This window comes from Petaurus breviceps, unplaced genomic scaffold (assembly GCF_028583685.1).
Source record: "Petaurus breviceps papuanus isolate PSGF00001 unplaced genomic scaffold, PetGlider_PUasm1.0 227, whole genome shotgun sequence".
In the NCBI taxonomy this organism is placed as follows: Eukaryota; Metazoa; Chordata; class Mammalia; order Diprotodontia; family Petauridae; genus Petaurus; species Petaurus breviceps.
In genome coordinates, this window is record NW_027185896.1 from 11,031,934 (window position 1) to 11,176,112 (window position 144,179).

Consider the following 144,179-nt stretch of genomic DNA (forward strand, 5'->3'; position numbering starts at 1 on the left):
TGCATAGAATTGTGAGGTTTTTATGCCCTAGAACATGGTCAATTTTTGAGTATGTGCCATGAACCGCTGAGAAGAAAGTATATTCCTTTTTATATTTTTTATATTCCTTTTTATATTATTTATATTCCTTTTTATATTCAGTTTTATCCAGAGATCTACCATACCTATCCTCTCTAAAATCCTGTTCACCTCCTTAACTTCTTTCTTGTTTATTTTGAGGTTGGATTTATCAAGTTCAGAGAGGGGGAGATTAAGGTCTCCCATTAGTATAGTTTTGCTATCTATTTCTTCCTCTAATTCCTTTACCTTCTCCTTTAGGAATTTTGATGCTACACCACTTGGTGCATATATGTTAAGTAGTGATATTGCTTCATTCTTGATGGTGCCTTTTAACAGGATATAGTTTCCTTCCTTATCTCTTTTAATTAGGTCAATTTTTGCTTTTGCTTTATCTGAGATAAGGATTGATACCCCTGCTTTTTTTTACTTTAGCTGAGGCATGATATATTTTATTCCAACCTTTTACCTTTACCTTGTGTGTATATCCCTGTTTCAGATGTGTTTCTTGTAAACAGCATATTGTAGGATTATGATTTCTAATCCATTCTGCTATCTGTCTCCATTTTATGGGAGAGTTTATTCCATTCACATTTACAATTATGATTGTTATCTGTTTCTTTCCCCCCATCCTATTCCTGCCCCTGTTAATGTTCATATTTTCCCTCCCTTTTCCCTTCCCCCCTTAATAGTTTTCCTTTTGACCACCACCTCACTCAGTGTTCCCTTTTCAGCCCCCCTCCCTTTTCCTCCCCTTTCCCTTTACTACTTCCCTCCCTACAAACCACTCCCACCCCCCTTTCGTAACCTTTTCCCCTCCTACTGCCTGTAGGATATTGTTCTACTTAATGAAGTATGCTATTTCTTCTTCGCATCAAGAGTGACAGGAACAAATATCATGTGAAGCTCCTCTCCCTCCTCTCTTTCCCTCTAAAATGATACTTTTTGCATTTCTTCTTCATAGAGTCCTATGCTTAACTGGTTGTTATTCCCTCCTTGTACCAGAACCAATGAGAGAAAACCTCATATACTTCCCAACTCCCTCCCTTTTTTTCCTCTGCTATACAGTTTTTATGCCTCTATGAGTGGCATAATTTACCCTTTTCCACTTCAACCATTCCCTTTCTTCCATTGCAGTCCCTTTGTAGCCCTTAACAAGATTTTTAAAAAATCATCATTTTGTGTATTTTATAGTCATACCCTCTACTTGTCTATAACCAGTTTGCTCTTATCAAATAGCAGGGTGTGTGTGTGTTCTCCTTGTTTACCTTTCTAAGTCACTGTTGCATCTCGTAATTGGAGGTTGAATTTTCCATTGAGTTCTGGCTTTTTTATCAAGAAGGTCTGGAACTCTGTTATATCATTGAATGAACATCTCTTTGCCTGGAAGAATATGCTCAGTCTCGCTGGGTATGTGATCCTTGGTTGTAACCCGAGCTCTTTTGCCTTCCGGAAAATTGTATTCCACTGCCTCCGATCTTTCAGGGTAGAGGCTGCCAAATCCTGTGCAATCCTCACTGTGGACCCTCGATATTTGAATTGTTTCTTTCTGGCTACTTGAAGTATTTTCTCTTTTATCTGGTAGTTTTGGAGTTTGGCCACAACATTTCGAGGACTTTTCAGTTTGGGATCTCTTACAGCAGGTGTCCGGTGGATTCTCTCGATTTCTATTTTACCCTCAGATTCTAGTATCTCAGGGCAGTTTTCCTTAATGAGCTCTTGGAGTTGTCCAGGCTCATTTTTTCATCATAATTTTCTGGTAGGCCTATGATTCTCAGATTATCTCTCCTGGATTTGTTTTCCAGGTCAGTTATTTTTCCTTTGAGGTATTTTACCTCTTTTTCTAATTTTTCATTCTTGTTGTTTTGCTTGGCTAATTCTTGGTTCCTCATAGATTTATTTGTTTCCATTTGGTTAATTCTGGTTTTTAGCAAATTATTTTCCTTGGTTAATTTTTGAAGCTCCTTTTCCATATCATACACTTTTCTTTTTAGAGAGATGTTTTCCTCATTATAATGTTTTTCTAATTCTGCTATTTTTGTTTTGAGAGAATTATTCATTTTGTCTTCTATCTCTCTCATTTTGTTTTCAAAGTTCCTTTTGATCTCATCTAGGAGAGCCTTCTGTGCTTGGGACCCATTCCCTGTTGAATTTTCAACTGTGGGTGTGGAGTCCACATTGTCTCCCTCTGAGTTTGGTTCCTCCCTCTGAGGATAGTAGGACTCCAGAGTCTTTGTCTTTGTAGTCTTCTTTCTACCCATTTTGAGGCAGGGTCCTAACCATGCCCTTCCTGTAGGATCCCAAGCCTTCCTACTGTAGAGGATTTTGCCCTGGGGCAAGAGTTACTATGTTTTCAGGGTCAGGGGTGGGGTTTGGAGCAAGTGAGGTTCACTCTGTCATCCTAGTCTTTGGAGGTCTTCAAAGGCTGTAGAGACTCATTCAGAGTCATATCACTCTTCTCTTTCCATCCCCATCTCTGAGAATAAGCATCTGGCTTCATTACCTACTTCAGTTACTATTCTCCACTACAGAATAATTAGATTATTTCTCCCTGACCCCTGACACAAGTGCCAGAATCAGGAACCCCTCAGGCAGGGTAAAGGGGAGGAATCATGGGGTCTAGAGGTGGAAGAAAGCCTTTAAAGTTCATTTAGTTGAAACCTTTATTTACTGAGGAGGAAACTGAGCCCTGAAATAGAAAATGATGGAATAGGGAGATGCTTGTATCATGCAGGACATGGCAGAGCTGGTGTTCCTGGCCAGGCTTTCTGATTCCAAACTCTTTCCTCCATGGGACCTGCACCTGGAGCTTAGTCTCTCTTTTGTATGCCCAGGAATGTGTTTTGCAGGCTAGGGTATCATATTTCCAGGAATAAGTATGTAAGAGGGACAAAGGTTCTGCTGCCACTATTACTGATATGCAAACAGAGGCTAGCAGCTTTGGTCCCTCTTCCCATAGCAAGTTTTTTGATGCTTTTAAAAAATTTATACAAATTTAAATGAACTTGCACAACAGGGAGTTGATTATAGGTGAATAAGCATGACAGATTTCTGTTCGCTCATCCATGATGTGAGGCACATGGCCAAGGCAGTCTTATTTTAAGAGTACAATAACATTGGGTTTGACTTTAACAGAGCAATAAAACCTACCTGAGGTGGTCATGCCTAGAAGAGCCAGAGTAGTAGAGCGTTGGTGTAATGGACAGATAAATTGGAGGGGCAGGCAGGGAGAGTGTCCAGGAGAAGGCTCCTGCAATAATCCAGGTAAGAGGGGAGGAGGGCCTGAGTTGAGGTGGTGGCTGTGTGAGCAGAGAGAGAGGACAGATAGGAGAGATGTGGAAGTAAGAATTGAGGTGGCCATGTTAGGGAAGCCAACTGGAGGTGAGTGACAACACTGAAGGCGGAGTCTGGAGGCTAAGCTTCAGGAAGGGACAGGGGTAGAGGTGGCTCTTTAGCAAATGACAATATAGGAATCAAGGACCTACCCAGAGAGCTGTGCCATTCACACCTCCGGGCAGACCCTCCTTACCCTGCAATGTGAGTTTCCTCTGGGCAGGGATAAAGGGAGACTTTGTTCTTCTTCCTCACTAATGCATTAGTTGGTGAGAGATTGCTATTCATTTGTGAGAGGCAAAGAATGGTTTTACTTCATGGTTTTCCTTGTATTCGGACTTGTTTAAACTAAATACCATTCGATTTGTGTTCCTACCTGATCTGTGAAGCAGAGTCTGTACTGAAGGAGACTGAGTCAAATTATTTCCTCCACACTAAATCCAATGACATAGGGATTCCTGAGTTTAGTGGGAGACTGATTAAAAGGTAAATTTTTAAAGGGGGAGGAGGAGGAAGAGGATTTACCCAAAAAAGACCGAGCCCAGGAAAATCTGCAATCAGAAACTTCCACATTCAGCCTCTTCGAGACAGCTGCTCCTCAGAATCCAAACGCTCTCAATAAAATCAAACACCTGCTAAGTAGTTGCCACACCCATTAAGGAAAGCAGCCTAAAATAGAGCGGTCCTTCTCAGGCATTCCCATGGTCAATTCCTCTCCTAGATGATCAAAATAAGAAATCGTATTCTTTGTAGACACCTGTGTGCCCAGGCATGCCTCAGGGGGAGCCTTCCTGTCCCCACTTCACTCTCCCCTCAACAAAGCCTGAAATTCATCCCTTTGATGAGGGAATCTCTTCAACAAACTGTGAATCTGCCTTGTCCTCAGGACCTGATGTCCTTTCGACACCATATTATGATAAACTCTCTGCTGGTTCCCATACCTAAACTGGATCTTTGAGCTTGCCTTAAAAGGGAAAGGGTGTGTGTGTGGGGGGGTGCAGTTAAACACGAACTACAAATAACTGGAGGCTGGAGAAAGAGACAGAGATATACAGATGACACTGAAACAGAGAGAGAGATAGCAAAGAAAAAGGAAAAGCAACAACAGAGAGAGACTGGACAGAGAAGAGAGAATTGCATTCACATAGACATGTTCTCACTTCCTGGGGGAAAGCAATCTTGTGGCCCCTTTAGGGAACCATGGGCCTCAGGAAGCCTTGGGACGGGATCCAAGTGCTGATGCCTTCGGGAATCGCCGAGGCCAGGCCACGGGCCATTGGGAAGTTCTAGTGAGAAGTCCTCGAGCTTGATCTTGGTGCCTCCGGCTCTGGACCGTGAGCTGCATTTCTAAGGGACAGCGCGATCTACTCCCGAAGGCCGACGCTGCAGCGAGTGAGGGGAAAGCCGCTGCTGAGGCCGCAGCCCGCTCCGCGCCGGGGAGATCCGGGCGGCTCTTCCGTAGGCAGGGCCGGGCCTTGAATTATTGATGACCGCTTCTCAGCCGGCACTTGCAAGAATAACTGAAGCCCACTACGCAACTACTTTCATTTTGAAGCGTGTGGGAGAACATGACATTTCCCTTTTAATCCAAATATTTACCAAGGGGGAAAATTGTTTTTTGTTTAATAAACCCAGTTCACAATACACCCAAACGCGAGCAGAAAAGGAGCCCCTCTCCACAGAATTTAGAGCAGGAAGGGGAACTCAGAAGCGATTTAGTCTAAGCCCCTCATTGACAGACGAAGGCTCAAAGAGGGCAGGGGACTTGCCTGGGATTGTACAGGCAGTAGGGAGTAGAGCTGGAAAGAAAATTCGGATCCTCTGGACGCTACATCTAGTGTTCCTTCCACTGTCTCGAACAGGATCCTGGAAAGATGATTGCCCTAATCCAGCAAAGGAAATAATGAGCTGACTAAAAGCTATGACCCTGAAGGGAAAGAGTTTCTAACCAACTAACTTTTTATTTTATCTTTTTTTTTCGGGGGGGGGGGCGGGCATTGGAGTTAAGTGGCTTGCCCAGGGTCACACACCTACTAAGTGTCAGAGGTGACATTTGAACTCAGGTCCTCCAGACTCCATTGCTCTATGTACTTCGACACCTACTGCTCGACCAGCTATCTATCTATCCATCCATCCATCCATCCATCTACAAATGCAACTTGTGGGAGAGTGAGTGCACCTTCCTCTATGAGTTGCTACTTTCTAACTGGGTGATTTTGGACAAGTCACTTAAGCTTTCAGATAATCTTCTGGTTCTGAATTCCTTGTCTTGAGGTTATCAGTTTACTAAGCTTCAAACAAGATGCAAATCTCATCCCACTCCGGTTTCAAGGTAGCCCCTCTGCCCATGTGGGTAATATTAGCTCTGTACCTCCTAGCTGCCATCAAAGGAAATTATGGAAAATAAATGCAAAATGGATGGATGAAAGCACACCTACAACAGGGCTAGTGCAAGAAAAATACAAATTACTAGAAAGCATCGAGCATCTGTAAAAAGAAATCTATGCAAGGCTGATAATCTCAAATTGTGTGGGCAGAGGGGACAGCAACAGTGTCTAATTTCTGGGGGTGTGCCTGTGGACAACTTCCTCCTGCAGATAATTTCCTAGCCCAAACACATTTTTATCCGTGCCACTCAAAACCCTTCACAAGAACTGTACACTGAAAAAAAATCAGAACTCCGTTGTCTTATCTATTTCATAAACAATTAAGCAGTGCAAAGCCACCTGAAGATAACCTTCTTTTCATGTTTCTCTACATTTTCAGTTGCCCCATTGTTCTTTAGAGAAAATGCTACAATCAGTTCCTGAGAGTGAACCTTGTCACCTTTAGTGTAGAACAGCATCAGATCTTGCAGCATTACAAACAAAAAGGAAAAACATTGTGGTTGTCTTTCATTATTATCAGAAACAAACAGCATAATTTTAATTAACTCGGCATCATTAGGAGAGGCTTATCTCTCATTCCACCGGAAAAAAAAAATCCAAGCTCACTGAACACTAAATCTATCCTTGGGCTTCATTACAACAAAATGAAATATTCATGAAGGGCTGGATTATTGATGAAACAATGAGAGAGTAAGGTGTTCTCTTCTGGCATTTGAGAAGATGAATGTCATACAGTCTAATGGCTTTTTCTCAATAGGATCCCTTATTTTAAGCTAATCCAATCATTTCTTTATAATGCTGTCGGATTATTCCACTATGTCATTTCTTTGTTCAGAAATCTTCAGTGGCTCCCACTTGCCTATTAAATTCAGGCCCCTCTGATTGATATTCAAGGTCCTCCACAGTCTGACATTCTTCCTTTTCAGCCTTCTCCCATACTATTGTTCCCCAGCACATGCTCCTGTGCTGGACTTTTTTCTGCCCCTAAATATATTCCTGGTGTTCTCCCCCTTCTGTGCCTTGGCTCACACTGCTCTTAATGCCTGGAATAACTTGTCTTTCCCTCTGAATCTACTGCCTTCCTACCCATCCTTTAAACTTCAATTGAGATGTTAGCCCCTATCATGAAGGCAACTCTGACACCCACTGATCTTTTCCCTCTGACTTCCCTCAGGGCTCCTAATGCACTTATCTCAGGTAAGGATGGCCAGGATTTTCTTTTCCTTTGGATTTTCCTCTCTAGGATAGAGAAAAGCAGGATGAATGCCAGGGTGATTTGCCTAGGTCATTTAATATAAAAGCAGCTACGTGAAGTTCTCGTGTCACACTTTGAGGGGGGCATTTGAAAAAAGGGTCACTGTGCTTTACAGGAAAGACATCAGGGATACAGAAGAGGTTAGAAGCTGGGAGAGGAGCTCAGCTGGTGACAAGGGGCTAGGTTGGTCTATTTTTTCAACCTGAATGGGGAGCCCTACCCAGGCAAAACCAGATGACACACAAAGAAATATTCCAGAGACCTGCAGGAGAAGATGCCAGGGATGGCCCCTGAGCTGGGGATGAGCTGTTGTAACACTGGACTGAAGAGCTTTTGCCTGTCTTGCTGCTTAGAAGTGAGAAGATTTTCTTCCTTTTCCCAGGAGACTTTAAAAGTAAATTCCTGGAGAAGGCTTCCCTAAAAAGACATTTGGGTGCATCTGGGAAACACCAGGCATAGAATCCTGGGTGTGGGAAATTTTGGATTTCAGATATATTGGTAGTGCCACCCCACAGCTCAGAGTTTCAAAGCCAACATTGCTAAGTTTATTTTCATTATAGAACGGAGTTCAAGGAAATTTCATATGCTGCCCAGGAAGCATCCTCATTGCTCTGGACTTCTGATTCTGTACTCTATTTTAATTTTGCTTTACTAAAATATACTCACATCTACACAGAGCTAGGGATCCTTTAAAATCGTGCAAACACTCTCTGGGAAAAAGATTCAAATCTCCATGGGGTGGGGGCCAAGCCATGAGAGTTTTATTGGTTACTATGGTTATTTATATCCCTCAACAGAAACTCAGCTGAAGTAAAAAAAGGAAAGGCCAGGAACCATGGGATATAGGTAGGTTCCATCCAAGCACATGCAATGGCATGCCAGGCTTAGAGTTACTTGAATCAGTAGCCCAGGGCTTGGCGCACCATCAGACAGGCTATAGGTGTATATAATAACCTAAGTATTCCAGAAAAATGTAGAGCCAATGTAAAGCAAGAACTGGTGTGGGTGGGAAGCAGCCTCTTCCCCCTTTTACGAGTGTATCACATTTATCTGTATTGATTATCTTCTATTAGTCTGTGAGCCCAGGAAGAGCAGCGCTTGAGTCTTATCCAACCTTTCTATCTCCTACAGGACTTAGTACAGTGCACTATACACAGCAGGAGCTTCATAAATATCTCTTAAATGAATTTACAATGACTGGATTTAAAACTTTTCAAAAGGCTAATACCAGGCTGAGATAATAAAAGATTTCCAATAATATAAAGCCTCCAGCCCACAAGCCTCATGATATGAACTGAGACTAAGAGTCTCTGAGCAGCAATTCTCCCCCTGCTCCATGATTGCAGATTCATGAAGGGAAGAGGATGGAAACAAAGAGAAAAGGACAGGATGCATTTATGCCCAAAGCCTAGGAAACCAAGGTCCTGATCCCTTTCTGGGTCTTCCTCATAGGAGTCACAGGACCTACCTAGAGAAAACAATTGAAGTCCTTAATACTTAGAGTCCTACTGATCTTGTTCAGGCAAAACTAAGCAGACAATATTTCTGTTTCTCAAGGGGCAGGTTCATTGTTGTTTTCAATAAATACTATCTGGAAGGCAAACAGAACCATTGGTTAAGGGGGATGTCCTGGGAGACATAAGCCAGGAATAACCTCTCCCACAGCACAACAGGAAAACATTCATTTAAGTCTAAGAAAAATTTAAAGCTGTTTTTCTACATGACATAGTTTTCTAAACTGAATAACTGGTAGCTAATATTCAAAAAAGAAATATGGAAATGAAGAATAAATGTGGGAGTATTTTGATTCAAATTCATCTTGAGAAGTCTAAATAATAATAGAAAAGAGAATATAGGAGATCCAGAGAGAGATGCTCGAATTCTTTAAGTGAAATTTTAGGAAGGCAGCCGGGTTTAGCAGAATGAGCAATGGATTTGGACTCAGAACAACTGAATTCAAATCCCTGCTTAACTTTTTATTACCCAGATCATGGTGGATATTTAAGTTCTATGATTGTCAGTAAAAATGAGGGGGCTAGACTAGATGCTCTCCAAAGACCCTTCCAACTTCAAAATTCTGTGAAAATAAGGAAAGGAAAAAAGATTTAAAGTCAGAATTATGCAAGAAAGATCTAAAAAAATGAAGTCCAGTATAAATACAGTGAATTGTGTGATATAAACTGTAACACTACAGCATTTATGTAGAATAAGCCCATTTTTATATTTTTGTAAAAGGTTTTTAAAATCCATGCTTTAGATACAATTAATTTTGCCTTAGCTCTCAACAACATATAGCACATGTTTGGATGACAAAGCAAACTACTATGGCAACCTTAACTACTAATAGGAAGAAATAATGAAAAACTAGAAATGCAAGCTAAAACCTCAGAAATACTTAAGTCACATTTAAGGAAAACACTTGGAAATATCTGTAATTCCAAAGAACAAGTTATTTTTTGAGCTAAGGTCATATCATACTAACTAAACCCTCAATAACAAAACTGACATTCCTCCTGAAAACAATGATGTTTAAACCAAATCATCATCATCATAAAGAGGACAAAGGACATATCGGTCAAGTCATTCCAAAGCTTTAGTTAATGTTTTGTTTCTAAGGAAGTCTTAGCCATGTAAAAGCCACAAAGTTCTAGCCCAATTTTTTGGGTACCTAGCAGTTTAAGTGAGAATAAAGAGGCTGAGTTCTTTAGTTTTGGCTCCAAAGAGCATTTTACTTGGGCATGTGTATTCCAGAGTCTTCTTCTGACACCAGCACAAGGTGCAGAATAATACATTTCACCTTGCTCTCCCAGCTAGAAAAAGAGAGTGAATATTCACAGCCACCTCTGCAGGAATGGTTGGTAAGAAGAAGTGGTCACCAGGGCAGCTAGGTGGTGCAGTGAGTGGAGCACCAGCCCTGGAATCAGGAGGACCTGAGTTCAAATCCAGCCTCAGACACTTAACACAAAAACTAGCCCTGTGATCTTGGGCAAGTCACTTAACCCCAACTGCCCTCCCAAAAAAGCAAAAAAAAAAAAAAAAGAAGAAGAAGGAGTGGTCAAGAGCCCCAAAGAAGGGTTAGTCTCCATCATCCTCACTGCTGTCAAAAGCAATGGCATAAAATGTGCCTTCCTCTTCCATGGCATTAGGGCTGCCAGAGTTGTCAGAATTAAGATCACTGAACCACTTCATCTGCTTATCCCCCTCACTGCTGTTTGGAAAGGGAGAAGAGTAATCACAGAGGAAGAAGTGGTTTGCTACTTTGGGAGGGCTAGCTGCCCTTTCTGTCTTCTCTGCCCTTCCTCTTCCTTTCACTACAGGCTGTAGAGTTTTGTAGGGACGCAGCAGGGGCAAGGGTTGCCTGGGGTTCTCCACTTGATCCAGAAACACATCTTGTGGCCCAGAGGCTGCAGACTGGGGACCCCCTCCTCTTGAGCTGAAAGTAGAGGTGCTTCTTGAAAGGCCTGAACTCTTCCTTCTTATAAATGTGCCTCTGTGAGCTTTCCTGGGCTTTTTCCTCTTTGCTCTTTTTCTTATGTCTGTATTCTTGCCTTTCTGTTCAAGCACTTTATTCTGATCCTGTGTGTTACTACAGAGTAGATCTGCTGGCTGATACTCTTGCAGAATACACGTGGGCCTGGTCTTAGTGACCAAGTCCTTCATAGTCATTGATGAAAATTGAGATGTTTCTTGAACCATCAAGTCTCTTTTGCAGTGATCCCCAAAAACCTTGCCACTGGAGTCACAGTTCTCAGACAACCTCTTAGCAGGAGGCTGAAGCTCTAAATCAGTCTGTACAGCTTCATCCTTGACACTCCAGTTTCCCTTGTTGAGCCAAAATGTACCCACATTCTTACTATGTCTGTGAGTTTCCTCCTCAGCTTCTTGCTTCTGGGTACTATGTTTCTCACATTGGTATGATGACACCAGGGGATTCAGGTGAGGAAGGAGCATGATAGTTTCACCTGTATCTGGTGATTTTGAGATTGATTTCCCTTTCTTGATGAGACTGGAGGCCTGGAGCAGAGCTGGAAGGGTCTGAGAACCTCCATCATTCACATGGAAGGGTAACTGGGTTTCTGAACCAAGTGAATGCATTTCAGCTAAGATTTTGGGGAAGTCAAGCCGATCTAATTGGTCACACAGCCTCTGGTGCTGTCTGCTCTGTTCGGCTGCTAGGACTTCAAGTTGCTTCAGGCTGGATTTCATATCGAAAAATTCTGCCTCTCTCTAGGGAAAGGCAGTCAGAGGAAAATCATTAGACAATAAGCATCAAAAATATGTAACAGCCATGTAGACAAACAGGGAACAGCAAAAACAGGAGCATTCGACAGGAAAGAAAGCTCCAGATGCAAATATTTGATGTCTGTGACCTGGTATAAATAAATGCCTCACTCTAAAGAGATTGAGAGGGAAACAGACATTTCTTTGGGAAGGCAGTGCCCTGATGACGTTGTTATAATCTATCTCACTAATGAGCCAGCACTCCATCTGAGATGGGTCAGAGCCCAGAAGAGAGGATCCCTAGCCCTATCACAGTACAGGACACTTCCAGCAATGTTAGACTCAAACAAAGAAGTAAACGCTTGTGTTACAACAGTTCAAAGGGATCTGTCAGCTCATGAGCTCCTTGAGGGCAGGACCCACGTTCACCTTTGGCCATGGATCCAGTAGGCACTTTACCAAGATTTGGTTGGATCTGAGATCCCTACTTACAGTTTCAAGTTGCTTTTCCATCTCCAGGGCTCTCTGCTCCACTCTGCTTCTGTCTCGTATAGCATCTAACAGTAAGTCACATTGGGCTTGGGCACTCTCTTGAACTGAAAAAAGAATTTAATAAACACTACCCTTATCTTTCCTGGGGAGACTGAAGACACTTTGGCTCACAGTTCAACATGACTTGTACTTAAAACTTCCTAACAGGGTATCCTACTTTGACATAGCAACTAAAGCATAGGATTTAGAGTTAGAAAAACCTAAAAGAAAAATCCAGTCCAAGCCCCTCAGTTTATGAAGAAGAGAAAAAAATCCATAGAGGGAAGTGATTTGACCAAGGTCATTGAGTAGGATGTGACAACAGCAAGATTTGAACCCAGAACTTCCTACACACTGAATCCCCACACTTCTGTACTTCTGCTCACACTGTTCCATATGCCTAGAACATCTTTGCCCTCCTCATTTTTGCCAACTGAATTTCCACCTGTTCTTTATAGGCCAACTCACATGCCACCTTTTCTAGAAAGTCACTCCTGATCTATCATCACTAATAACTTCTCACATCAGACTACTCATACTATGCTGTAAGACTGTGTAGTAGAGCTATCAATGTTGGTGTCTCACTGCCCAAACTAGACTATTAACTCCACGAGGGCAAGCACCTTGTTTCCCATTTCCCCAGTGTCAGAGCACAGTGTTGTAAACATGGTGGGATTTTAACAAATATTTATTATCATTCTGATTTCAAGTCTGGAGCTTTTGATGGGCTCAAGAAATATGGCTTCTGTTAATTTCTGTGTGACCCTGGGCAAGTCACTTAACCTGAGTCACAATTTCCTTATCTGTAAAATAGAGTCCTTACTTCACAGGGTCATTGGGAAGATCAAATGAGATATTGCATGTAAAAAAGCATTTTGGAAAGCTCAAAGCAGTCTACCACTAGCAGTCATCAGCTACACCAGACTGCCTTCCAGGGAGGAGGCTTTTAGAACAAAGGAAGGGTCACTGCACATCTCCTGAGGGAGTCTCAGATTGCTGAAGTATGACTTTTCCTTTCTCCTCAGAGAGCTCATGTTCCTGAACACAGCAGAGAGAAGATCCCCTTGGGCCATATCACCAGCTCTGCCCTGGCACCCTCCCTCCTGATAGAGTGATGTGGCCCCTCCACCAAGCTTCTCTATGCACAGCCCCCTCTTTGTAGACCAGAAACCTTTGTCCTGATGGGCACTTGGAGATAAAGAGGTGAGGACAACAGCATGTATCCCCAAACACAGGACTAGAAGACTCTAGGCCATTTCACCTTGGCCCAGACACAAGCTATGATTTATTTATTTATCTGCTTCTGAAGCAAGAAAGGGATGGGAATCAATTCTCCTTCACTAAGTAGACCTGAGACATCCAGGGTAAGCTTTCACAGTAGAGGTCTCACCATCTACATTTACACATGACCTCACCTAGGCTTAACCTATTATATCTATCTGGGGTGAAGGAATAGGGCTCAGACTCCAGCTCCCACTTTACCTTTCTAGGAAGGTTTATAAAGCTGCTGAACACATATCTAAGAGTCACAGAATGTCAGAACTAGAAGCAATGTTAGATATCACTTTGTCCTATCCCCTCATTTTGTAAGTGGGGAATGTATATAATGTGAATGGGGAATGGTAGTGAAGCCCTTGATTACCCAGCTAAGTCATGGTAGAACCGAGTTTAGGCATAAAAAATATAAAACCTAAATATATAAAACTAAAGATGACAGCATGGAGTGGAGGGAAAAGCCCACTAGATTTGAAGTCAGAGAATCTAAGTGAGAATTGTAGTTCTGCTATTGATTCCCTGGGTGTCTCTTAATAAGCCACATCTCCCTCCCTGGGCCTCACGATCCTCATCTGTAAAATAAGGGGGTTGGACTGATGATTGCTAATACCCTTCCTGCTCTAAGCTCTACGATGCTAAATCCTAAATCCAATTCTTCTTTCTCTCATCCTACTCAAGGCTTTCTTTCAAAGTAGAAAAGGAAAAGTCAGCATAGAGTGAGAGTCTGCTTTAATCTTCCCTTCCCTCCCTCCTACCTCCCAGGGGAGAAATAGAACTGCTCGCTTGTGGCTCAGAGACTAATTGTGCAGGCTGATAATGGGCTGGGGTCACTGCTTTTAAAATGAGTTGCACAGCTGCCTCACTCAGATTAGCTTAAAAATTGGGTTAAACGCTAAACCTGCACAGAATCTCAAATGGTGCACCTGAACAGAGCATTGGAATGCTTAAAGCAAGGCCATCATTGGCTGAGTATCATTAAAGCCCATGGAGTTTGATTCAGTGACACTCAAGGTGTGTGGCAGCCACACATTCCAGCTGAGAACAGTCATCTAAACCCCCCATTCTAATACAAGGCCCTTTGTCTCCTCTCCTCTCATTGGAGCCGCAGGGAAGCTGTGAGCAGCCTAACCTGCAATTTACAATAAATGCTGGTTCTCCCACTATCTATGAGCTGCTACCAGGCAGCCTTGCTACCTCCCTTCCTTGCCCCTCCCAGCTGCCTCTACGTGCTGGGAATCACAGTCTCTAAGAGCTGGAAGAGATCTTAGACATCATTTCATTTAGCACAACCCTCTCATTTCACAGAGCAGCAAACTGAAGCCCAGGGAAGTCACTTCTTCAGGCCATAAAAGTGGAGGAAGCCAGCAAAGGAACTACGAGGCCTATGGGACAGGCACCAGTTATTCTCCTTCATATTTTATTTTCATTGATCCAAAGACTCACAGAATGTCGGAGCCAGAAGGGATCTTAGAGACTGGTTCTGTAAAGATTCAAGCAAAGACCACCTGACTGGGTCCTGGGCCGCCAAACACCAGCACCTTGGACACCAACCACAATGACCCCTCACAGTGGGGTTATTTTTCAGTATCATGGGTGGAAAAGTATTAAACTGGTCCCCCCTGAGGCTTATGGCTTGCAGATCCAGACTGCTAGTCATAGGATCAGAAAGGATTCTATATGATCCTAGATTGAGAACTAGAAGGGAATCTTTAAACATGTCTAGTCCAACCCCTTCATTGTACAGTGAAGAAAGGGAAGACCAGAGAGACTAAGTGATTTTTTGTTGTTCAGTTGTTTTCAGTCATATCTAATTCTTTGTGACCCCGTTTGGGGTTTTCTTGGCAGAGATACTAGAATCGTTTGCCATTTCCTTCTCCATTTCATTTTACAGATGAGGAAACTGAGGCAAACAGGGGTGAGTTGCTGGGAAGTGTCTGAGGTCATATTTGAACTCGGGTCTTCCTGACTCCAGGCTCCAGGCTCTATCCACTGTACCCCCAGCTGCGCCATGGCAGAGGTGAGATTTGGGCCTCTGTCCTCTGACACCAAATCTATTATTCAGGGCCTCTCTAAGTGGTTTGGAGTTGCCCTTCCTGTTGGGAGGAACAAATGAAACAATCTATGTAGTAAATGTTGCAAACCTGCACATATTAGCTATCACTATTGCATCTGCCTATTCTCTTGTCCCAATTGGGCTCAATTTTCCCACTTCCCAGGCCCTGGGGATCTACTGACTGCTTCATCCTCTGCCACAATCCAGTGATAAGACAGAGGAAGTGGAGCTGAAGGTGGGTTCAATCAGGCCCCTGGGTGCTTAATCTCAGGCATTTGCTGATGTCCTTCCTCCCTGATAGCTGAGAGAACAAACAGGTGCCTCTGCCTGTTACTCACAGGACCTTTGAGCATCAGGGATCCAACCAAAAGGCTCATCCTTTCCATGCTGTGATGAGCAAACCTTTGCCTCCTTCCCTCCTCACCCCTCTGTTTCAGGATACCCAGCTGCCTTAGTGAGGATCTGCGGCCCTTGCTGATGCCTCCTCACTCCCATCCATTTCAACCCTAGGGGGTTCCCAAGTGCCTCCCCTGCTCCCTGCTCCCTTTCAGCTTTGCCTTTGGAACTCCCATTTTTTTAAACAAATTTCTCTTGTCAGAACCAGGCTGTGCCCAGAAGACACAGCACCCTGGTTATAACCTTTACCTCCGTGATGCAGAACTCTGACATTCCTCTCCCTGATCACAGTCTACTTCCATCTCTCCCTCTTGCCTTGGTCTGAATTTCTGGGCCTTCCAGTGTTTAACCTCTCCCTGCTCTGGCCTTACCTTCCTTCCTGATCTTATCAACCCTAGGTTACCCTCCACTATCTGCACTGTCCACACCAACTTGTTTGCTGCTGAATGCTGATGGAGGAAGTTATACACTGGCACTTAATAAACTTAGTGATTAACTGATGCTTATTGGGTCTCTAACAAATGTGTGTTTTCCAATCTGCACTGGACCCTCGCTGCTGCTCGGCAATCCTTTTAGTCTTCTGATTGATTTGCTATTGCACTACCCCCTGGAATGGTTGCACACCTCTTTTCTTCCCAAGTTCCCCAAGTCAGCCTTCCTCCCCTTTCCAGTGGAGGACTTTGAGAAAACTGAAGCCACCCATAACCTAGTTCCTTTTCTTTCCTAGTCTACACTGCAAAAACATACTTGATCATTTCCCATTCTCTCCTTTGCTCAAGTCTCTGAGGGAGAGGTGGCCCCTCTCCTCATCAAGGCCTGCCCCTCTATTTGTGCCTGCAGTCTCCTATGGGAGCCCTCCCCTTCTCTCTTGAGCTCATTTTCCATCTCTCCTTATCTACTGGATCCTTTTCTGAAGCTACAAACATGTCCAAGTGCCTCCCAGCCTTTAAAAAATATCCTTCCCAGGAGCAGTTAGGTGTCTCAGTGAGTAAAGTGCTGGCCCCAGAGTCAGGAGGACCTGAGTTCGTTCCGGCCTCAGACACTTAACACCCACACAAAAACACTAGCCTCTTAACCTTGGGCAAGTTACTTAACCCCAACTGCCCTCCAGAAGGCAAAAAAAAAAAAATATATATATATATATATAAAATCCTTCCCTCAAGTGCTTATCCTATAGCTCTCCTTCCTTCCAAAGTCAAACCCATGGAAAGTACTATTTATGCTCCCCTCCTTCTGCCTTCACTTCTTTTCTTCTCCTGCACTTCTCCACCTCTTGTGGTCTGGCTTCCCACCCTACCACGTGGCTAAACTTGTGCTCTCTGCAGTTACCTATGGTGGCCTGTCTTCAGTGCTCCTCCTTCTGGAGTTCTCTGCAGCTTTCTGTACTGCTGCCTGCCTGCCCACCTATTCCCTTGGCTTCTGCACCACCACTCCTTCCTGGTTTTCTCCCTACCTGACCAAACATCCCTTCTTAGTATTTTTTTTTTTTTGCTTTTTGGAGGGCAATTAGGGTTAAGTGACTTGCCCAAGGTCACATGGCTAGTTTTTGTGTTAAGTGTCTGAGGCCGGATTTGAACTTAGGTCCTCCTGACTCCAGGGCTGGTGCTCTATTCACTGTGCCACCTAGCCACCCCCTCTTCTTAGTCTTTTTTGTTGGATAATCATCTATCTCTTGCCTCCTTGGAAAAAAATGTTCTCCAGCTGGGAAGCTAGATAGTAGAGTAGATCAGAACACTAGGTCTAGGGTCAGGAAGACCTAAATTCAAATCTATCCCCAGACACTTACTGGCTCTGTGATCCTTTGAGAGGCACATAACCTCTATCAGTCTCAGTTTCCTAAACTGTAAAATGGGGATAATAACAATGGCACCTACCTCTCAGTGTTGGTATCAGGATTAAATGAGACAATATTTGTAAAGTGCCTGGCACACAATGGATGCTTAATAGAGGCTTGTTTCCTTCCTTCTTCTTTCTTTGGGGGATCTGACCTGGGTCCTCTTCTCTATACTTGGTGATCTCATCCATTCTCATGGGCTCAAAGTATCATCTCTATGCAGGTAGCTCCTAAATCAACAATATCTATCCTAACTTCTCACTTGTATTCTACTCCGTCATTGCCAACCACTTGTTCTCTCTCCCTTCCTGGATGTTACATAGGCATCTTAAACTCAATATGTCCAAAATGGAACTGATTGGATTTCCCCATCCCTCACCAATCTTCTTTTTACAAAGGTCTGTAGCCTTGGAGTCATATTTGACTCTTTCCTCTCCCTCACCCCCTGAATTCAATCAGTCATCAAGTACTGTTAATTTTATCTCCACAACATCCCCTGTCTCCTTCCCTTTTTCTCTACTCAAAGAGTCACCACTCCAATTCAAGCCCTCATCACCTCTTGCCTAAATCACTCTAATAGCCTCCTAAATGGCCTCCTTGTTTCTAGTCTCTTGCCTCTCCAATATGCCCTCCACATAATGGCCAAAATGATTTTTCTTTTAAATGATTTTATTTAATTTTTTATTTTTTGCAGTGGGGAGGGCAGGGCAATTGGGGTTAGTGACTTGCCCAAGGTCACATGGCTAGTTTTGTGTTAAGTGTCTGAGGCCAGATTTGAACTCAGGTCTTCTTGACTCCAGTGCTCTATTCACTTCGCCACCTAGCCACCCCCAAAATGATTTTCTTAAGGCATAAGTCTGAACCTGTTGCTGCCCATTGCCAAGTAGATGAAATACAGTCTTGCTGTAGCCTACAACCATTCTGGAGAACAATTTGGAACTATGCCCAAAGGGCTCTAAAACTGTGATTCTCTAAACCTTTGATTCATCAATACCACTACTAGATCTTTATTCCAAAGAGATCATAAAGATGGGGAAAGTACATTATACTACAAAAAAAAATTATAGAAGCTCTTTCTGTGGTGGCAAAGAATTAGAAATTGAGGAACGGCTGAACAAGTTGTAGTATATGAATGTAATGGGATACTATTGTGCTATAAGAAATGACAAGCACACTGATTTCAGAAAAACCTGGAAAGACTTACACGAACTGATACAATGTGAAGTGAGCAGAATGAGGAGAACATTGTACATAGTAACAGCAACACTGTGAGATGATCAACTATGACAGACTTATTCAAGACAATTTCAAAGGACTCATGACAAAAAATGCTATCCATATCCAGAGAAAGAACTGATGGAGTCTAAATGCAGATCAAAGCATACTGTTTTTCACTTTATTTTTTACGGGTTTTTTTGGTCTATGTCTTCTTTTACAACATGACTAATATGGAAATGTATTTTGCATGATTGCACATGTATAACTTATATAAAATTGTACTGTCTCAGGGAAGGGTGAGGGAGAGAGAGAGAATTTGGAAATCAAAATTTTAAAAAATGAATTATAAAATAATCCTGGATACACTGCTGAAAGTTAAAGATAGAAACAAAAGTCTAATGTATAACAAAATCTTCATCACACCACTTACTGCAGTAGCAAAGAACTGGAAAGAATTAGCTCTCTATTCTTCAGGGAATGGTCAAAAATAACTATGGCATGTATGTGAAGATAATGGGATATTACTATGCATTATAAAATGATGAATATGAGGAATGAAGAGAAACATGAAAAGATTTGCATAGTCCATAAGCATTTATTAAGCACCTACTATGGACTAGGCACTGTGCTAAGAGCTTGGGATACAAAGAATGGCAAGAGATCCCTTCTCTTGAAGAGCTCACAGTATAACAGGAGAGACAACAGGCAAACAACTTGCACAAACAAGCTACATACAGGATAAATAGGAAGTAACCAACACAGAGAAAGCACTAGAATTAAGAGACACTGGGAGAGGCTTTCTGTATAAGGTAGAATTTTAGCTAGGACTTGGACTTGAAGCCACAGAAGCCAGGAGGCAGAAATAAGGAGGGAGAGTATTCAAAGCACGGGGGACAGACAGCTGATACCCAGAATCATCAGGAGATGGAGTATTTTCTTTGAGGAACAGCAAGGAAGCCAATGTTACCGGATCGTGGTTGGGGGGGGTGGGGCGGGCAGTGTATGGTGCAAGGAGTCTGGAAAGGTGGAAGGAATATGGTTGTGGGACACTAGCTTATGAAGGTCTTTGAATGCCAAACTGGATTATTTTATGTTAAGTAATGCAGAATAAAATAAGCAGAATCCCAAAATAATACACACAATAACTATACAATATAAATGAAAAAAATAACTAAAAGGAAGTTGAACTCTGAGTAACTGAAAAACCAATGAATGTTCCTGAAAACAGAAAATGAAATGGACCTCCCCCCTCAAAGCAAAGAGGCAAGAGACTAGCAGGCCAGAATATTGTATGTATGGTCAGATTGTACTCTATCAGATATTTTTTCTGAACTGTTTTTTTTTTTGAGGGGGGAGGGCAGAGCAATTGGGATTAAGTGACTTGCCCAAGGTCACATGGCTAGTAAGTGTTAAGTGTCTGAGGCCGGATTTGAACTCAGTTCCTCCTGACTTCCAGGGCCATTGCTCTATTCACTGCACCACCTAGCTGCCCCTAAACTTTTTTTTTTCACAAGGAAGTATTCGATTTTAAGGAACTATAATTGAAATAACTATGATGCAGAGACAAAAGACATGAATAAAACATATTTCTAAAATTAAAAATCGGGTTGAGGAGGGGGTTCTTCCCCTTTCAATGTTTATTCTTGAAGAGTTTAGCTTAAATTCCTTGGGCAATTTTCATTATAACATTGTTCCATTCTCACATCTTGCCTTGCCCTGCCTTGGTACATTAATTTTTTTCCTTTTAATTTGTATTGATATCATTTTTTTACATCCACTTCATTTCCAAAAACAAAGAATTTTTTAAAAGAGGATAATAAAACAACCCATCAACCAAGTCTGACACTTTATGAGGTGTTCCCTATCCACAGAAAATGAATTCTTATAACTCTTCTTTGGGGCCAAGCTTGGTCAATAAAATTTCATAGCATTCAGTCTTGATTTTTTTTATAGTTGTTCTTTTCATTTTCATCATTGTAGCCATTGTATACTGTTTTCCTGGTTATTTCATTTTGTATCAATTCATATGGTTTCCCATGCCTCTCTGTATTCTTCAGTCATTACAATCACATTAGTCAATGAGCCTTTGGGGTTTAGAGTCTGGTAATTTGTCTCAACTGTTTTCTTAAGAGCCACTGTTATAAGAAAGGAACAGGTTGGTTTGTGACCCGGGTCTCAGCTCTGCCTCAAAGTATACACCACGGCTACCCACCAGGGTTGCTCTGTTTCCTCTTGTCTCTGTCTTACCTCATCATAAAGCTTCTAGCATGGGTCAGCAATCTGTGCTTGATTCTTAGCACAGAGCATGGCACAAAGTAAGTGCTTAATAACTTCTTGTTCCCTTCCTTCCTTCATTCTTTCTTTCTTTAAAGAAATGGACCTGATGAGGGGTCAAGGGGTCAAGGATTTCAGGGAGTCCAGGAACGCCAATAACCAGAGTCCCTGGAAAGCAGTCTGGAATGAATTCACAGACTCAAGCATTCTCTAAGTCAAGGTGGCAAAGATTTATTGTTACGCTTTACAGTGGGCAAGAGTTATAAGGGAAACTGAAAACTTAGAGGGGCATAGTATGGTTTATATAGGATAACTATAGTGTAACCTATGCCAACTATGCTAAGTGAGTCAGGGTGGGATTGATGGGGTGCTTGGGATCTATGTTTGTAAACTCAATTTGTAATACCAATTTGTAACATCAGTAATGGTGGGGTGCTTGGGATCTATATTTGTAACATCAATTTGTAATACCACTTTGTAACATCAGTGTATAAAACCAGTTTGTAAAATCACCCCCCCCCCCAGCTTCTGAGCATTAACTCTGCCTAGCAACAACTTATGAATTGTTTATCTCAGCTTGGAACAGTAACAAGCTACACCTATCAATCCTTCACAAAAGTATCTACAAACATTCCAGCTTAGGCAACTATTATCTCCCCCTTGTATAGTGTCCTGCTGCCCCCATGAATCCTTCCATACCCTATCTCTAGGCTGACTCCTTGGCTACCTCCATGAATCTTTCAGGACCCTATCTCTGGGTTAACTCCTTAAGAGTCTTGGCTCCCAGACATCAATCCTGTCAAACATGACACTGATGGGTGGCAGACTGAGCACTTCTCAGTCAGCATTTGACTGCTCAATGACTTAGTGATATTTCAAGCCTAAAACCATACCTCCAGGTAGCCCTCCCTTGGGCTTCTCCCCAGTGAATCACAGGCAATAGCCTGCATAGTTACATTTAAAATGCATGTTCCTTTAAACACTGGCCCCACCTTAACTCCTCCCTAATCCCACTTTAATCACCTAGCTAGCATAACTGCCAGGGGTTCTATTATGGATTATCCTATAAAAAACCTTAATTCTACCCCTTTAAGTTTGAAGGTCCCCTAAAGGACTCTTGCCCACTGTACAGCCTAACAATAAACTTGCAGGTCCCCTAAGGACCCTTGCCTGCTGTAAAGCATACAATAAACTTTTACAACTCTGACTCCAAGTTGGCTTAGGTTGAATTCTTTCCAGACTGAATGGAAGGTTTTCTGGTCTTAAGATAAAGATCAGAGTTCCTGCAGAACCTATTGTGAGCCATCCCTCATCAGGATTAGGGAGGAGTTAATGAGTGGTCACTTCTTAAAGGCATATGCACTTTTAATATCTACTTTGCAGGTGTATTGCCCAGAATTCACTGGGAAATAGCCCAAGGGGGGGGGGCTGCATGGAGGTGTGGTTTTAGGCTTGAAATGTCACTGAGTCAGCTAGCAGTCAGGGCTGACCAAGCTGCCTCCCATAAATGTTATGTTTGACAAGATGGATGTTAGAAGTATACATTCCCAAGCTAACAAGGGATTCAGGATGTATATAATGGGCTAGGGAGTTACTTATAAATAATCTAGTGAAGAATTCATAGGTTCAGCTTGTTATTGTACCAAGGGGAGATAAACTTTTTTCTGAGGCTTTATCTTGAATGATTGCTGGGCATAGATAATGCTCTGAGGCTAGGGAGAAATGTGATTTTACAAACTGAGGTTCAAGCTCAGGCACCCAAGGACCCCATCAGACCTAGTCAAGGGGCTTACTGTTTTGGCCCCATAAGATAAAGCTGAAAGGGCTCTTCTTTGCCCCTTTGGGTATAAGCCCCCATTAAATAAACTACAGACAGCCCCTCCCCAAAACATCACTATGCCCTTCCATTTACATCTCACCTATTGGGAGACATAGAGGAGAAAGTGATGGGGGACGTGTACAAAGATCACCAGAATTAGAGGGCCTGAGCTCAAAGCCCATTTTTGATATTTACTACTTATGTAACTATAGGCAATTACCTAACCTTCCTGGACCTCAGGAGAGGAAAGATTACCTCTGAAGTCCCTTATCCTACTGACTTCACTTTGCTCTGTCATATATGTCTTCTCATTTTTTTCTGTATTCTTCATATTCGTTATTTCTAATGGTGTTATAATTCTCCACTATATTCATGAACCACAATTAGTTTGGCAGGCCTAGGGGTGGGGAACCTACAGCCTGGAGGCCACAGAAGAAATCCCCTTAAAAAAAGGATTTGTTCTGTAAAACATGGATTCAGTCACAGGGCTATACTTGAGGCCCTAGAGGGTCATATGTGGCCTTGAGGCCTCAGGTTCCCCACCCCTGTTAGCTATTTTTCAGCTGATGAAAATTTTTCTTTCTAGTCCTGTAGTCCTACAGAAAATTTGGCTATGAATATGATGGTGTATAAGGGACCTTTCTTTTTACCATTATCATCCTTAGGGAATAAGCTTAGTAGTAGGATCTCTAAGAGGTCAAAGGATATGAACATTTTAATAGCTTCTTAACATAATTCCAAACTGCTTTCCAGAATGGCTAGACCAATTCACAGCTTCCTAATCATTTTAACAATGCGCTTGTCTTTCTACAAACCCTCCAACGTTAATAATAATAATAATAGCTAACATTTACATAGCACTTGGAAAAGGAAATGACAAGCCCCTTCAGTACCTTTGCCAAGAAAATCCCAAATGGGAATGCAGAGAGTTGTACGTGACTGAACAACAAATATAGTACTTACTATGTGCCAGGTACTAAGCTAAGCAATTTACAATTATTACCTCATATGATTCTCAAAACAATCCTGGGAGATAGGTGCTATTTGTTATCCTCATTTTACAGATGAGGAAATTGAGGTAAATAAAAGTTATAATAGTAAATAGAAGACTTGCCTAGGATCACACAACTAGTATCTAAGCTGAATTTGAACTCAAGTCTTCCTGACTCGAAGCCCAATGTTCTGTACACTGCACAACCCATTTCCACTGTTTATTGTCTTTGCCAATTTTCTGGGTGTGAGGTAAAATCTCAGTTGTTTGGATTTGCATTTCTCTTATTATTGGTGATTTGGAGCAACCTTTCATATGGTTATATTTTAACAGTTTGCAATGCTTCTTTTGGGAACTGCCTCCTCATTTAGTCATTGGGAAAGCCTAGTCTTATATAGTGTTAATCTCCTATATATCTTAGATATAAGATCTTTTATCAGAGAAATTCAATGTTAAGGCTTTTCCCCAAATGAGTTTTCCTTTTTTATCCTAATTGTACTGATTTTGTTTTTACAAGTTTTTCAATGTTGTACAACTTAAATCTTTTTTTTTTAACAAATTGTTTGATTAATAACTCTCCTCCTAGCCACATACCTGATCTTATACTCTTCTAAATTTTTTTTATGACACAACCTTAAATATTCAGGTTATCAGGTCTATTTGGAGTTTATTGTGGACATCGATGCATTTCTACATCCCATCCCTCTAACCTGAAATGGCTCTCACCTCCAACCCCAAGGTGAACTCCTTCAAGGCCAAGCTCAGGTATCAGAATTTCCATAAAGCCTTCCTTGATCATTACTCCTTGAGTGAGCAATCAATCAATCATTCAGCAAGCATTTATTAAGTGCTTACTCATATCATCAGGTGATGTTCTAAGTCCTGGAGTACAAAGAAAAACTGAAGTCTCTTCTCTTGAGCAGTTTACTATTTATAGGGGGAAGAAGGAACGTATATAGTCTCTACAAGATAGAGGGCAGAGGGAAGGTAATTCTCAAGAGGAAGCTGCTAGCAGCTTTGAGTCCCTGAACTTAGAGGTCATGGCTTTAAGCTAATGTGAGACTAAAACACTAACCACAAAGGTGACTGCACTGATTCCTGGTACACTGAGTATAATGGAAAAATTTGTAGTACATACTGGGAGAAGCAGAAGCAAAGGGAAATTCAAAGAGGAAAGGAACACAGTTTTATGGATTCTTAGAGCTAGAAGGGTTCCTAGTCTTTGGCTGTTACTTATTTGCTTAAAAACCTTCACTAGCTCCCTACTGCTTAACAAGGAAGGTTCATGTTTCGGCTGGACATTCAGGAACTTCTACAGCTTGGAGCCATCTAACCCTTCTCTCTGTACCTGGACTCTGACCAACTGCCATCAATGGGCCATAAGCACGGGAGTACTGAGGGAGAGGGAGCACCTGCCAGACCACAGGTCCTGTGGTCAGCTTCAGGTAGTATTAGGGGAAACTACTCCTATAAAGCAGGGGTTGGCTAGTTATCCCTACCACAGCCTCCCACAAGGCAGAGGAGCCAACTGAGCTGAAGAAAGCATCAAGGAACCCTGAGAGAGAGGTAGGAGGTAGGGTGTGCCAGGCAAGTCAACCTTCCTCCAACACCCTGCCACCATCTCCCTTCAGACCCTAAGGCAGGCAGCCCAGGGCCCTCACCCTAAGGGCCTTGGGAACAACAAGGCCTCCAGCACAACTCTTCAGTCATCACCCAGGGAAATAATCAAACTGGATATGTAGCCTTGCCTAGCAGCTACTGTAAAAACAAGTACTGCTGTTACAGCTCCTGAACACCCAGGAAAAAAAAGGTCTTACCACCAAAATCTTCAGCACTGTCAAACAATTTGATATAAGAAACTGATGTGATTTTGCTAGCATAAGTGACAGTCAAGAAGAGGCATTACTATCTGCTTTTCCTCTGCACCCTGAGGACCTTGGGACCTTTCCATTTGTTGTGCAGCTGAAGTCTTCCATTTGGGATGGCTCCCCGTTAGAATATAAACTTCTTGAAGGTAGATACTGCCTTTTTTATTTGTATCCCCAGCCCTTAGCCCAGTGCCTTGCACACATAGTAAACTTAATAAATGCTCTTTAAAATTGATTTTCTTTCATTCATTCATCTCTTCCATTTCTTATTTATCCTGTAGGTTGACAAAAAAAATCTTCCTGAGGTTCAGTTTTGCCATATCATTACCCTGCTCAAATAAGTTTATTTGTTCCCTTTTGTATTTAAGACAAAATACAAATCTCTGACATTTAAGGCTCTCTCTACTTTCTGGCTCTATTTCCTTATTCCCTTTCACAAATGCTATATTTCAATTAAACTGGACCATTAAATATCCTCTGAAGTCAAAGCTCCATCTTCAGACTTTACATTTGTCCAAGCTGTTTCCTATGCCTATATGTACTCCCTCATTTATGCCCATCAGAATCTTTTTTCTTCTTCCAAGGCTCAGTTAAGGTGCTACCTCCTCCATGAAGCCAACATGGATTCCCCCAGTTGTTACTGCTCTCTTCCACTTCACGTTTTACTAGAATACTCTGTATGTTCTTTCCTTTGCCCCATTCACTCTCTTCCTTCAATCATATTCTTTTTTTTTTTTTTTAAGCAATTGGGGTTAAGTAACTTGCTCAAGGTTACATGGCCAGGTGTTTCTGGGTAGGTGCTAAGTGTCTGAGCCCAGGATTCCATCTCCAGGTCATCCCAACACTGGAGCTGGTACTCTTACTTGATGTGCTACCTGGCCACACCCCCTTCAATCATATTCTAACAAGCTTTTCTAACATATTCTACATACCGAATCCACCTAGTAGACCAACCCCATACTCCTTTAGGACAGGGGCTATTTTGTTTTTGTCATTATTTTTCCAGTGTCTAATCCAGATACCTAATAGATGTTTGTGAATTAAGTTAGTAGTTTAAGTTAATTATACAATATCACAACTGAAGTGGACCTTTCCTCCTCATTTTATAGATGAAGAAAATAAAGCTCTAAGAGGTCAAGTGATTTGCCCAAGGTCCCCCTGCCTGTCAGTGTCAGAGCCAGGACAAGAAATGGAATTCTGACTTCCAGTCCAGTGGTTTCTATAGCACCATAATGACTCTGCATATCATGAAGCATTGCCTCCATCATCTATTCGGGGAGGGGGTTTACTCTTGTGTAATCTGCTGATTCTCTGTATAGTGACAGCAATCCCAGGGCCACAGCCTCAGCCCTTCTGATGTGGTGGTAAATGAGCAAAAGCTGCATCAGTCTAGGATGGAGGCCAAGCACATGCACAGCCACTGAACAGAGGCCAGGAGCAGATGTGCTTCCTTCTGGCCTAGCAAAGAGCCTTGACTATATTTGGCCCTCAATATTTGTTAAATGAATCAATTAAGGAATGATAAATCAATCTGGAATTGTGAATCTCTGGTACAGAGGGTTACTTAAAAAAAAAATGAAAGTTTTTTTTCTCTTGCCTTCTTTCTCCTGGAAATATGCCAAAGACCTTGCCGGTTTAATTTTAACTGCCACATTCTAATAATTTAGTTCACTTTATTTCTTGCAATCTCAGCCAGGAAAAAACATTTAATGGTAAAACATTTCTCCCTCCCCACTAAAATCCTCCTTATTTTGTAATGGAGTTTACCCAGAATTCTCAAAGGCTATGCTAATGCAATCTAAATTCTGAAAGATCCTATGAAGATAGAAAGGCTGCAAGAAGAGGCCCCATGAACTTTCCATCTGTTTTCAGAGGACCAGCTTAGCTGCGGAGAAACTAAGTGCCAAAAGGTAGATCATCAGGAGATGAACATTATAGTCACAGCAACTCCCTTTGGCAGTCTAGTGATGCCAATGGGCCACTTCTCAGAACCATGTTTTTAAATGCATAGAATTAAAAAGGAAACTAATTATATTGAAATACAGTTATTATTATTTTTTTAAGTTCACAGACTCCAGGTTGAGAACCCCTGCTCTAATGCCTTCAGTGGCTGTAATATACATTGGCCTTTACATTCTCTGCATCACATGGCCCAATCCCTTCATTTTAATAGTTGAGGCCCAGATTAGTTAATTGGCTCTTCCTCGGCCATACAGACTTAAATCTAAATCCCCTGATTTCAAGTCCAGTACTCTAATATCCACCTAATAAAATCATGGGTTGTTGAAAAGAACATTTCGGGGCAGCCAGGTAGCACAGTGAGTAAGAGCACTGGCCCCAGAGTCAGGATGACCTGGGATCGAATCCGGGCTCAGATACTTAGCACCACACCCAGAAATAACTGTCCGTGTAACCTTGAGCAAGTTACTTAACCCCAATTGCTTTTTTAAAAAATTTAAAAAAGAAAAGAACATTTCTCTGAGCTTTGGTTTCCTTACCCATAAGATGGGGTTACCAATCCTTCACAGAATTTTTGTCAGGAAAGTACTTTACAAATGGTAAAAAGCTACAGAAAAAGAAGTTACTACAAGTCTAATCATTTGCCTGAATGGAAAAAGGACACAGAGGAACTTAAAAAAAATTAGCAAAAATAGAGTTCTTTGTGGGGAGTGGAAACATTCTCTCTACCACCTGGTGATAAATGGAATCTATGATGCATGGTTGTTTCTTTCCTTCTCTAAGAGGACCAAAATGACATTACTATTTGACTGTGGCTGATCAGACCAATAAGAGCTCAGAATGCTCTACCAAAGGTTGGGTACAGGATGATGGATACTCTCAAGATTAAGTACCATAAATACCTCAACCTGGTATAGGTCCTCCATAATTTGACTCTAACTTGTATTTCCAACCTTATTTCACACTATTTCCCTTCACACATGCTACCTTCTGGACAAATAGGATTGTACAATGGTCCCCAATCTCCTCCTGTCCCTTACCTTCTTCCACATATTCACGTAGACTGACATTTGGAAGGCTCTATCTGCCCATCTCCACCTGCAGAAATTCTACAGTTCCTTCAAGACCCAGCTCAATCACAACCTAATCTTATCTTAGAGCATTTTATCTGCATCTCTCCCTTGATCCAATATATTCTACTTTGTACTATAATTATCTGTACATACTGTGTCCCCACCCTACTCCAACAGCAGACTATGAGCTCCTTGAGGTCAAGAACTTCATCATTTTTCATCTCTGTAACCTCAGTGCCAAACGCAGAGAGCCCTTGAACCAAGCATTAAGAAATGAGATATATGTGAGACAATATTCCTTTGTCTCTTTTGACTATGAGGCTAAGAATGCTTAATAGTCTTTGCTTGAATCTGTCACCTAAGAGAACAAAGGGTTAAAAAACAAAAGGAGTTAGAGGGAATGAAAACTTTGGATATTACTATCCACAGCAGAAGTAGCTTGGTTCAAGGGACTCAGATGTTAACAGTTAAAATTTACTCTTCAATTTTACTTGAGTACATATGTTTGATATGCTAAATGAGAGAATCCTTGGGACTATAATAATAATAATAATAATAGCTATCATTTATATAGCATTTAAAGGTTTGCAATGTTCTATACATATATTATCCTATTTGATATTCTCTTTTTCCATTTGGCCAACTGTGTTTTGTACAGTGTTATTTTCTACAGCATTTTTTGTGCTTTTTTTTTTTACCAAGTTGCTGACTTTCTTTTCATAATTTTCTTGTATCACTCTCACTTCTTTTCCCAATTTTTCCTCTACCTCCCTTATTTGATTTTTAATATCCTTTTTGAGTTTTCCTAGGAATTATTGTTAGGTTTGTATCCAATTCACATTTTTCTTTGAGGCTTTGCTTCTAGCTGCTTTGACATATTGTCTTCTTTTGGGTTTGTGTCTTGGTCTTCCTTGTTACCATTATAAATTGTTATGGTCAGTTCTTTTTTTGCTGTTTGCTCATTTTTTCACCAGACTATTTCTTTTTTGGGGGGAGGGATATTTAACAAGTTTATTTCTCCTTGTCAAGGCCAGCCCTCAGGAAAATAATTAAGTCAGCAAGGTTTCATCTGCAGTGGCCCCCATATCTCTTTTCTGAATGATTTTTTTCTAGTCTAACTTGTTTTATATTTTTAATTAATCTTTTATGTTATTTATTTTTAGTTTTCAACATTCATTTCCACAAGATTTTGAGTTACAAATTTTCTCCCCATCTTTCCCCTACCCCCACTCCAAGATAGCAAGACTACTGAATACCCCTTTCCCCAATCTGCTCTCACTTATATCCTCCTATTTCCTCCCCCTTTCCCCCCTAAATTTCTAGTAGGGCAAGATGGATTTCTATACTCCAGGGCCTGTACATCTTATTTCCCAGTTGCATGTAAAAAACAATTTTTTAACATTTGTTTTTAAAACTTTGATTTCCAGATTCTTTCCCTTCTTCCCTCCTCACCCACCCCTACTGGGAAGACAAGCAATTCAATATAGGTTGTACATGTGTAGTTACGTAAAACATTTCCATAGTAGTTACATTATGAAAGACTAACTATATTTCTCTCCATCCTATCCCGCCCACCACTTATTCTATTTTCTACTTTGACCCTGTCCCTTTTCAAAAATGTTTGCTTCTAACTACTCTCTCCCCCAATCTGCCCTCCCTTCTATCTTATCCCTTTCCCCCCTACTTTCCTGTAAGGAAAGATACCCAATGGAGTTTCTATGTTATTCCCTCCTTAAGCCAAATTCAATGAGAATAAGATTATCCCATTCTCTTTCACCTTCCTGCTCTTCCCCTCCATTGTAACAGTTTTCTCTTGCCTCTTTTATGTGAGATAATTTACCCTACTCTATCTCTCCCTTTCTTCTTCTCCCATTATATTCTTCTCTCACCTCTTAATTTTATTTTAGGTATCATCCCTTCCTATTCAACTGATCCTGTGCCCTCTATGTATACATGTACACACATATACACACACTCACATATGTATTTATATACACATATAACCTCCTATACAAACATATATATTCCCTTCAACTATCCTCATACTGAGAAAAGTCTCATGAGTTACAATTATCATTTTTCCATGTAGGAATGTAAATAGTTCAACTTTAATAAGTTGCTCATGATTTCTTTTTCCTGTTTACCTTTTCATGCTTCTTTTTTTCCTTGTATTTGAAAATCAAATTTGCTGTTCAGCTCTGGTTTTTTCATACTTGAAAAATACTTGAAAATCCTTTATTTCATTGAATGACCATATTTTCCCCTGTAGCATTATATTCAGTTTTGTTGGGTAGGTGATTCTTGGTTTTAATCCTAGCTCCTTTGACCTCTGGAATATTATATTCCAAGCCCTTAGATCTCTCAGTGTAGAAGCTGCTAGATCCCTTGTTATCCTGAGTGTGTTTCCACAATACTCAAATTGTTTCTTCCTAACAGCTTGCAATATTTTACCCTTGACTTGGGAACTCTGGAATTTGGCTATAATATTACTAGGAGTTTTCCTTTTGGGATCTTTTTCAAGAGGTGATCAGTGGATTCTTTTGATTTCTCTTTTGCCCTTTGGTTCTAAAATATCAGGGCAATTTTCCTTGAGAATTTTTTGAAGGATGATTTCTAGATTCTTTTTTTGATCATGGCTTTCAGGTAGTGCAATAATTTTTAATTTGTTATCTTCTGGATCTATTTTCCAGGTCAGTGGTTTTTTTAAATGAGATATTTCACATTGCCTTATTTTTTCATTTGTTTGGATCCGTTTTATAGTATATTGATTTTTCATAAAGTCATTAGTTTCCATTTGCTCCAATCTAATTTTGAAGGAATTATTCTCTTCAATGAGTTTTTAAAATTCCTTTTCCATCTGGCATATTCAGCTTTTTAAGGCATTCTTCTCCTCTTTGGTTTTTTGGGCCTCTTTTGACATTTGAGTTAGTCTATTTTTTAAGGTGTTATTTTCTTCAGGTTTTTTTGGGTCTTCTTTAGCAGGCTGTTGACTCATTTTTCATGATTCAATTTATATTTTTCTTCGAAGCTTTTGATGCAGGAGTTTTGACTTTGATATCTTCTTCTGGTTCCATGTTTTGATCCTTTTTGTCCCCAAAAAAGGACTATGGTCTGATTCTGCATCCTCTGCTTGCTCATCTTGCCAGCCAATTACTTGACTTTTGGGCTTTTTGCTACAATAGAACTCTGCGGGGGGTAGAGCCAAGATGGCGGCATAGAAGCAGGAAAACTCCCTGTGCTCCCATCATAATAGCCATCTCAAATACCTATAAAAAATGACTTTAAATAAACCTTAGAGCTACAGAACCCACAAAATGACAGAGAGAAACTAACCTCCCGCTGAAGAAAGCCTGGCAGGCCAGCAGGAAGAGTCTATTGCAGAGTACTGGGAGCTGAGCCCAGCTCCACCTGAGCCCACAGTTTTAGCCTCAGGGTGGCCTGACCAGCCGCAGCTAGAGGGATGTCATCAGGAGAGTAGATCACCAGCAGCTGTGGCAGTTTCCATAATTATCAACCCATAGATGCCAAATACAAAGTGAGAGGTCAGAGTAGACTTTGGGAACAGGGAGTCCGGGAGTGCGGTCTGGCCTCTGCCCCTGCCAGAGGGAGAAGCGGCTGAGGAGCAGTGGCCACTGCCACAGGGCTGCTTCAGAGCTCCTGGCCTTCGGATTGTAGGGGGACCAAGCAACCATTCTCAGAGGTAATCTCTCTTGCTTTAACCTGCTTGGATCTGGATTGTTGTCTAGGGTCGAGGTCCTGGGATGCGTGACCAGTGAGCCAGAGAGTGTGTGGAGGCTTCAGAGAGGGCAGCCAACTAATAGGTCCAGCAGCTGAGAAAACCCCAGTGATTTGGGACAAAGCTTTCCTCTCTGGAAGCAGAATTCTACTGTGGCAAAAAACTCAAAAGTCAAGTAATTGAGTGGTAACATGAGCAAGCAAAGGAAGCAAAGCAAACACAGCAATCTGAATTTAGATTCCTATTTTGGGGACAAAAAGGATCAAAGCATGGAACAGGAGGAAGACAATGAAGTCAGAACTCCCATACCAAAAAATTTCCAAGGAAAAATATGAACTGGTTATAGGCCATAGAGGAGCTTAAGAAGGATTTTGAAAAACAAATAAGAGAAGTGGAGGAAAAATTGGGAAGAGAAATTAGAATGATGAAAGAAAACCACAAAAAGAGAGCCAACAACCTGACTGAAGAAAATAACACCTTAAAAAATAAACTAGCTCAAATGGCAAAAGAGGCTAAAAAAGTCAATGAGGAGAAGGATGCCTTAAAAAGATGAATTTGCCTGATGGAAAAAGAATCTCAAAAGCACAGCAGAACTCTATTTCCAGAGTGGAAAGAGCTGTGTCCCAATTGCTGGGGTTTTTGCAAATGTTGTCAGAGCTCTGTGGAGGGCGCCCTCTCTTCAGCCACCACAAGTTCTGGCACACTGGTGTTTCTCACCCCAGGTCTACTATCCAAGACTGAGACCCAGATCTAAGCAGGTCAAAGCAAGAGCAATTACCCTCTGAACGGTCACTTGGTCCCTCTATGATCTGTAGGCCAGGTGCTCTGGAGGCAGCCACATGACAGCAACTACAGCTGCTGCGCCTCCATCACCTCTTGCCCCAGGGGCAGGGGTTGGACTGTGCTTTTCCATCACCAGTTCCAACAGAGTTCCCTATTGACCTTTTACTTTCTCTTTGGAGTTTATGGGTTGAGAAGTCTGGAAACCACCACAGCTGCTGGTAATTCACTCTCCTAAAGTCTGCTCTGGCTGGTCTGTGCCACTGGGCCGCCCTGAGTCTGGTTGCAGGGGGTTCATTCAGGACTGTGATTGGCTGCCAGCTCAGTGAGACTGACCCTTTCTATTGTCCTGCCAGGCTGCCTTCAGCAGGAGATTTGTTTCTCTCTGTCACCTTATGGATTCTGTAGTTCTAAAATTTGTTTAGAGTCATATTTTACAGGTATTGGAGGTGGTTGGTGTGGGAGCTTAAGCAAGTTCCTGCTTTTACTCCACCATCTTGGCTCTGCCCTCCCCAGACTACTTCTTAACTTTTAATTTTATGTTAAAGTTGGCCTTTGCTCCTAGGGTAGAGTAGACCTTGTCCTAAGCTTCAGGTCTTTCTTGCTGCTGTTTGTAGAACTAGATCTGGGGATCTGTAGGTTTTTGGTGCTTCCAAGGTAGTATGATTTGAGGAGAGGTGTTCTCAGTGCTCATTTATTCTGCACTCTGGTCTTTACCCAGGAAGGGACATTGTCCCCTTTTAGCCACTAGCACTAGCATTTCTCCTGGCCCTGGGGCTATGACCAGGTTCTCAGCTCTCCTACAACTGCAATTGCTAGTGTACCCCTCTCTCCTGAAATTGAAACCAGGGTCCCTACTCTCCCATGAGTGACCACAAGCTCTCCTCTGCAACCTGGGCTCTTGCTCCCCCGTGGCTACTAGTATTAATGCTCCTTTTGTCTTGGGACTGTGACCTGGAACTGTTTATAGGCAATGCAAGAAGGTCTTGAACCCAGCTCCAGCAATGGGTCCCCTACAATCTCCTTCCAACTAGTTGTTAACCTTACCCCCCACCCCTACCATCCTGGCCTGAGAGCTCTTGAAGTTGTTGGTGGTACTGGTGCCAATGCTGTTGCCCCCAATGTGTGCCCAGAGTGATTCACCACCACTCTGGTGAGAGAGACCTTTCCTGCCACCCTTCTAAGTTATCTTGGGCTGGAAAATTGTTTCACTCAACCTTTTGGTTGAGTTTGGTCTGAGGGATTATTTTAGAGTGTTTTTTAGAGGGGAATTTTGGGAGAATTTGGCTGAGTGCTTCTCTACTCTACCATTTTGACTTTACCTCTCTCATTTGATATTCACAACAACTCTCTGAGGTAAGTGCTATTATCATCCTCATTTTGCAAATGAGGAAATTAAGGCTTGAGAAAAGTTATGTGATTTGCCCAAGTTCACACAGCTAAGTGAATATGTGTGGCAGAATTTGAACTTAGGTCTTCCTAATTCTAAGTACAGCTCTCTTACCCTCAATGTCACCTAAAAGAAGAAAGAAGACTGCAGGTCCAGGTAGGTAGGGCATAAACCAAGAGAATTACAAGTTACTTGACAAAATCATCCTGCACCCCTAGGCAAGAATGTAGAAAAAAGTAGTATACGGGAATAAACCTGGGAAGATATTGGGAGGGTATCTTCACATGCTCAGTTTGTAGTGAGATGGGAGCTCAAGGTTGAAATACCAGATATATTTATGCATTCTTAATGACTAAACTAGTATAGCTCCCACTTTAGGCACCATCTGGTCGTTAAACAGCACCTCCAGCAGGTGCTCCAAGCAGCACCTTTCCTTGTGTAGAAATACTTTTCACTGGAGACCCAAAATATCCCAGGGTGGTAGGGGGAAAGTGTTGCATTAAGATGCCTCTTGAGACTATGGGACAAACTTATAATTTTCAAGAATTTTTATCAACAGTTGACCAAATCTAGGACTACTGAGGGTCTCTAAATGAACAGAATCAATGTAAAAAGGTCTGGGGGTTTAAGAGAGAACACCTGATAAATATATGGAATAGGCTGAAAGGGAAAACTAGACTATATAAGCAAGTACCACTCCTATAAACATTCTGTACAATAGGATTTTTCATCCTTCACAGCTGGGCATGATCATGTGCTAAAGCCTGCTCCCCCTTTTAAAACATGTTTAAATTTTTCTTTTGCTTTTACATCACCTTCATTTCTGAATATATCCTTTCCTATTCAGTGAACCAGTTCTTATAGCAAAGAATAAAAAAGGAATAAGAAAATAGTTCAGCAAAATGAATCAACATATTAACTGTGTGTGATAATAGACGTAATATTCCACACTCATAGTCAATCACTTCTCCAAAGGAAGGAGGAGATATATTTTCTCAACTCTTCTCCAGGGAGAAGTTTAGACTCTCCTCACCATGCAACAAGCAAAGCAGCTAAACAATTCCTTGACTTGTCTTAATGATAACTTCATCCTTCAAGAAGGTAGGGAAAGCAATAAGGGAAAATTATATTTTGGATCTAATTTCCAACAAAAGGATGAGCTGGTTAAAGGGGTAGAAATTATGGGTACTCTAGTCTTATCCAAGGTCTCTCAGTCTCAAATTTCTCTCCCTCTAATACATAATCTACTTGCCTACCAAGGTGATTTTCCTAAAGTGTTGGGCAGACCATGTCACCCCCTGCTCAAATTACTCCAATGGCCCCCTATTACCTCCAGGATTAAATATACACTCTTCTGTTTGACACGTAAAGCTCTTCATAACCTAGCCCCTTCCTACCTTTCCAAGCTCCCACTGCGTCTACACTCTTCCACACATTCTATGATCCAGCAATGCCAGTCTTTCTGATGTTCCTGAAATACAACATGTTCTCTAGCTTTTGCACTAGTGGTTCCCCAAGGGCTATCGTGATCTATATCTTGCCACTGGACCCAGCTGGCTCTGGAGGAGAAAATGAGGCTGGTGACCTTGCATAGCCCTTCCCCACTTAAATCCAATTCACTTGCAAGTCATGGCATCATCTTCCTGATGTCATGGTCCTCCTCAAGAAGGAAGGACAAACAACAGTGGTTCCCCATGCATGGAAGACTGCCAATTAATCTTGGTCTTGTTGTTTCCCTAAAATCCTTCAACTTAGCTCAAATGTCACCTTTTGCACCCCACCTTTCTTGGCCCTTCCAATAGCTAATGCCTTCCTTCCTAGGTTTGCTCTCCATTTACTCTGTTGAGACATCTTGTATGTCCCTAGTTACTTACATGTCATCTCCATTAGAATGTCAGTTCTGCAAGGGCAGACTCTTTTTGCCTGTTTTTGGATCCCAGGACTTAGCACAGTGTCTGACACATAGTAAGCACTTAATGAATACTTGCTGACTGACTGAGTGCCCCAGGGAATTTCTGCTTGATTATGATATTTAGAATTTTTATCAACAACTTAGATAAGAATATACAGACAGCATGCTTATCCAATTTGCAGCTATCACAAAGTTGGAAGGAAAAGCTAATATATTGGGTGGCAGAGTCAGGATTTTTAAAGATTTTTACAGATTTAGATATTGTGCCAAATCAAATAAGAATAAATTTAATAAAGTCTTAAGTTTGGGTTTTAAAAAATCAATTGTACAAATACAACATGGGGAAGGCATGGCTAGACAGCAGTTTATATGAAAAAAAGATCTGGGGTTTTAAGTGAACTGAAAACTAAATGTAAGTCAAGTGTCAGCTGGCTGCCCAAATAGCTCAATTTGCGTACACTAAGAAAGGCATAGGACCATGCCATATAAATACTACATAAATGAACTAGAGATATTAGGCCAGGAGGAGAAAAGACTTTTGGAGTCACACAACTCTCTTAAAGTATTTGAAAGACTGTCCCATAAAAGAGGGACGAGACTTGGTCCTTCTTAGTCCCAGGAGGTAGACCTAAGTAAAAATGGCTAGAAATTACAGGGAAGAAAAATAAGGATTGATGTAAGGAAAAATAGGGTTGGAATAGGGTCCACAGCAGTGTGGTCCAATACTTTGGTCTTGCAAAAGAATTAGATATACTGTAGAAAGCTGACTTTATTATCACGAATACATAAAAAATCTACCCAGCATTCAGAAAAAAAATACATTTTCCCCTGTTCTAAGTACTAACCCTTAAACTCAGAAGGGATACTCATTATTTATATAGTTTCCAAGACATCTATGAAGATATTTGCAGTGTAGGATTTAATTATAAATTATAGGAGAGTACCTAAATAGAAATGTTTCTTAGCAACAATGGACACATAAAGTCCAATAAAATCACACCATAACAAAAGAGGGCAAAGCTTCCATTCTAGATTCAATATTCTAAATGAGTCATTTTGTGGCATGATTCCATTCCATCTTTGTTTCTTCAGATGATTTATGATGCTGGTAACATATCCTTTTTAGGCCCTTTCTACTTGGAAGATATTTATTAAAAACCATCAATTCCATTGTATCAATATTTTCTTGGACATGCTGAAATCCATTATTAGTATCTTAAGACTCTAATAAAAGTGAACTATACAGCCTACTCTTCTGGAATCCACTGACTACAGCAAAACCAATGTCCTTTTGGACCAAGTATCAATGACAAAGTTAGCTGGAGAAATGGAGAAATTACAGGTAATTTATACAGAGTCAGATGCTTCACTAGATCCAAGGATACCAATCTGTGGCCTTGAATCTACTTTTTTTTTTAATAGCCTTACTAGGAAAGTAGAAAGTGGAGGAAAAATGACAAAAGAGGATAGAGGGAACACTAATAATATTCAGAGAAAAAGAATTTTATACTTCTTCCTCACTGTGCCAATCCCATCTGCAGAAAACTCAGAGCAACTCCAAGCTACGAAAAGTGAGGCTCCACACTTCCCTGTCCTGCTTTTGATGAAGGCCCTCTTTTTCTTCAAGACCTAGCACAGGTCCTTCCTTCTGCATGAGGCTTTTTCCTGACTCACACTCATCCTCCAGGTAAAAGCGTCATTTTACTTCTCAGATTTCTTATAGCACTTTGACTAGACTTTTATTTAGATTCATGTTTTCTCCTCCTTTAGAATCAAGCTCCTCGAAGAGTTTTTTCTTTGCATCCCTAAGCTTAGCATAGTGCCTGCACACAAAGTAAACACTTAATAATTACTTGTTCATAGACTCTCTTTGCCCCATCTCACTCTTCTCTTGTTTCTGTGTAATCTACACCTTTGCTTTACCTTCTTATATATTTTAATTGTAATTATTTAATCTTTGGGCCCATAATGATGACTATGATTTCAAGAAATGGGAGACTGGTAGAACAATTTCTGATGAATCCCAATAGGCAGGAAGTTATATAACAGGAAAGCAGGAACAAGATGTAGATGCTGACGTATGGTACTGGCTGCTTCTCTTTCTCAAATGACTACAATATTGGTAAGTACAGTATGCTTAACTGATGCCATCCTAATGTGGAAGAGGCAGGAAACAAGCCTGCTTCCAGAAACACATGATGACATGTAATAGAAGCCCCCTCCTCCCTGATTTGGAGCATGTGTAGACACTTTGTAAATGTTCTTGTCTGCTAAACACATGATGAAGAAATGGATTGTTGATGAGCTGCAGAGTCTGATGCATTCAAGAGCTACCAACTGGTCATGGTGAGGCTGGTCCTTGTGCCTGCCTTGATGTTTTTGAATGAGGAGGCAAATACTAAACTGTAGGTAGGGATAAGTGGCCTGAGGCCTAAGAAGTAAAAGCACTGAGTTCTCAAACTGGTAGCTCTTGAGAATCTTCACAGTTCGTGAATAAGTTAGCAAGGAAGGTTTTCCCTTAATGATTGTCCCTCTGCTTTTCTCTATTATTAATTGTGAACCTGAGATGGAGACTAGGACACTCTCCAGATCTCTTAATCCTTCCTAAATCTTGTCAAAATGTATGGATCAGGAATTTCCTTAGCTATACCTGAAATACTGAAAGGATATCCTGGAGGAAATTTTGGTAAATTGTTGGTGGTGACAGGTAGATGGCTCCATGGAGGATCATGTAATCTCTTCCCTTCTATTTTTGCCAGGTTCAATGGGTAATTGTGCCCTATGAAGATGTAGGAGTGTGGGAGTGTAGTCACGGACTGAGAGGACAGATTCCAGGTGGAGTGGGGGCTCTAGAGTCAAAGTTTTCCAAATTTCTTATTTTTGAGCAATGTTCATATCAAATTACAAACCTTATAAATTATAAACCAGCATGAATTTAAACTGTCATTCAAAGCTGCATACCATGGTGGAGTGAGTGGGGTGTCAGGGAGCAGCCTGACTGCCCTCTGGTATCTGGTAGAGGTACTGGAGTATTTGCAAATGCTGGACCACCCAAGTACCTGAGAGGAAAAGGTCTCAAAGTGTCCCTGGCAGACAACTCAGGTATTGTATTCGAGTTAATACAACATCTGAATGCAATGAAGACAGCACATGGACTGATTTACTGTTGCCACTGCTAAGTGTCCCAGAAGTCATTCAGGGTAGCATCATGTTTGTGTTAATTGCCTTTTCTTGCCATTAGACTATATAAGCTCCTTAGAACTGGGCCTGTGTTATAACTGTTTATGTATTCCTAATGCTGAGCACAAAGCCCTGTATATGATTAACAAACCTTTGTTAAGTTAAATTGAAAGTAATCCAGGTACTTTAATAGTTACTAAGCAAAGTATTCCAGAGGAGCTCAGAAAATTCTGAGATAAAAATAGCTCTCACTTCTTTGGAAGGGTCACCCATGGAATGGGTGCTGAATAAGTCTAGTGCCAGCCAAGCCAGTTGAATTCTGCAAACAGCATGAGCAAAAACAAGTAAGAAAATAATTGAGATTCTTTCTCCAAGCTCAGGTAAGGCTTTCATTCAAGTTCTGATTACATTAAATATCTGACAATCTGACATCTAAAATCTATAGGCAATCAGCATAAATGTATTGAAGAATCATTTTTTTCTTTTTTTTAACTCAACAAACATTGAGTACCTAATATGTGCAAGTTATTTTTCAACAGACAAGTAATCAAAAATGTGCGTAATTTTCAAAAGAAGAAAAGCACAATATCACCAACCATTGAGTATTCTTTAAAACCACTAAAAAATAAGGGGCGGCTAGTTGGCGCAGTGAGTAAAGTACCACCCCAGAGTCAGGAGGACCCAAGTTCGGTTCTGGCCTCAGACACTTAACACCCACACAAAAAAACTAGCCATGTAACCTTGGGCAAGTTACTTAATCCCAATTGCCCTCCAAAAGGAAAAAAAAACACTAAAAACAGGAAAAACACAAACCAAAATTACTTTGAGAAATCAATTCAAATCCATCAAAATTGGGATGTAGAAAAATATGGGAAATTTTATTTTTAGAGGAGCTGCATAAAGGTTAAATCTCAAACAAACACATTCAATTCTGGTAAAGCCAAGAATTGTTCCAAACTTTCCAGAAAAGAATTTGGAATTATGTCAGATGAATTACTATGTTATGCATAACCTTTAACCTTAAGAGCCCACAACTGTGTTTCTATACCAAGGAGGTTAATAGTAGCAAAAAAATAAAAATAAAAAAAACCACATACCCCCCAAATTTATAGCAGCATTATTTTAAATAACAAAAACCTGGCAATAAAATATATTTCCAAATATTGGGAAATAGGTTCAAAAACTAGTATGAGTATAATGGAATATTGTTGTACAATTAGAAATAATATACAACATAACATGAAGAGCTTAGAGAAACATGGAAAGACATATATGATATGGTAATACAGAATGAAAAAATCAGAGTCAAAAGAATATCTATTCAATGTAAACAAAGACAACACTAAAAGGCAACAAAACTCAGGTCAAAGACAAATGACAATTTTAGTTCTAAATGATTAAAATGAAAGCACAGTCTTCCTTTCTGTTAACAATCCCTGACAGGACACCTGGGCCTAGTGAAAAGAGTGCTGGACAAGCTGGATTTCATTCCCAGTTTTATAAAGTCACTAAACTCTTGAGGCCTCAGTTTCCTAATCTTCTTGTTTGCTTCTCTGATTATTTTATATATATTTATTTCAAAGCATTTGGTCTAGATGACCTCTACTGTCTGCTTGAGCTATAAGTCTACGATCCCATAATCCTATGACATGCACTATCTGTCACAATCACTGTAAGTAGTTTTGCTTATTAACTCATTCAGGAGACATTTTTCCAGGAGGGAAGAGATCTTTGTTGGGTAATGTTGTGCTGTGTCAAAATAAAATGTGTCAATTAAATTTTTTTCACAAGTCACATTTTCTGATTTTGTAGGATCTACTTTTCTTTTATTTCCCCTAATCATGCTACTACTTGTTCAGTAGCGATAAGGATGGGACTAGTATTATTGTGGCTCAAGCTATTCTCTGACTAATCAATTCCATGGCACTGAGGAACAAAGCCGTCCCAGTGAAAGGACCGAAATGCTATTTACAGGGAAGTTGTTAAATCAAACTTCTTAGAGTGGGGAAAGAAAGATTTTACTATATGAGGGTTCCAGCTACAGAACAAAAAAGCCTAGCATTTCTAAAGAATATCTATCTCTATCCTCCCTTTGCCTGAATAATGAAGTCTGAAAACAGTCAGTGCAGCATGAATAGAGTTCAGAAAATATATAATTAGAGGTATTAGATTGTGTTTAGTCAATAGAGAACAGAGCAGAATTCTCTTTCTACTAATAACATGAGAGAGTTGAACTAGATGATTTCTAAGTTCCTTTTAGCTTTAAATTCTATGAATTTACTATATCTAACCACTAAGAAAGATGCCAATCAGGGATGTGTTAAATCTTTCATCTGTCATAGCATAGATTATTCCATACTCCTCTGCATAGCTACCAAATGATGACTGCTACTTCCCCATTTCACTTGCTTACATTCTTACTTCTACTTCCTTTACTACTTAAATGAGAACAATCTTCTGTGTAAGTTGAGACAATTTTATCCCAACCCTGACATTATCTAGTTATGTGACCATACGTAAACTTCTTCACTTCTCTCAATTCCCTAACTACTAGTGCCTTCCTCTCTGAGATTACCTTCCCCTTACTCTACTTGTATCTTGTATACATCTAGTTATTGACATGTTGTCTCCCTCATTAGAATGTGACCTCCTTGAAGGCAGGGATGCTCTTGCATTCTTCATATAAAGGGCAGGGTCCAGAATACAGTAAACTTGTTGATTCACTTAGGGGCACTCAGTTTCCCCACTACAAAATGAGGAAAATTGGGTCTTAGAGGGTCTCTAAGGTTCCATCCAATAAAAAGGAAATGTTATGATCTTTTTGCCTTTGCCTCCTCTCCATGTCTCTCCTACTTGAAATGGATGCCTGTTATACTTTTGTGTACAGGGAAGTAAAATAGATTTAAATTTGTTCCTTAGTTTCCATTTAGTCAATCATAATACCTTCCTGAATAAGTAGGTGTCCAAACAGATGTGCCAGTACATTATACTAGCATCAAGTTTTGAAGTCCACAGATGGTACAATACTACTCTGCAAACAGATGGGAATTTAGTTGTCAAACTGCACAAAAGCATGTTTTGTAATCCACAGGCAATCTATCACATTGTATTTGGATCATGTGAATTCAGTTTGCATTTTTTAAATTAAGCATATACATGAGTTATGTATACAAACACACACATGCATATAAATAAAACACAGATCACTTGTGCAAAGGGTCTTCTATTTGGCTGGCCAGTCATTTAAGAATAAACAGGGCTCACCTTAAATATGATTGTTTATGTCTTTCTCCTGTTAGAATTCTTTCCAATGGTCCAGGAACAATTTTTATATTTGGTGAGCAGAGGGGGACCAAGATGGTGGAGTCCAGGGAGCAACCCAGGTGAATTCTCCCAACATTCCCTTCCAAACAACTTTAAAGTAACTCCTCCAATCAAATTTTGGAGTGGCAGAACCAACAAAAGGCCAGGGTAAGACATTTTCCCAGCCTAAGACAACTTAGGAGGTTGGCAGAAGAGGTCTACTGAAGGAAAGCAGGAGATCTGATCACTGTTGCAAGGCCAAAAGGAACACTAGCACTTGTATCTACCATGACCAGGGGGCCTTCCTGGGCAAAAACCAGAATTCAGACCAGGAGAGTCATGAGCACACCTCTCTCCAGATCACACACCTTGGAAACACAGAACTTACAGACTTCTAGAACTATCTCTAAAAATAGCAGTGTAAAAAAGCTTAAAGCTTGGGACAGTACCCCCACCCTACCAGGTGAACAGAGTCCAACTTTAAATACAAAGTTCAAAGCCAAGAAATAGGCTGGAAAATTAGCAGGTAACAACAAAAAAAAAACTTGACCATAAAAAGCTACTAAGTTAGCTAGGAAGACCAAGACACAATCTCAGAAGACAACAATATGAAAAGTTATAACCAAAGACTCAAAGAAAAATGTTAGTTGTACCCAAGCCCAACAAGAATTCTTGGAAAAGCTAAAGAAAGAGATAAGAGTGGTAAAGGAAAAAAATGGGGAAAGAAATGAGAGTGATACAAGAAAATTATGAAAGGGGAATTAACAGGTTGGTAAAAGAATCACAAAAAATACAGAAGAAAATAACACTTAAAAAAAAAACAGAATTGGCAATGGTAAATGGTAATGGTAAAATGGTACCACCAAATGGTAATGGTAAAAGAGACACCAAAATTCACTAAAGAAAAGAAGTCCTTAAGAAGCAGAATTGGTCAAATGGAAAAAGAGGTACAAAAGTTCACTGAAGAAAATAATTTCTTAAAAATTAGAATTGAGCAAAAGGAAGCTAATAGCTCCAAGAGACATCAAGAATTAATACAACAAAATAAAAAAAATGAAAAAAATAGAAGATATGTGAAATATCTCACTGGAAAAAAAACTGAGCTGGAAACAAGGTCAAGAAGAGATAATTTAAGAATTATTAGACTACCTTGAAAGCCATGATCAGAAAAAAAAAGCCTAATGTTACATTAACAATAGCATTAGTGACTCCATTTTGCCTTTATCCATCATTTTGCTAAGTTTCAGCTGCTTGTAAATCAATTGATTTTGGAGAAGTCTCAAGATTACTCCCCCTCCCAAAAGTCATCTGACTTAAGGAATATCAGAAGACAATTCCTCTCCCTTTTACCTCATTATCTCCCAATCCTCTCCACCAAAAGGAAACCAAATGTCTCATTCCCTATATCCTGTTTTTCCTTTTTTTTTCACTTCCTCCAAATTCTACGTTAACTATGTAAAAACCAATGGTCAATGTCCTTGGCTACTGAGAGCCATGCTCCTGATTTGTTTCTGCAAACACATGTATAGCTAAATAAATCACTGTCTGAATGTAACTAACTACTTGGTCTTTATTCCACTATAACACTGAACATAATATTTCAAGAAATTATCAAGGAAAACTGCTTCAATATCTGAGATACAGAGTATAAAATAGAAATTGACAGACCCCTCCTGAAAGAGATCCCAAAATGAAAACTCCCTAGAATATTATAGCCAAATTTCAGAGCTCCCAGGTCAAGAAGAAAATATTGCAAGCAGTCAGAAAAAAACAACTCAAATATCACAGAGCCACAGTCAGGATCATATAAGATATAGCAGCTTCCATCTTAAAGAAGCAGAGGGCTTGGAATATGATGCTCTGGAAGGCAAAGGAGCTAGGATTACAACCAAGAATAATTTACCCAGCAAAAGTGAGTATAATCCTTCTGGGGGGAAAATTAATATTTAATGAAACAGAAGATTCTTAAACATTTTTGATGAAAAGACCAGAGCTGAATAGAAAATTTGACATTCAAACACAAGATTCTTGAAAAACATGAAAAGGTAAACATAAAAGAGTACCCATAGGAGAATCAATTAAAGTTAAACTGTTTACATTCCTACATGGAAAAATGATACATGTAACTACTAAGAACTTTATAATTATTAGGGCAGTTAGAAGGAATCTATCTAGACAGAAGGCACGAGTGTAACTCAAATATGTTGGGATTATCTCTGCCCCTCTCTTCCCATAAAAACAAAAGGATGAGAAAGAGGGATGCTCTGGGAGAAGGAAAAAGGGAGAGGGAGAATAGGGAAAGTTTTCTCATATAAAAGAAGCACACAAGGAAGAGTTTTTATAGTGGAGGAAGAAATGGTGGGGGGAGGGGAGGGCAGGCAATGCTTGAACCTTATTCTCCTTAGAATTGATTCAAAGAGGGAAGAATATACATATATATATATATATATATATATATATATATATATATATATATACATATATATACATACTCAGTTGGGTATAGAAATCTATCTTACCCAACAGGGAAATAAGAGGGAAAGGGGATAAGAGATATGGGGGGAGGAGAAATGATAAAAGTGAGGGTAGATTTAAGGGAGGCAGTGGTCAGGAGCAAAATAGACCTTTGAAGAGGGACAAGATAAAAGGAGAGAGAAAAGGATAAACAGAAGAAAATAGAATGGAGGGAAATATATAGTTAGTAATCATAACTGTGAATGTGAATGAAATGAGCTCATCCATAAAACAGAAGTAGCAGAATGGACTAGAAAACAGAATCCAATAATACATTGTTCATAAGAGATACACTTGAAATAGAAAGACATGCACACACACAGAGTTAAAATAAAGTGCTGAAGTAGAATCTATTATACTTCAGCTGAAGTAAAAAAGGCAGGGATGGCAATCACAATTTCAGACAAAGCAAAAGGAAAAACAGACCTAATTAAAAAAGATACTCAGGAAAGCTATATTTTGCTAAAAGGCACCATAGAAAATGAAGTAATATAAAAAATTTTCACAGCAAGTTTCTCTGGTAAAGGCCTCATTTCTTAAATATATACTGTTTACAGAACTAACTCAAATTTATAAAAATAAGAGTCATTCCCCAATTGATAAACAGTCAAATGATATAAACAGGCAATTTTTAGAAGAAGAAATCAAAACTATCTATAGCCATGTGAAAAAATGTTCTAAATCTCTTTTGATCAGAGAAATGCAAATTAAAACAACTCTAAGATATTACTTCACACCTATCAGAAATGATAAATATTGGAGGGGATGAAGGAAAATTATTGGTGGAATGGTGAACTAGTTCAACCATTCTAGAAAACAATTTAGAACTATGCCCAAAGGGATACAAAATTGTGCATACCTGTGACCCAGCAATACCACTACAAGGTCTGTACCCCCACAGAGATCAAAGAAAAAGGATAAAGATCTATATGTACAAAAAATATTTATAGCTCTTTTTGTGATAGCAAAGAATTGGAAATTGAAGGGATGCTCATCATGGGGAAAGGCTGAAGCAGTTGCAGCATATGATTGTGATGGACTACTTTTAAGCTATAAGAAACGACAAGGAAAGCAGTTTCAGAAAAAACATGGTTTAAGACCTATGAACTAAACCAGGAGGTCATTCTGCACAGTAACATAATGTTGTAATAATGATTATCTATGAAAGACTTGGCTTACTCCGATCAATAACAATGACCCAAGACAATTCAAGTCCTCATGATGAAAAAATGCTATCTCCAGAAAGAGAAGTGATAAATTCTGAGTTCAAATTGAACTATACTTTTCTTGCTTTTTTTTGCAATATGGCTAATATAGAAATGTGCTTTGCATGATTTTACATGTATAATAGATATCATTTTGCTATCAATGAGTGGGGAAGGAGTGAGGAGGGAAAGAATTTAGAACTCAAAATTTAAAAAGAATGTTTAAAATAAATGAGTAATAATTTTTTTTAAAGATTTTTAGAATTTGGTGAAGAAATACTAACAAATGGCCAGAGGGTATTTTGGTACTACTACATGCTATGCGAATGATGGGTAAAGCCTATGAAGATCACCACAGAATGACCTCACTGAAATCTAAAAGCAGTCATCTGAATCTTGCGCAACTTTATAGGCACCTTCTGAGTATGGTGTACCTAATGGCAACACTACCTAGTAATGCTGGAATTTAGGGATCCCTAGTGAGTCTCTGGCTCACTGCCACCACCCAGACAAGGAATCAAACACCTGTCTTTATGAAAAATGACACAGAGAGACAGCCATCCTGCTGTGACACATTGTTTAGAAAAAGCACCTTGCAAAGGATGAAGCAAACCCAAGTATTACCAGCACAGAAAGTTGGCCTTGTAAACTTGATGGAGTGCTTGGGTGCCTGTGCTTGAACCCCAGTTTGTAAAATCACATTTCTCCCTAGCGTCAAAACACTGTCTCAGGCAGTTTCTCTCTAGTTCAAGGGTAGCATGCCCTAACAAAATACTTATCTCTCCTCCTGATACAGTGGCCAGCTGCACTTACAGAATTTAGTAGTTTGACCCAACTGTGCACTGGCTGAAGCAGCTGTGTACTGGGTCATATCTATCACATATATCCTAGACTCAGTCATATATATATTCCCTAGCTCATTATATACATCCTGTATCCCTTGTTAGCTTGGAACATAAGTTTATTCCCAACATCTATCTTGTCTAACAAGACATTGATGGGAACTGCCTGAATTTTCCCAGTCAACCCTGACCACTAGCTGACTTAGTGATGTTTCAAGCGTAAAACCACACTTCCATACAGCCCCTCCTTGGGCTATTTCCTAATGAATTCTGGGCAATACGCCTATGCAATAGATATTAAAAGTGCATGTTCCTTTAAGAATTGACAACTCCTTAACTCCTCCCTAATCCCACCCTAACTCACCTAGTTAGCATAATTGGCACAGGTTTACTATACTTATCCTTTAAAATCTTAAATGTACCCTTCTAAGGTTGAAGGTTCCCTAAAAACTCTTGCCCACTGTAAAGTGCAACAATAAATCTTTACCACCTTGACTTAGAGAATGCTTGAGTCTGTGAATTCATCCCAGACTGCTTTCCAAGGACTCTGGTTATTGGGGTTCCTAAAACACCTACCCTCCCAAGTCAAACTGATAGCTATTTTCTGATTCCCTCTCTTTATATAAGTGTTAAGTGATTCTTAACTCAACAGATTTTGTCTAACTCCTCTAAAAAAAACAAAACTGCACATTCTATTGCTGCCCATATTCCTCAGTCCTGGCTGAGAAACAAAATATCCATGTTAAACTTACTGTCAATGCTCTCTGTTAGTAAATGAAAATGGAAGAGGCATTACTTACATGTCTTAGCAACTGCTTCCAGTGAATCCAAAATGGACTGATTTCTTGCACTGAGTTCTTCTTCCAACTTTTCCACAGATGTTTGCAACTAAGAAATCCAACAAAATCAAATTAGCTCACTCATCAAATGTTACTCTCATTATAAGTCTTGAACAAGGAAGAGTAACAAAAAAGAATAAAGACAAATATGGTAAAATCAGAAATCTCAATATTCAAAATATTCTCAACATTCTATTGCTTCTTTGAATATGAAGACACTTACCCTGTGCATGCTTTCTCTGACATAGGAAATGAAGCTGTTTAGAGCCTCACTAGAAAGGAAAAAGTAAATATGTAAATACATGTATGAGCTACTACAACAATCAGAAGTGGAAAGTTGTTGATGAACTATAAAGTGGATAGGAGAGACCTCATATAGCATTATAAAATCAATGACATGCTGGGAGCTCTTCAAAGACAGAGGTAGGAAAGCATTAATTCCCAAATCATAAGATTTGGCAGCTTGGACATTATTTGACTGCTTTCGAATTAAATAATCATAGGCTTTAGAGCTAGGTGGAATCTCAAAGGTCCAGTTGTCTAATACCCTCATCTTACAGGGGGAACTGAGGTCCGGAGAAGGGACTAGGACTTGTTTAAGGTGATACAGCTAGTAAGTAACAATCTTACTTAACCATTTAGAAAGGGCAAATCACTTTTTTCTCCATGAACATGCCGGGTCCATATTTTAGAACTGAACTGAAGCTCACCTTCCAAAGGATCATAAAAGGCTTCAAGCAATTCCTGAACTAAATTACTTTTTTGATACCAGTAAGAAAGACTAATTTGGAGGTGGCTAGATGAATACAGCACCAGCCCTGGAGTCAGGAGGACCTGAGTTCAAATCCGGCCTCAGACACTTAACACTTACCTTGGGCAAGTCATTTACCCCAATTGCCCTGTCTTTTCCCCTCCAAAAAGCCAAAAAAATAAAAGACTAATTTGTCCTTCACTAGGTCCATGATAGGTAAAGAAGGAAATTTTCTGTAAAGTTTTAAACCCATACATAAGTTGTTTATTTTGTTTTGTTTTGTTTTTAAAGCAATTGGGGTTAAGTAACTTGCTCAAGGTTACACGGCCAGGTATTTCTGGGTGGGTGCTAGGTGTTTGAGCCTGGATTCGATCCCCAGATCATCCCGACACTGGGGCTGGTGCTCTTACTTGATGTGCTACCTGGCCACCCCCATACATAAGTTTTTGACTTAGCATGACTTCTACACAAAAAAAGTACCAGGTACAACTTTGAAAAAATTTCTGATGAAAAAAGATATACCATCATTATTCTCTGTAAAATTCCTGAAGAAACACTATTATAGCAACATATTTTGTTATTCATTTGTTGTTTAGTCATGTTCAACTCTTTGTGACCCCATTTGGGTTTTTCTTGGCAGAATTACTTGAGTGGTTTGCCATTTCCTTCTCCAGCTCATTTTATAAGTAAGGAAACTGAAGCAAACAGGGCAAAGTGACTTGCCCAGGGTCACACAGCTAGTGTGTAAAGGAGGTCAAATTTGAATTTAGGAAGATGAGTCTTTCTGACTCCAGGCTGTAACTCCATTGTGCCACCTAGCTATCCCTATGGCAACATCAACAACTAATTGTTATTCCTGTTTTATTTAATTAAGTTACAAGGATTTTGTTTATCTTTATCTTTTTTTTTTAAACTGGAAAGTGTAGGAGTGAGAAAAAATTTTTTCAACTAAAATGAAATAAAATGAAAGATATTTTTTAAAAAGAAACAAATTTGTACTTATCTTGTTTGCTTATATGCATATGTCTTAGTGCTGGAAAGGACTTTAGAAATCTTTTGGTTTAACTCCTTTTACAAAGAGGGAAACTAAAGCCTATGTAGGTTAAGAATTGTCTATGGTCATGAAACAGTAAAGAGCTGGGATATGAACTTGGATCTTTTGATTCCAAAACCATTACTTTTTTTTTTACTACCCCACATTTTATTTTGCATTATATTTACTGATATGTGTTATATTCCTTACTAGATTATGAGACAGGATTGAGACTTAATCTCTATCTGTCCCCTGTCAGCACTTAAAAATTTTTGATGTAAAAAGATTCTACCGAACTATAAAAGGCTTGGGGGTGGGATAGGAAGAATTTCAAAACTAAGCATGTTTTCATATGGAGGAAATGATGAAATTACTTAAACATGATTAAAGAGGGGAAGAGAATGACTTTTGGAGAGTTCAATAACACTATATAACTATTATTGAAACGTATTCCCACTCCTCCCTCTGTGATCCAGCCAAACTGGTGTGAGAAATGCTAAATGTGGTTTCTACAAATTCTATAGGAACAATGGATGTTTCAAAGACAGATGTTACACAGGATGTGCAGGAATGTGGGAAGGAAGAGCAGAATGACCCTATCCAATTATATAGCTGGAAGAAATCTATAAGTTTCCTGTTGGAGGAGGCCCAGGCTTAACTGGCTCAAATTGGCCAGGATCAAGGGATGGTGTATGGGACAAGTAAAAATGCAGTTTCTGAGAGACTATCTGTAAAGTAAGTCCTTAGGCCTTAAGCCTAAGTTTCCATTTTTCTAGAAATTATGTGACTTTGAAACTTTAGAAATTTTTCTGTATAGTTGCTCAATTGTAGTTAGCCCTTCTCACCCAGCTTACCATAAAAGAGTTAAATTTCTATAGAACTGCAAGAATTGCTGAACAAGACTACTGATAAGAGGGAGACAGGCAGTAACCTTGGGAAGAAGCTCAGACTCTGGTTCTCAGACTAAAACTCATGGATAATATTAAAAATAATGAAGAATGGAAGTGATGGGGTGCTTGGGATCTATATTTGTAACATCAGTCTGTAAAACCAGTTTGTAAAATCATACCCCCCTCCCCTAGCTTCAGAGGATTAACTCTGCCCAGCAATAACTCATGAATTGTTTATCTCAGCTTGGAACAGTGACAAGCTACACCTGTGAATCTTTCACAAAAGTATCTATAAACATTGCAGCTTAGGCAACTATTATCTCCCCCTTGTATAGTGTCCTGCTACCCCCATGAATCCTTCCTACCCTATCTCTAAGTTGACTCCTTGGCTGCCTCCATGAATCCTTCAGGACCCTATCTCTGGGTTAACTCCTTGAGAGCCTTGGCTTCCAGACATCAATCCTGTCAAACATGACACTAATGGGTGGCATACTGGGCACTTCTCAGTCAGCCCTTGACTGCTGGTTGACTTAGTGACGTTTCAAGCCTAAAACTACACCTCCAGGTAGCCCCCGCCTTGGGCTTTTCCCCAGTGAATCATGGGAAATAGCCTTCAATTACATTAAAAATGCTTGTTCCTTTAAACACTGGCCCCACCTTAACTCCTCCCTAATCCCACCTTAATCACCTAGTTAGCATAATTGGTAGGGGTTCTACTATGGATTATCCTATAAAAAACCTTAATTCTACCCCTTTAAGGTTGATAACCTCCTAAAGGACTCTTGCCCACTGTACAGCCTAACAATAAACTTGCAGGTCCCCTAAGGACCCTTGCCTGCTGTAAAGCATACAATAAAATTTTACAACTCTGACTCCAAGTTGGCTTGGGCTGAATTCTTTCAAGACTGAATCGAAGGCTTTCTGGTCTTAGATAAGATCAGAGTTCCTGCTGAACCTATTGTGAGCCATCCCTCATCAGAAGGAGCGGGCAGCAGCAGGTGGATTTGACCAATCAAGAGACAGCCTCGGGACCCTAAAGTCCAGATAAGAATGTATCAAGGGTAGACTGAAAGGAGGGGTCCAGTATTCTGAGGTTGTAATACACTGACATAATGGGACCTACTATGTAACAAGATTTGAGCCTCATTAGTAATAATTCATAACCCTTGCTTATTTAACCCAGCTTTAGCTTCTGTACTGTGGCCTCCTCTCTCTCTGTGCTTTCCTGGAGACTGGACCACCCGCTTCTCCAAGATTCTAATAAAACTTTCTATCTTCACTTTGAGAGGTCTCCGGGTAGTCAATGAGTAGTGAATTTGGGTTAGGGTCTCCGTATCCCACACAATGGTCACCAACTTTTTATTAACATTCATGCTTAAAGAGCCTCATGAATATTGACTGACACACCCCACATAGAATTAGAGCCTCATTATCCAAACATACAACCCGTGTTAGCTCATGTTTGGGAGGAGGACAGATCAGAAAGATTGTAACCCAGAAGAGCTGCAAAACAATCCCAGTTCTGAAGGGAGGGAAGAGGCAGGACTAGGAGTATAAAAAGATTCATATTTTTCTAAATCTCTGTAGTTTTTTGAAGAGGCTACCCATTTATTCAGGAAGAATAAATGTTAAATAAAGGTAAAGAAAACCTTCCTAGCTTTCCAACAAGGATTGTTTGTTGCTAGACTAAGTATATTTCTCACACTGGCTTTTTCTATTCCTTAGATATGACATGCTTTCTCCCATCTCTGTGCCTAGCTGTGGTGGCCCACCTGCCTGGAATGCACTCCTTCCTTACTCCACCTCATAGAGAGGAAGGTTTTTATCAAAGTCTTATCTGTGGGCACTCTGCCCAAAGGAATACAGAGTTTGATGGCTGAAATCTCATGGGATATCTTGGGATTTACAGGCTAGATTTCTTTTTTTTCTTCTTCCCTACTTATTTATCCTATCATTTTTGAGAGGACAAAAAAACTGGGACAACTGACTCTTTTGTCCCATGTAGTCTCATTTAAGATTGCTTGAAATACTACATTGGAAGACCAGACTTCGATAAAGCCCATTGGGATTCAAATAGAGCTACTTGACCAGACTTTAAACCCAAATCACTGACTCTCACTGATTGGCCAACAATAGGTCCCACCCCAAGCTTCATTTGGCCATTGTTTTCATTTTGATGGCTCAAGGATAAGTGTAACTAGCAACTGTATCTACTTTGGCCAGAAACTCTGAGGGTCTTCCCCTCTCAGGCTGATATTTTTTTTATTAGGTATAAAAGGCCATTTTTTCTTATAAAAGGCCTTTCTTACCTAGCCTTAATCACTGAATGGATATTACCTCAGACCTGGGAAAGCTCTTAGCTTAAAAAGGCAAAGGTTTACTACTGCATCCAGGGCCATGCCCAGTTGTCTTGATCTACATTTTGCCACTGGACCAGAATGGCTGAGGAGAGTGAGGCTGGTGACTTTGCACAGCCCTTTCACTTAAATCCAATTCACTTGCAAGTCACTGCATGACCTTTTCTGGTATCACTAGTCCTCTTCAAGAATGAAGGACAATGAAGCTAGAGAGGATCTCCTTTTAAGATGCCACTCAAACATCATCTTTTGTATAAAGTCTTTCCTGATTCCCTCCTTCCAAACTACCTTATATTTAATGACTTTGTATATGTTTGTATTCATTTGAAGTCTATTCTGCATATGCTTAGACATATACTTGTCCCACCTACTAGAATTATAAACTCCATGTGAGTAGAGATTGTTTCATTCTCTGTACCTTGCATACAAATCATAGTGTCTAGCACATAAAAAGTTCTTAGATGTTTGTTGACCAATTAATTAAAGGTAAAACTGAATCACACACTTGTAAAAAAAAATACTAGATACGGACTGATTGTTTATTCTCAGAACATTACTCTAGATATTCTAGCATTGTCTCTAAAAATATTATCTGTATACCCATACCTAAAATGAAAAGAACAACAAATATAGGAAACATAAGGCACTTAATGAACTGGTTATACTCTCTTAGATGGTAAAGAACACCCAAATGCTTTCTACAATTGTTATAAACATGATTTGTATATTCCCTTAAGAATTCTCTTAAGAATATTCAAATCTACAAATTTGGAACTTAACCGTCAAAGTGTGAGTCACTGCAGAATATTAAAATAATAAAAGCTCACATTTATATAGGCTTTAAGCCCTTCCACATACAATCTCTCATCTGATTCTCACAACAACCTTAAAACATAGGTGCTGTTACAATCATTTTATGGATTAGAAAACTAAGGCAGGAAATGTTAAAGTCTTGGCTAGAGTCATGCTGATGAGGTATGGGCTCTTGGAGCCCCCTCTAGCTCTCCTTGAGTCCTTGAGGTACAGGCTCTGGGAACCTCCCTTGGACTCTTGATTAAATCATCCCATTTGATGAGGCATTTGCATGAGGCAATAAGCTTTACATTGTGGCTGAGTCCTAGACTCTTGTTACTAGACTTCCCACCCTCTGTTTCTAAATTTCCCACCTATCAAAATATTGATCTACCCTTGAACTGGCCTAGCCCATCATTGTCTGTAGTCTCCAGCTACTTCCCACTTTTAATCACTCATTGACCTCATTAACTCCTCCTGAAGACCCTAACCAAATTCCTCTCTAGACCACCCCTAGATTCTTCCCACAACTTTCTGTATATAAGACCCTATTTGGTCTTCATGTTTGTGAGAGCTCCATAGAATGCCACAGAATAGTGAGAATGTCATAGAATGACCTAGCACAGACTAACTCTGTGACTAATGCAAGCGAACTTTTAACAAATTTTACTTTGGCTGAAAAGACTCAGTCGAATTCATTCGGCAGGACCCAGAGTGTTTGTATCGGGTCTCGAGAGCAACCCTAACCGTCTTAGAGGGTACCCTCTACATTTTTATGGTTCCCTGACCAGGAAGCACTTCTCCAGCCAGGAGGTTTTGTTTTTGTTTTTTTGTTTTGTGGTGTGTGTGTATGGTTTTTTTTGGACCTGACCTCTCAGGTCCCATTAGGTCAGACAGCTAGGAGGCTGTTTTGTGCTCAGCCTGACCTTGGGTTCTTGGTCTTATTTGGTTATTTTGGAGAACATGGACATGTGCAGTTTCTGAAGATTGGAAGATAAGCACAGATGCCCCATCTGGAAGTCTAAGTCATATTCTTTCAATTCTCTCCTAGGGAACTGGGACAACTTCAAGTACTTTTTTGTGGTGTTTTTGTTTGTTTGTTTGTTTGTTTTTCGAGGCTTACTCTCAAACCTTTCTTTGTGGAGGAAGGGACTTCCAGGCCCTATACCTGTAGCTCCCAAAAGTTCACCTTTGGGTTGTCTTTTACAACACTGGAAAAAATTTAGTTTCTCTGGAGACCTTAGAAAGGAAAAGTTGGAGTTTTTTTTTTTTTGCAACACTGTTTGGCCTAGGTATAGCCTAAAAAACAATGAATTGTGGCCTGTTTTGGGGGACTTTCAAAGAGAATATTCTCTTGCAGTTAGAATCATACTGTCAGAGAAGGAAGATGGATAGATATTGCCTACTTAATGACTTTTGTTGAACTTTCTCAGAACAAGGTTCTCAGGAAAGACTGTAAGATGCTTGAAGCTAGAGCCCCTCCATAGAGGGGCAATGGGGACCAATTAAATGACCCCCTTCCTATGGCTTCAGCCCCAGCCCCTCCCCCTGAGCAACTCCTACTAAGGTCACTGAGGCAGCTCCCCCAGCCCCTTCTGCTGCACCTCAACCCTTTTCCCTGTTGGTTCCCCAACACCCCTCATTTCCTGTCTCCTACACTATCTATTATCTCCTATCCTGCATCTCCCAGCATGGCCTCTTCCCCTTCAGGGACCCCTGCTCAGGTCCCAGGCCCTGGTCAGGATGAAGTGACTCCCTCTGTGGCCCCTCCCCATGAGGCAACACCCACTCAGCCCTCAGGCCCTACCCCTGAGGCAGTCATAGAGGTATCTCCTCTTCTGACTGCTTCCACTCTTCAGGCGCTGGCTGACTTTCCCCTTTGCCAGCCGGATCCCCCAGTCTTGCAGTCTGATCCAGTTCATCCAGCACCCCCCAATCACTCTCTCATAGGAAGTGGGACTCCCAATCTCCCTTCCCAAGCCTCTGTCTCCATAGAACCTTCAGGACTTTTTCCCTTAAGGAAAGCAGCTCTCTCATCAGATGGGACAACTAGAGTGCATGTCCCATTCTCCATTTCGGATCTCAATCAAATTAAAGAAAAGGTGGGTAAATTCTCCAAAAATCCAACAAAGTTTACTGAAGGCTTTCAGGACTTATCCCTGCAATTTGAGCTTTCTTGGGGTGATTTGCATATCCTCTTCTCTACCTGTTGTTCCACTGAGGAGAAGAGGAGAATCTGGGAATAAGCCCCAAAATTTGGGGATTGTTTGGCTAGCAATGACCCCAGAAAATAGCCCCCAGGAACATCTACTGTTCCCACTAGTGACCCAGGATGGGACTATCATATATGGGAGGACAGAGAAAAGAGAGACCATATGGTACTGCACCTGTTAGAAGGCCTAAGAACTGCATTTCAAAAGCAAGTATATTATCAGAAAATCAGAGAAATTTCTCAGACAAATCAAGAAAACCCTGCCCTTTTCCTAGATAGACTTGTAGAAGCTATTAAAAAGTATACAAATTTAAATCCTCACTATAGAAGGGGTAGCAATCCTTAACATGTATTTTATTAGTCAGTCTGCCCCAGATATTAGGACGAAACTGCAGAAATTGGCATTGGGACACCAAATACTTCAGGCCCAATTACTGAAGACGGCCTTTGGAGTCTTTAACAACAGATACCTGGCTGCAACAGAGGAGAAAGAATGCAGGGAACAAACCAGAGACAGAGAACATGCTTGCTTCTTGGCTGCTGCCATGGCCAGGAAAAACCCTTCCAGGGGACCCCCTAGGAGGAAGCCCAATCACTTGGGCAGGGGGAAAACCTGCTTTCGATGCCACAAGGAGGGTCACTGGTCCAAGGAGGGCCCCTCCAGGTCACACCCCCCCCCCAGAGGGAGCCCCAGGAACCAACACCTCTAGAACTGGGCCCGTCTGACCTGGAGGAACATTGGAGGAAGGATGGTCACCAAGGTAAAAGTGGTAGAGCCACCTCCCAGTACCCTGTCCTCCAGTCTTCTCAAAACTCGGAATGATGGGGAAGACTGGAGCTTGGCAATGCTCCCACCTTCTCCATTTCCCTTACTGAACTCTGGGCAAGCATCGAGGTCAAAGGTAAAGTTACCCACTTTATTATGGCTAAGTTCTCTGTTCTAACCAATTGGTTCTACTCTCCCCTTGACCAGTCAGGTCAGGGGCATGGAAAGGAAAATTTAAGGGATGTCTCCAGACATACCCAGTCCTCTACCTACTTGAGGATCTGTTGTTTGAACACTCTTTCCTTATCCTCTCCTCTTATCCTTTCCCCTTGTTGGGAAGGGACATGATAGTGAAATTGGGGAGTCAATTTTCTCTATTTAAACCTCCCATCTCCCTTTGCCCTCTGTTCACCAGAAACCCCCATGTGCCCTCAGAAGTGTAGGAGACAGTTGAGCCAATTGTCTGGGATCAGGGAATTCCTGGGAGAGCTACTCATGCCACCCCAGTTACTGTTTGCCTCCAAGTTCCTAATGTGTTCCCCCATCACCATCCATATCCAATCAAGCCTGAGGCCTGGGAAGGACTACAACCATTAATTGAAAAATTCCTAAAAGATAAAATCCTTGTCCCTTGCCAATCTCCATGTAACACCCCGATTCTTCCTGTAAAAAAAGCCTAATGGAGAATACTGGATGGTTCAAGATCTCAGGGCTGTTAAAGCTGTCATCCCTATATAGTCCCCAACCCATATACAATACTTACTCAGATCCCTGGGGGCACCCAATGGTTTTCCACCCTAGACCTCAAAGATACCTTTTTCTGTATACCTTTGCACACAGACTCAAAATATATTTTTGCATTTGAATGGATACTTCCTGGGGAAACAAGTCCATGTCAGCTAACATGGACAGTCTTGCTCCAAGGGTTTCGGGATAGCCCACATTTATTTGGCCAAGCTTTGGGAAGGGATTTAAGGGATCTGAAACTAACTGATAGCAGCTTAATCCAGTATGTGAATGATATCCTTATTTGTAGCCCCATCCAGGAGGCCTCTTTGGCTGCTGCTGCAGAAACCCTTAATTTCTTGGGTAGTGGAGGATATAGAGTCTCTTTGGATAAAGTCCAGATAGCACGCCGCCAGTCTGGAAAGTATCTAGGCCATGAACTAACTCCTACCTCTCGCTCCTTAACCTCTGAGAAGAAAAGGACAATCTTGTCTATATCTATTCCAGCCACTAAAAAACAACTTTGAACTTTTCTAGGTATGGCTGGATTTTGTAGGCTCTGGATCCCAAATTTCGGCCTTATTGCTAAGTCATAAAGAGGCTTCCACTCAGGGCCCTGACTCACTCCCTCTAGAGTGGGGTCCTGATCAGACTAAAGCTTTTGAGACTCTGAAAGCTAAATTGACCACCACTCCAGCATTAGTCCTACCTAATCTAGGAAAACCTTTCACCCTGTATGTAGATGAAAGGAGGGGACAGGTTCTGGGAGTCCTAACACAGTCCTTAGGACCTGACCCCGGGCCAGTGGCCTATTTTTCAAAACAATTAGACTCTGACTGCAGGATGGCCTACATGCCTCAGGGCAATAGCTGCTACACCCATTCTAACTGAGGAAGCCTCTAAACTTACTTCGAAACTTTGGTCAGCCACTGGAAGTTCTAACTCCCCATTGAGTTCAGAGCATCCTGGAAGCAAAGGGCCACCAGTGGCTGGCTAGTTGCAGGCCCACCAAATATCAAGCCTTGCTCTTAGATACCCCTGACCTAACCCTTCAGGTATGCCAACACTTAACCCAGCAACCCTACTCCCAGACAGTGGCCACTCAGATTGTCCTGGTTCATGATTGTGAGGAGACCTTGGTCTGTGTTTATGCCAGTCAAGCTGATTTGAAAGATTCTCCTCTCCTGAACCCCGAAGCAGTGGTCAGTCTTTTCCAAACCATAGAGGCCAAACCCCTGCTCCCTGGGACCTCTGCCCAGAAGGCAGAATGATAGTACTCACCAGAGCCCCAGAGCTAGGGAAAAATAAACAAGTAAACATTTTCACTGACTCAAAATATGTTTTCCATGTTCTACATGCCCATGGAGAAATTTGGAAAGAAAGGGGGTATCTCACAGCAAAAAATTCCCCTATTAAACATGCACAGGAAATTTCACATTTCCTCCAACCTGTTCAAAAGCCCTCTCAGATAGCTGTTATCTTTTGCAAAGGTCACCAGAAAGGAGAAACTGATCAGGCTGTGGGAAATTGCCTGGAAGACTGCAACAAAGAATGATGACTGCCAGTTGACTATACTGGCCCCTCTACTCCCACAGCTCCCAGGTTCCTTCACACCTTCATACAGCCCTCGGGAACAGGCCCTTGCTAAGGAAAGGGGATACTCTATTTCCTCTGGGTGGTTTCAAACACCCTCAGGAAAACTTCTTATTCCAAAGGAAAGTCAGTGGAAGCTTCTTTTTTGGCTTATACCAGGCCACACACCTAGGAAAGAATGCCCTTCAGTCTCTGATAAAGCCCATTTTTACTGGCAGTAAGCTAGGAGAAACCATCAGACAAGTCTGTTGGGCCTGCCCAACCTGTGCTTAGGTGAATCCTGAAGGGGCAGTCAAACTTCCTCCCCTTTTAAAACCTGTTCAGAGGAGGGGTACCTACCCAGATGAAGACTGGCAGATAGATTTTACACATATAACCCCATGAAGGGGTTTCAAATTTCTTTTGGTTTCTGTTGACACCTTTACTAACTGGGTAGAAGCTTGCATTTGCAGAAATGAAAAGGCTCAGGAGGTATCAAAGTTCCTATTAAAGGAAATCATACCTCAGTTTTGGCTTGCCTGGCTCCTTACAGAGCAACAATGGCCAAGCTTTTATTTCACAGATAACCCAGGCAGTGGCAGCCACTTAAAATCAATCACCACCTCCACTCAGACTGGAATCCAAAATCCTCTGGTAAAGTAGAGAAAATGAACCATACCATTAAGTGGATATGCATAGAAACCCAAGAAGATTGGGCTAAGAATCTCTCCATTGGGCTGCTCAGAGTTTGAATCACACCTAGGGAAAATATCAAGCTCAGTCCCTTTGAACTCTATATATATAGGACTCAATTCATATATATATATATATTTGAACTCTATATATATGGGAGGCCCTTCCTAACTTCTGACATCGTGGTGGACCCAGAACAGCATTTAATTACCCAATTTGCAACTCATTTAGGAGCTCTCAGGAATGCTCTGACTGAATATGCCAATAAGTATCTCCCAAAACCTCTTGGCAATGAAAAGGAGTGTCCTGCTGTAGTACGACTTGGATATTGGATCTACTTAAAGTCATGGAAAACCCAAAAGGGAGAACAGTTAGATATCAAATGGAAGGGATCCTACCGAGTCATACTCACCACTCCAACGGCAGGCAGTAAAACTCAAGGTCTCCTCAGCTGGACTCATAATTCTAGGATTAAACCAGTACCACCTCTTGCTTCCCCCCAAGAGACTCCAGAATACACCTATGAGCCATTGGAGGACCTCAAGCTAATGTTTAGAAAGGCCCCAGCCCCCTCCAGCAAAAAGGATAAAAAGAGGTGAAATTATAACTGCCCTTTTCTTTTGGCCTTGACACAGTCGTCTTTAATTCCTACCAGGGAGATTGTCCTTTATCTATTTTTTGGGGGGTGCCTGTTTGGTTTTTGTTTGCCAGGTTTGTCACCTCCAGGATTCAAGCCATCAACCTCTGGATGACCACTCAAGCTATGCAAATCTCCGACTAGATCCAACTTCTCCAGCCCACTGGACCTGGCATTACCCACAGAGTCTGACCCCCTTGAACAGGACCAGAGAGGCAGGGACAGCTCTACGCTCCTTGCCAGCAGGAAGCACTTTCAGAAGCTGAGACCTCCGCCCCTTTACCCCAAAAGAATTTGGGTCCCATTTGTTTGAGGGAGAATGATGAGGTATGGGTTCTGGGAGCCCCCTCTAGCTCTCCTTGAGTCCTTGAAGTACAGGCTTTGGGAACCTCCCTTGGACTCTTGATTAAATCATCCCATTTGATGAGGCATTTGCATGAAGCAATAAGCCTTACATTGTGGCTGAGTCCTAGCCTCTGTTACTAGACTTCCCACCCTCTGTTACTAAACTTCCTACCTATCAAAATATCAATCTACCCTTGAACTGGCCTATCCCATCATTGTCTGTAGTCTCCAGCTACTTCCCACCCTTAATCACTCATTGACCTCATTAACTCCTCCTGAAGACCCTCCCCAAACTCCTCCTTTAGACCACTCCTAGATTCTTCCCACAACCTTCTACCCCATCAGGTCTTCATGTTTGTGAGAGCACCATAGAATGCCATAGAATAGTGAGAGCACCATAGAATTTTCTAGCAGACTTACTCTGTGTCTAATGCAAGCAAACTTTTAATAAATTTTACTTTTCTTTGGCTAAAAAGACTCGGATTTGAATTCATTCAGCAGGACCCAGCATGTTGGTATTTTGTGGTCTCCAGAGCAACCCTAACCCTCTTAGTGGGTAACCTCTTCAATGCAGCTAATAAGTGTCAAAGACAGAATCTGAGCATAGATTTACCTTGCTACATGTCCATACTCTATGCACTATACCATGCTGCTGTTCAAAAGGCACCCACAAAACACAGCAAAAACAGCAAAATCTGATAATTGTTTGTAATGGAGGTTAATCAGTGGAGTCTTTGGTCATTCCCTTTGATCAATCCCCTGATCTGCTTGATGAGATCACAATTCATTGACCTTAAGGTGATATTACAGGTTAGGAAGGTACAGGGTGAAGTAAATAGAATGTACAATGCTGTACTTGGAATCAAACTTCAAATACTAGCAATATGACCCTTGGCAAGTCACTAGACCCCCACCTATTTCAGTTTCCTTATCAGCAAAATGAAAACAATAATAGCTCCTATCTCCCAGAGTATTATAAAGATAGAATCCTGTAAACTAAAAGGAAACAAATTAATTTAAAAAATTAAAATATAAAGATAAAGTTAGATAATATTTGTAAAGAGTTTTACAATATTTAAAGCAATATATAAACACTAGCTTTTATCATTATAGGCATCTCCTATGGAGCTTGTCATGGGCCCTAGTATCTTTATGAGAGAACACAGGGAAGTTCTCTGAGTGGTCCCCAGTATCTGAATCTGTCTCCTGATGACTGACTGACTAAAGTCCAATAAGACAGACTTTTGTCTGAGGAACTACCTTCCCTTGGTTCTATAAGAGTGAGATGTAGAACAGCTTACCACTTGGGCCTTTTTTCTTTTTTCTCTCCTTTGGATTTCTGTAATGGAGTACAATAAAGGGAGGGGTGGGGATATCTCTCCTCTACCTCCAAACAGAAGCATCAATGGCAACTTACAGCAGAAACACATGGCATTGGGAGATATATGCTTATACCCAGATTTCCCAGTTCTGAATTCTTTCCTCTGGGGGCACAAATGACAGATTATCCATTCTGACAATGAATGTTTCCAGTTTATGAGTTACCTCATGAGTAACCCCGAGTTCCCTGAGAAGAATATTCTTACCACATGCTCTGAGGAAAAGAGGACCACCAACAGGAAGACCCTGGAGCTAAAGGAATAAAGTCATGTCATGAGGGGCCAGGAGATCTGGACCTTGCTGACCCTCCACGATGCTGCTGTGAGTAGCTTGCATGGTACAGATCCAGGGAAATGGGAAGGGTTTGTTCTGTACAAAGTGTCTTTACCATCTAAGGGAGTATATAATGAGCTCATTAAGTGCCTTATGTTTCCTATATTTGTTTGTACATACTTATGAGTCTTTTGTCTCTTATAAAGTTTCTGTGGTGGAAGAAATAAAGGCTGTCCCAGAACTTATTTTACATGCAGTACTCTTAATTCTTAACCTGACTTTGTGGTAGTTATTGGCCACAAATAAAGAAACCCATACACAGGTCATATTTAAGCTTTGTTTTAGAAATTTCTGCATAGTTTCATTTTAGAGTAAAGGCATGGTCAGAGAAAAACTGACTCCTCTGGGAGTCAACTATGCCAACTATGAGCCCAGAGGCCTTGTGTCCACTTGTGTCCACTTGTGACCACTGAGCCAGGTGTCATGTTTGAGAGTGGGGAGGGGGATATGTGTAAGATTAATTAGATTGATCAGAGGTTCCTTGATCAGCTCTCATTACACGTATATTCAGAATTCATTTTATACCTCCATACTAAAGAATAATTTACTTAGGAACATTATTTTTTCATTACTTTTAGAGAATTCCTATTCAAGTAGTGGTTAAACTAGGACCCTGAGATTCCAACTCTGAGATTCTATGATCTACCCATTGAAGAATTTTTTTTTTCTATTCAAAGAAAAAAAGCCTATCATTTTGTCTGCAAACTCACAGGCTGTCAGTATAATCTAACCTGCTCTATAAAAAAAGAGTAAATTAGGAAATTCTATATTTGAAAACAGTCATATTTTCTAAACAAGAATAAGAACTGACCTATATCACTATTGTAGAGAGTTGATAAAGGAAGCCTATTCAACTTGATAAGGTTAAAGGGACTCTATGTCCAAAAATTCTGAATTCTCCTGGAGTGATTACATTTCACATCATCTCGAAGAACCAGGCGCATCCCAAAAATGCAAATTTGGACTTTAGTTGCATCTCCCTATGTAATATATCAGCCTTATTCAAGTCCTAAGATAATTGATGACTCCCATGATGTTGTTTACAATAATGGTAACCCAGGTATTTGTTGACCTATTTACAAATCACTCAGGATAGGTGATTAAGTCTTAGGAGACAATATGATTGGTTTAGACCTTTGTGGGATTAGAACTCCTTTGTACTGCCTACAAAGGGAGCAGTCAGACCTACTAAAGACCATACAGTCAGTGCTCAGAGCACAGAGTAGCATCAGATGAGATCTGAAAGTAGAACTAAGTTCCTGGGTGTTAGGGAATGAAACCTGCCTATCCCTAGAATTCCCCAGGGGTCATCTCCCCACTTCCTTTCAGCACCAGAGATGGCAGCCATGGAAAGGCAGTGTCTGAGGCATGTTATAGCTGTATGTGCCTAATTGGTAGAAGAAGCCCCAAGGTAGTCGTAGAAAAGTCAAGTCTTTTGGATAACTGTCAAGAATCTGGGGGTTCAGGGATGGAGCCAAGATGTCAGAGTAACAGCAAGAAGTTCAGTTAAGCTTTCCAATGCAACTCCTCCGCAAGTATCTAGAAAATGCACCAGATGGAGTCCTAATCAGGAAATCAAAGAAAAAAAATCAACGTAAGTCATATTTCCAGCTCAGGTCAGCATAGGAAGATAAACAAAGCGGCCTGAGGACATCTGAGATGGGGCCTGGTTAGGGGCATGCAGCTGCAGAGGATTCTAGTGTGTAAGAGCTGAGAGAGAATGGAGGCTGGGCACCAGAGCATAAAATCCCAGGGTCGTACAGAAGGACCCTGACCTTGTGAAGGCTATGGGAACAGATGCCAACTAGCAGCTCTGCTGCTCACTACTCAGTTCTGGGTCATAGATCCAGGGATGACTGACAGGGGACCTGGGAGTGAGTGAGGAATGGTCACCAAGACTGAATCTCGTCTTTGTATGCTATTTTCCTGTGAAAACCAAGGCTTGTCATTGAATGCAACCCTAAAATTCACTGCAGTTAATTTCACCATAATCCTGAGCAATCCCTCACAGATAGAAATAATCTTTCTATGATCTAATCACTTATTCTTACCTGCTTAATGAGTCTGATCTGTTTTTCACAAAAGAATACCAACAGCTTCACCATCACCATTATCTAAATGTTCTGACTTCTTTGGAGAATCTTTGATTCTATGTTCCCTTACTGTGATTATCAATAAATACAAAATTGCAGGGTCGGCCAGGTAGCACAGAGAGTAAGAGCAATGGCTCCAGTGTTGGGATGATCTGGGGATCGAATCCGGACTCAGATACTTAGCACCCACCCAGAAACACCTGTCTGTGTAACCTTGAGCCAGTTACTTAACCCCCATTGCTTTAAAAAAAAAATACATAATTGCAAACTAAAATCTTCAGTGTGATCAAAGCTACTATAATGCTATTCTTTTTAAACTAAGCTAACATTTACCAGGAAGGACTGTGTTTGAACACTGGATTAAATCCTTCTCTAATGTCAAAGTTGCCATCTTTGTGCTCTCCTCTCCCCTTCAGTTTTTCATTTCTTTCTCATCACATTATAACTTGTCCTCATTGACAGAAAACAAAAAACTAAAAGCAAGAGCTTACATTGAAATGGAATTTATCATAACTATACCTTCCCACTCTTCCATTATGGAATTCAGTTTCTTATGCTTGAATGTTTCTAAATAAAGAGCCCTGGCTTTTTTCTTAACTTCTTTGAGATACTCTTAGAACAGAAAGCTCATAATTTGTTCTCTGTTTTCACTGAATGTTAAATGGCTCTGAAATTATATAAACTGTATTGAACAGATGACAGAAAATGCAGAGGAAATGCAGAGAGACAGTACCTAGAGAAAAGAAACTCATCAATCAGTAGCTTAAAAATATGTATTAATCAAGCATCAAAGGTCCTATAAATAGACAGTTTGTTCCTTTTATTTCTAAAAGAAAGACAGCTACAAATAGAAGGAAAAATAATCTTAATCTCTACAGAATCCCCTCAGAAATTCCATTTGTCCTTTTGAAAATGAAATATATACCTTGCAGCTATTCAAAATGAAACAAATGACAGCTACTAACTGTCATAGTAGTAATTAAGTCAAACAAGTCCTTCAACATAGTTCCTTGATAAGGAGGTACTATGCTTTAAAAAAAAAAAAAAGAATGTTAGATTATTTTCAGTCTTTTTGCAGTTGCAGGGGTACACACAAAACAGTGGCCATGGTGTTTTCAGCTTGTAGCTGAGAGGTTTCAGAGAGAAACTAAAGATTCATTCTGATGAGTGATTTGGCCTGGAGGAGAGGGAGAGAAAAGAATGACAATGCCATGAAATGCAAAACACAAACTAAACAGGAAAGAAGATGAGGGATCTGTAGGCAACTGAAGCCACCAAAAAGAGATGCACTAACCATCCATCAAGCTCAATCTGTGAGAAGATAGCTTGTCATGCACTGTCTGTGAGAATGATCTATACCAAATTCCATCTGAAAGGTAGTCAGTAGTTCCAGGAAAGATGCTGGTCTCAAATCTCAAAGGACTTAGCCTGACTCATCTCATGCAACAGTGCCCTTCTGAAGGTCAGGATTGTACAATGACTCTGAGGAAAAGCAGGCAGTCAAACACCATAATTTATAAGGCTGACCTCCCTGAGGAAGAACACACTGAGCATGAGAAAGCTCTAATTAAGCAATATTTGTGAGTGAGGGGAGATAATGTGATAGAATGAAAATCAATCAATCAGTATGAGTTTGTCCTGTATAAAGCTCTATGCCAAGAAATGGAGATACAAGGAGCTTCATTCTAGTCGGAGAACAACATGTACAGATATAGATACAACAAATCATAAAAATAACTAACATTTATGTAGCACCTCCTATGTGCTAAGCATGTTACAATTATAATCTTATTTGATCCTCACAACAACCCTGGGAGGAAAGTGCTACTATTACCCCCATTTTACAGATAAGGAAATGGAGGCAGAGGTTAAGTGACTTGCCCAGGGTCACAGAAAGTGTCTGAGACCACAGCACAACACAGATCTTCCCTGACTCCAAGCCCAGAGCTCCATACACTAAACCACCTACAAGATACATACAAAAGTAAACTTAGAAGGAAAAGCACTAGGAGGTAGGGAAACCAAGAAAGGGCTAAAGAATTTGGACTTTGACATGAGTTGTGAATGAAGCCAGAGATTCTAAATGTGGAAGTCAGGAAGGTTCAAATTCCAAGATGGAGGACAACCAGTGAAAAGACAGAGGCCAGAAATGGAAAGTTATGTGTGAGCTACAGCAATTAAGCCAGGATGGCCAGATTGTAGAGTAAGTGAAGAGAAGTAATGTGAGAGGAAACTAGAATGATATAAATAGGGCCAGGGTATGAAGAATTTTAAATACCAGAGGATTTTAAATTTGATCTTGGAGATAATAGGGAGCCATTTAAATGTACTGGGAGCTGAGGGGTTGACATGGTCAGATCTATTCTTTAGGAAGCTATATGAAAGATGGATTGGAGTGGAGAGAGATGAGACAGAAAGACTACTGAGGAAACTGTTGTAGTAGTCCAGGTTAGAAACAACTTGGGCCTAAACATGGGTGGTAGCCATGTAACTGGACAGAAAATGATGTATGCAAGAGATATTATAGAGAAGGATTTGGCAAGAGATTGTGTGTGTATGTGTATGTACTACATATTATACTATACATGATATATATTATACATGATACATATTATGTTATATATAAATATATATTATTTATACATAGTTTATATATCTATATATAGGTACATATATCTATATCTATAGACAGATAAATAGATATAGAATATGAGTGAGAAGGCAAGAATTACTCTGAGGTTATGGACCCGGATGACTGGAAGGATGGTGGTGCCCTCAATAGTAATTAGGTTTATCTGGAGTCAGAGAAATGGTTCATTTCTGGCTTTATTCCTTACCTGTGTGACTTCCAATAAGTCCTTTCTCTATTGGCCTCATTTTACTTTTATGTAAACTCAAGGGGTCAAGTTTGATCCTACAATCTTATGTGTTTAGGTGCCTACAGAAATTTATAAAGATACTCCTGACTTCTTTCCTGACCCACATGAAGAAAACAAAGATAACTAAGCAATTATGACTAACACTCAATAAGCAAGATTCACTATCACTATGTGAACTGAATTGTATAGGCTCATTGTCACAATGTCACTAGTGAATGAAAAAATAGAAAAAATATATGTCACTATCTCTTGTCAAGTGTGAGAATATGACTAGTATGTGGAACAGTTCAGCAGCTTAAGTAGCTTAGTGGAAAGTACACTAATAGGGAGAGGACTTCAGTTCAAATCCTAGTTTTGCTGCTTATGGTTTATATGACCAGGATAATTTAATTTATGCAGGCTTCAATTTCCTCATCTGTAAAATAAGAAAGTTGAATTAGATAATTTCAAAGGGCTCTTTTGAACTCTAGGGACTGTGACTTATGAGGTTAAGACTATATCTTAAAAGGCAAAAGGTTGAAAATTAGACTATTAGGAGCTGGCTGTCAGATACTGGGCAAATTACTTTCTGTGCTCTGGGCCTTTAGCTTCACTATCCATAAAGTGAAGGGTTCTATTAAGGGTTCTAATTTACCTCCTAAATTTAATCAAGAAGAAATAAAAGGATACAATGTCAACCACTTCACAAAGTATGTCAATGGACCTTTAGGCCTTTTTCACAAAATCCCCAATTTCTCATTGGGAAAATCAGCAATATATATATATTCTTGTGCTTTAATGAAACTATTCTGGAAATGCAACTCAAAACCTTTCATTTTGGATTTTTCCCTAAAATAGGTAGCCAACTGCATGTCATTTCTCATGGCAAAGAAAATGGGTGTATTTTTTAGAAGGTACACAAGCTATAGATTGCATCTACCATTCCTTTCATAAGAAGTCCTCTAGCATTCTTTTTCCGGAATGGGTAAAAATCTTCACAACCCATCCTAACCCCAAAGTTTTAAACCACAGCGCACATTTCACTAAACTAAATAGGACATGGAATAGGAAGACATATTCATTCCTTTGCCCACATGGGACAGATTTGAACTTAAAGCCCTTAATGTCAGTCATTTTCCTCTTCCATCCAAGGAAATGAATCGTCCTTCACTTACCTGTCTTTGGGAAGGTTTGCGTACCTGTCCTGTTTATCTTGTGCTCTCTTCTTATTCTCCTCAAACTGCTCCAAGACACCTTTTGATTTTCCAATAGGCAAATGAGGATGAAGTAAATTTCCATCTTTTGAATTTCCCCCAAACAGCTGGGGTTTTGCCTGATACTTTGTGAAAATACTCGGTTCACTCTGTTGAAAATAAAAAAGAAATTCTTATAGCTACTCAGATGCAAGGTACTTCTAATATTCCCTCCAGTTCTCTGCAAAGTAGGATGATTTCCACACATGACAAGATTCTAAATATGTAATTTTGTGACTTTAAGTATTTCACTTTAGTCTTAGGATAACAGATTCCCTCCCCCTCAAAAAAATAAGTGACATTGCCTATTGAAAAGAAAGCTCCTGGAGAAACAATCAATAATTCCATTAAAGAGAAAAGAATGAGAAAACATACCAAAATTTATGGGATGCAGCCAAAGCAGTACTTAGGGGAAAATTTATTTATCTAAATACTTACATCAATAAAATAGAGCAAGGGTAGATCAATGACTTAGGTATTCAACTAAAAAAACCTAGAAAAAGAACAAATTTAAAAATCCCCAATTGAGCATCAAATTGGAAATGCTGAAAATCAAAGGTGAGATTGATAAAACTGAAAGTAAGAAAACTGTTGAACTAATAATGAGATTATTTTATGAAAAAACCAACATGATAGATAAACCAATGGTTAATTTGATTAAAAAGAAGGCAGATGAAAATATACGATATCAAAATATCTAATACCAAATATATGGTATCAAAAATGAAAAGAGTGGGGGTAGTCAGGTGGCACAGTGAGTAAGAGCGCTGCCCGCAGCGTCAGGAGACCCAGGATCAGTTCCGGTCTCAGATACTTGGCACCCACACAAAAAATAACTGGCCGTGTAACCTTGAGCAAGTTACTTAACCCCAACTGCTTTAAAAAAAAAAATGAAAAGAGTGAATTCACCACCAATGAAAAGGTAATGGAAAGCAATAATCAGGAAATGTTTTGCCTAGTTATATGCCAAAAAAACCTACAGTTTGAGCAAAATTGATGAATATTTGTAAAACTATAAACTGCCCAGAATAACAGAAGAGGAAATAGAATACCTAAATAACACCATCTTAGAAAAAGAAATTGAACAAGCCACCAATGAATTCCCTAAGAAAAAGTCCCCAGGTCCGATGGGTTCACAAGTGAATTCTACCAAACATTTAAAGAATAATTCATTCCAATAGTATAGAAACTATTTAGAAAAATGTATCAAAAAGGAATTCTATCAAATTCCTTTTATGACACAAATACAGTTTTGATATCTAAACCAGAAAGAGCTAAAACAAAGAAAGAAAACTATAGAGCAATTTTCCTAATGGATACTGATGCAAAAATTTTAAATAAAAGACTACCAAGGAGATTAGACAAACATATTACAAAGATCATATACTATGAGCAGGTGGGGTTTATAGCAAGAATGCAGGTTGGTCCAATATTAAAAAAAAACCCAACTATAAGCATACTAGATCATATCAGTAACAAAACCAACAGAAATCATGATTATCCCAATAGATGCAGAAAAAGCTTTTGGGGGCAGCTAGGTGGCACAGTGAACAGAGTACCAGCCCTGGAGTAAGGAGGGCCTGAGTTCAAATCTGGCCTCAGACACTTAACATAAAACTAGCCGTGACCTTGGGCAAGTCATTTTACCCCAATTGCCCTGCCTTCCCCCCTCCAAAAAAAAAAAGAAAGAAAAAGCTTTTGACAAAATACAGCATCCATTTCTATTAAAAACAATAGAAAGCATAGGAATAAAAGGAGTTTTTCTTAAAATTATAAGTAATATCTATCTAAAACCATCAGTAAGCATTATCTGTAATGAGAATAAGCTAGAAGCCTCTCCAAAATATCAGGTATGAAGTAAGGATTCCCATTATCACCACTATCATTCAATATTGTATTAGAAATGTTAGCTATAGCTACAAGAGAAGAAAAGAAAATTGAAGGAATTAGATTAGGCAATAAAGAAACAAAACTATCCCTCTTTGCAGATGATATACTTAGAGAATCCTAGAAAATCAACTAAAAACTACTTGAAATAATTAACAACTTTAGCAAAGTAACAGGATACAAAATAAACTCATATAAATCATTAGTATTTCTATATACTTCAAAAAAATGCAGCATCAAGAGACAGAAAGAGAAATTCCATTTAAAATAACTGCAAACAACATAAAATACTTGGGAATCTACCTGCCAAGCCAAAACCAAGAACTAGATGAACATAATTACAAAATACATTTTATATAAATAAAGTCAGATCTAAACAATTAGAAAACTATTAATTGCTCATGGGTAGGCCAAGCCAATATAATAAAAATGATAATGCCACCTAAATTAATTTACTTATTCAGTGCTATACCCAAACTAAAATTTATTTTATGAACTAGAAAAAATAACAACAAAATTCATATGGAAGAACAAAAGATCAAGAATATCAAGGGAATTAATGGAAAAAAATGCAAAGGAAGGTAGCTTAGCAGTATCAGATCTCAAACTATATTATAATGCAGTAATCATCAAAACTATCTGGTACTGGCTAAGAAATAGAGTCATGGATCAGTGGAATAGATTAGATACACAAAACACAGTAGTAATTGTCATACTAACCTAGTATTTAATAAACCCAAAGAACCTAGCCTCTGGGATAAGAATTCACTATTTGACAAAAACTGCTGGTAAAACTGTAATACAATATGGCAGAAACTAGTTATAGACCAATATCTTACACAATATACCAAGATAAGATCAAAATAGGTACCTGATTTAGACATAAAGTGTGATACCATAAGCAAATTAGGAGAGCAAGGAATAGTTTAACTGTCAGATCTATGCAGAAGGGAAGAATTTATGACCAAACAAGAGACAAAGAGCATTACAAGATATAAAATAATAATTTTGACTATATTAAATTAAAAAGTTTTTATACAAACAAAATCAAAGCAACCAAGACCAGAAGGAGAGTTAGAAAGCTGGGAAATTATCTTTATAGGAAGTGTCTCTGATAAAGGCCTCATTTCTAAAGAGAACTGAGTCAAATTTATAAAAATACAAGCTGTTCCACAATTGGTCAAAGGATGTGAACAGGTCATTTTCAGATAAAGAAATCAAAGTATCTATAGTCATATGAAGAAATGTTCTAGGGGTGGCTGGTGGCACAGTGAATAGAGCACAGGACTTGGAATCAGGAAGACCTGAGTTCAAATCCAGCCTCAGACACTTAACGCTTACTAGTTGTGTGACCTTAGGCAAATCACTTAACCTCAATTGCCCTGCCTTCCCCCCTCCAAAAAAAAAAATGCTCTAAATCACTTTTGATTAGAGAAATGCAAATTAAAACAACTCTAAAGTACCACCTCACACATATTATATTGGCTAATGTTATAAAATAAGGAAAATGATAAATGTTGGAGAGGAAGGAAAGGATGTGGGAAAATTGGGAAACAAATGCACTGTTGGTAGAGTTTTCAACAGATGCAACCATTCTGGAGAGCAATTTGGAACTATGCCCATAGGGTTATAAACATGTGTACACCCTTTGATCCAGCAACACCACTACTTAGTCTGTATCCCAAAGAGATCATAAAAAAGAGAAAAGGATCTACATGCACAAAAATATTTATAGTGGTCCTTTGAGCAGTAGAAAAATATTGGAAATCGAGGGGATGCCCATCAATTAGGGACTGGCTGAGCAAACTGTGAAATATGAATGTAATGGAATAACTACTGTGCAGAAATGATGAGCAGGCAGATTTCAGAAAAACCTAGAAAGACTTGTATGAATTGATGCAAAGTGAAATGAGCAGAACCAGAAGCACACTGTACATAGCAATAGCAACGCTGCGTGATGATCAATTACGAATGACAGCTTTTCTCAACACAATGATCTAAGACAATTACAAAAGACTCATGGAAAATGCTGTCTACATCTAGATAAAGAATTAATGGAGGGCAGCTAGGTGGCACAGTGAATAGAGCACCAGCCCTGGAGTCAGGAGAACCTGAGTTCAAATCTGGCTTCAGACACTTAACACAAAAACTAGCTGTGTGCCCTTGGACAAGTCACTTAACCCCAACTGCCCTCCAAAAAGTAAATAAAAAATAAAATAAATAAAAAAAAATAAGAATTCGTGGACTCTGAATGCAGATTGAAGCATACAACTTTTTTTTCCCTTTTGGTCTGTTTCTTCTTACAACTGTGACTAGTATGAAAATATTTCTTACATGATTGAACATATATAACCCATATCAAATTGATTACCATTTTAGGAAGAGAGGAGAGGAGGAAGGGAAGAAGAAAAATTTGGAACTCAAAATCTTGAATGAATGCTAAAAATTGTCTAAATATAATTGGGGGAAAAATATTATTTTCAAAAAAGTACAAAACTATCCAAATAACAGATTCCCTGAAAATTAGAATGGCCCAGATAGAAATTAATAACTCCATGAAATAGCAAAAAATATTTTTAAACAAGTCAAAAGACTAAAAAAAAGAAGATATTTCATATAAAAAATAACTGACCTTGAAAACAGAGAGATTAAAAAAAAATGTAAGGGGCGGCCAGGTAGCACCTGGCGAGTAAGAGCACTGGCTCCAGTGTCGGATGACCTGGAGATCGAATCCCAGGCTCAGACACTTAGCACCCACCCAGAAATAACTGGCCGTGTAACCTTGAGCAAGTTACTTAACCCCAATTGCTTAGGGGCGGCCAGGTGGCTCAGCGAGTAAGAGCACCGGCTCCAGTGTCAGGATGACCTGGATCAAATCCGGTCTCAGGTACTCAGCACCACACCCAGAAATAACTGGCCGTGTAACCTTGAGCAAGTTACTTAACCCCGATTGCTTTTAAAAAAAAAAAAAAAGAATCCTTGTACTATATCAAAGCCATGACCAAAAGAAAGTCTGGAAACCATGTTTCAAACAATAATAATTAAAAACTTACCAGTCCTATTAGAATCAGAGGGCAAATGGAATATAGAAATAATCTACTAGTTACCTGGTGAAAGAAATCCCACAGTGAAACCTCCTAGTAACATCATAGCCAAAACCAAAGCCTCTAGGTAAAAACAAAACAACAACAACAAAAACACTCTGAGTTGCCAGAAAGATAGAATTCAAATACAGAGGAGTCACATCTAGATTTGGCAGCTGCCACCATAAAGTAGAAGTGAGCTTGGAATATGATATTCCAAAAAGCAAAAGATATAGGCTTATAACCAAAAAATAACTTACCCAATAAAACTGAATATGATACTACAGAGGAAAAATGGAACTTTAATGAAATGAAGGACTTCTAAGCATCCCTGATGAAATAACTAAAGCTAGGTAGAAATTGTAAGATGCAAATACAGGAATCAAGAAAATGTAAAAAGGTAAATATATTTGAGCAATTGGGGTAGAAGAAACACATTTTCTCCTTGGATCCCTAATGTAACTAGATGAAACAGAGGACCTCGAATGATTTTGTTGTTTTGATGATCTTAAAAAAAAAAAAAGAGGGAAAGAAAGGAAAACTTACTTCCTCACACAATCTAGGTATACAAGTAGAAGACTACACTAACAAAAGGAGCAGGCATCACTTGAATTCCACTTTAAGTGGATTCACTGGATAGAATGGAATGAATCAAAGGAGGGTAGAATATACCTAGAGATTTTGGTGTAGAAATATATTCAACTCACAGGAATAGGAGAGAACCAGAGAGAGGGAGGAGGGGAATAAGAGGGAGGGATTAGTCATAATCAAAACAAATTTCAACTGTGGATATTTGATTGTAAAGGGTGCTAAAAGGCAAGAAAGAAAGAATCTGTGATTATACATGGAAAGTAGACTGAATCAAGCATAGATTCTTAGTTCTTTGCACATTACTCACTACCCTCTTCTTTTTTATAAAGGAGAAGGTGGGAGAAAAGGGGACAAAGAAAAGTATAAAAGAAAAGGATGGAGAAAAATTACACAATTAACACTCAAAACTTAGAATGATTTAAAAGTTTTCGTATAAAACCAATAAAGTTAAATTAGAAGGGAAATAGTTTCCTGGGGAAAGTTTTTGCAGCAAGTATCTCTGATAAAAGTCTCATTTCTAATATATATAAGGAATAAATTCAAGTTTATAGGAATTGGAAGAATATAAATGGACAATTTTCAAAGGAAGACATCTAAGCCTTCAATAGTAATGTGAAAAAATGGTCCAAACACAAATAGAGAAATGAAAACTGAAGCAACTCTGAGGTTCCACTTCATTCCCATTGGACTGGCAAAGATGACAAGACAGGGAAATGATAAATATTGGAAGGGCTAAAGGAAAACAGGAAAATTAATGCACTGTTAGTGGAGCAATGAATTGTGAAAAGCCATTTGGAACTCTGGGACTATGAAATTAAAAGGCACTAATTTCAGAGGGCAAAATAGAGGTTGAAAGAATCCACCAATCACCTCCTGAAAAAGATCCCAAAAAGAAAACTCCTAGGAATATATTATAGCCAGGTTCCGGAATTCCCAGATTAAGGAGAGAATATTACAAGCAGAAGAAAGAATTTTGAAACAATTTGAATATTGTGGAAACACAATCAGGATAACCCAGGATCTGGCAGCTTCTACACTGAGGGATCGAAGGGCTTGGAATATGATATTCCGGAGGGCAAAGGAGCTGGGATTAAAACCAAGAGTCACCTACCCAGCAAGACTGAGTATCATGTTTCAGGGGAAAATATGGTCATTCAGTGGAATAGAGGACTTTCAAGCATTCTTGCTGAAAAAACCAGAGTTGAATAGAAAATTTGACATTCAGATACAAGAAGCAAGAGAAGCATGAGAAGGTAAACAGGGAAAAGAAATCATAAGGAACTTACCAAAGTTGAACTATTAACATTCCCACATGGAAAAACAATAATTGTAACTTATGAAACTTTTCTCAGTAGTTGAAGAGATGAGAAATATATATATATTTGTCTATATATGAGGGTATATGGGCATATGAATACATATGTGAATGTGTGTATATGTTTACAGGTATACATAGATAGAGAGCACAAGACCAATTTAACAGGAAGGGATGATACTTAAAAGGTGAAATTAAGAGGTGAGAGAGGAATATAATTAGAGGAAATGGGGAGAGACAGATTGGGGTAAACTATCTCATACAGAAGAGGCAAGGGAAAATGGTTACAATGGAGGGGAAGAATAGGAAGGCAAAAGGGAATGGGTCAACCTTATTCCCATTGAATCTGGCTTGAGGAGGGAGTGAAATACACACTAAAAAGGGTATCTCACCCTCCAGGAGAATAGGGGGGAAGGGGATGATGGAAGAGAAAGCAGGCTGGGGGGGAGGGAAGTTGGAAGCACCCACTTTTGAAAAGGGACGGGATCAAAGTAGAGAATAGAACAAGTGGGAAGTGGGATAGGAGGGAGGGAAATATAGTCAGTCTTTTACAATATATCTACTATGTTATTGTTTTGCATTAGCCACACATGTACAACCTATACTGAACTGCTTATCTTCCCAGTAAGGGTGGGTGACAAGGAAGGAAGGGAATGAACCTGGAAATGAAAGTTTTAAAATCAAATATTCAAATATATATGTATATGTTTATGTGTGTGTATATATATGTATGTGTATATACAATTATTAATACCATCTTACATGTAATTGAGAAATAAGATATACAAGCACTGAGGCATAGAGATCCACTGAAAAAGTCGAAAGGGGTATGGGAGAAAATATGGGAGAGAGCAGATTGGAGGAGGGGATATCCTGTGGGACTGCTATTTTGGGGCGGTGGGTAGGGGAAAAACAGGGAGAAAATTTGGCGGAAACGAATGATGTAAATCAGAAGTTAATAAAGCACTAAAAATTTTTTTTAAAAAAGGCAATAATTTGTGCATAATTTTTGACCCAGTGATACTATTATGTTATACCTCAAGAAATTAAAGAGGAAATGGATTCTTATATACAAAAATATTTATAGCAGCAAGCTCTTTTATACTGGCAAAGAAATGGAAACTAAGGAGGTGCCCATCAGTGGGGGAATGGCTTAACAAAACACAGTATATGAATATAATAGAATATTATTAGGCCATAAGAAAGAAGAAGACAGGGGGTGGCTAGGTAGCACAATGAATAGAGCACTGGCCCTGGACTTAGGAGGATCTGAGTTCAAATCTGACCTCAGACACTTAACACTTACTAGCCGTGTGACTTTGGGCAAGTCACATAACCTCAATTGCCCCTCCAAAAAGCAAAAAAAAAAAAGAAATAAGACTTATATGATCTAATGCAGAGGGAAGTACAATTATAAAGTACAAAAACAATGCAAAGGCAAACAACTTTGAAGCATCTTAATAAGAACTCTAATCAACACAGTGACCAACTATAATTCCAGAGAACCTATGATATAACATGCTGCACAACTCCTTACAAAGTGGTGATAAACAAGATGCAGAAAAAGACACATACCTTAGACATGATCAGTGTGTGAATTTATTTCAATTGATTTTACATATTTGTAACAGGGTTTTGTTTTTCTTCTTTTCTTCAAATGAAGGGGTTAGCTAGAGTAAGGGGAGTGTGTGTAGATTGAAGGAGCAGTAAAAGGAATAAAAAAGAAATGCTTGTTAACTGAAAAAAAGAAAAGTTGTTTGTTTTTTAATGAAATGAAGCTCTCTTTACCTAGAGAAGTTTCTAATGCAGTGCTAAGGGATGTAAAAATCTTTCAGATGAAATGGCTTAATGCCAACTGCATATATTTCAAGGAAATAACAGTAAATTCCTAAGTGTTAGGGAAGGTGGAAGTTTACATTTCGCAAATTAACTTAATTTTAGTTGCTGCTGCTCAGATGCAACTCAGTAATTGTGCTAAATAGGGCTCTGTCAAAAACATCTCAATGACATACATAGCTGACAAATTTGTTTTTCATAACCCAAACTCAAAGTCTAAACACAATGAGAAGTGCATTAACTTTTTCAGGTCATTGGGCCTCAATTTTAGCATTGAAATCCTAATAAATGATAACTCAAATTTCTATCAGGCTTTAAAGTTTACAAAGTACTTTCCTCAGAAAGTATTTTTCAGGAAATAGTAGAGCAAATAAACTGAACCCAGGTTTCCTGAAACCACATCCAGAGTTATTTCCATTGCATCATCATCATCTCTCTCTCTCTCTCTCTCTCTCTCTCTCTCTCTCTAATCAGAGCAAGAGTAAACACCAGGGGAGCAGGAAAAGAGACTAATTAACAATGATTAAAGATTAAAGAGATTTAGAAGCTATTCCTGGTATAGGTGCTGAGTCACATAACATAAATGGGCAAATCTCTGATTGTGCTATATCTTATTTATCTCCTTTGAACATTCACTATCTTTAAGTGAATCTTTTAGAAGGAGGCATTAACCAATTCTACAAATCACCTGGAGTTTCTTCAAAAAATGTGCTGTCAAAACGAAAAATGTATATTACAATGTAACCAAACACCTCACAATAAGCCTTTTCCCCTCTGCAAAATCTAATAAGCAAAATTACATTACTGGTCTCAGAAAAAAATGATACAACATTTGACTTTCCCCAAGAAAGGTTGAAGCCCAACCATACTTGGAACAATTCCATTATTAATATTAGTTAAGTAACCAAAACAACTGCAAAAACAAATTATTTTCCCATTATATCTAACTAAGCAAGTTACCCATCTATTATAAACTCTCTTCAAATATTATCCTTTGAAATGTCCACCTCCTAAGACATATTTAGACAGTTTTTTTAAACATCCTACTTTCCTTAAGAATGGTGAAAAGACTGCAAAGAAATTATGTAAATCACACTCACATCTTCAGAGTTCTGTTGTGAAGTTTTGGCATGTCTCAAGTGGGCATTGAAGTCCAAAGATGCTGAAAATGATTGTGAATTCTCCGGACAGAACTGGGACCCAAAGAGGAACTGGGAATCAGTGAGGCTGGAGTAATCATTAAGATTGTTATTCCAACTAGATGGTTTATTGGTCCTAGAATAATGTAAAAATAAAGAGTAATATGCTTCAAGTCAAGAGATATTTTGAGGCAAATAAATTCTAGAGTCATAGGATTTAGAGATTGTTGAATTCAGCTCTTTATTTTATGGACTAAAAAAATGATTTATAAAGTGATGACTCACCAGAGGTTATAGAATGAATGAATGAATGAATGAAAAAGTACTTATTAAGAACCTATTACATGTAAAACACTATGCTAAATGCTATAGCAATACAAACAGAAAAAAAAACAATCTGTTCTCAAGGAGCTCACATTCTATACAGGCTATGATAAGTCTATAGCTGAGTTCTTTCAGGCTCCAAATTCAATACTCTTGCCACACTATTATATCATCTTTCTAATTTGCAGACAACCATTTCAGTCTTTATTGTCACACTGCCTACCATCACCCTTAGAATGGTGCCACCAGCATTCTACTAGGTGTCAGTTAAGATTAAACTATCACCAATGTGACTACAATAAGCATTATTAAAGATCAAGAGAATTCCTGGTACTGTTGTAGAATAACTTTCTTGTATGCAGTGCCTACTAATGGGATAACTCTATAACATATGCTCTTAATCTTATAAAACATATAACAATTACAGAAAAATAAAAAGAATAAACAGAATAATAGTAATAATATGGGAATAGCTAAGGAAGTAAAATACTTAGATGCAGTAGGTGATTGAAACAAAAAATCATACCAATGATGATTAGTATCAGTAGTTATTAAATGTGATATACCAACTAATTTACCAGCAACTATGTGGATTTGTATTCGATGTTCATTGAGAGCTCTCTGATTTTTATCTAACAGTTGCCAAAGTTGTGTCCATTGGTTTAGGAGTTTCATCAAGGGATTTAAAGACAGAGAAGTTTGAGAGAGAGAGAGAGATTTGGGTACCCAAGAAACAATCACATCATCCACTGTGTCAGGGGAAAAGTAGAAATCATCTCCCTGCCACTGGAGAAACGAAACATTCTTCAAACATCCCGCATAGGGAGCAAGTAGGCCTACGGACATCAAATCACTCTGGTCATTAGACACTATACAAATGTACTGAACATCCACTTCATATAACATAGAAAAGTTAGCTACAGGATAGAGAGTTAAATCACATAGGTTAGAGGAGTGGGTTAACAAACAGGGCTCCATCTGTCTGGTAACTCTCCCACATATAGTTCCTTTATCAGCAACAATGCAATCATCTAGAGTGTGAGTTACATTAGTATTATCTATATAAGCTCCTAGTACATGTGGCAAAGCAAAGTAATCAAACAGAATAAAAGGTTTTACATGGAAATTATACATCACAGTCCAGGTTCGTATTCTGTAATGGGTCAATGTGCCAGTGCAAGCTGTATCTGTGCATACTGGGGTCTTTACTTCACGGGACATCCAATGGTCTTTAGGCAAATAATGGTTCAGTAAAGATATCCACATATCCCAGCCACTATTGACAAGAAATCTCTGAGCATTCTCCTTTTGTATTAACATATACATATTCTGTAATGAACATTTAGTCCAACTGTATAGGGTCGATACATTAGCATCAAACCGAATTATGTCACTGGCTGAAGTATTGAAAACATGAAAGAACTGTTTTTGGAATTCTAGGGTGTGTTGATGGGGCAGGATCGTCGTGGGCAACCATCGTGCATTAATAGTCAAGGCTTGAGAAACATCTTGGCCAGCACTGTGCAGTCTGTTGGCCAGAGTCTCAAGATCAATAGAGTTTACTACACCCAAACCAGTTCCGGCCCCACCAAGTAAGGTGTCATACCATGCCCTTTTTACTCTACTACATTCCTTCAAATCAGGAAAACTAACAGTATAATGAATTACATTCTTATGATAATTACTGGATACATTTTTACAGCTTTTGGGGATTCTAACAATAGAAGGTGGGTGTGGTAAAGGGGGTTTCTTTGGCAATAACAATAAATATTGTACCCATATGGTTCTATGAGTACTAGCAGTAAGTAGCATTGGTACAAAACAAGTATTGATGATGTTCAGTAACGTTCAATTCCAGGATTTTTGAGGAGTTATGTATATTACAAGTAGTACAATTTTCTTTCAATCGATCTTGGAGGGTCTGGAATCTTGACTCAGGGGTAGTGAAGCCTAAGGTAGTTATACAACAATTAACATTCACTAATGTACTCATAGTCAAGTTCAAAGGATAAATGCCTTTTAGTATCCCGAAGATGGGTGCAGGAGCCTTGTAAAAAGTGGCGTTATTCAGGGGCGGCCAGGTGGCTCAGCAAGTAAGAGCACCGGCTCCAGTGTCGGGATGACCTGGATCAAATCTGGGCTCGGATACTCAGCACCACACCCAGAAATAATAACTGGCCGTGTAACCTTGAGCAAGTTACTTAACCCCAATTGCTTTAAAAAAAAAAAAAAGTGGCGTTATTCACTGTCCAGTTAGCTATATTGCAATTCTCATTGGCCGGGCAAATGTAATCACCCTGTTGTCGCGCATCTGTTCTGTTCCTCCATCTCAAGCGAATGAGAGTCCCATTCGGCTGTATAGGAGACCCTGGAGTCCAAGCAGTTACATATAGGAAAGCTGTCCACAAGCCTGCGGTGCACTTTATTCACGAGAAAACATATGGGTTAATGGAACATGATGCCACTGATCACTACCAGAATAACATATTATAACTGTATTATCTTTTCCCTCAGATACAATCTCCATGGCCTTGGACAGCCCAGTCTTCGGTGACTTCACCCATACTTCAGATCCAACCACAATGTTGGAATGCTCAAATCCACCTGTTCCCCTGGTGGTTTTAGAAGGGGGGTGGTCTACTTGTTTCCACTGAACAATCATATGGGGTATGATTACCAGTTGGCAAATATTAGTGCCAGCATAAAAATATTGTTCTTTACCAAGATTTTGTAAGCAAACTTTGACTTTTCCCCTATAATCACTGTCCATAACTCCCCCAGCCACTACAATTTGTTTAACAGCCATGCTGGACCTTGTGAGTAATTGTCCACAAATCCAGTAGGAATTTCTACTGCTATTCCAGTTGGGTATATTCCTACTTTCCCAGGTAACAATTGTATGTCCACAATAGATTTCAAGTCATATCCTGCTGCTATGGGGGACCCGTGGAAAGGCTTCTTTCCTAGGGCTGAATCGAAGGGCCACCATTTGATAATTGCTTCTTGAGCTCGTAAAGCCCTTATCTGTAAATTGGGTGTCATCATTCTAGACAGGGGGGTCCCTCCCCCATTGGCTAAGGGTCAGTTGTTTAATTGTTGAAGGGCTTCAAACAAGTTTTCTTTCCATCTCTTTAAAGAGTTTTCTCCTAACTTAATCAGCTTTTCTTTAAGCAGGCCATTCATCTTTTCAAATAGGCCTGCGGCTTGGGGATAGTAAGGAATATGATATATCCATTCAATATTATGATATGCACAGTAAGCATCAATTTCTTTACCTTTAAAGTGGGAGCCATTATCACTTTGGATTTGCATAGGAGTCCCATAATACAATGATATTATATCAAGAGTTTTGCAAGTATTCTTCTGAGTAGCCCTCTTATAGGGGAAAACAATTAACACCCCAGAATAGGTGTCCATGCAAGTGCAGGCATATTGGCACCCCTGACTTATGGGTAAGGGGCCTATATAATCTATTTGCCATATTTGAGCCCGTAAAGAAAATTCCCTCAGCCAATTTCTCCTGTAATCGTACGAGGAATTGGTTTTTCCTTGTATAACTGGCATTGTATACATTTGTCTGTGATGTCTCTCAAAGTAGAAAGAGGAATATTCATTCCTCATGATAGTGCCCACCTGTAAGAGGCCTGCGGCCCCAAATGTCCTGCAGTTGCGTGGAGCCATTGGGCTATGGCGTGATATTCCTCCTCATCTTGTATCTTGTTACTGTCTATTTTAGTCAATCCATCCACATAGGTGTTATACTTACATTCCAGAGTTTCATTCTTCACATGAGCATCTATATGAAAAACTGAAACGTTAATATATGAATACCATTCCCACATTTCTTTCCACAACTCTTTTCCCCAGACTTCTTTTCCTCTTATCAGCCATTGTGTTTCCTTCCAAATAGGCGTCCATACTACTAACCAATTGGCCACAGCCCAGGAGTCAGTAAATATATGATATTAACACCCTTGTTCATGTTTCAATGCCTAACACACGGCCACAAGCTCTGCCCATCCAGTCGTTTCCAATACCATCTTGGTAAGGGGATTGTAAGATGCAGCTTTCCAGTATCTTTCTTGCCCCAAATACTTAGCTGAGCCATCGGTGAACCACACATGCTGTTTCTGATCAGGCGATAAGGATCCATATCCTTGATTCCAAATAACAGTTTCTTTTCTATTTTGGGAGGGGGAATCACTACCTCATTATTTGGTAATTCCATCACTGTTTCATGTAATGTGGAAACACCATACTTTCCAGATTTAGCTTTATTTTGAAGGTACCATTTCCATTTTATAATAGAGGCTTTTTGTGCATGCCCGATCTTATGGGAAGCAAGTGTGCCCATAATCCAACTCATAATGGGAATACCGGGCCATAATAGTACATCATGATGCAAAGTTAAATGCTCTATATCCACTAAGGCCCAGCATACTGCTAACAATTGTTGTTCAAAGGGGGTGTAATTTTTTCCTGCAGGGGGCAATCTCTTTGACCAAAATCCTAGAGGCACATTCTTCCCATTTAGCTTTTGCCAGAGACTCCAGTCTGCAGTCATTTTGCACAGTTACCTGCAATTCTGCTGGCCCATCCTGCATAGGTCAAAGATCTAATGCTAACTGTATAGCCAATTTTGCTTCATTGAATGTTTCTTGTTCCCTCTCCCCCATTCAAATTCATATTTCTTTCGAGTCACCTTGTATATGGCTGCAGGATTTGACCTAAATGAGGGATGTGATTTCTCCAGAATCCAAACAGCCCAATGAATTTCTGTGCTTCCTTCTTATTCCTAGGAGCAGTGAATTCCAATATTCTCTGATGGGCTTTTGGTAGGATTTCTCTATGACCCTCATTCCCAATAATGCCCAGAAATTTTACCGACTGTGCGGACCTTGTATTTTAACAGGGTTTATCTCCCATCCTTTATCCTTCATGTGGTCAATAAGCTTGGGGAGTATTTCTTCAATTTCTTCCTTGGTTGAAGCCTGTATCATTATATCATCAATGTAGTGAGTAATTTTTATACTTGGCCATTTCAGTTCATCCAAATGCATAGCTACTATCCTGTGGCACAAAGTGGGGCTGTATAAGTACCTCTGTGGAAGTCTGGTGAAAATATACTGTCTCCCTTGCCACGTGAAAGCAAACTGATCCCATTGAGAAGGATATACTGGGATGGTAAAAAAGGCGTTTGCAAGGTCTATAACTGCATACCATTTTCCGGGACATGTTTGTAGTGACTCAATCAATGTTATTGTATCAGGGACTGAAGCATATAAAGGAGGAGTAACCTTATTCAGTTGTTGGTAATCTACCCTCATTCTCCAACTACCGTCAGATTTTTTAACAGGCCAAATAGGATTATTCCATTGACTGGTAGTGGGCACTAACACTCCTGCCTCTACATAGTCCTTAATAGTCTGGGTTATTTCCTCTTGTCCTCCAGGTATACAATATTGTTTCATGGTTACCACCATACTAGGTTTGGGGATGATAACAGGGGGCATTTTAAATTTTCCTACTAAAATAGAAGCCACCTGGAGCTTTCTAACAACAAATTGGTATTGTTCTTCAGGTAATTTAATTGTCATTCCTCTCAATATATCTATTCCAATAATGTATTTGGGGATGGGAACTATCACTACAGAGTATTCCTTCCATGGAAACTGACCTATTTTCATTTCCAATTTAACTTGTACTGCTTTAACTTCAGCACCCCCTATTCCTGAAATGGTGATTGGAATTCTTTTTTTAAATTTAGATGGGTTCCCATAGATTTAAGTGGCCTCCACCCCTGTAGCGATCAAAGCATTGGCAATAGTGGAGGATCCATTTTTCCAAAATATAATGAGTTTTACATGAGGCCTATAATCTCTTCACATTAACCAAACCTCAGGGGCTTGGCCTTCTCCCTATTCTCCCTGCAAGTGCTTCAAGGAAGGGTAAATGGGAAGCAGGGGGAGAAGGGGGAGCACTGGGAACAACGCTCAGTTTGGCCTCCCTTGCTTCTCTCCCTAATCTTTCCCTGTACAGCCTACTCAGTTCAGATGTAGGAACTCCATCAATGTCCTCCCGCTTTATTCCAGCTTTCAGCAGGGCAGTAAACAAGTCTTTTCTAATCATTTTATTAGTTCTCTGGTAATTAACCCTGGTTCTCTCTCCTGGTTCCTTCGCACTAGGGGTCCCTAAACCAAACTCACCTAAATCTCCTAATTGTGATATTTTATCTATTATAGTCCCCAAAGATTCGCCTGTAGAGGCCACCAACAATGTTAGTATAATATGCTTATAAGCGGCAGGAGCGACTTTGACAAGTGATGCACGATGCAATGACAGTACTGGGGTCTCCACATCTCCCACCATTATAGCCGATTTCATCACCTCCTCCTTCAATCTTTGAATCCTATCCCTTAAAGAATACCAAGGTCAGGGGCGGCCAGGTAGCACAGCGAGTAAGAGCACCGGCCCCAGTGTCAGGATGACCTAGAGATCGAATCCCAGGCTCAGACACTTAGCACCCACCCAGAAACACCTGGCCGTGTAACCTTGAGCAAGTTACTTAACCCCAATTGCTTAGGGGTGGCCAGGTGGCTCAGCAAGTAAGAGCACTGGCTCCAGTGTCGGGATGACCTGGATCAAATCCGGGCTCAGATACTCAGCACCACACCCAGAAATAACTGGCCGTGTAACCTTGAGCAAGTTACTTAACCCCAATTGCTTTAAAAAAAAAAAAAAAGAATACCAAGGTCTATGAGAATTCGGCCACACAGAGGAGTCAGGGTACTGAGCCTTCAATCCTTTAGCCACTGTTTCCAGAAGGGAGGTGTTTGCAGGCCCTCCCTGCCCATCTGTAGCATGGGACCAGTCTCTGAAAGCTTGCTGCACAAAGGGGTTTGAGGTCAGACTCATAAACTTCATACAGTCCTTAGAGTCTAACCACACACCCCCAGCACCTCCATCATGGAGCCGTACTAGCCACCTAAGTGAAGGTTCTCCAGATGTTTGGGAGAAGAGAGCAAGCAAATCAGTGATCTCTTGTTGCGAAAAATCCTCAGTCACATTCTTGTTTCTTTGTCTCCCACGATCCCCTTCCTCTACTCTGCACCTTTGAATTGGCTGCACCTCTTCCCCTACATGAAGAACTTGATGTCCTCCCAGCCTCCTTCATGCTCCGACTCATCCCATATGTCTCCATCCCACTTATCAGGGTCCCTTCCACACTAGCAGAGGCAATTATAGCACGAACCTTTTTCTTATTCACCTTGATTCTTGTACTTACATTGTGCCACTCGGACTGCAGCTTTCTCAGCTACAGCCTGGTAATTCCTCACCTGGTCTCCCAAAATGAAATTCTGACACTGATACATAGACAATTACCCCTGTAATTCTGACAATTCCCTCTCCATTTGTACTTTTTCTTCTACTTTCTTATCCCTATCTCTACACACTGCCCTATATGCAGTCAATAAAGCCCATCCTCTCCTACATATCCCTGCTAATTCTTTCCCTTTTTCTATTGGTATGTTCTGCAAACATTCTGTTACCTGCGGGGGAGTTCCATGTCTCATATGGTTTCCCCAGTCTTGGCAGGGACCTGTCCCCTGAGCCCATACTTGGGCTAAGGAAGAATAGGGTAATTCTTCCCATCCTGGTATCAAAGAGGGTTTCATGCATTCAATGGTTTTCTTAAAAAATGGCATTTTGTGCAGCGAATCCTGTTCGTGACGCCAATTCTGTCCGATTAAGGATCAGTTTTGTCTGATTAAGGATCGGATTTGCTCCCACAAAATGACACGTATTCAACAAAACTAATGATTAAAAGGAGTTTATTATAGGAAAAAGAGTGGCAAAGAACATTTCTTACATACGCAACACAACAGTACTAATAAGCTTAGTAAGATTAAAAGTATCACTATAAGCATAGAAGAAAATGAAAGAGAAAACATCACCAATTTGGAAGAGCACCAACTCTTCACTTTTTTTCTGCTGCTGGGGAATCCTGGGTTTCAGCCTATGAGTCCCGAATAGGAAGGTCCCAGGCAGAGCACCCTCTCCATGGGTAAGATTCCGAATTGGGTTTTTCACTAACTAGCTTTTAAGGAGTTTAGACAAAGAAGGCTTTGTGCCAAGTGAGTTGGAAAAGAACCAATAAAGTCAGAAGAAAGAGACAAAGACTCAAGGTTTGCTGATCGGATATAGGACAAGCAGGGGGAGCGGGCCAAGTCAAGGATGTGAACATACTTGGTAAACATCCCAACATCTGCGGCCAAGATCTTTACTTACTAAATAAACTCTGGGTGGATAGCCAGTCCTCACAGAGTTCAAAGAGGTCCAGGAATGGCTAGTTCCTGGAGTCTATAAGCACACACAGATGGTGGGGTCATACCAGGGTCACAAAGGAAAATCTATAGGCCATGGACAATATCATTATAAAGGGTAGAAATTAACCCTTCATCTTGACAGAGAAATTTAATTAGTACTTCTAGTAACACCAGCATATCTCACATAGGACCATTGTCATCTTCGAAAACATGGTTCCTAAACTTTAGGGACTAAAGGAGCACAGTACATTGTCTTCTCAAGATTTTCATACAGTAATGTACTGTTCCCTATAATGGCTTCTTGTTTCTTGTCCATTTATCATATGTGACTCATATAATATTGTAACAACATACTAAAGTTCAAATGTTTTGTTTTTGCTTTTTGAAGGGGCAGTTGGGGTTAAGTGACTTGCCCAAGGTCACATGGCTAGTTGTTTTTGTGTACACAGATAGTTTTTTTGTGTATTTTTTTTATTTTTATAAATAAATTTTGCTTTAACTCAGGATATGTACAAATATTCAAAAATATGAAGAACAGGGGTGGCTAGGTGGTGCAGTGAGTAAAGTACTGGCCCCAGAGTCGGGAGGGTTCGGTTCTGGCCTCAGACACTTAACACCCACACAAAAAAAAAAAAAACTAGCCGTGTAACCTTGGTCAAGTTACTTAACCCCAATTGCCCTCCAAAAGGCAAACAAAAAAAAAAAAATGAAGAACAAAGGGAAGGTAGTTCAAAAGAACAAAAAAAAGATCAAACCCCCTTCCCTCAAATACAACCTCAAAAAACAGGTAAATAAAATAATAAAGAAAAGATTGTGGATGATTGAATATGCCTGGTTTTTATTGACTTTTAAAACGTCTACAACCCATAATTATCCCATATTAAAAACTTCTGTCCTAGTATGTTTCCTGTCTACCTACATTTTGCATAGCACACACTTACAGCTGAAGGGACTTCAGCTATCATCTAGTCCAACCTTCTCATTTCACAGAAGAAGAAAGATACTTGGCCAAGGAATAATCAATTGTTGAAACCTGCATCACTTTCTGTGGAAGGTTACGGAATTCATTATCTCTACTATAATGATTTTGCACTCTTCTATTATTCACTCTCTTAACTCTTAGAGTGACATGAGCAATATTAGCACAGTGGATACTATATAGTGGAAGTCAGTGGAGTTCTGCTGGACAGACTGATTCCATCATATGCTAGGTAGATAGGCAAGTCACATAAATTTTCCAAGCCTCAGTTTCCATTACTTATTTAAAGGATATAATACTTGTTCTATCTACTTTCCCAAGTATTAATTTTTTCCCAAAAAGTATTAATAAAATGTGAGCTAAAATTAATGTCAATTCCATTTGAATATAATAGACTGCATACTATATAGGTCAAGGCAAATAAAAGAACATGAATGTCAGATTGAAGAGAAATCTAAACAATTTGGGCTATAGAGTACTATCAAACTATTTTAAAAATCAGTAGCCCAAGAAATAACTCACAAATATCTTTCATCTTTAAAGTAAAAATTTTAAAATAACTGAGTAGTATATAAACATAATACATATCCTAAGCAAGAAGGATCTTTTATGTCATTAATGAACAATAATGATGAGTTACAACAAAAACAAGAGGACACACACTTGTTTCAGCAAGCACCCCAGGGTGGCTGCCAACACAGGTTTTAGATCTGTTTTTCTAAAGGAAAGCAACTCAAAATGGATTAACAATCTTGCTTTAATCAATCAAACATATCATTTACCTAGTTCAGGGGGAAAAGGTCAGCACCCCGAACTTCAGAGTATACAGAGGTTACAAGCAGAAATTATAAGAAGACAGAGAAACAAACAGATCAAGCAGACAGGCCTCCAACTGTCCGACCATTACATCCATACCTAGTCAGTTACCAGAGAGGGAAGCATCAACATCTGGGTTTTCAAAGCCAGGGGGCTCTCAACAGCTGCCCAGAGTCTCATCTGGTCAAATCACACAACACTTTTCAAAGTGAGCCCCAATGCAAAGCCTCACATCAAGTTTTGTATAGCCTTCTCCTGGCTCAGAGAATGTCACAACCCTCTTGACCCACTGTCCAATCACAAAGTATCTCCTGAAAAAGAAACCTCCCACCACAGGCTCCAGGTGCACTTAACCTAGAGGCAGGGAAGATCTTACACAATACAATCTTAGAAAGATGGCAACATAAATTTACAATCCCATTACAACACTCCACTCTGGAAAGACAGATATAAGTATGTATGTATATGTGTGTATTTACATATGTGTATATATACATATATATGGAAAGTCACATAATAATAGGTCAAAATAGATCTTTGTGATTCCCTGCACGAGGCCACAGTTAATAATTAGTTTGACTAGAAAAAAAGCAGATTAGTAAGTCAATTTGAATCACGTTTTATTTCCATTTTAAGTTAGTTTTGAAATTAATGAAGACATTTAATTTTTTTTCCATTCTCAATAGTAACTGCAATTTTTTTCTTAAAGAGAACAAAGCTCCAGCTTTCTGCTAAATTAATAATGAATCTTCAAGAAAGTGTTTGGAAAAAAGAAAACACTCCGTGAATAGTCATACAGGAAGACAATCAGAAATTTATTCCTCCATCTCTGGTACATCTTCTCACCCATCACCCAAACCAGAAGCTAGGAAAGGCTGATAAAGGACATAAACTTGTAGATACCAGTATGTGCTCAGGGTTAAACTGCTTTCTCTAAGTGGGCTTGAAAAATTTTCTCTAGTCAGCCCACAAGCTGGGATAACTAAGTGTTGGGACAACACTTAACTCGTCCAATTTAAAGGCTATTATGAACTCCTAAAGTACTTAGAAGTTGTCCCATATAATTCCATACAACTATATAACTATATTATGATGCTATGTGCTAATTGTTTTATGTGTTTATATCTTATCTACCCAACTAGACAGTAAGCTCCTCAATAGTAGGGACAAGTCATATACATACATACATACATACATATGTACATATATACGCATACATACACACAATATATACATCTACATACATACATACATATATATATATAATACACACACACATATATCCTCGTTATGCTCCATAGTACCTAGTACAAGCCTGGGAACAATGTGGGTATTTAGCAAATGATTGTTGAATGAAACTTTTTCCTCAATTGTTTTTCCTGTGACCCTGTTCTCTGATTGATGAGCTTTCACTTTAGTCCTGTTCTCAATTCCCACACCACTTTCTAGCAATTTCTAGCTATGTGTATTGTCTTCCTCTATTAGAATATAAGCTCCATGAGGTCAGAGATTGCCTTGCTTACTAGAATTTGTATCACCAGGGTACATGACAAACTGACAAACAGCAAACTCTTAATAAAGAATTTTTTTTTCATCCATTCAATTCATTTTAAGTCCTAGATATCAGAGACCACAGTCACACTTCTGTATTTCTCATAGTGTTTAAACCAGAGCTGGACACAAAGTAATTACTTAATAAATAATCTTGTTGAATTAAACTGTTTTTTAATTGGACTATAAAGTCATTAAATAACATGGGCCATGTCTTATACCTGTATCTGCCCATAGTGTCTAAAACAATATTAGTCATACAATAGGTGTTTAATGAATATAATTATTGAATTAAATTTTCTCCTCAAATGCATTCAAACAAGTGTTTATGGGCTGATTTACTGCTTTCAGATATAAAACTTATAGAACTTAAGGAAAAGACTAGACAGGGTAAGAAAGGCCTTGTGGGCATAAGTGGCAATAGACTGCAGCATCCATTAGTGGAAACCTTTTACTAGATAAATGCAACCTTCCTGGATAGATAATAAATAAATGTAGTCACAAGATCTTCCTTAATCTACAGAGTGTGTACTTATAAAAACTTACCCTGGGCCCGGGGGAACACTGAGCATCTCTTTGACATTCCAGACGTTAAAGTTCATTTCTTAAGATTCTATCAGGAAGAAGTAAAGTACATTAATTAAGCCAGCTCATAGAGAAATTTTTTAAAAAACAATTTACAAATGCCCATTCTGTGGAAATCAGGAAAGTTCTGACAGTAGTATCTATATTATATTGCCATCAAGACATTTTCTTTACCGCCATAACAAGGACCAACCTTTCCTGAGAGGAGCCATTTTTGATGACTTTGTATAAAAGTACAAAGTATTCTAATTCAACATCTGCAAATTCAGTCAAAATTTCATATTTATTAATTTGCCAGGCCTATATTTGAATTCTGGCTCAGTCACTTGCCAATTACATGATGTTGGATGGGCCAGTTCACATCTTTGGGTCTCATTTTCCTCATTTTAAAAATAAGAGGTTTGGACCAGGTGATCTCTGTGGTTTCTTTAGCCTTAAATGTATGATCCTCCAAGCCCATGAGACAGTTTATTACGGCTTATCTTAATTTCACAGCAGAGGAAACCAATATTCATAGAGATGACATGAAGTCACAAAACTAGCAAATGTCAGCAGTGGGATTCAAACCCAGGTTCAGTATTCTTTCCCTTATATCATGCTGAATAAAGTTTACGTCTTGTCATCAGAAAGCTTATGTTCTAATAAGAGAGATTCAACAACACACAAATTATTATAAAGCCAGGCAGAATGTGATAGATCAAAGGAAAGGTCAGAACAAAATGCTGCCCATGGTGCCTAAAACAATGCTAGTCATACAATAGGGGTTTAATGAATATATTTCTTGAATTAAATTTTCTCCTTAAATGCATTCAATTTCATATATGAAATATAGAATTTAAGGAAAAGACTCTCAGAATTCCGAGCCTTCACTGTGTTCACTTTGAAACTAAAATGCCAGTCCCTTTCCCTACTAAATCACAATAGTTGGGGAAGTCTGTCAAATAAAAGGTACTCACAATTGATTGAAAATTTCTATTTCAGACAATGCTGCAGAATGAATACCCAGTCAATTACTATCTTGTTTTTCTAATTAGGAGAGCAACCTAGTACTTTATTAGCAATTTGCAGAACTTTATAGTAGTGTATTACTTTATTTTACAAAGCAGTACAAATTTGTACAGGATTATAGAAGTAGTTGATTTTCTCAAGAAATTGGAAGATTCTCCAGTTGTGGGTGTTTAAATTCAAGTCATCCAGGTAGAGGAGGGATTATATTGAGAAAGGAAGCATTCTACTTATCCCATGAAATCACATGAAATCACTACTTATCCAATGAAATCACACACCTAGGTGGTTGCCTAATTTAAATACATATACCATACATATTGATATTACTTCAAATACACTTACCTCCCAATTCCTCAGTGTGCTCATTTCCCATGACTTCTACCTCCCCTCGGTTACACACAGAGATGGTCACACTCAACTTTACCATCACCCACAAATGCTCCACATCCATGTATATGATCTCTGAAATTCATGATCTATTGTCATTCTACCTCTCCCTCTACCTTCCAACCCAAAACCCAGTTCTTTATCCTCACTGTGACCTCCAATCCTTTGACTCTAGTTTTTTACCGAGCCATCACCATGGCACCGTTACATTCTCTATCATCCCTCATCTTAAGCATTTAGTGAACTGGTTCAATTCCACTGTCATCTTAAATCTCTTGCCCATTTTATCCTATCACAACCTTGCCAGGCAAGTCTCAGTCTTGGATCACTCCCACCATCAGGTGACTTCACTTCCAAACACATTCTGCTAATGGAAGCTGGAGAAAATTCCAAAAACCATGTTGACTTGATCCATTATAAATTTATGTTACATAATCTCAACTGAACCCTCACTGTTAGAAGGCAGTCCTTTCTCTCTCTCCCTAAATGACTCACTATACCACTCACCATAGCAGTGTTTCCAAACATTTTCATTCTTCCTCACACTCCCCATAGTCTCCCTCTCCTCCTAGCCTCTAAGCTGAGGACCTTGTCTCATATTTTCCTAAAAAAAATTGAAGTCACTTTCCCAGAGTGCCCTCTTCTCCCCACTTCCTCAACTCAAATTTCCCAAATGCCTTCTGCCACTATCTGTACCTTCACCCCATCTCACATGTTGAGATGGCCCTTCTACATACACAAGTGATTGATCCCATTTCATCCTGTTTTTCCCAATAGATTGTTCCTGCCAAAATCCCCACTCTCTCATTTATCCTTGATCTATCCTTGATCCTATTCTACTAGCTGTTTCCCTACTATATATAAACATGCCTATGTCTCCTCCATCCTCAAAAATCCCTCACTTCATCCATTCATGCCTGATAGCTACTCCCATATCTCTCTTCCATTTTATTACTAAACTCCTTGGGAAGGTCATTTACAATAGGTACCACCATTCCTCTCAACTCTCTTCTTAACTCTCTACAATCTGGTTTCCTGTCATTATTCCACCAAAACTGCTCTCTCAAAGTTACTAATAATCTCTTAATTGCCAAATATAATGGCCTTTTCTCAGTCTTCATCCTTCTTGACCTCTCTGCAGCCTTTGACAATGCTAAATCACCTCATTCGCTTAAGAGTTTCTTTTCTCTTGCTTTCTGTGACACTACTCTCTCCTAGTTCTCCTTTGTATCTGACCACTCATTATGTCTCCTTTCTGCATCTTCACCTGTGGGTGTCCTAAAAGGCTCTGTCCCAGATCCTCTTCTCTTGTCCCTCCAAATTTTTTTCTCTGTGATCTCATCTGCTCCCATTGATTCAATTATCATTTCTAGGCTGATGATTATCAAATCTACTTATTGATCCAGCTGACCTCCAGTCTCCTATCAACAAATGCAAATTCAAGATTTTTTTGGGGGAGGGGTAATTGGAGTTAAGTGACTTGCCCAAGGTCACATGGCTAATAAGTGTTAAGTGTCTGAGGCTGGATTTGAACTCAGGTCCTCCTGACTCCAGGGCCAGTGCTCTACTCACTGCGCCACCTAGCCACCCCAAATTGAACATTTTTAAAAACTGAACTCATTATCTTCTCCCCAAACCCTCTCTTCTTCCCTTTTACTGTTGAAGAATACCACCATTCTCCCAGGACCCCAGGCTCATAATATGGGTATCATCCTCAACTCCTCTCTCTTTCTCAAACACCCCCTTCCCAACAATCTGTTGCCAAGGCCTGTCAATTTTATCTCTGTAATATCTCTCCCAGATGCCTCCTTCTCTCTGTTCACACTGCTGGCACCCAAGGGCAGACCCTATCACGTTGGTCTCCTTGCTTTGTTTCTCCTCACTCCAATCCATCCTGCACTCAGCTACCAAAATCATCTTCCTAAAGCACAGGTCTGACCAGGTCACACTTCTACTCAATAAGCTCCAATGTTCTCTATCATCCTCAGGATCAAATGTAATCTTCTGCCCCTCTCCCCTCTACTCCCCTCCACTCCCCTCCCAGGCTTCTTAGTCTCCAGGCACTACGAGATCCAGTGACACTGGCCTCCTTCCTTTTCCGTGCACAAGACAACTCTATTTGCAGACCCAGAATTTTTGCCCAGGCTTGAAATGTTCTCCTTCATCATCTCCACCTCCATGCTTCCCTCAACACCCAGCTAATTAGCCTTTCCCTTCATTCAAGGGCCTTCTCCATGTCGATCATCTCCAGTTAATCCTGTGCAAAGTGAGTGTTTGCATCTCCTCCACTAGACTGAGACTGTCTTCTACTCCTCTTTGTGACTAGCACAGTGCCTGGCACATAGTAGGTGCTTAATTTACGCACTGACTGATTTTAAGTGATTTGACCCTGAACAACACTGACTCCAACAAATGTGTAGGAGATATAGAAGTACTGAGGTAATACATACTGAAGTAGTAATAGTCATTTCTTTGTTGTTCAGTCATGTCTGACTCTTCATGACCCCATTTTGGGTTTTTGTGGCAAAGATACTGGAGTGGTTTGCCATTTCCTTCTCCAGGTCATTTTACAGATAAGGAAACTGAGGCAAACAGAGAACACTAAATAAAAACCAAACAAATACTAAAGCATTTGAGAGTAAGTATTAACATTTATATTTTACACCACCTAACTTTATTTTGGGAAGACTATTACACTGAAATATAAACAATTCTTTAAAAAATAGTTTGAATTCAATTGGACATTCAGAGCTTGTTTATTATTCTGGAATGGTAATGCAAATCAGCAGACTAACACATTATTCAGAAGCCAAGAAGCTCTCTATAAGGTCTCGGCTTTGCCATTAGACACTAGGTGAAAATGGTTATGCCCATCACTTTCTGCTTTCCATAGCTTTCCACCATCTAAGAGCCAGTTCGTAAACATCTGGTGCTCTCCATATAATTGTTAGTTCTGTGAATACAAGATGTCACTCAACCTTCTGAGTGCATCTCAGTTTTCTCAGAGAATGGACTGTGATCTAGAACTAAATCCTAATATCCTAATTAAGCAAGAAAAATAACAAAATTATCTATGCCCTTTGACCCAGGGGGTTAACATTGGGCATATATCCCAAGGAAATCAAAGACAAAAACAAGGATCCAAAATACCAAATATAGCAGAATCTTCCTCATATCACTTTGTGGTAGCAAACTATGTGCATGTCCATCAAAAGAGGAATGACTGAACAAACTTCAATATGTGACTATAATAGAACATTATTATGCAGTATGAGGAATGTAAGGAATCCAGAGAAATAAGAACATTTTTATAGGAACTGATGTGGAGGAAAATAAGCAGAACTAAGAAAATAATAAATGTAATGACTACAACAATGAAAATGAAAAGAGTCTTCGTAATGGAAAAAATCAGTTAAACTCCCTGAGAATAGATAATGAAACCTACCTCCTCCCTCTCTTCAGAAAGCTGGAAGGACAACTACTGCCAGCCAGAATATTGTATACATTATCAGATTTGATATTTTTCTTAATTGCTTTTCTTTGTCCCAAAGAAAGTTCGATGAGATAAAGGTGCTGAAAAACTGAAGGACAAGTAACAATTAAATGTATTAAAAATTAGTCCTATGCTCTAATTTGAGTGATTACTATTTAAAAGACTCTACCCATGCACTTACCTCTCTTCTTTGCAGAGGTGGAGGACTATAGGAATAGATTAACATGGAATATACTACCAGATTCAGTTGGGGTGTTGGTTAACTCTGCTGAATTGCTTTTTTTTCTCTCTTATTTTTTGTTATAAGGAAAAGCTCTCTGGGGAAGGGAGGAGAAGAAATATATTTGAAAATGAAGGTAATATAAAAGCAAAAGATAGAAATAACTTAAAGACATAAGCTACATTTGCCTTATCTAAAAAAAATGGTTACAGTTACCACTAAATACTACAATTAATTAATTTGTTTCAACTTGTGTGAATATAAGGATATATTAATTTCCTCTTTGTAGTCTATTTTCAAAAAAGTCCACTGAAAGACTCTTCTTACAAGGCAAATAAACGAATAACATAGCTAAATGAGATGAAAGCAGGAAGAATAGATTCTTTTTTTAATCAACTGGCTACATTCAAACATTCTTTAAATGTCTCATACTTAAAGGAATCCCAAAGTTCAAAGGCAAAAGCAGTTCAGAAAGAGCTTAGCCAGCAAAAAAGAAAAGGTCAAAAATGATGGCTGGAATTCACTCAGACTCCTACCTGTGCTTAGGCCATAGTCCTAGTTCCCCAGGAGGCCCTCCTAGACTCCCTGAGGAGAATATCTAAGCTCACCAACTCCTGAAAGACTGAGCCCTGGCATTTAACTTGAATTCTAGGGGTACAAACTCATCAATAGTTAGAACTGCAGTTCTCAAATCTTGCCACAATCTTACCTCATTCATGGACCCCCCCCCCCCCACAAAAAAAGGTTTACAGTCACATGTAAGAGATGTTTTACACACCTCACCCCAGCCCAAATTAATGTAACTAGCAAGATGCTCTACACCCTGATGTCTATCAGGTAAAAATGAAGAATGCTTCTTTCAATCAATCAAATCTATAAACTAGGTGTGAACAATTCATAGATAACACTACTGAGTCAAATAATCAAGCAGTGAAGTGGTTCAAGTCATTAGATGAAATTTTTGTTGTTGTTCAGTCTGTCCAACTCGTTTTCTTGGCAGATATTGGATTTCTCCAGATCATTTTACAGATGAAGAGCTGAGGTCACCAGGATTAAACTTGCCCAAGGTCACATAGCTAGTTAGTGTCTGAGGCGAGATTTGAAATCAGGAACATGAGTCTTCCTGACTCCAGGCCTGATACTCCATCTACTTTGCCACTGAGCTGCCCAACTAGATGACATCTTAATTAGTTGAATTAGACACACCTCTTTGCATATGTGTATGTCTGTGTCTATACACATATACCCACATGTATATGTATGTATGTATTGATATAAATGCTCCTACTCTACCTGCTTTCCTTCTTGAATCCCTTCACTGATTTATTTACATATATATGTATATACATATATGCACATATGTCTAAACATACACACACATGAAGGGATTCAAGCAGGAAGGTAGGAAAGCGGGAAGGTTTGGGGAGTTTTTTGAAGAATCTGACCCTTGTACACATTGTAACCATAGCAGCAAAAGGGTGGGGATAAACCCAGAGGGAGTGTCACCTTCCTCCCATTTACTTGGTCATCAAAGAGACTGGACTAATAATAATGCATCCATCTGGTAACTGAGAGGACAAAGTGGACAAAGGTCCAGTGGAGGACTACACACACCTTAGAGGAAGGAACTCATGAATTCTCCAGGAAGGAAGAAAAGGACTTTTGTTCCAAGAAGGAGCTGTGAGTTACCCCTTTTCTACATATTCTCTCTAAGCCTGAGCCCACTTTACCCTGAACTCTATGTACTTGTGAGAGAGAGCTCCCAGTTTTGGGGGGTGAATGTTCATACCAACCATTCTTATTATAACATCTCAGTAAATATTCCTTTCTAAAATCTAACTTAAGTCTGGCTGGCTAGTTATCATCTGGGAGTACATTAGATGGGAACCTGTGAGCAACAATACTAGAAAAATTAATCTCAGTCCCTCATGGTTATTCTTAGGAGAGGAGAGTCAACTGCCCACTGTGGACATAGCCTACCAATGCTTGTGGGAGTTGGGATAGTGAGAGAGCCCAGAAGGCATACTACACTCACAAAGCTCCAACATCCAACCAAGTCAGAGGACACCATAAAAATTTAACATTCCATTACAGTGAAGTTATCATAGAACCCAAAGTTATCTTCAAAAATTATATAGCTATGTAAGACAACACAGTATAATGGATAAAGAGCCAGATTTCAGGATGAGAAAGACTTTGGGTCAGCTAGTCCCTGGCATACATTGACTGTGTGATCCTAGGTAAGTCATTTAACCTTTTGGTGGTCCAGACAACCCTCTGACCACAAGCTACAGAATAGCTGTAGATATGAATTGGTAGAGGAGAGTTTCCTCACCATGAGTTCTTGACCCTAATGATGTCACAGACCTCAAACAAACAAAAAACCCTGGATGTGGAAACATAATGAACTAATTAGTTTGCAAGATAAAAATGAACCTCATGAGACGTGTTTTGTAGTCAAGAGGAAAGACAATTTCAAATTAAACTGGCTGGTGCCAAGCCGATTATGTGGATTGAAAAGGAGTTAAAGTTTTTGAGAAGCAATCAACATTTTAACTGGTAGCCTTCTAAGCTATGTTGCAGGTGTTATTCTAGCATCTGTAAAACAGAATTCTATTCATAAATAGTTAATGCTTAATTCTCTAAGGACCCTACAAGAAATATGATCATTTATTTGTTTGAAGAATTAAGCAGAGTAATATTCTAGTCAAGTCATTCTGGCTAGTGCATGTGAAAACAACTCCAGATTTTCCTATCACTTTTTTTTAATATACTACATAAGTTTTACAAACTGACCAATAGTCATTCCTTCCAACTTTTTCCACCATCCTCTGGCCAGCACCCTTCTCAGAAAAGCAGAAACTTTTCAGAGGGGGAAAAAATGCAATCATATCCTCCAGTCCTTTCACATTACTTGAAATAATTAACTTAAGACAAGGAAAATAAATTTGTTGCTACTTATAAAAAGCCAGCATCAGCTCATAGTAAGACTTCATGAACTTTTATAAATAAGTTATCTACTATAAACTTAGGAGCAAAATCAGAATGGTGGAGCACATGGTTTTGTCACTCCACAGATGTGGGGGATTACATTTTCCCACTAAATTACACCTGCACTGCCACACAAGACTGATCAAGTTGAAGGAATGGTGGGTGTATTTATATAAATGCTAGACTCCCAATTTTCCTGTTTACTCCTCACCTTGACACCTCCTTTCCTTAGACAATTACATACTCAGAGCTAGATACATTTGTTTCTTATAACAGTGTTCCTCTATCCCTACATTCCAATCTGCTACTATTATCTAACTCTGATTTAACCTTATGTCAGAAAAAAGTGGGAGAAGGGGACATTCGAAGTTACATCTTTTACTAAACTCATGTACTGAGAGACTGAAACTCCATGGCACTTACCTTGTCCTCTCCTAAGGGACACTTCTGCTACTAAACTTTACCTGGATATGTATACTCATTGTATACTTAAGTCTATAATTAAGTATTCACCTCAGTGATGGCAGGTCTTCCCAGAAGGCCAGGATTTGTCTGCTTGACTCTTTGCATAGCCAGATGCTACATGCAAAAAGGTACTTAGTAAAATGCTTAGCCAGCATCTATATGTCCATAGATTGAATGTACTACTTCAGAGTCAGATTACCCTTATTATCTCTATTATACTATATATGTTAGAGATGTGGGTATGTGTATAAACACATATATACATATACATGTATACAGATATATAGATATGCATATGTATATACATACATGTATGTTAAGATATACCTATATATACACATTGTTCATGTGGGGTAAAGTATATACAAGGAAGGGTGTGTGTACATGAGGGGAGGACTCAAAAGGTGAGAAGAGGTAGAGATATATATGGGGAGAAGGGCTAAAAGGATTGTGAAGAACAAGTGTGTAGCATGTGTGTCTACATGTTAGTTGCCTCATATATACATGTCTATATACATATGCATATACATATAATGGCTAAGAGGAAATCTTAAGCACTGCTGTTAACCAGACTATCATTTAAGCCTAATCTTATCTAGAAGATAAAACACATCATTCATTTTAAGATGAATAAACACACAATTAGCTATAAAGTGTCCTTTGAGGAATCTGAACCCAGGTCCCTCTCCCCACATTAGGTCCGGGACACTTTTCCAACTCACAATGACTGAGAAGGGTTGGTGCCTTTATGGGTGGAGGGGCCTGGAGACCGGGATCAGGGTGGGTGAGGAGGAGTCTGAAGTTGTGGGAAGAGGGAAGGCGGGGCGGAGAGGACAGGACACAGGTGCCTTTGGGGGAAGGGCCTACAGAAGTTTAGTTACCCCAAAATTCGAAAGAAGAGCTGCCCTCATGGAGATTACACTGCATAGAGTGTAGAGTCAGGTTTTTGCACCGCAAAGGAAGGGATGGGGGAAAGGCGGGGCCTGCGCAGCAGGGAGAGGGGAAGGGCAGGCGGAGAGGGTGGGGGGCGGGGAAGCGCTAGGAAAGAGGCCTCCTCTCCAGAACGCCTCACCCCGCCCTGGGGGGGTGGGGGAGGGGGGCGGGGGTTGCCTCGCTTCTCACAGAATGAAGTGGGAGGGAATTACTCTGCTACTCTGTCCCACCCCCACTCCAGCCTCAAAGCCCCAGGAACTCCCCTCAGAACCCAAGTCCCTAAACCTGGGTATCTTTATAGTCCACCTCCATCCCGGGAAAAAATACAGCCTCACCCTCTTCGTGTGACACCTGCTGCCTCACCTCCACCAGAGACCCCGCCCTCCTGGTGTCCACGTGACCAGATTCCGCCTCCGAGGAAGCAGCCAATCAGAGGACGGTATCGAGCACGTGGCCTGGGGCAGCCCCGGCCTGGGAAAGCTCGAGCGCACCAGTGAGGGGTGGCAGCCACGAAGTCGGGGCACCTCTGGTTGGCCTTGAGTGAAGGATTAGGGGCCCCTAGCTTTCGCAGGTGGTATTGCCTCTACAAGGTGTGGAAGAAACCCAGCCCTGGATCTTCATGACGATCCCCATTTCACCATGAAGTGGATAACATGTGGGGAAATGGTCAATGAAAAAAAACTATAAACCTGTCGAGGACAGAGGCTCTCATTTTTAAATTTTGGTATTTCCAGCCTCTGCAATTTTGGTTGGTCTGAAAACAAGATGTTTGTGATTCACACCATCTCTGCAGCTGGAAGGATCCGTAGAGTGGAACTAGTCCAACCCCTTGATTTTACAGATGATGAAACAGGTCCAGGGACGCTGCTAGTAATTGTCAGGGAGAGATTTGAACCCAAGTTCTTTGAGGCTGCTAGGGCTCTTTCCACTAATGGTACCAAGCCGACTCCCTAATACAATTACCCCTATAACATAACAATGGAGCCAGAAAGCTGTGGCTGTTATTTCCCGATCCCTGAAAAGAGGTTCCTCATTCCTCTAAATATTATGAAGCCCTTCTGATCTAGGAATCTATTTACTAGGTTCCTATTACTATTTAACTATTTGCCACCTGCCTACTTTTCCGCCCAACTACCCAGGTGGGTAGGAAGGAGATGCTCCGGGCTTAACAATGACTCCATTCAAAAGGGTTGGGTTCCAGGCTCAGCCTTCCCTCTCTGTTATCTTTGTAGGGAATACCTCTCTACCCTGGATCATAGAACCATCTGAGAAAAAAATGCCTCTGCCTTCTGTTACCATCAGGTACTAATACTGGTACAAGATTCCTGCTCCAGGACCTCCTCTTCCCTTCTCTCTCACTAGGGACTCCAAGACTGATACTTTTTCGGAACTAGATTGGAAGGCTGCATAGCACAATAGAAAGAGAATTACCTTTGTAATACCTGGGTTTGTAATATCTCTATGAGGCTTTTGCTGCATATATGATCTTGATCAAATCTCTCTCTTTTTAAGAAAATTTTGTTTTCAATCTTAAATATTCTCTCTTCCCCATTCCTTCCCCACCTATTGAGAAGGCAAAAAAAAAACAACAAACAACAATTACAAATATGAAGTCATTCAAAATAAATTTCCACATTGGTCATGTTGGGGGGGAGGCAAAAAAAGAGAAAAAACATGCTTCAATTTGCGTTCTGAATCTATTAGCTCTCTCTGGAGATGGATAGCATTTTTTAACATGAGTCCTTTGGAATTGTGATGTGTAGTTGTGTTGATCAGTTACTATTTCTTTGACTGTTGATTATATTTACAATATTGCTTTTATTATGTAAATTGTTCTCCTGTTTCTGCTCACTTGGCTTTGCATCAATTTATTGTATTATTGGGTTCTCTAAAACCATTCTTTTTATCATTTCTTACAGCACAATAATATTCCAACACAATCATATACCATAATTTGTTTAGCCATTTTTCAGTTAATAAGGCATTCCCTTAGTTTCTCATTCTTTGCCACTATGATGAGAAATGCTTTAAATATTCTTGTACAAATGGAACCTTTTCATTTTTTTTTTGTTCTATTTGGGGTATGAACCTAGTAACGGTATCTCACTGGGTCAAAGGGTATGCACAGTTTAATAGCTTTTGGGGGCATAGTTCCAAACTGCTTTCCAGAATGGCCAGACCAGTTAGTTCACAATTCCACCAACAGTGCATTAATGTACCTGTTTTCCCACTGCCCCTCAAACATTTGTCATTTTCCTTTTTTGTCAATTTTGCCAATCTGATGGGTAAAAGGTAGTACCTCCAAGTTTGTTTTGATTTAGAATGTTTTTTCATGTGGCTATTGATAGCTAAAATTTTTTATCTGAAAATTACCTGTTCATATCTTTTGACCATTTGTCAATTGGGGAATTGCTCTTATTCTTATAGATTTCAATCAGTTCCCCATCTGTCTTAGAAATAAGGCCTTTAGGGTTGGCTAGGTGGCACAGTGAGTAAGAGTGCCAGCCCTGGAGTCCAGAGAACCCAGGATCGGTTCTGGCCTCAGATACTTAATACACAAAACAACTGGCCGTGTAACCTTGGGCAAGTTACTTAACCCCAATTGCTTTAAAAAAAAAAAAAAGAAATGAGGCCTTTATCAGAGAAACTTGCTGTAAAGATTTTTTCCTCAGTTTCCTGCTTCTCTACTAATTTTAGTTCCATGTACAAAAACTTTTCAATTTTATGCCATCAAAATTTTCTTGGGAACTTCTCTTTATTTCTTGTTTGGACATGAACTCTTTCCTTATCCATAGATTTGACTGGTGATTTCTTCCAGGCTCCTCTAATTGTTTATGATGTTATCCTATATATCTAAATCATAGTACAGAATTGTCTTAATGTGTTATAATATAACCTAAAGTCTTGAACCCAGTTCAATTCAACTATTTTCTGGTCTTAAATCTTTCACTCCATTGTCCTCTCTGAAACTAATACTTTGTCAGACCTCAACTTTGAGATCTCTTCCAGCTCTGACTCTATGATGCTATCACGTATTTTCTCTTGAACCTGAGTGTTGCTAAATGTTACTAAAGAAAGCCACACTTCTGTGAATGAATCCACTACCCATGTGTGTTATCTAATCTCAGCAGAACTCTACTGGGTATGGAGACTCTTTTATTCTTTCTTGGATTGCCAAAGAAAATGTTGCAGAATTTTTCTTCTTTCCTCAAACTCCCATTTCTATCACCTCTTTATCACTCTCAACTGAGAACCTGGCTCCCAAACTTCCCTTTGGAAATTAAGACCATTTGCTATGCATCCCCTTCTCCCCCCCTCCCCCCACTCCACATCTGAAAGTCCTTTTATACCATTCTCCTTTATCATCTCCTTCCGCTTCAGTATCGGAGAAAGAGGTAGCCTTTTTTGCCAAAACCGACGATCCCAACCCTCTCTATTTCCTCTAACAAATTGCCCCTTTGATCATTCCCTCCCTCATCTTTAATCTCTACTTATCTACTGGGTTCTTCTTAGCTGTCCACCAATATGCCTAGTCTCTTCCAAATTCCTAGGAAAATTTTTCTGTGGTTTTCTCTGCAACTTTTACCGTTCATTGCCAACCACCCCTCCCTCCTTCTAGATATTTTTTCCTTAGACTCCACGAAGCTATTTTCTCCTAGATCTCCTTGTTGTCCAAGCATACTCCTCTTGGAGCTCATCTTCCAACCCCTTAGCAGGGTTGGTCCCTCAAGTTTCTATCCTAAACCTCTTCTCATCTTACAGTCTGGCAGAACAGAATAAACTTTGCTGTATAATGCTTCCTTTTTTGTTTGCTTCCGTAAAGTCTAGTCTCTATAGTTCTTTATACTTGTTAACAATGTACATAAGGATGTGTTTGCTATTCAGAAATTTCGTAACTGCAAATGCCAGCTTGCCTCTAAAATAATATTCCCCTAAGGGAAATAAGTTGATATTACTTGATAAAAATAATAATTCATGCATATTGGTAAAATGAGACCTTTTTCTCCTTAATACTAGAATTTGGGGGAAGTTTTCTCCAGTACCCTGTCTTGTCAGCTTTCATATAGAGAATCCAAGGAGAATACTGTAAATCTTTAAAGAAGAGGCTCCTTTTCATCTTTGAAGAACAAGCCTCTGGGCTTTTGTGCTCCTAAGCCTTGGTCAAATTAGAAACAACAACAAATTTTTCAAGATACTTTGCTTACCAGGCACTGATACAATTTCACCGTTTTGATTTATTATCCTAAACTGTTAGGAAGGTCTCTCTGTTTTCAGAATTGTGACAATGCTTTAGTTAAGCCTAACTGAAGCAGTGTTTTTTAGGTGCTCTAGTTCTTAACAGATAACAGATTTTGCATACCAAGCAAAGATAATAGGATGGGCCCCTCTGATCTGAGCTGATCTAATAAGGGTGGTTTCACCATCTCATTAAACTAATCACTACCTAATATCCCCAGGAACTAGAAAACTGAAACCCAGGATTGTAGTTTTACTGGAAAGGAACCTCAGAAGCCATCTAATCTAAACTTCTCATTTGTAAATGAGGAACTGAGTCCCAAAAAGGTTATGTGATTTGTCCAAAGTCCCACAGGGAGTAAGGATCTGAAATGAGATGTCAAGTATGTATCAACCAGGATCCTGTCTGTATAAAAAGGTAAAACTTGTGAGCCATATGGGAAAAGTTATGAGATGCTAGTGGGCAATCCCAACCCAACTAGGTGATCTGAGAGAGCAGAACCTTTCTCTGCTCTCTGGTCATGCAACTCTCCTAGAAACCCATGAAGTTACTACCATACTCTTTCTTTACTATTTTATCCAACTATATTCCTTTCTCACTGTCTCATATGAGACTGCAAGTCTATTCAGATAACTGGTAAAGACTCAATTCAGGACACAGACCTTCCGTGCATCTCATTTTATATTAACTTGTTAAAAAAAAAAAAAGACCTGAATTGGCTACAAAGAATATATTTTACATCTTAAATTAGTAAGTTTTATGCATTTGACTTTTGTTTTTTCCCTTGGGTATGATAGTCTATGACAAATTACTCATTAAGAGGAAAATTATCATTAAAGGTAAAGACGAAAATCTGATAAAGTCTTTTCTTCACAATTTCTTTGAACCCCAAGAGTAACCTTGACTTATTTGGGAAAAGGAACAGGGCCCTAAAGCTTGTCCTCTCTCAGTAAGTTAATTAATCAGCTCATTAATTCAACACCTCTCTACAAATGACTACCCAAATCTATAGCTAACCCAATCTCCTTTCCTGAACTTCAGTTGCATATAACCAACTGCACACTGGGCATCTCCACTTGGATGCCCTACTGGCATCTTGTAGCAGCAACCATACTGGCATACCCAGGATGGCTGCTAGGACAGGTTCTTAGATCTGCTTTACCAGGAAAGATAGCTATTCAATGGGTCAACAATCTTTTTTAAATTACATTCATTAGTTCAGGGGAAAAATCAGCACCCTGAACTTCAGAGAAAATTCAAACCAAGAAAACAGAGAAAATACAAGCAGAGAAATAAAGACCAACAGACAGGGCTTTTAACTGTCTGAGAAATTAGCATAGATCGATAGACAGATCCAACTGTCTGACCAAGGCAATACATACATAGTTACCAGAGAGAGAAGCACCAACATCTGGGTTTTTGAAAATGTGTGGGGGTGCTCCTTAATGCCTACCCAGAGTCTCATCTGGCCATATCACACAAATACTCTTCCAATGAGTGAGCCCCAAAGCAAAACCTCACTCAGAGTATATATACCCTTCTTCAGATCCAGAAGACATCAAAACCCTTGTGACTCAGTGCCTAATTAGAAATTAGCAAAAAGTATGAAAATCTTCCCAAGCAAACCTCCCCTAAGCAAACTTCCTTTAATGGGCTCCATGTGAGGCCTATTAATGGGCTAGGAAGGTCTTAAATACCATTAACATTACACATCTCAAATTATTTCTTAGCATCTCTTACATCCATCCCCTTATCTCTGCTCATACAACTACTATCCTAGTTTATTCACTACTAATTAGGAGTGATAGGGAGATTTTAGTATGGCCTTGCTTGTGGTGGGTGGCTGGGGTTAAACTCAGTATATTCAAAAGAGAACTCATCTCCCCTAAACCCACCTCTTCTCCAAACATCCTGATTTCTGCTGAGAGAACTGACATCCTTCTAGTCCCAAGTTAATAATTTTTGAGTCATCTTCAACTCATTCTTCTCCCTCATCACTCCCTATATTTAATCCATTGCCAAATCTTGTTGATTTTGCCTTTTGCATGAGTGAAGAAGTATTTATTAAAGATGTATTATGAGCAAATCACTGAGGATACCAATAGAAAGACAGAGAGATAGTCCTCACTCTCAATCTCACTCTAAACTACCACTCAAGACTTAGGGAAGAAAACCACCAACTTTTGTGCTGCTCCAGGTGAGACTTCTGTTGTCCAGAACATAGCACAAATATCAGCAATTTTGTTGTCAGTTGATATTTATAATAAAGGCAAGAATGTTGGAGAGAGTATGTGATGGAACCAGGGACCTTGAGCAGTTAGTTCCTAGAAGTAAGGAATTCCAAAGACTTGACTTCATCTTAGACTTGGCCATTCTGATGGCCTTTGGTGACTACTTGACCTTTAGGTTTGATAGCTATGGATCCCAAACTGGAATCAGGGCCCTCAGCTAAGCAGTAGAATAGCTTTAACTCTCCCTGGCCAGATGTATAGAAGTGATGTTCAGTCTGAACAATATGTATTCTTCCTGAAGTTGAGTTTTCCTGAGTTGTTTGACCAATCTCTTTTGAGTGATCTTGGATCAAGTCTTATAGTGTTCCCAGATTTGATGCAATAGAGACATAATGGACACATAAAAATATTGACTTGAAAAGGAGGTCATAGGTGTGAAAAAATACCTTTGAAAACCCTAGTACACCACACAAATATTTGTACAGTATGATATATACAGTATTATTATTGTTCCAGGTTCCCAGATTTGGTGGCTACAGAAGAAATAAGACATGTCCCTTGTCTTCAAGAGTCTCCCCTCTTGAATTTTCATAGTTAATCCCTATCCAAAAGGCTGGTGCCACAGCTTTATATGCATTCCTCTCCTCTACCCAAAAGTACTGTTTTTTACCCAGAAACAGAAGACAGAAGAAAGAACATTTCTACCATATGCTCAAACAACCAGAAAACAGATGAGCTGATTATTTAAGCAAATAACAGTAGCCCAGCATCCATCCAAAAGCTTTGGCATCTCAGCTCAGCCAAAACATTCAGTTGTGCATTATAAGAATCCTGTACTGGATTTTCCACTTGCCTGTAAAATGCTTTATTTGGACAACCTAAATATACAGCAGATCTCCACTCAAGAGTACATTCTTTACCTGATTCTAGCTGTCCCATCCACAGGAAGAAACCATGAATGAGTTTAGTATTGCATATTGCTGCTACATGGATTTTTAAAAGTACACAGTCTATATAACAAAAGAAAAACAGACCATTTTAACATAAATAGAAATCTTAATCATAGTCCTACCTGGAAATAAGCCAGATTTATTTTTAGTAAAAGCAAGAAAAGAGATACAATACTGGGCTCTGTCTCTGGGAATTTTTACTGCCTAATGGTGAAGACCTCCCTGTTTCACTTCTTATGCTTGTGACCCTTTCCCCTCTGACATTTTACCAGGAAAAAATTCCTTGTAAAAACTAAGAAAATTCAGCATTTCCAGGGAATTACACAAGGGCAGTTAATCCACTAATGGAGGAGTTGTGAAATGTCTCTCCTGGCAAATTGTAGAGTAGGAATTATGGGTAAGATTCAGATAGGTCAAAAGGACAAGAACAGTCCATTCATTCAACAAATGTTTAAAGTGCCTACTCTGTGCAGATCGCTATATTTAGTGCTTGGAAAAGAGATAAAATTTAGAACGTGCTTAGGTATGTATTAAATCACCTATTTTGTGCAAATTCAGACAGGAACCAACATAAACAAAGTTAGGAATGAGCATGGCACATGGAACATATATGGGGACCATTCCTACTATGGTTGATGTGAAATATGAGCTCTTTGAGAGCAGGAACTGCTTTATTTTTTTGTCTTTGTACATCTAGCAGCTAGCACAATGCCTTACTGATTGCTGTTCAGTCATTTCAGTAGAGTTCAACTCTTTGAGACCCCATTTGGGGTTTTCTTGGCAAAGATACTGAAGTGGTTTACCATCTCCTTCTGCAGCTCCTTTTATAGATGAAGAACATCACAGGCATTTAATAAACACCGGATGAAATGAAGATGGGAAACAAGAGGAGATGAAATTGTAAGGAGTGTTTAACATGGTGTTGTAACACTTGCTGGCCAGGTTTTTCTTTTCCTAGCATTTCATTGTATTTTTCCAACCCTAACCCTAACCAAACCAAAGTGGAGGAGTATCTTTGGCATTGATACAACCTTAGGATAAAAAAAGCTGTTCTATAAGGACCTTGTCCACTATAGCAGAACATTTAAAACCAAGAGAGACTAAGCTGATGAGAGGCATCATGGATAAACTTAAAATGTGATTTCTTGAGGCCTGGTCTTTTCAGGAAGTATATAGAGGAAACTTCTGAGAAATCCATAGTGAGCTACAGCTTCCAGTTTGCCCTAGCATCCATCAGGGAGCAACAACTGCCTCTGTAGGAGTCAAATATAACTGCCACTCAGGACAAAAAACCCACTTCATGACTGATTTGGGGAGGGGAGAAAATGATGGTTTTCCTCTGCCAACATCTCCAGAGAGCATTTGTTCCCTTGGCAAAAAGCGAAGTTTGTGAACTGAATTGGGAGTTCAGACCTGCTGGAAGCAGCAGGCTGCCAGCTGCTTGGAAAGTTTATTTATATTGTATCTTTTAAATTCTGATTTCATGCAGAAAATGTATTTTAAACTATAATGCAAGTGTTTTTTTTCCTTTTAGAGAAGTTGAGAAAGAGCTAAGTACCTTAATGGGAAATGAAGCATGAGCTGTATTCAGAAATTTTCCCAGAGGGCAAGCAAAACAATGTGATAAATTTGTCAATTATCATATGAAAATACTATAAATCCTAGGCCAAATTTAATGGATCCTGGGTCAGGACCCTAGGAAGAAGGGATCCAGAAGGACTTCTGGGTAATTATACCATCTATCTCCCCTTGTCCCTCTATGTAAGGGGTAGAAGCTTTCAAATATAGAAAATTTCATGTTCTCCCTGTAGCAATGAGATTAATTCTTTACACACAGAAGGGCTACTTAACCCTTGTTAAGTAGATCCCTTAACATTCCTGTCTACCAGGGCTCCTTAACCATTTTTATGTTGTGGACCCTTTTGACTGTCTGGTTAAGCCTAATCGATCCCTTCTCAGGATAAAGATTATCCACATTCATAATAGTAGGAAATGTCCAATTTTGGTTAAAAAACATGAATATTAGGGGCGGCCAGGTGGCTCAGCGAGTAAGAGCACCGGCTCCAGTGTCAGGATGACCTGGATCAAATCCGGGCTCAGATATTCAGCACCACACCCAGAAATAACTGGCCGTGTAAACTTGAGCAAGTTACTTAACCCAGATTGCTTAAAAAATAAAAAAAAAATAAAAAACATGAATATTTTTCCATCCAAGTTCATAGATCCCCCTGAAATCTATCCCTGGATCCTGAACATTTAGCACATAAGAGCTTCTAGGCTAGGTTATCTGTTGGGACTTTGTATTTAGGTTATGATTTTTTTCTTCAATAAACTTAGAGCACTTAAGACTTTTTTCTTTATAATTATGTTACTATTTCCTTCTATTTGAGAGATGATTAAAACAAGATAGCAGCGTTTTCCACACCAGGCAGATCTAATATTAACTGACAAGAAGCCATGGAGATTGGAATGGAACTTGTTTAATCAACACTGAATACTGCTTTTTTTGGGTGGGGCCGGGGTGGGAGGCAATCAAGGTTAAATGACTTGACCCAGGATCATACAACTATTAAGTATCTCAGGCTGGATTTGAATTGAGGTCCTGCTGCCTCCTCATCAGTACTCTATCCAATGCACCACCTAGCTGTCCCAGAATACTACCTTAGTATTCTAAGCTCTCAGCCTTCACTTGAACTTCATTAACTTCATACCTGAACAGTGTTTGGATCTGGGAATATCTGATTGTGTGCTCACTGGGAGATATTAAGAAAGTAGGCTTCTATTTATTATTGAAGAAGAAGAAAAATATTTTGAAAGCTCAGGTACAATTTTTTTCCTTTTACTCCTTGGTAAATCTTTACTATTCTGAGGCTAACAGATCATTTGGGAGTAAGCAGGGGTGAGGAAGGGAGGAAGCATAGAACGATAATGCCTGGTATAATTAAATTTCTATCGTCATCCTAAGTATGTCACCCTTGACATCCTCAGAGGTAAGAACCCCTCCCCCATATCCAATCTGTTGCTGAGTCCTGTCAATTCTGCCTTCACATCTCCTCTCATATATGTCCCCTTCTTTTCTCTGGCACTGCTCACTATCTTGGTGCAGGCCTCTGTCACCTCATTGGTGACAAAGTCACTTGGTCTACTGCAACACCTGGTGGTTGGTTTCCCTACACCAAATCTTTTCCCATTTTGGTCCATCAAAATATTATCAAAATGATCTTTGTAAAGCATTAGCCTGACCATGTCATCCCGCATTCAGTAAACTCCAGTGACTTCTCATTATCTCCAGAATGAAATATAGACTCATCTGACTTTTAAAGTCCTTCATAACCTGGCCAGCCCTTCCTACCTTTCCAGTCTTCTAATGCTTTACTTCCCCCTGTGTATTCTATTATAATCCAGCTGATATGGCCTCCCTGCTGTTCCTCACATAAAAACAATCCATCTCCAGACTCCATGAATTTTCACTGGCTGTCCCTCCCCCTCCCCATGCCTAGATTTCTTTCCCTCCTTGTCTCTGCCTTCTGGATTTCCTACTTTCCTGGATTGTCCTAGCTCCAATCTCAGCTAACATCCTACTTTCTTCAAGAAGCTTTTTCTAATTGCCTTTGGTGCTAGTACCTTATTTCTGTAGTTATCTCCAATTTATCTTGTTATTTAGCTTGTTGGTATTTAGTTGTTTACATCTTGTCTCTCCCATTGCAATGTAGGCCTCTTAAGGGCAAGGGACCATTGTTACCTTTCTTTAGGTGGCCCAGTGGATGGAGTGTCAGACCTGGAGTCAAGAAGTACTGAGTTCAAATGTGGCCTCAGACATTTACTAGCTGTGTGACTGGGCAAAGCACTTAACCCTGTTCGCTTCAGTTTCCTCATCTGTAAAAGACCTAGAGAAGGAAATGGCAACCCACTCCAATATCTTTGCCAAGAAAACCCCAAATGGAGTCATAAAGAGCTGGATACGCTGAAAGGACTGAATGACAACATAGCCCCAGAACTTAGCACATAGTAGGTACTCATAAATGCTTGTTAACTTGACTCACCAGGGAATTTTGGTGATCCCTGACTTTTGGGGAGAGAGATTGGTTAATAATAGAAACTCACTGTTATATTGTAGCTTTAATCTTTTAAGAACTACCCATCTCAACATTTCTTCTGGCTCCCTTGGAACTGTTTCTAAAATTAGCCTCCCTGCCTGTGTTAGAGCTTGACTTTAAAAATGCAAATTTTTCCTACATTCTTTAATATTTAAGTGAATGGAACTTGGACATTACACTAATTAGATATTACTCTTAATTTCATTTCCTCCATACAACATGGATTTATATAAAAGATGTCCTTCTCAGGACAGCTGTCTTCAAGAAAGTTACCTTGCCTAGAGGAGAAATGAAAACAGAAGGAAAACAGGGCAAAGAAAGCCATCTTTCATTCCAACAATCAGTATTGTGCAGTCACAACTCATTCGGTATCTAAGCAACAAGGAGCTGACCACAGAGCATTTGTCTTTCCAGGCTTAATAGTCTCAAGCAGAGGAAATAGCAGCTACTCCAGCTGTTCACCTTACTTCCTTGGGAGATGACGCAAAGTGCTTTAGTTGGATCTTGGGTAAGAGCCTATCTACAACCAATTAGCTGCATAATTGCCCTAGGCCTTAATTCTGTGACTTTTACTAATTGATTACCTGGAACTTGAGAGAGCCAACGGAATTAAATATAAATAAAACCTAAAGATTAGAGGTCCCTGGAACAAAGCTTTAACTAGACATTCTAATACCCCAAGCCAATCCCCCAAATGTACTCTGGGGTGAGCAGAATTATAGGAGGTCTCAAAACAGCTTTTCAAAATAAATTTAGGTAATAGAACTTTTGTCAGAGAAAACTTGTACTTCAGGACAGACTCGAGATCCTAGGAAATGCTGTAGCTATTAGGGAAGTTATCCAAGGAGGAGAGTAATACATGGAGAGGAAGAATCAAATGATTTCTTCATAATTATAATTCCTTCTAACTAGTTGCTAAGTTCAGTTTCCAATTTCAGAAGCACAAGTGTTTTCAGCACCCTCTACATATTAGCATTCTGAGTCAAAGACCCTGTCGCCCTAATAATTACAAGTCTAAATATAGAATTTAGAGTTTGGAGGGGACTTTAGAAGTCATCTATTCCAATCTACCTTTATCTAAAAATGAGGAAACTGGAACCCAGAGAAGGGAAATAGTTTGCCCAAAATTTCACAGGTTATATATGCCTTTGTCTAGGGTGTGGGCTTGTAATTAGATTAAAAATGAACATCCAACAAAAAACTAGCCGTCTGACCTTGGGCAAGTCACTTAATCCAAATTGCCCTCCAAAGAGCAAAATAAAATAAAATTAAAAAAAAAAATGAACATCTGATAGTCTACTAATTTTCCCCTGCCCACCCACAACCCAGGTTTCTTCTAAATGGAACTACCTCCCTTATTTGCTGAGGCAGGGCACTCTCTGGGTGTTGAGTATCACATATCCTGCCAGACATGATTGAGGGTACAGGTGGTTGTGTTAGACTGCTCTTTCTTTTTTTTTTTAATTCTTCCTTACCAAAGATGGTTTTACTAGGTAGAGGAGAGCAGAGAGACATATTCAGTGATGAAGGCAAAGAAAAATAAAATATAGTTATAATTTTTTTCAAGTCACTTCCACCTGTCTCCTATCCAGTTCAGCCTTTGTTGATACTGCCAATGAGGCTTCTGTTCTCTATTCTGTTCTAGCTAGCCTGACTCCAATTTTCCTGTGTAGATACCAGCCAAGCTCACTCCTACTGGCTCCCTAACCTATTGGATAAGAGAATATTGTATCAACTTGTATCCTTTTAGCATACCCCAAATTCCCAGAGAAAAGTCATGCATTTCAATGAGTCCACCATGAGAAGAGCCATCAAGAAAAGAAGGGACTTATTTAATAAATACTAATGGATAGGATGCCTTAAACCATGAGCTACTGGGTCTTCTGTTGATGGGGGCAGGTATAACAAAATATAAACAGTATAAATCTTTAAAGAAAAGCTTATAAGGTTCTGTCCCCAAAATCATTTGTGGATGCCTACAGACAATCCTGGAAAACTCTTCCTTGCCAAATTGCCAGTTGCCTTTTTCTTTCCTTCCGGGGGTCTGGGGCCCAGGATTACCTTTCTTCTTCCAGGCAAAGGGCTACATCAGAAACAAATTAGGATCATAAGTGTTGTGTGACTGGGTTAAACCTAATGGTCCATTCAGCTCAGGATTTTGACATAATGTGGGTGGATACATTTGGTCTCTTTAATATTAATCTTATTAAAAGCTAAGGTAACATTTAAATCACAAATTTATCACAATCTTTTTTGCTTCGTTTGCCTATACTCATCTAACAAGTTTGCTCATGTCTTATATGATTTATCTGTCCTAGATGTCAGGGAGGCAGCATGGTATAGGAGAAACACTCCAGGCTCTGCAGGAGGCCCTAGGTCCCTAGCCGTGGGTGGGACCTTGATTGGGTCTCACTTTTCTCCTCTGAAAAAAGAAGGAGTTGGACCAGAGGGCCTCTACAGTCCATTTCAGCTCTAGGTCTATGACCCTAATGCTGTAACAGCTGACATTTACAAAGTACTTTACTCATCTTATACCATTTGAGCCTGCTAAGGATACCAGCTCTGATAATTGCCAGCTGTGTGATATTGTGCAAGGCATTTAAACTCTGTAGGCCTCAGTTTTTCATCTATAAAATGAGGGGATTGTGCTAAATCATCCCTTTCAGCTCTGTATCTATGACTATCAAAAACACAATGAGGCCTATACTATAGGTAATATTGTCACCATTTTGCAGATAAGAAAAAAATCCTAGAGAAAGAAATTAACTTTACTCAAGGTCACACAATTAGAAAGGGACAAAGTTGGAATTCAAACTCAGGTCTTCTGACACCAAAGTCGTGGTTCTTTCTACTGTACCACAGCTGTCTCCCTAACATCATTCATGATTCCATCCCCTACAGCCACACACACACAAGCACAAACACATGTGCACACACATATGCACATGTGCTTGTGCCCATGCACACACTTAGCATTTCAGCATTTACTGTGTAAATAAGGCTGTGCTTCTCTTATCCAGACTACTAATGAATTTATGGGTTTTGATTGTACCATCTCTTAGTCTCTGCCTTTCAAACTGGATTTGGGAGCTATTGGCTTTTGGGGTGGGGAGGGGAGAAAGGATGACTAAGGAGATATGAGAAACAATCCACCTAGGAGCTCATGAGCATACTGTATAGTAAGGCTCCAATCTCTTGGAATCCCTCAGTACAAATATGACTTCTTCAACAATAGTTTTAACCCCAAGGAAGGCTGAACCATCTTCTACAGTTCCACTACTGGTCTTCTGCAATTTTCCCAATCAGGGATGGGTACCTTACCCTATTATTCCCCACTGTCTTTGGGTTAGAGAAGTGGTTCCCCTTTCTCCCCTTGGTTCCCTTTGTTTTGTAAATCTGCACATGATTTAAGTTCTAATTACCCTAAAATAGTATCTCTGAATGTTTCCCCCTAAGAGCTGAGGTCAGAAACATTCCCGTAGAGGTTTGAACTCCAGAGACCTGAGTTCCTTTCAGAGATTTGCTTCCTCTCAGATGTGCTGCTGTGAGCTCTATTTGTGCAAAGGCACTGCCTACCCAGAAGCCTCTGTGGGTTGAGATTCCCCTAATGACAAGGCCCTGGGAAGCAGCCTTAAACTGATACCCTTAGGCATAGGTACCCAGGGACCAAGTCAAATTCATTACCTTTCCTACTACTTATTACAGCACAACACTGGTTTCTATGGCCACTACAGAGGCCAATTCAAGTGTGAACTTGCTCAGGATTACCGCCTGGCAGCCAAGCCTCAGCCTCCAGCAGTGTTCCTACAAAGAATTAAGGTAAGAATGGAGGGGAGGGCACCACTGACTGTAGGCCAGGGAAAGGCAGAGGAACCAAAATGGGTTATCCAAACCTTTTGTCTCACTTTTCTTTTGCCTATCAAAACTCTTTTTGTTCTTGATGCTGCCCTCTCACAGCAGGTTCAGAAGTTCAGAGAGGACAGTCATTTGCCCATAGGTAGACTTCTTGGCTCTCCCCCAGAATGCACTACCCCAGATCTTGAGGCAGCCTTCATGTTCCAAGGCAAGATTAAAAACAAAGAAACAAAAACAAACTAAAAATGTCCATGAGAACGGGAATTGTTCTGTAGTTAGAAAAATAACGGAAAAGGTCATTGAAACATTAAAACACACACACACAAAAGAGAACAACCGGAGGGCTGGAGGGAGGGACAAACAGGAGAGTTTGGAAACAAACATTGTATTGCTTTTTTTTTTTTATTGAAGCCAGCTGTCATAAAGATTCATATACAATACTATTTCTCTTATTTATATATGGAATGCTCATTTTAATTTGTGTGTCAAATACAGAATAACAAAGTTTTTTTGTTTTGGTTTGTTTTGGTTTAAAAAGAACAACACTGAATTTGAAGTTAGGAGACCTGGGTTCCATTCTTGATTTTGCTGGTTCCTACCTCTGTGACCTTGACCAAGTGATTTCCCGTCTCTGGGCCATAGCTCTGTCATCTGTAAGATGAGAAGGTTGTTGACCGTGTTATCTTAAAGGTGTCTTTCAGTTCTAGGTCCTATGAGCAGTTGTCTTGGTCTGGGGGAGAAGCTGAGCTTCATACAAGAATGTAAGCCCAGGTAACTGGGAGTTCAGGGAATGGGAAAGGGATACAGGATCTGGTGTAATGAGCCCTGGGGCTTGAATCCCAGGTCTGCTGAAACCTGTGAAGTCACTTCTCCTACCTGGGCCTTAGTTTTCTTGTAAAATGAAGAAGATAAGGCAGCTAGGTGGTCCAGTGAATAGAGCACAGCCCTGGAGTCAGATCTGGCCTCAGACACTTAACACAAAAAAACTAGCTGTGTGACCTCGGGCAAGTCACTTAACCCCAATTGCCCTCCCAAAAAAGGCAACAAAAAATGAAGAAGATAGACTAAAGTACTTACCATCTCTAAGTATTTTTCTAAAAGTCCTTAGGAGATTAGGAAGTTAGCCTTGAATTCTATTTTCCAAAAGGAAGCCAGGTCATGGCATTTTTTCAAATCAAATGGACTCCTGTGTATCTACTTACATTAGCTGTCTTTTCTTCTTCCTATATGGTGTGAAAAGTTCAGTTTCTCCATCCAAATCAGTCAATACTCATTGCTAGCTACACAACCAAATGCTCAACAAAAGTCTTCTGATGGTAGTACTAATTTCCTCAAGTAGAGATGCCCAGGGCAGATAGCTGAAGCATCATTGGAAGATGGGCTGGCCCTGAGGAAGGAGAAGAGTAAATCTTACTAGGGCCATGTCCTCAATTAGGCCCCCAGTTTGCACAACCTGACTGAGCCTCCCCCTTCCAGAACTAGTCAGGTGGCATGGATGGACCAGTTCTTCAGTCACTAGTCAACTGTATTCAGTCACTGAACTGAACAGCACATTCCTGGTAGACAAATGCACCAGGTACTGTGTATTTACCAAAAAGCAGGTTTTGGTTTCATTTAGGCTGCCTAAGTAGTGGTAGGAAGAAAGCTAAGACTTCTTGGGCTGTCCAAGAGCTCTAGCTTTCTTGTCTCAGATCTCATTCTTCACAAATCGGACCATTTGAGGACCCATTTTATTTTACTTCTTTGGCCTCCTCTGATTCTAAAAGATAAACTACAGATCATTGTCAGACTTTGCCCCAGATTTACCTAGATAACTAAGATCCCATTGGGTAGATCTCTCCCAGTCCTCAATTTTTCTCTGAGACATAATGTATTGAGCCAATAGCAGTACTAATAACTGACATTTATATATCACTTTAAGGTTTGCAAAGTGCTTTACTTTAGGGTATCCCTGTACTAAAGCTTAAAACTGCACAAAGACTTTTGGGACAACCCCATATTATTCACTCCTCATAACAACTCTTCAAGGCAAAGGTTACAGATATTATTCTCATATTACATATAAGAAAGCTGAGGCTTAGATAGGTGAAGTCATGTGTCCTGGGTCCTAGAGGTAGGTGGTTTTTTTGAAGTGAGATTTGAGTACAAGTTTTAATTCTAAGTTTTATACCATTATATGCCATATACCATAATATTTTCCCTAGTACACATTCTTCCCAGTCTAGAACAAATGTAATAATCTCAGAAGACAGCTCTAGGAAATGCTTCCATGTTCCCAATTTTCTCAACAAGCCTTAAAAGACTGGTCATCTCAGCTAACAGTGCCCTATTACTCAAATAGCCTCCATACTCAGGGCAAATAATTTGTCAGAAAGCCAATAGCAAAAGGGTTTCAGCTCTTGGAATTATTAGCAAAGCTTTTAGTAAGAGCTGGTTTGTGACCATTTTCCAAAGAACTGATGGTGGAACTGAAGCAGTCTGAGAAAACAATGGAGTTATTTCTCTGGATACTTTTCCCTAGATGTACCAGCCCAGAGCAGAAGCTTATTTATACAAGGTGAGGGAGGTCATAAAGGAGCCCATGTCCAAAAGTGCAACTCCCAACTTAAAACACCCTTCAGGACTAGGGAAAAGACTCTATACTGAAACTGAAACATAAATTTGAAACCACTGAAAAATAAAAGGGCTAATATGGTGAGTCCTTAATTAATCTATGTAATAATAATAGCTAATATATGTATGGTGAGTTTAAGTTGACAAAGCAGCTTACATATATCATTTCATTGGATCCTCAAAACAATCCTGTCAGGTCAGTACTGTTGTACCATAATGCCCCTGAAGACTGCTTGGGTATTGGGTTTCTTTCTTTTTTTTTTTTTTTAAAGCAATTGGGGTTAAGTAACTTGCTCAAGGTTACACAGCCAGTTATTTCTGGGTGTGGTGCTAAGTATCTGAGCTCGGATTGGATCCCCAGGTCTTCCTCACACTGGGGCTTGTGCTTTTAATCGATGTGCTACCTGGCCACCCCATGGGTATTGGGTTTCTAATGACAAATTTAATATTCTGAATAGATGAAGATTAGCAAAAAAGCAAATCCTTTTTGCTTTAATTCTTATAATTCCTACTTTAAAACCTTTCTAAAATGTCTAAATTCACTTATCTGGTTTAGCAAGTAAAATGGTGAACACCATTGCAGCATTTTTTTTTTTGATGATTCAAATGATATAGATTCCCAAGGATCATCATTAATGGTATACAATTCTATAATTGTAAATGCAGAAAGTGATGGGCATTGTGATGACTCAGCTTTTACCACTGACCATTCCTTTTTCTTTTTTTTTTTTTGAGGGGAGCAAGGCAAGGCAATTGGGGTTGTGACTTTCTCAAGGTCACACAGCTAGTAAGTGTCAAGTGTCTGAGGCTGGATTTGAACTTAGGTCCTCCTGACTCCAGGGCCAGTACTCTATTCAGTGCACCACCTAGCTACCCCTACTATTTTTTCTCTTGTAAGTAAGACTATGCATAAAGCTCTGTGATTTCATCAGTCAGTACTCCTTTCACCCATTGTTGTAGATCACAACACCTCAAAAACTCCATCACTTGGGAGGCTTTCAGTTGATAAGCCTCTCCAAACTTAGGTAGGCTCATACTCAGATGACAAATACACAGTTCATTCTTAGGTCTATATTAGAAGTGTTTAGCATGGGGGCAGCCAGGTAGCACAGCGAGTAAGAGCACCGGCTCCAGTGTTGAGAAGACCTGGAGATCAAATCCCGGGCTCAGACACTTAGCACCCACCCAGAAACACCTGGCCGTGTAACCTTGAGAAAGTTACTTAAAAAAAAAGAAGTGTTTAGCATGGCATGGGTTTTACCAGAGCTTGCACTCAGCTTGTAGAGCCTTCAAGAATCTAGAGTCACCTTCCTGCTACAATGAGGCTTTGGAGAAGGGCTTTAATCATACTTAATGTATGTTTGCTATATAAAGGGAGGTAGGAATAGAAGACTGTCTCTGCCTGGGCTGTGCAGGGTTGCTCAACAAGCATTTATTAAGTACTTACTGTTAGCCACTGAGGTAGTTGCTAGCTACAAAGGCAAAAATGAAAGTGTCTGCCCTCAAGAGCTTACATTCTAATGGCAACTCGCATAAATAAGTATATACAAAATAAATGCAAGGAAATTTTGTGAGGAAAGGAACTAGCAACTTGAGAGAAAAAAGAAAGTCTCTTGTAGATGGTGGCACATGCACTAAGCTCTGAAGGAAACAGGAATACATGGCAGAAATGGGAGATAGCCATTGCAAAGGCATGGGGAAACAAGAGTGGCCTGTGAGAGAAGCCACAAGAAGGCCAATTTGGATAGGCCATAAAGTACATGGAGGAGTGAGATATATAGATCTATCAATCTATCTACAAAATAAGTATGGAAAGGTAAGTGGAAGCCATGTTGTGAAGGGCTTTCAATGCCACATGAAGGAAGTTTGTATTTGATCCTAAAGGGTACTAAGGAGCCTCTGTAGTTCACTGATCCAGGGAGTGAAACATTCTATCACTTTGCCAGTTGTGTGGAGGATAGATTAGGGAAGGGAAAGACTGAAAGCAAGGAGACTCAGTAGGGTCAGGCTCTTACTGTAATCCAGGTGTGGTGATGAGGGAATGAAGTAGGATGGTGCTGAGTGGAAAGGAGACCTATGTAAGAGATGTGGAGACAGAATCTACAAAATTTGGCAACTGGTTGGATATATTAGGTGAGAGAAAGTGGGTGACCCCAAAGCCAAATGAGTGAATGGGCTGTTCCAAAGAAAAGATGGTGAGTTGTGCTTTATATGTGTTAAATTTGTGACATCTATGAGACATTCAGTTCAAAATATCCAGTAGGCAGTCTTGGTGGTGTAGGACTGGAGTTCAGGAGAGACTGGGACAGGATATATAGACCAAGGAGTTACCTATGGAGAGATGACTGGACCCGGGTGAACTTATGAGGTCCCAAAGTGAGTGTATAGAGAGAAGGGGGCCCAAAGCCTTGGTCCATACCCACTGGACTTAAGGGAATAATATATAGATGATGCAGGTCTTGATCAGCTTACACAGACCCCAGAACTCTGCTCTAGATTTCCCAACTGAGTATGATTTGCAAATTTTTGAAAACCAATAGATTCCTTGAATAGTATGAGATGTGTGGAAGGACAGCAGGGGTAGCATATTAGTAGGTATCCTAAGAACAATCTCCATTTTCACTGAATTTAACAGCCCATTCCTAGTAGGAAAATATACTCAAGATCAAATTTGTTGAGTATAGATTTACAGCAAAGAAAGTTGGATATTCCAAATTTCTAACCAGTAGTATTATGGGATATTTCTAACAGGCCTGATGAGCTGCCCTTCTCTATTCAAGCGATATTTTTGCATAATACCTGTGAGAGAACACGAGTATTGTACCAAACAAGCAGTATGATGAGGTAAACAATGCCCTGGGTTGCAATTTAGGAGACGTAGGTTCTAGTTGCCCTCTGCCACACCATCCTCCCCTTCTCTGAGCTTTCCTGGCAGTTGATGAGGGTCCAAGGCTACAGAGTCACTGGTCACATTAGAGGGGGAAGGTGACTTCTAAATATTATAAAGAAGGGCAACCTCTACATCTCATTAGAAATGCCTCTAAGTGTATGAGTTCCTTCTAAAAGTATTCCTGAAGATGCTGATCTTTATTCCCGGTGTGTGGATTCTTATTAACCTCAATATCAGAGGGTAGCATTTCCCAAATTTATCCCAATGTGAAGAACCTACATGGTTTTGGAGTCCATAACAACTCTTTCCTCTTCATTTTCTTGTTGTTTGCCTCTTTCTGGTAGTTGACTGCAGAGAAAATCCCATTTTTCTGAAAACTTTGGGATAGTTAGGTGTTCTTGTATGATGGTGCCATAAAGTAGGGGAGATAATTATTCCCCCATCTCATTCCATTTTTTATTTTCTTTCAAGGAACCACCGGGACAACACTTATTCTCCAAACATGACAATCGTGGTATCTTTGATCCAGTGAGTGTTGGAGGAGGGTGGGAAAGGTAGCTCCTTAGTCCCTTCCACAGTTCTATACAGCTCCTGGTATCAGTCTGTCCACAGCAGGGTCTTAGAGGGACCATTAGGTGGGACCTTCCACTCTCCATTCCTTTGTTCTAAATCAGCCTTTCAGCTAATTAGGAGACTTGTCTTGGTAGTGGGATTTTAGAGGCACTGGAAAGGTTCTGGTGTCCTGACACTATAGTTCTCTGCCTGACACCTTAATAGGCTGACTTATTAAAAATGCAATTACTTTTGGAAGAGTTACACTTTAAGTGTTATCAATCATTTATGCCTTAGAATAAATCTAAGAGCAAAGTTTGAAAGGTGGAGAGGAAAACAGGAAGGCATTAAGGGATGAGAAAAGGAGAAGCCATAGATGGGAACATAGCAGATATATGGTTTTGCTAGGGATGGGATGTGCTTGTGTGTCCCTTGGGGCCAAGGCCGAGCTTTGCATCTGTTGGGCAGGCTAGGCTGAGCTGAGATCAGCAGGAACAGTAGAGGCAGAGAGAGATAAGGCCCCAGGGGAGTAGCCCTGGGCCTGGGATCAATGAGTTGTGACCCTCTCTTCTGTTATATAGGGAATAGGGAAACGGAAAGCTTGGGAGAAGCTCAAGAAGAGATGCAATGTTTTCAGCTGGCCTTCTGATGATGAAGCCCAGGGCCCCCTTGTTTCCAGTTACCAGAAAGACTACTACCAGAAGGAGTCAGGTGGACCAATTTTTCAGCCACTAGTTCACTATATTCAGTCTGGAGTCCCACAGTCCCTAGACTTGAAACGAATACCTAGCACCACCTACCAGCACACCTTCTGCCATCAACTTGTAAGCCAGATGCCAGATAAGAAGTTTAAAAAGGAGGTTTCTGAGACCAGGGAAAAACTGGGGATTTCTCAGATTTCTGAGTCTAAGGAAAGACTTGGAATTTCCCCTTGCCCTGCCCCAAGCGCTTCCTCCCAAGCTCTGCCAGAGCTCCCTGTTACAGTGAATCGTAAGAAACCAGAGCCCTTCCTGCACTTCACTATCTCTGACTGTTTATGCTGGCTTGAGCCATTAAAGAAAGTAGGTTAGTCCTCATCCTTTGCCAAAGCACCCAGCACGCCAGACTGTTTTTCCTCCTTTTTCAGCAGGATCCTTCAAAGGAACTAGGGATTTTTAGCCTGGAGAAGAAAAGACTTACTGCTATCTTCACATATTTTGAAGCCTGCCATGTGGAAACAGGATTAGACAGACCTTTGTTCTATCTGGCCCCAGGAGACAGAACTAGAACCAATGGGTGGCAGATTTCATCTTGCTATCAGGAAACCTTGGAATAATTAGAGCTATCCCAAAGTGGATTGGGCTGCCTCAGGAGGTGTAGTGGGTTTCCCATCACTAGGGATCTTCAAGCAGAGGCTGTTGCAGAAGTGAGTCCTGTTCAGCTATGGGTCCCCCCAAATCTAACATCCTTCAATACTTTGAGAAGCATGCCAGCAGCGGGGCCACAGCCTAGCAGGTCCAGCAGAAGCTCCCCCATACCCATTCTGGCCCTGAGTCATGCTGTGGGCAAGGTTCAGTTTTTGTGAGACACTCCTATTTGGAATGTCAAATCCCCACTTGACCTATGGAAGTAGGAGTTGGGTCCCAAGGGAAAGATTAAGCTACTTCTGGGGCAATACCTTTTACATGAGTCATTCTCATGATGGTAGGGCATGACTTAGGCAAGAAAGGGTACAACCAGAAACCTGCCCCCAAAGTAGGAGGCTGGAATGAATAAAGGAGTGTGAAGTGTTACAGACAGCAATATTCAGTGGGGCGGAAGTGGGCACTGCCAGAACCAGGTTAACACAGGACACCCAGCAGCACCAGCTCTGGTATTTGGTAGTTCTCATGGCTCTGTCCCTGCCTTCCACATGAAACAGCTGTAAGAAAAGCAAGACTTTCAAATCACATTCAGGAATAACTGAGATCAAGGGAAAGAAAGGAAAGATATCTCTTGGAAGAGGTCCCTTTTGTGGCTCAGACCTTTAACCTCTGCCCATTGAGATAAGATGGAGGATGAAAGCTTGACCTAGGGATCAAACACTAGGCTGTTGACATATGTAGTTCATAAACAGTCAGGCCAACGTAGGAAGACCATTGTATTTTCTAGGCAGAGGACTATGCTCTGTCTGGCACCCACAGTCTCCTTCCAAAACTCCCCCTCTCTAAAAGAGGGACCAAGGTCCAAAAATGAGAGGTCTCAAGATTGTCCAAAATCTGAAGGGCTGCCATACCACTCTAAGTTTGTATTGCAAAGAGCTTTTCTATCCTTTTACTCATGGATCCTCATGCTGTGCCTATGTGGTAGAAAAGGAAGTTATTTTTCCCATTTGACAGATAAGGAAACTGAGCATCTAAAAGGCTGGTAGTGCCCAGGTCTCATGCTTATTCTCCAGATAGCCTTTACAAATAAGGTGACATTATAATGAAAGAATATAACACAAGACCTACGTGTCAGAGAATACCTTTCTTCAGACAGAACAGAGATGGCTGCAGCAGTCTGACAAGCCATCATATGAGCCTCTTGCCACTGTTACTAAGAGGGAGCCTGGTCACTAGTCCTCTAGCCTGCCTGAGGAGAGTGAGTATGAAGCAAGAGGAAGATGTTTCACGCTCTCCATACAGGCCCCAGGACCTGAATCCTGAAGAAGCAGGAAACAGGTTTCTGGTTCTAGTTGTCCCCTTGCTTGGTCCTCGGGAAGAAATGGAAAAAGGCAGCGTTCGCAGAGTAACCAACACCACCACACACTGGGGTAGGTCTTCATATTTCACGTGATGACAGCTTTGAGTCTCACAACAGCCCTGTGAGGTAGGTAGGGCAGGTTATTATAGATCCCCATGTTACAGATGGGAAAGCTGAGGCACAACGAGCTGGCGTGACTGGTGCAATGGGGCACTAGAAGCAAGGTCTCTCACCATGCCAATTCCAGCAAGCCACCCTTCTCTGCACCTTCCCCCAGTACTGGGCAGGATAAGCCTGAGCTCTCCCCCACCCGAGATTGCCCCTCCCCAGCACAAACAGCTCCACTGGGTGCTGTGTGTTTACAGTGTTGTGTTTACAGTGAAGGCCAGCTTTATGCAGGAGGCGCAGGTGTGCCAGGCTGCCTCCTGGTAGGCACTAAACTAGGCAGGAGTTACTATTGGGTCCCAGGGGCGATTCCTGACTCTTGTTCAGCTTAGGCCCGCAGGGATGGATGGTACAGCTACTAAGGGCCACAGCAACTCCCTGCTGTGGCCTAACTGGGTCAGGACCACAATGGAGAAGGGCAAAGGGAGTGTAGGGATGTGGAGGAAACTGCTGGCCTCCCACTCCCAGAAAAGTTGGAGCCCTAGAGCCCTGGTGCTCAAGATGTGTTCATACCAAAGAGAGCTCAGTCCCTGGGTGGCCAGTTTGACTTTCTCCCCTACACTTAGGATGGGAGTGGGCCTCTCTTACCACTGGGGCCAACCCTTTGGCTGTTGTTACATGTCCCAGGTTCAGCTCTTGTTGAGGGGCTGCTCTGTGTCCCTGCGCTACTCCCTACCTCAGAAAGCCAAAGTTTGTTCTAAACATGGACAGGAAAATAGCATCACTGAGCCACGGGTGGAAGTACACTAGCCTCCCCGCCCCTACCACCCAATCTCTGCAGAAACCGCCATTATGATCTTCGGTGGGCAGATCTGATCAGGTGGATTGTGCCAGTCTTCAGACCCCATCCCGTAGGCACAAGGCCTCCACAGCTCCACTGGGGCCCTGGGCCACTCCACCAATGACAAAAAGCTGTTGCCCGGCCTGGAGACTGGAACAGGAACATCGAGCTGTCGGCATCGAGGGCAGTGCCTCCCATTTTCTCTTTGCCAGGCTGAAGCCTTCTACAGAGCCCAGGGGACATGGTTGGTTGCCTTAGAGAAGAGAGATCCAGTGTGATGAGAAGAGTCTGAGCCCTTGGGCCAGGGGTAGCCCCAGGAAGATAGGCTACATGGCAGCATCTGGCCTCTACCAGCCCTGACCCAGATCAAAGAAAGAACACTGATTATAGGGGCCTTACAGGTTACTTAGTCCAAGCCTTTCACAACTACTTTTATTTGATGCTTTAAGTTTTACAAAGTACTCTCCTCAACAACCCTTTTGGGGTAAGTAGCAATTATATTGCTGACCCTATTTTACAGATGACAAAATGAGGCTTTGGGAGGTTCTGTAATTTGTCCACAGTTACACTTAGAACCTAGGTCTTTTGACTCTAATCCTGTGTCCTTTCTACTGTATCATGTTCTAATCCTGCACCTAGACTTTCATTAATGCTGCAAAGCATATTCAGCTCCTTCAGAAGACACCTTTTAAAACTCTCTACCACAGCAAAGATCCCTAAGAAAATGTTTTCTATTTGCGTTTTTAAAAGTCATTATGTATTATGTTATTCTCAATCATCTCTTTGAAGTTGGTAAGGCAATTAACCATCTCCATTTTACATGTAGGTAAACTGAAGACCCATTAAATGTCTTTATACACCAAGCGACACCAAGAAAGTGGAGAAAGATGGTGTCTTAGCTTCAGATGTAGTCAATATACCTCCATGTAACCCTGTAATCACTCCCACAATTGTTGTCAGCACTCCCACAATCTTGCCCTTTTACCCACCTCAAATCCTAGAGACAATAAACAGGACTAGGGGTCTAAGGCTACTCACCAAGGCCTCCCACTGCCACGACTCGGCCCCCAAGGTAACCAGTCACAAAGTCCGCCCTTTTTTCCTTCATTCGAAGAGAACGAGGAAGCTTTGTCCAGGCACCTGTGAGAGACACAGCACAGTTTCTCTGTACTATCAAACCAGAATGAACTCTCAAACTACCGCTAGGGCTCCCAAATGAGAACTGAAATGGACCTGAAGCCCAAGTTTAGACCTGCATCTAAACAGAAATGCCCATGCCCTCTGCCCAAGGGAAAGAATCAGTGTGTAGGCCCTCAGACTCTCAGACCTCAAGTGAGCTGGGACTCACCCTGCTCAGAGTCAAACATTTCCACAGTGTTGACAAAGTGTGGGCGAGAATAGAAGTTGTGGGGTCCAGGCTGCTGCAGGCCCCCCAGGCTAAAAAAACTGCCTTCTGCCATGGCACAGCTAGCAAAGGCCCGCCGGCTGGGCACACTTGGGTAGCGAGTCCAATTCTGCATCTCAGCATCGAAGACCTCAAAAGCAGTTACAGGCAACTTCCCCTGGCGGCCCCCTGGAACATAAAGGGAAGAGATTCTGGGAGAAGTCAGAGTAGGGCATCCCTCCCTTCTCTGCCTCTTAGCCCTCAACCCCTTGGTCCCTCTCCTCATGCAGAAATCATACAATTCCCACTTATCTGCATCATCTGCTGCCCACAGGAGAAAATGAAAGCAATGCTCATAGGAACAGGTTCACAGTCCCAGTCCTTGCTGGCCTCATCTCGAAACTGGCCTCTGGTCATAAGCTGGTCCCTAACTCGTCACACAAACCTGAGACCTGGAGCCACTTACCCAGAACAAAGATCTTACTCCCCTGAAGGAATGTGGAGGCCCCATAGCAGGGTGTGGGCATGGAGGGCAAGGAGAGCCATCGGTCCCTGGAAGGTTCGTACATCCTCGCCAGTGCTTGTGGGGCTGTGTCTGAACCCATCCCACCTAGAGCATATACCACACCATCTGCCGGAGAGAGGGTCAGCTTCAGACTTTAAATTCCTCGGGGTAAGCTTGCCTCGACGAACCTAATTCTGGGATGGGACAATCCTTAGCAACCACTTTGCTTAGCCTGAAGCTCACCACAAACCAAAAGAAGTACTTTGGGGCAGGGACACCACAGCCAGTAGATATAGGAGTGGATCACCATCAGCAGGAGGTTGTCAACAGCTCATTCCTACCCCTCCCTGTCTAGCCTGAAATCAATTCTTGCCCCTACAGGAATGGGGAGGGAGATCTCCATTGCTATCTGCTCCCTGGGTCACTAATGGGCACCCCCCACCCCTTGGTTCTCTCAGTTGGGAAGAGCACAAAGCGGGGGAATCTAATTATAATAGCTGGCACAGTCTCCCTGGAGACTCCATAGCAACCAGTCTAGCATCAAAGCCTGTAGTCAGTCAGATCCACAACCAAGAGGCCTCCCCAACCCCAGGGCATACATAAGTGTGGGTAGAGGCATTTGAGTAAGTAGGGAGCGCAGTCTCAGCTGGAGGATTGTAAGGGATGAGGTGGGGCTGGGTTCAGTTTAGGAAGGAGGGTTCTGAACTGGATGGAGGTCAGTGGGGAAAGAGATGGTTTAGTACGGTAGGGGGAGGTAGTTATAGGAGAGAGAGCCTAGGGCAGGGGGCTAAATTGCCAGCTAAATCTGGGGATGGAATGCTCAATGTATGATGTGGGGAAGAAATCGCTGAATGGGGAGTCCCAATGTGGGGGTTCAGGCTGGGGGCAGGAGATGAGCATGGGGTCTCAGTACAGGGCTGAAGTCAGGAAAGAGGGGAACAAAGTAGAGTTAACTATATATGGAGGATTCTCTGGATTACAGGATCCAAATTAAATACGGAGGGGAAAATGAAACAGCTGTAGGCTGTATCTTAATATACTGATCAGACTGAGGAGGAGTAGGGGGAAGATTCCTGGATACCTCCATTATCCTTAGCCCTGGCCCCAGTTGAGCAGGAACATTTTCCTGGACTCTAGTTTAGGAATATTTGGGAAGAAGATTCTGGTTTCCAGGAATACATCCCTGCCTTCCCCCCCCCAACCCCCACCCCCGAAGTGAGAGAGAGAGAAAGAGAGATTGTGGGAAGGGAGGGCACTGTAGGGGACAGAACAGAGCAGGAAGAGGAGGCAAAGGTCAGCAGGGAGGATCTGCAGGTGCTTCCATGACAATCACCAGGGCCTGGAGCTCTGGTATCTGGCTGGAACTTTTATCTAGCCCTACCTCCCTGGTCTCCTTCTCCCCAGCTCCCTTCTGTCTTGCTTCTCTTAGTGGAACGGTAGAGGTGGGAAAAGATATCAGCTAGGCAGGAGGCCTTCCAATTCAATTTACTCAAGGTTTTAGACAGGAATCTTCCACTTAGCCTGTCTTCACATTTGTTCCCCTCCCTCCAAGCCTATTTATAACTGTGGGAGCCACTGCTGTCTGCATTCCCAGCCCTTATGTCTCCTAGGATGAGTAATAAAGGTTTGATTTTTCTTTTTTTTTGGAGGGGGGAAATGGAGACTCAAGCCAACTTACTCCAGGCGGGAGGCACCCCTCTTTCCCTTGAATGGAAGGACTGCCCTCCCTGAAGTTGGTCACACAGAAATGGCTGGAGCCTCACTCCCCACCTTCTACTCAGAATACTAGGTCCTGCCAGGGGGGCTATGTAGACCAAGGCTGTGGGCAAAGTTCGTAGGGTGATGGGGGGGGGGGATTCTGAGGGGTCCAACTACAGTTCACTTCCCTGGATCTGGGAAGCTCTTCCATGAAGGCTCTAGTTCTTAGCAGTTTAGGAGTTCCAGACGTTTTCCTCATTACTCTCTTTCACATTCTCTTTAAGTTTCAGTTACACTGAACTGTTACTCTCTACACACAGAATGCTTTCTTCTTAGCCATTAAAACTCTTCAAGACTCAAGTGCTGCCTGCCTTGTTCAAGAAGCCTTTGCCTCACATAATTCTACCTTTTATAACATTTATTTGTATAGATGTCATCTCCCAGTAAACTATAAGTTTTCTGAGGGAAGGGACAGGGTCATTTTTCTTATAAGCAGCCCTAACACAGAGTAAATCTTAACCATAGTAGAGGCTTAATCAATAGTCAGTAATTTTAATAACCAGGTCAAAATGCCTGTCTTGGGTGAAGGTGGGGACCTAGGGGAAAAGCAGAGAAACAAAAACCACAGGAGAGCCAGAGACCCTATGCAGTGTGCTAGGAAAGAGACAAAAAGGTTGGGAATAGGGTATGAGTTAGGGGTTGGAAGAGGCTCCTCCCCCTTGGGATCCACTAAGAACCTCAGGTTCCAGCTGTTCCCTCTTTCCCCTAAATAGCCCCTCAGAGCTGCTCTCCTAGGATCACTGTTGAGAGTTAGAAGGGACCTTAGCCGTCATCTAGTCTGACCCCTTCATTTTAAAGAAATGAAAACAGATCCAGAGAAAGGAAATCACTTGTCCAAGGTCAAACAGGTATTAATTGGCAGAGCAGGAATTGAAACTCAGGTCTTTTGATTCCAAATCCAGGACTTTTTTATAAGCCACTGCCTCCAGATTATCCTGTGTTTGATCACACTCCCCCACGATCCTGAAATCAGAGGGTCACATTCTGTCTCCCTTGGAGGTCCAGCATGTCTTTCACTCCTTCTCCAGGGTCATGCACCTACCCTCAGATCACCCCTCCCACACCCAAGCTCCTGCTCACCCCTCTCCAAGGCTGAGATGCCCATGGCTGGCTGTGTCAGGGCAGCTCGAAGCTCCCAGCGGCCTTCATCCATGTGGTAAGCCTCCACAGAAGCCAGGGGGCTTTGCCCGGCATCCATACCCCCAATCACGAACACCTGCTTGCCCAGGGCTACTGCAGCTGCACCAGCTCGGGGTGTGGGCAGTGGGGGCAGGGAAAGCCACTTGTGGGAAGCTACATCCAGTAACTCCGCTGTGCCCAAAGGCAGTCCTACCCGGCTGCATCCACCCAGCACAAAAAGGTGCCCATCCTGGTATGCAGGTGTGCAGTACACCCGACATGTGGGCATGGCCGGGAACACATGCCAAACAAAGGTGCGGGCACCACTGTTGGCCATAGCTGGCTGCTTACTTGGGGGGCACTGGAAGTGGCTGCTGGCCCAGGGCCATGACCCAGTCAGTCCCTGATGACACTTCCCCCCAGTTTCCTAGTCTTAGGGCCAGTGGGTGCTCCCCTAAGGGAAAGACAAAGAAGACTGCTGAGCTCAGCAGGGGTCATAGAAAAGCATCATTTCCAGTCCCCAAGGCTGATCCAGCCTAAGAATGAGACATTAGTCTGTTCGTCTGTGGCTTTCTGTCCTTATCTCCAGAGGCAGAAAACAAGCTCCTCAGCCCAGCTCAGAGGTTGAGGAGTACTAAAGGGGAGAGGATGCACCTTTACCTAGAAAGGAATCAGAGAATACAAGAATCAGAAAGGATCTTAGAGGACTGCTAGTCCAGCCAACCCATTTTACAGATGAGGAAACCGGGGTCCACAACAGGGAAGTGATTTGTCCGAAGTCACTCGGTAAACTGGTGACAGCACTGCGACTAGAACCTAGGTGATCTAACTGCCGGGTTCTGTCCACACCACCTGAATCATGGAGGAAAAGGGGTAGGTGATGGTGAGGCAGGAGGGTTGTCGAGGGGCCGCCGGATGAAATCGGCCGGAGGATCCAGGCGCTTGACTGGGGTGGGGGGGATGCACTTGGGACCCCTGCCCTCCCAGCATCCCCAGGGCCCCATCAGAGCCCTCCAGATGGGGGCAGAAAGGAAAGGGTCTATGCAGGTGTGCGCCCCGCCCAATCCCCCCCAACCCCCTCCCCCATAGAAGGCTTCTCCGCTCCGGCCGGACACTCCCGGCTCTGCCCAAACTTCCCGTCCCGCCGCCAACGCTTGCTCCTTCTAGACTCTGCAGCCCCAAGCCGGGCGGCCGAGGGCCAGGAGCTTGGCTCCGGCGCCTCACCGCCAACTTCCCCCAAGTGCCCCTCGCCCTCCCCGGGCCGGCACTTACCCGAGGGTCCCGGCTCTGCCGCCCTAGGAAGGGGCCGGGCCCGGCGGGTGTTCACCGCGCCGAACCCGGCTCCGAACCCGGCTCCGAACCCGGCTCCGGCCCCGATTCTGGCTCCAGCTCTAGCTCCAGCTCCGTCTCCAGCTCCAAGCTCGGGGCTGGCCGCGGGCTCCTCTCGGCACCAGCCTGCAGCCCCGAACCGTTCGGAAAGGGGAGTAGAGCGGGGGAGGGGCCGGTGACGGACCCGCCCCCTCCCCAGCAGGCCCCCCCCCGCCCCGTTTTCTCCAGCTTCGGGGAAACCAGCCAGCGCCTTAACCCTTTGTCTCCCAGGCAGGACGGCAGGGCTGGCCAGCGAGGGGGCGCGGCTCCGGCCGGCCTCTGGAGAAATGGGGCGACGGAAGCTGGGGGAGTCGCCAAAGGGGCTGCGGGACGGGGAGCGAGGCCGGCAGCTGGCCTTCCTTCCCCGCCCCTTCCTCGGTCAGTCCGGGAGAACGTGGGACCCCAGGAGGAGGGGGAGGGGGAGGGCGGGCACCCCACGCTGGCCGGATCCGGGCCGAATCGGAGTGGCGATGGTGGCGCTGCGTCCCCTAGCGGCGGCATCGTGGCGCAGCAGCTGGCCAGCCAGAGCTGCCCACGTTAGGGGGGCCGCGATGAAAGGGAGGGGGCTAGGAAGTAACTCACCGCAGAGGTGCGTGCGAAGGGTTTACCAGGTGCTACCCTTCTGCGGTGTGTCACGATCCTCTTGTTGCAGAGGAGGAAACTGAGGTTCGGAGAACCGCCGTCCCAGCAGTAGAAAGTGGCCTTTCCCGGCACCGTCCGCACCCTCTTCGGTCCCGCCGAGCAGGCTTTGGCTGATCCTCTGCAGGACTTTAATCTCTGCGCCTTTGGATAGGCTGTCCCCCGCGCCTGGAATGCACTCCCTCCTTACCCGAGCCTTTCAAAATTCCTTCTCCCTTCAGAGCTCTGCCCAAATACCATCGCCTAAAGAGGCCTTCCCTGATTCCTCAGTGGCAAGCGTTTATTTTTATTTTATTTATTTTTTGTCTGGACCTATGATTTCAGTGGTGTAGGGAACTGGCCAGAAAGAAAACTCCGTCCACCGATGCAGACAGAGGAGAACCCAATCTGCAATTTAGTGTTGCCTGCGGCATGGATCTGGGGAAACCGTCCAGATCCGCACCACCCAACTCGTACAGCTTCGAGGTGGGATTCCTAGAGTCCAGGTCCTTCGGGCTCAAAGGCCAGTTCTCTAAGTACTCCCCTCTCCCCCAGGCTGTTTCTCTATCCTCCCCCCAATTACCTTGTACTTGTTTTTATATGCTTAGTTATGTACACCCCGCTCCCCCTCCTCTTCCCCCACCCCAGCATTCAATAGAATGTAAACTTGAGAGCAGGTGCTAAACAAAACCGTCTGTATCTCCTGCCCTGTGGCACAATGCCCGGCACATGAGGTAGGCGCTGAATACTTGCTTTTTTTATCGACAGGTCTCTCCCGACTTCATGTCCAAGGCTCTTGGCACTCCGGGAATTGAGCCCCCCACCCCCACCCCAACGGGAGATATGACCCTCACATTATTTCGATTTCCTTTCTCCCAAAGAAGCCTGTCCCCCACCAGTCTCCCACTGAAAAGGCTGGGCGCATGGGAGCGGGGATGGGACTCCAACTACTCCATCTAGGGGATTTGTTATCCCTTAGTTATATACTTTTTCAAGACTATTCAAATACCAAATCCTCCAGGAATTTCTTCTTTTCTCCTCTGAATATTCATGCCTTTGTCTCTCTATGGCACTCCCACAGGCAGATTGTGGTTACTTGTGTTCGTTTTTTTTTTTTTTACACCTTCCTTTTATTAAAAGACTGAGGGAAGGAAGCACAGTTTGAATCCCCCAAAGATTTGTCCAGGGCCTCTGACATCAAGCACTTACTATATGTGCCTCTCCTCTCCCCTCTTCATGTGGGGCATTACCTTAGGATGCTCTGCCCAAAGGAAGGTAAATTTTGATAACCGAAGCCTATCTTGATGCCTTGGGGTTTACCCAATAGATTTCTTTCTAGCCCTGCCTAAACCCAAGACCATGTCTAAAACCCAACTCACTCTGCCTCCCAAGGATTGGCCAACAATTGCTCACCGCCCAAGCACCACTTAATGGTTATTTTGGGGGGCCCAGATGGCTCAGAGTGAATGTGAATATTAACTGTTTCTCTTTTGGCCAAAAACCCTGAAGGTCTTCTCCCAATTTTTTTTTTTTTTATTAAAGGGGTCATCCCTAGACTCACTACTTAAACAACCCTATTCACTGAATGGGTGTTGCCTCATTCAAAGTGAGAACTTGGAAAAACCTTTGCTTAAAAAGGTCAACATCTCCCACTGCATCTAGGGCCTCCTCCAGTTGTCCTGATCTATGTCTGGTCATTGGACCCAGGTGGCTCTGGAGGAGAAAGTGAGGCTCGTGACTTTGCACAGCCCTCCCTCACTTAAATCCAATTCACCTGCCAGTCATGGCACCAACTTCCTGATGTCATGGTCCTCTTCGAAAAACCAAGGACAAACCAAAACACAGTACTTGGCACTGAGGATATGAAGCAAAAAAAAAAAAAATCAATCTTTTCTCAAGTTTATGTTCCAAGTAGAGTGAGATAACACAGACAACATGTACAGATATAAGTCGATACAGAATAAAAACAAAATGGATACAAGATGGTTAAATACAAGTTAATTAAGGAGAGAGGTACTAGCAATTTCAAGGACCACTAAAGGTTTCATGAAGAAGGTAATGGCTGAGCTCCATCTTGAAGCAATCAAAAGCTTCGGTGAAGTGGGGAAGGAATATATGCCAGTTTTGGGGAAGTCAACTTTCAGGAAAACTCAGGAGTTGGGCATGCCACGTGTGAGGGACAGAGTGGAGGTCAGTCTGGCTAGATTGAAGAGCAGGAAAAAGAATCATGTATTCTGCACCACCTAGCTGCCCCATGAATTGTTTTAAAAGCCAAACAGATGATGCAAAGTGAACTAAGCTGAGTCAGGAAAACAATATGCACAACATAAATGGAAAGAACAGCCACCACAGAACAAATGAAACTCAACATCAATAAATTATAAAGAATAAGTTTGTGCCCATAGAAGATATATGAGAAGATACCTTCCCTGCTCTTTTGTAGATGTGGGGATCAACAGATGTGGAACATTGCATATGACACCAGATTGTTTACATATGCTCAGTGGTTTTACTGATTTTTTTCTTTTAAAAATCTTTGTTGTAAGGAAAGGAAAGAAGAGGGATACAGGGTGAAATATAGGTATCATGTAAAAACAAAAGATATCCATCTATTTTCCAAAAAAAGTCAAACCAAGGTGTTGATATTTGGTCCTACTGGCAACACAGCTACTAGAATTTGTTGAGTAGAGTGGTGACATGGTCATATTTGTGCTCAAAGAAAATTACTTGGGGCCAATAGGTGGGGCAGTGAGTAGAGGACCAGCCCTGCTGTCAGGAGGACCTGGGTTCAAATCTGACCTCAGAAACTTAACACTTACTAGCTGTGTGACCTTGGGCAAGTCACTTAACCCCAACTGCCTCCAAAAAAACCCCCAAAACCAAAACAAAACGGTGGTAGTCTCTTTGTACTATGTCCTAGTGAAGTCATACCTGGAGCACTGTGGTCAATTCTAGGGATCACACGTTAGGAGGGACATGGATACATTCTGGAGTGCATCTAAGGGAGGATATAATGGAGAACATGCCATGTGACTTTGGCTGAAGGAGCTAGGGATGCTTAGCCTAGAGATGATGGGGGGTTGTCTGGGGGGTTTTCAGTTAGACTATGAGACTATAATCAGACTACTAGATTGCCTCTTTGACAACTGGTGAATAGCTGAACAAATTCCAGTATAAAAATGTAACAGAATATTATTACAATATAAAAAATGGCCCAAAAGACAATTTCAGAGAATCCTGGGTAACTTGAAGGGATACAGTGATGTGAGCAGAACCGGAAGACTTTATAGAAGGACAACATTGTAAAAAAAAAACAAAAAACAATGTTGAAAACCTTACAAACTCTGACCAATGAAAGACCAACTATGTCTCCAGAGGTTCAGCAATGTTAATGGTGAATCATCTCATTGAGGGCTTCTTAACCAGAATCCACATAAATTACATTTTTATTTCCACATAATTGGTTTCCTTTGTAATCCTCTGCATTCTACTTTATTCATTTAAAAACGTTATTCTGTGGAGGGATCTATAGGCTTCAACAGACAGTGCCAATGGGGTTCATGACACAAAGTTAAGACCCCTGATCTAATCCATCCTGTTCATTTTATAGATGAGGAAACAAGTTCAGAAAGGTTGTGACTTACTAAGTACCAGAGTCAAGATAAAGCAGGAAACATGGGTCCCAATCTCTTTCCTGCCACTAACTAGCTCTGAGAGTTTGGGCAACCCATCCAACTTCTCTGAGTCTTATTTTGTTTGTAACAAGAAAAGCTACTAATGATTTCTATGGTAAATTGTAAATAAATTGTGCTAGAGCAATGCCAGGTATTATTTTTGTGTCAAAGTCAGTCATTCAGTATTTATTAAGCACCTACTATGTGTCAGGCACTGTGCTTTAAGCACTAAAAAAAGAAAAATAGGAAGGAATACATAGAAATATGTTTATTTATAAGAATTAATACAAAGTGAAGAAAAAATTAGAATAAACTACCTCATTAGCTCCCATAGGTTCAAACATCATCTCTATGTAGCAAACTCCCAAATCTCTATGTTTAGCCCTTATTCTTCTCAAGCTCCAGTTTGTACAAACTGGACATCTCCTGGATGCCCCACTGGCATTTCAAAGTCAACATGTCCAAAACAGAATTTAGATTTTCCCCTAAATCCATCTCTCTTCCAAATTTCCCTGTTTCTATTAATGTTACCACCATTATTCTTGTCACCCAGGCTCACAATCCCAGAATCATCCTTTCTATTACCAGGTTATCAATGCTACTTTCAAAACATCTCCCATTCAATCTCTTTTCTCTACTCGAATAGCTACCAACCTAAATTCATCACCTCTTACCTCAAATGTTTCAACAGAGGCAGGTAGGTGGCCAAGTGGAGAGAGTGCTAGACTTGGAGTCAGAAGACCCGAGTTCAGACTTGGCCTGACACTGATTAGCTTGTGTGCCCCTAGGTGGGTGAATCATTTCACTGCTCTTCCCCTCAGTTACATATGTGTTAAATGGGGATAATAATCACACCTCCCTCCCAGGGTCGTGAAAATCAAACAGAATATTTATAAAGCCGTAGGTGTAGTGCCTGACACATAATAGGTACTATATAAATGCTAACTATTATTATTATTCTAATTGGCTTCCTCCTTCCAGTCCTTTCTCCTCCCCATCCAACCAGCATGATGCTAGCCAATTAATATTCCTTAAATAAAAATCTAAAAGCGTCACTCCCCAACTGAAACATCTTCAGCAGCTCCTTATCGCCTCTAGCATCAAACAAACTTTTCAGCCTGGCATTTACAATCCTCTATAATCTTGTTCCAACTCACCTTTACAGTTTCACTGTAAATTGAATGAAATTTCGTATCACTCTCTTTCATGTGTAACGCATTTCAGCCAAACTGTCCTTCTATCTGTTCTCTGAACTCTCTGTCATTCCCTCTGTCTGTGCCTCTGCACTGGCTGGAGTACCACATCTGAAAGGCTCTCCCACCTCACCTCTGCCTCTTACTGTAGCTCTCCAAATAGCCTTCAAAGTTCTAGGCTGGTGTCAGGTCCTATGAAGCTTCTCTTGATTCTGCACTGTCCCCTCCAAAACTTCTCACAGCCTCCCCTTCAATGTTGGTAGAATTTGAAATAGAGACAGAAGAAAAATTGGTGAGGAACACAAGAGTAAAGTTTTAAATGGAATTTTATTCCTTGTTTCCTATTTGTTGAAATTACTAAGTTTGGGGGTGGCTAGGTGGTGCAGTGATTAGAGGACCAGCACTGGAGACAGGAGGACCTGACTTCAAATCAGGCCTCAGACACTTAATACAAAACTAGCCGTATGAACTTGAGCAAGTCACTTAACCCCAATTGCCCTACCTTCCCCACCCCCAATAGCAAAAAAGAAAAATCTAAAAAAAAGAAAAGAATTACTAAGTTTTATATTTTTAAAAAATACCTTCAACAATCCATGAAATCATGGAGGTCGGCACTCCCTCTATTCATGAGAATACCAATTCTTCTATACTTTGTAGCAGATGGTTTTTATGAGTTTTTTTCATGTACTGTCCTCAAGACTAGCAAAAAAAAAAAAGCCATTCCCTGACCAACTCTTGGGTGATAAGCCTCTCCCCATTTAAGGAGGGATGGCCCTCTTGAGAGGCCAACATCCTTCTGGCTTCCAAGTACCTGCCTCAATGAGCACAGGCTTTGAAAACCCAAGACACCTCCGTGCCACAGAGAAGCATCAGAAATCATTTACCTGAGGAATACATTTAGAAGTTATTTTTAAAATGTACACTTCTCTGTGTCTTAGTTTCCATCCTCATAAAAAGAGGATCATCTACTTCAGGGGGCTATTAGGAGTATCAATATAAGTTTAACCATGTGAGAGAGAGATGGAGCACTATGTTATATTTGTGTTTTAGTAAGCTTAGAGAAAAGCAAGCCATTTATCTGGGTAAGGAAGGGGGGCAATCAGAGATGGCTGGAGGGTAAACATGAAAGGGCAAATTGAAGGATAGTTATTGTGTGGTTTAGGTAAGGACTTGGTGGTGATGATGGTGGTGATGATGATGTTGCTGATGATGATGATGACAGGTGGAAAGCACTGGACCAAGGAAGAAATGATGTTGTGGTAAAGCACTGCCCATAAGGGCAGAGGAGAGCAGGTGACGGCTTGGAAGGGAGGGGGTGTAGGAATGGGTGGTAGGTCAAAAACATATTGCAGAATTGGAAACCACTGTTACCAGTAGGAAGGGGATCAAATTGGGGTTAGTGGACAAGGGGAAGATTGAGTCAAAGGTAGCTTTAAGAACCATTACAACCCACAATTAGACACATCTTAGAGATAGAAATAAAGGTTTGGAATGCTAGTGAGAGCATGGTGCTCGAAATATGGACTTAGGGCCCGTTTTGAAAAGGCAATAGTGGTAGGTAGTTTGTCTAGCTCTTTTCTCACCCATCCCTCTGGGATAGCAGACCTAACCTTCAAAACCCATGTCTGTTTCTTCCCATCAAGGAGAGGACAGATGCATTCCACAATGATGAATTCTGCCTAACAGCCTTTCTTAATGTCCTTTCAGGACTGACTCACACACCCAGTTTGCACAAGAGTTATATGACATCTAAGACATGTCTTTTCGTAAAATTAATATGTATCTAATTATTAGTATCAAGAAAGTGTTTAGGTGGCATTATGGGAAAACCAGTGTACTAGGTTTTGGGAGGATCAGAGTTCTAGTTCCATTCTGGCTGGATGCTGACCTCCTCATTCTCACCCCTGATAGAGGGAACCCAGACCCTAGCACTACCCCAACCCTCAGGACCATTACTCCCTTCCCAACACTGCTTGGCATACAGTAAAGACTTAATAAATGTTGTCCATTCCATGCCATCCCATATTTACCTTAGACCTACTATGGAAACCTGGGGGACCCACTTTCCCTTTACTTCTGTGTTGGCTGAATCAGAGTTAACCTTATCCCAAGACCGCCCCTCAGAAACCAGTGATACAAATCATGAGTCCACTCCATCTAGCCAGTGAGGAAAAGAGAGAAGCAGTGTTTGGCCCCACATTGGTGTTGGATTTTAATATGTAGATTCCAATCAGATGGGTACCAACTTGTGTAATAGAAACCAAAGCAGAGCCAGAACCCCCTACCCAAACCATCCTAGGATGTGTAAACATCCTAGGAGTGATCCTGGGAAGATCAATTCCCAATCTACAACTCCCACGTCGGCCAAGGCAAGAGACACTACAGAAATGATGAGGGCCAGACCGAAGGACCCTTCCTACCCTCTGCCCCCTCCCCATCATGATTAAAATAGAGCAGACAACTTGCCATGAAGTCTAGGAGGGTTATTTGTTGAAGTGGTCTGGAAGTCCATTCCTCAGCTGAGCTGAGAAATCTCAACAGTCACCATCTGTCAGGGCCTTTGACATGTATTGGTCATACTGGTCCTCACACTGGCTCACAGTCATCAAGAAGTAGTCAGGGTTAGCAATGGCCTCGAGGAGATCATTTTGCACTAGGCAGATGTTGTAGAGTTCCGAAGTAGGGACTGTGCAGCATTCTTGTCCTCCCTGGTCCTTAAACACCTGGAGCCAAGACATACAGATATGCATAGAGCTCATGGGGGTAGAATATGCTGGGGTCTCTGTATGAGGCTGGGAAGAGGGTCTCTGCCCAGAAATCACCATCCAATCTTTAGCCCCCAGAGAAGACTCCAATTCTTAGTCCCTCCCACGGTGGCCAATGCTGAGGGAGGCTTGGAAATCAGCCCAATCCTAGCATAACCAACTTCTGGCTGGGTCAGACCTTAGGATGGGTGTCTCTCATGAACTTGTGTTAATTCCATTCATAGGATCATTGACTTAAAAGTTGGAAGGGACATTAGAGAACAAACAAGTCCAACTCCCTCATTTGATAGATGAGGAAAGTGAAGCTGAGGGAGGGCCACTAGCCACTTATTACCTCCAGGATCAAATATAAAACACTGCTTGGCTTTTAAAGTTTTTTCTAACCTGGACCCCTCCTACCTTTCCAGTCTTCTTGTACCTTAGTCACCTCCACATACTCAGATTCAGTGACTAGTGGTCTCCTTCATGTTTTAAATGATTACGCATATATAACCCATGTCAAATTGCTTAGTGTCTCGGAGACAGGCGAGGTCAAGGAGGGAGAGAGAAAATTTGGAATTCAAATTTTTTTTAAGTGAATGTTAGAAATTGTGTTTATGTGTAATTGGGAAAAAATAAAATACTACTTAAAAAACCAAGAAACTAGTGGTCTCCTTGCTGTTCCTCACACATGACATTCCATCTGCCAACTACATGCAATTTAGCATTTTTTACTGACTGGCCCCCATTCCTGGAACTCTCTCTCCCTCATCTCTGCCTTGTGGCTTCCCTAGATTCTTTCAAGTCTCAGCTCAAGACCCATCTTCTGTAAAAAGCCTTTCTTGGTCCTCTTTAATTTCAGTGACTTCCTTCTGAGATTATCTCTAATCCGTCCTCTATAATCTGGTTTCTACACAGTTGTTTGCATATTGCTTCTTCCAATAAAGTATTAGCTACTCGAAAGTAAGGACTGTTTCTGCCTTTTTTTATACCCCTAGCACTCAGCACAGTGCCCTGGCCTACAGTAAGCACTTAATAAATAAATGCTTTGATTAAATATATTTGTAATGAGTTTTGTTTTTCATGCCTTCTCAAAAAAAGTGGGTGAGGGAATGGGAGTGGTGAGGGAGAGAATTCAGAACTGAAAATGAAATCCAATTTTTTAAAAAGGGAATGCTGGTTGACTTACTGACTCAACTTGATCTAGGGTCACATAGCCAAGTATGAGGCAGGGTTTGACCTCAGGTCTTCCTGCCTCCAAGCCCAGCAGTATAGCCTCTATCCACTGTGCCGCTTTCTGTCTCTGCGAATTACAGGCCATTTCCTCTCGCTCCCAATACTCCAAACTGTTTGTACCTGGGGGTGGAAGATGCTCTCTCCATCCTGCAGTCGAATGTTATCATCAAAGCAAATGTGCTGGACCTCGGGGTCATGGATATCCACCCACAGTGGCTTGCCACTCTGACTAGAGAAATTGTTCTTGGACCACCTGGAGAGGAGGGAAAAATGGGGAACGTTGTGGGGGAGCTCAACACGGAACCCACAACTTCCTGTGGTAGAGCTTCAGATGAGGATGGCTTTATGCCAGTCACAGGTGACCTACTGTGGGGCTTCTACTTGGGTTCACTTCAGAGGAAGGAGCTTGGGCTGTAGGACACATAATGCACTTTCACTGCTTGGACTGCCTAATGTGAGAGCTGCTGGCATCAAAGCACACAGCCAAGTCAAAAAATATTTATTAAGCAACTACTATGCACCAAGAGTTCAAGGAAGGTTTGTTTGTGGAAGAGATGGTACCTAAACTGTACTTGGGAGGAGGGGATGGATGTTCACATGGAAGCCCTATGGAGAAACGGGATCACTAGTTACCGTCTTTGGTCCTAGGTTACTCCGTCCCTGAAGGGACTATGACCAAGTCAGGGATGGCAGCTCTTAGGGTGACAGTGGAGTAGAAATGGAATGGCCCAGAATAACATAGTCTCAAACTAGGCTCTGACACCTGCTGCTTCTGTTACCCTGAGCTTCTCTGAGTCTGTTTTTTTCATCTGTAAAATGGTAAGAATAATACTTGCACTGCCTATCTCCTAGAGCTACAGGGAGGAAAGTACTTTGTAAATGTATAGCAATAAATAACTCTTGTTATTGTTATTACCAAGCAAAGTGGTCCTGAAAGCCCCCCAGGCCTTCCATAGCACTGAAGTAGTCATACACAACTCTTGCATCTGGCCAGCTGGACACAAATTCTTTCCCTCGACTGACCGTCACCTTTTTTGGACTGCAGCGGATCTTTCCAGGTCGCAGGTCCACAGGGAACTGCAGGAACAAGGAAGGGTTGAGGCCAATGCATATCCCCACTGTTACCCACCTCCCCCAACCCTAGTTCTAAGAAAGACTGGCTGCTCTTTAGTCACCAGGCTACTGAATCTCTGAGGAATGTCCTATTCTGGATTGCCTTGCCCTAAGAGCATCTCTCACCACCACCTCTTTCAGAGCTGAGAAGTGTGGGTGCTGGCCTTGAAGAGCGCTCTGTGTGGTCTGAAGTAGTGAGGTCAAGTCTTTGCCAAAAGTGCGGAAAATGACAGCAAAGTGTCGGCCCTGCTGATGAAGGCCAGCCAATAGTTTGAAAAAGGCTGGTAGTACGCGGTGGTAATGATGGCCATCCTCCCCTGGGACAGAGAACACTGCATCGGGCTGGCCAGGCCACTCCAACAGCTGCAGGTAGTGGGAGAAGAGTGTCTGGAAAGGGTGGCCCAAGGGAGTTGATGTAAACTCGGTGTTCCGCCCAAAATTCGAGGAGAAGCTGCTGGCATCAGGGCTAGGGGGCAGCAATGAAGGGAATTCACTCAGCCACTGCCACTCACCTGAAAGAGAGAGTTGAGTCCAGAGTTGGGGTGAGTGTATAATAGAGGGAGAGATGGAACGTGGCCAAAAATCAGCAAGAGAGGACATCTCTGTCCCCCTCTCAGATATGGAGCTCAATGGTGGCCAGCTCTTCAAAAGCCAGTGATCAGAGCTCAGTAGTGAGAACATGTTCCTAGATTCATGTTAGAGGCAGAAAACATCTCAGAGACTATCTATTACAAGTCCTTCATTTTTCAGATGAGAAAACTAAGGCCCAGAGAAGGAATTTTTTTTTTCCTGCATGCACTTGTGACTTCATTCATGTAGGGGCTTTTAGGAAAGGAAACTTCTTTATTAATGCAGACCTGCAAATCTTCTGCAGTGTTTTAAGAGAACTGTATAAGGCACTGGGAGTTTGATTGATTTGTCCAGGGCCATTTGTTTAGGGAGGGGAATAATAATTTTCTATGTCACTTTACAGTTTCTATGTCATTTCTATAGTTCTTTAAAGGTTTGTAACAATGCTTTATAAATATTATCCATTTGGATCCTCACAACAACCCTAGAAGGTAGATGCTATCATTAGCCTCATTTTATAGAGGAGGAAACTGAGGCAGACAGAGGTGAAGGGACTTGCCCAGGGTCAAATAGCTGGTGAGTGTTTGAGACTGGATTTGAACTCAGTTCTTCCTGACTCCAGGCCCAGTGCTCTGTCCACTGCACTACCAGCTGCCTTTTTGGTTTACAAAGTGGTTTCCTTACAACCCCCCCAGAGACATAAGTAGTACAGTTGTTATTATTACCCTCTTTCAGATGGATGATAAACTGAGGTTCACAGAAGTGGTGATGTGCCCAAGACCCCGTAGTTCACTGAGGAATCTGAAGGAGTTGAACAGGTGAAGTGGGAAAAGGGCCAAACACTCAATAAGATGACCCAGTTCAAATACTGTCTCTGTTATTTATTGCCTATGTGACTTTGGGCAAATCACCTCATCCCTCTGACTATCAGTTCCCTCCCTCTGACTATCAGTTCCC

The 144,179-nt window shown here is 41.0% G+C and overlaps 4 protein-coding genes across 6 annotated transcripts in view; 1 reads left to right on the forward strand and 3 right to left on the reverse strand.

Moving 5' to 3' along the window:
• Positions 1–9,208: 9,208 nt before the first annotated feature.
• IHO1 (interactor of HORMAD1 1) lies at positions 9,209–91,386 on the reverse strand. Of its 3 annotated transcripts, none has more exons than XM_069095733.1 (8): positions 87,067–87,328; positions 82,878–82,907; positions 78,749–78,923; positions 68,859–69,046; positions 48,469–48,517; positions 48,207–48,294; positions 11,746–11,849; positions 9,209–11,259 (listed from the first exon to the last, which is right to left on the reverse strand). In XM_069095733.1, coding segments are annotated over exons 2-8 (1,758 nt in total). In that variant the 5' UTR covers positions 82,880–82,907; positions 87,067–87,328; the 3' UTR covers positions 9,209–10,107. The 3 variants fall into 3 exon arrangements, with proteins under 3 accessions (XP_068951834.1, XP_068951833.1, XP_068951832.1); XM_069095732.1 differs by lacking the exon at positions 87,067–87,328 and adding an exon at positions 81,408–81,531 and having other exon boundaries at positions 82,745–82,878; XM_069095731.1 differs by lacking the exons at positions 82,878–82,907; positions 87,067–87,328 and adding an exon at positions 91,331–91,386 and having other exon boundaries at positions 68,883–69,046.
• Positions 91,387–100,656: 9,270 nt separating this feature from the next.
• CIMIP7 (ciliary microtubule inner protein 7) lies at positions 100,657–124,782 on the forward strand. Its single transcript, XM_069095383.1, has 4 exons — positions 100,657–100,713; positions 101,239–101,359; positions 116,031–116,200; positions 122,873–124,782. The coding sequence occupies exons 1-4, from the start codon at positions 100,657–100,659 to the stop codon at positions 123,359–123,361; spliced, it is 837 nt and encodes a 278-aa protein (XP_068951484.1). The 3' UTR covers positions 123,362–124,782.
• A 275-nt stretch (positions 124,783–125,057) lies between these two features.
• KLHDC8B (kelch domain containing 8B) lies at positions 125,058–132,186 on the reverse strand. The gene is made up of 6 exons (XM_069095736.1): positions 131,979–132,186; positions 130,668–131,366; positions 127,791–127,955; positions 127,289–127,513; positions 126,979–127,080; positions 125,058–126,193 (listed from the first exon to the last, which is right to left on the reverse strand). The coding sequence occupies exons 2-6, from the start codon at positions 131,041–131,043 to the stop codon at positions 125,997–125,999; spliced, it is 1,065 nt and encodes a 354-aa protein (XP_068951837.1). The 5' UTR covers positions 131,044–131,366; positions 131,979–132,186; the 3' UTR covers positions 125,058–125,996.
• Positions 132,187–134,579: 2,393 nt separating this feature from the next.
• Positions 134,580–144,179, reverse strand: part of LOC138167096 (uncharacterized) — an 11,205-nt gene continuing 1,605 nt past the window's right edge. Inside the window, exons 2-5 of the mRNA XM_069095735.1 lie at positions 142,779–143,164; positions 142,456–142,616; positions 141,660–141,792; positions 134,580–140,282 (exon numbers count right to left, since the gene is read on the reverse strand). Coding sequence (XP_068951836.1) covers positions 140,094–140,282; positions 141,660–141,792; positions 142,456–142,616; positions 142,779–143,164 — 869 coding nt within the window. The 3' untranslated portion in view covers positions 134,580–140,093. The remainder of the gene's footprint in view (positions 140,283–141,659; positions 141,793–142,455; positions 142,617–142,778; positions 143,165–144,179) is intronic.

Coding starts and splice junctions, on each gene's coding strand:
- IHO1 (XM_069095731.1), bottom strand. CDS start 91,386: ATGAACTTTAACGTCTGGAATGTCAAAGAGATGCTCAGTGTTCCCCCG. Junction 69,047..78,748: donor CACAACAGAACTCTGAAGAT/GTGAGTGTGATT, acceptor TATTTTCAACAG/AGTGAACCGAGTATTTTCAC. Junction 48,295..48,468: donor TCAGAGAAAGCATGCACAGG/GTAAGTGTCTTC, acceptor TGGATTTCTTAG/TTGCAAACATCTGTGGAAAA.
- CIMIP7 (XM_069095383.1), top strand. CDS start 100,657: ATGACTGAGAAGGGTTGGTGCCTTTATGGGTGGAGGGGCCTGGAGACC. Junction 100,714..101,238: donor GCCTGGAGACCGGGATCAGG/GTGGGTGAGGAG, acceptor CACCTCCACCAG/AGACCCCGCCCTCCTGGTGT. Junction 116,201..122,872: donor TGTTCCTACAAAGAATTAAG/GTAAGAATGGAG, acceptor TCTGTTATATAG/GGAATAGGGAAACGGAAAGC.
- KLHDC8B (XM_069095736.1), bottom strand. CDS start 131,043: ATGGCCAACAGTGGTGCCCGCACCTTTGTTTGGCATGTGTTCCCGGCC. Junction 127,514..127,790: donor GAGTAAGATCTTTGTTCTGG/GTAAGTGGCTCC, acceptor TTTATGTTCCAG/GGGGCCGCCAGGGGAAGTTG. Junction 126,194..126,978: donor CGTGGCAGTGGGAGGCCTTG/GTGAGTAGCCTT, acceptor CTCTTCTCTAAG/GCAACCAACCATGTCCCCTG.